Source organism: Leptinotarsa decemlineata, unplaced genomic scaffold (assembly GCF_025532065.1).
Source record: "Leptinotarsa decemlineata unplaced genomic scaffold, Ldec_3_MD MMD2_tig00026354_RagTag_RagTag, whole genome shotgun sequence".
Classification (NCBI taxonomy): domain Eukaryota; kingdom Metazoa; phylum Arthropoda; class Insecta; order Coleoptera; family Chrysomelidae; genus Leptinotarsa; species Leptinotarsa decemlineata.
This window is the reverse complement of record NW_027412702.1, coordinates 23,500,945-23,645,123: the sequence shown is the minus strand read 5'-3', so window position 1 is coordinate 23,645,123 and position 144,179 is coordinate 23,500,945. Positions and strand designations below refer to the sequence as shown.

At 35.1% G+C, this 144,179-nt stretch overlaps 5 protein-coding genes across 6 annotated transcripts; all 5 read right to left on the bottom strand.

Annotated features, from left to right (window-relative positions):
- Positions 1-28,883: 28,883 nt before the first annotated feature.
- LOC111502247 (uncharacterized) lies at positions 28,884-56,107 on the bottom strand. The gene is made up of 4 exons (XM_023156263.2): positions 56,014-56,107; positions 53,561-53,659; positions 48,619-49,000; positions 28,884-29,123 (listed from the first exon to the last, which is right to left on the bottom strand). The coding sequence occupies exons 1-4, from the start codon at positions 56,026-56,028 to the stop codon at positions 29,017-29,019; spliced, it is 603 nt and encodes a 200-aa protein (XP_023012031.2). The 5' UTR covers positions 56,029-56,107; the 3' UTR covers positions 28,884-29,016.
- Positions 56,108-62,776: 6,669 nt separating this feature from the next.
- Positions 62,777-73,354, bottom strand: LOC111502246 (uncharacterized). Its single transcript, XM_023156261.2, has 3 exons — positions 73,198-73,354; positions 65,028-65,321; positions 62,777-63,491 (listed from the first exon to the last, which is right to left on the bottom strand). Exons 1-3 carry the CDS (start codon positions 73,210-73,212, stop codon positions 63,207-63,209), a joined length of 594 nt encoding a protein of 197 aa, XP_023012029.2. The 5' UTR covers positions 73,213-73,354; the 3' UTR covers positions 62,777-63,206.
- Positions 73,355-86,806: 13,452 nt separating this feature from the next.
- On the bottom strand, positions 86,807-105,043 carry LOC111502248 (uncharacterized). The gene is made up of 3 exons (XM_023156264.2): positions 104,906-105,043; positions 99,717-99,959; positions 86,807-87,865 (listed from the first exon to the last, which is right to left on the bottom strand). The coding sequence occupies exons 1-3, from the start codon at positions 104,918-104,920 to the stop codon at positions 87,434-87,436; spliced, it is 690 nt and encodes a 229-aa protein (XP_023012032.2). The 5' UTR covers positions 104,921-105,043; the 3' UTR covers positions 86,807-87,433.
- Positions 105,044-110,745: 5,702 nt separating this feature from the next.
- LOC111502254 (uncharacterized) lies at positions 110,746-116,999 on the bottom strand. 2 transcript variants are annotated; one of them, XM_023156272.2, is made up of 4 exons: positions 116,811-116,999; positions 116,588-116,726; positions 116,097-116,321; positions 110,746-111,255 (listed from the first exon to the last, which is right to left on the bottom strand). In XM_023156272.2, the coding sequence occupies exons 1-4, from the start codon at positions 116,932-116,934 to the stop codon at positions 110,778-110,780; spliced, it is 966 nt and encodes a 321-aa protein (XP_023012040.2). In that variant the 5' UTR covers positions 116,935-116,999; the 3' UTR covers positions 110,746-110,777. The 2 variants fall into 2 exon arrangements, with proteins under 2 accessions (XP_023012040.2, XP_023012039.2); XM_023156271.2 differs by having other exon boundaries at positions 110,746-111,258; positions 116,811-116,998.
- Positions 117,000-123,764: 6,765 nt separating this feature from the next.
- Positions 123,765-141,826, bottom strand: LOC111502249 (uncharacterized). Its single transcript, XM_023156265.2, has 3 exons — positions 141,700-141,826; positions 129,906-130,192; positions 123,765-124,219 (listed from the first exon to the last, which is right to left on the bottom strand). Exons 1-3 carry the CDS (start codon positions 141,733-141,735, stop codon positions 123,934-123,936), a joined length of 609 nt encoding a protein of 202 aa, XP_023012033.2. The 5' UTR covers positions 141,736-141,826; the 3' UTR covers positions 123,765-123,933.
- Between the last annotated feature and the right edge of the window lie 2,353 nt (positions 141,827-144,179).

The window sequence follows — 144,179 nt, the reverse complement described above, 5'->3', positions numbered from 1 at the left end:
CTCAGAATAAACAAAAGTGTGGAAATACGGTTGTGTTCATCCAAGAAAAACGACGAAAAACGTCCGGTTTTGTGGAAAAACATTTCATGGCTTTCGCATCACGGTATTTCTAATTTTTTGCAGACTTGTTGGCCTAATGAATAATCCAAGTTTGTGACCTCGAGCGCCGAACGCAACTTTGTCAAAAATCGAAAAAACCGCGAAAACATCGGATTTAGTAGACTAAATTTGCTACAATATGATACTATGTACTGGTGAGAATTTTATGACCTGTGTTTTAAAAGCAAACAGTCATGTGTTTGAAGGGTCTCTCTACGATCAAAATGTCCTCCCCATACTTTGCAAACAAGCGAGTTTTGACTGTTCGTAGTAGAGATCGTTCTCCTTCTATCTGGTCCGTGAGTTCATCTAGAGAGAACTTTTCCATGGCCTTATCAACTGTGGGATGCTGACGATTCTCCCTGGACATTCCTGTTGGTGGTGCTTGGTAGAGCTTTGTTTTGCAAAACCGATATTATCTGGCAACGAGGGCTACCAAATCTGTGTTCACAGATATACACTCTTTTATTTTAAGAGCCCATTCATCACCACGATTGTTGCACTGAGAGACAACTTTTCCGCAGTAATGACATTGTTCCGTTTTTCTGGCTTCTTCTGCCTTTCTGCCACAAGGAACTCTTCAGTTATTTCATCTCCACATAGACAACAGTGTTCTCGGGAACTGAACTGCTCAGAGACTGATCTTGTAATATTTGATTTTCCACTGCTAACAGCTGCTTTGATCAACTTCGGATTGTTGTATTTTATCTGGCAAGCACTGTACACACATATCTCATTTACGCCCTTCAATAAACGCTGATTTTCTATTTTCTTAAAGGAAATACTCGACGCAAGATGGGTTTTCACACCTCTTTCCTTTACTAGGTGCACTTGACCTTCACTTAAAGTATCCTTACATATAAAACACAAATCCAGGCTGGGACTGGAATCAGACATTCTGTAGATTTTCAGTTCAAACGGCAGTCACGTTATGGCAGCTGGCCAGTCAAAAACTGAAATGAAAAATAAATTGGATTATTTATTAGGCCATTAAGCCAACATCACAAACTAGTCTGCAAAAAATCAGAACTACCGGGTTTCAGAAACTAGTCCTTTAGGGTTAATATCGCCAAAATTGAAGAAAAAACCCGATTTTTTGCGTTTTTTTTTTTCGATTTTTGACAAAGTTACGTTTGGCACCCGAGGTCACAAACTTGGATTATTCATTAGGCCAACATCACAAACAAGTATGCAAAAAATCAGAACTACCTAATTTGACGCATACACTACCCTATACTTTCAGGTGACAAAGTTACTGGATCACATTGCTTGTTCATAATTTTTTAGCTAAAAACAACACCGCAATCTTGCCTCAGCCACCGTATTCACCAGATTTGGCACCCGCGACTATTTTCTGTTCTCAAGATTCAAGAGATTCAGGAAAGCATGACGTTTGGCGACGTTTTTGCGATTGAGCTGAGATAGCTCAAGGACATACCAAAAATTGCATCTCACAACTGCTTCGAGGATTGGAGAAAACTACTGGCACAAGTGTATTATGGAGGTGACAAATATGAATTGATGAATAAATAAACATATGTTTCGAGAAAAATTAAAATTTGCCTGATTTTTCAAACAGACCTCGTAAATACCAACGCTGTAAATAACTCAGACCCGAACTATCATGTCCTATATTTAAAATATTCTTTTCGAAAAATAGAATACATAACGGGTGATTTTTTAAGAGGTATAGAATTTGATTTTCTGAACAACACAAAAAATTTGAAAAAAAAATTATGAAATCTTTATTGGAATCGATAGAAAAATCAATATAATTCAATGTTTCAGAATGATTTCATGCAAATGTTGTCCGCGGCTCCGCTTTAGATGGCCCATGCGCAAGGTCCAATTTTCGCACACTCTCTCTAACATATCGACCGGTATTTCACGTATAAATGCTTCAATATTGTCTTCCAGAGCGTCAGCCGTTGCTGGTTTATCCCTGTAAACATGAGCCTAACCATGACCTCACAAGAAATAATCCAAAGGCGTTGAATCACACGATCTAGGCGGCCTATTGACGAGCCCCAAACGTGAGATAAACTGTTCACCGAAGGCGGCTCTTAATTGGGCCATTGTTTCACGTGCCGTGTGGCACCGTCTTGTTGAAACCACATGTCAGACATGTCCAATTCTTCCATTTTGGAAAAAAAAAAGTCGTCAACAGTGACTTTTTCGGGATGCATCGGTAATTCTTGCAATGCTTGTGGCTGGTCTTCACTCCAGATGCGGCAAATTTGCTTGTTAACGTATCCATTCAACCAGAAATGAGCCTCGTCGCTGGACACAATTTTTCGATAAAAATGTGGATCGTCCTTCAACTTTGCCAGCACCCATTCACCAAATGTTAGACGTTGTGGGGGGTCGTTTGGCTTCAATTCTTGCACCAGCTGTACCTTATAAGGTTTTACACCCAAATCATTTCGCAAAATTTTGCACGTAGTGAAGTAACGGTGGCCCAATTGCTGCGAACGGCGGCGAATCGACATTTCAAGGTCATCACGAACACTGGCGGTTACAGCCGCAATATTATTAGCATCATCAGGAGATGCCAACTTGGTCAGCGAAGCGCAAGTTGAAAAACTGTGTTTTGTTATAGTTTGGGAAGAGTGTTTTTGATGGAATATTAATTCATTATTTTCATCATAAAACATTCGATGTTGATGACACAACAAAATTTCACCATGAAGACAACAAATTATGTGTGTCCCAGTTAACTATGAATCGAAAATCATGTCGAAGTCGATCTTTCGAAATTATTCTTATTTCAAAGTCAAAAGACTTGAATAATATTTAATTTATTTCCATCGTTTACAGAAATCATTTCTTGCATCTTATAATAATTAATAATGTGCAATGACCAATATTTCACAAAACAAAATCAATTGAATTTATATTTTCTACCAGAATTCTTGATTTGTTATAAAATTTTTTGAATAAAATTTACTGTTGTTATAGGGATTGCAAAACTCTTTCTTTCTACGGATACTATACAATGTGCCACTTCTCTCATCGCTTTCATACGTTTGAAAAGAAAGATTTCTCACGCAGTGAGAAATATCCGCCATTACAGTGAGAAATAATTTCTCACTGTTATCACGATAACCCAAGTCAGTCATGAATTGTTACATGTTAGATTGATATGACACGTTCTCCATGTTGATAACGCTACGGCAACGATTCGCGTGCAATATTCAAGTAGCTCATTGTCGGCGTTTCCATAACAACAAAACCGAAGCACTGCATAATTATTGCTGTCAACTTACCCAACGAAAATAGTTTCATTGTTGATTGTTATAGTATAAAAAGTTCAGATTTATTAAATATTGAATATAATGGAATACGAAGATTTAGAGTTGGAAAATACATCTCCAGAAATTGTTCAGGAAGCAATAGATGTTTGCAATAATTTGCTACTAAGCACATCAAGTGAAGAATATGAAATCGCTTACAGAAACTTTATGAACTGGAAAATGAAAGCCAAGTATTTGCTAATGAAGGTATGAATTGAAAATTTTTGAATTGTTATCGAAAAATGAACGTTTGGTTTTGATTTCAGGATGCTTTAGCTCACAACGGGCATGCCGTTGTGATGAACTTCGAAAATTAAGAATTGATGACATGAAAGATCTTAATCAGGCCCTTTTAATAAAATTATCCGATACTAAAACCAAGGTTCCTAGAAATTTCACAGTCACAGAATTCTACCAAATTTACAAAAAATATGTGAAGCTTTGCCCATGCACAAATGAAACACTTTTTTTTTAAATCACAAAAATTGCAAATGTACGAAACAGCCTGTGGGGATAAATAAATTTAGCACCATGGCGAAAAACATAGTGAAATTTTTGCAATTACCGAACCCTGAATTATAAACTGGCCACTGTTTCCGAAGGTCATCTGCGACTATTTTAGTTAATGCAGGGGCAGATCTTTCAACTTTAAAACGCCATGGGGGTTGGAAATCCAGCAATGTTGCTGAATCCTATATCGATAACTCCATAGCTAACAAAATGAAGATTTCAAAAAGTATAGTAGAATCCATTCAGCCTCCAGCGCCATTAGAACCTGAACACAACAATGCTGTGGAAGCACGTTTCCTCATCAACTTCAATTTCACCGCAGCTAATATTTCAATTACCAAAAACATGTTGAAACAAAACGATCTATCAGGAATTACTTTACAAAATTGTCTAAATATAACTGTTGATTACTATTTTAGATAAAATATGAAAATGAGTTAATGACATACAGGTATTATTATATATGTATTTTGATTTTCAATACTCAAAAATAACGCAACCGTAGAAAAAATACAATGTGAAATGCGTGAGAAAATGACATATTGCTGCGCTCGTTATAAATATGTCGTTTTTCTCACTTGTTGGACAATATACTATTCTCAAGTAGTTATTTTTTCTGATGTGAAATATTGAAAGTGTGAGTTACAATAATGTTGTAAATTATTTGTTCGAACTGACCAATATTTGATGAAAATTCATTGTAATGTATCCAAATGATCTTTCGAAGTTCTTGAAAAACAAAAAATTAGACGTAGCCTACAGGACAAATAATAATTTTAGTGAAGTCATTAAAAACAATAAAAATAAAATTCCAGTGTCGCATAGATCAGAAGTGTATAATTTGACTTGTGGTAATTCTCACAAATCTTATATTGGTCCAACCGGAAAACCCTTTACAAAATAATGAAAGAACATAGAAGTCGTTTTCTTAATGACAATACCAATTTAACATTCGTAAACCTTCTCTTGACGGAGATTATGGCGTATTGCATTTGGAAGATGAAGGTTCAAAACTCAACTAATTGGTTTTATGAACTGTCAAGTAATACTCTCACATCAGTGTTTTTTTGAAATACGTTTTGAACGAAAATGCTAGTCACCAATACTGGATTTCATTTGGATTTGCAACACAGTTCCACATGAATTTGTCACAAATTCAGCTGATGTTCCTATACAATAATCAATATTTCATACTTTCTTGATCAAATTCGATCATCTGGAAATACAATCCAAAAAATGTGCTATCTGACGAAACTAGTTGTGTGACTCCTAATACAAAAATAATTTTTTTTATCGCAATCGATGGTAATCCTAGAGAGAAATTTATAACACACTATTCACGATCCTAGCGACTAGTTGCCCCACATATGCATTCCATTTCAGATTTGTATCTTTGCTACACCCAAGTATGAAATGAAATCGCTAAAAAAGATATTCTCCTCACATGACTTGTATGCACTTTTTATTTTGTACAGGAATATGAAAGTGCTCGTAAAGTGTGATCGTGTAATGACTGTCAAGTTTTTTCTATGAATGCGTTACGCTAAACAAAAAATAACAACTGATTCCTAACGATCAAGAAATCAAACATTCATGGGAACGCTTTTGATTCTGAATAAGCTAGGTTTCATTATTATTTTGATATTGAGAGTGACACATTCGAGGATTGAGTAAGGTATTGATCCCATAAATGGCCTAAGGGAAGATGCCGCTACTCACGCGATCCCTGATAAATGAAACATGGCTTGACGTCTACAACAGCCTCGATATAAAAAGCGGAATGACAAATTTCTAAAATACTTTTGAAAAACACATAACGAACTCTACTATACAAAAAAAAAAACAATTCCGAAAAAAAACCGTGGATGACCCTCGGCATAATAAATTCAATTAAACAGAGGGACAAGCTTTACCAAGATTACACCAGAAATCCATCTGATACCATTAAATGTATACTCAAAAACTATCTCGCAATTTGGTTTTAGGGAGAAAACCTCAACTCAAGATGCTCTTGCACTGCTTATTTCCAAAATATATCAGGCCCTGGATTCCAGTCGTCCATGTCTGGGTGTATTTATAAATCTTACGAAGGCATCCGACACGGTTAGCCAAAAGCTATTGCTGGAGGAACTGGAACTGGTAGAAGTAGACAAAATCCGTTCGATTTGGAGTACCCCAAGGTACTGTTCTGGGACCTGTCTTGTTCCTTTTTTATATATATATATATATATATATATATATATATATATATATATATATATATATATATATATATATGAATCATTTACTGAAAATACGATCTACTGGCATTGTTTTTTCCTTTGCTGAAGACATGGCACTCATTTATGAGGGTAACTCTTGGGGCGAAGTTAAAGATAAAGGAAAAAAAGACTTTAAAAAAACTAAAATACTACCTTTCACATCTTATGAATCGAACTTGCCAAGCTTTATCCTCAGAATAGGAAATGAAAAAATTGCGCTTGAAAAAACTGTAAAATATCTTGATAGTTTCTTGAAATGGAATATCTATATCACGGAACTATCAAAGCAAATATGATCCCTCATTTAAAGGTTTTACCAGCTCAAGAACTTTATTCTGTTCCCCAAACTAAAAATACTGTATCATGCTCTTGTTGAATCTCTACTGCAATACGAAATTATAGCATGGGGTGGCGTACGACAGTGCCACATCCAACCTCTAGAAAACAAAAAAGAATATTGAAGGCTTTGTTGGGAGTCCCTTCCAGATATTCCAGCAGCCAATTATTTATAGACGTGAACATAATGGATATCACAAAGTTGTATGCAAAAAACATATTAATGCTTTATAGCGATAAAAAATTAGTATACAAACCGTTAATCATATACACAATACTAGAAATGAACTCAAGATACACTTGCACCACGACTTTTAAACATTATCCCAGTAGCCCTTAAAAGTTTCCTGTATTCTCGCCCTTTAGAAAAAAAACAAAAGGAATGGTTGATTTCTTCTGGGATACACACAATCCATGCCATTATTTTCCCAGAAAATATATAAATTCAATGAGTAAATATAAGAGTACCTATAATATGTGTATGTATATAAGTTTGTTTTGTGTGTATATATGTGTATATGTGTGCGTATATATGTGTATATGTGTGCGTATATATGTGTAAATACGGACAAAAATTAACAACGTCACTTCGTTAGTGTTTGGTGATTGATCCTTCACCCAGTTACTGATAGTTTGAAATTATTCCAAATGTAAAGTTAAAACACTTCAAAGACATGCTTTCCCGAGCTTTTTTGAGGTTCCCTACGTTTATTTTTCCAAATTCTTCATTTGTTTGTATTGTAGTTCTGTACTTTTGTCTATACTGTCAACTTTGTAGTTCTGTATTATTCTGTACTCTTACTTTCTCAGGCTTGTCCTTCAAGGACAATGCATTTGTGATTCAGCTCTGTCCTGATGAGATCTACGGCGGTGTTGGATCATAAATGCGATCGGTTTGGGCTCTGGTCTCAATCAAATGATTTCGGTTGTTTGTATTTTGAAAATGTGTTTCTACTGCTATGTTCAAAACCAATAATCAATTTTTACCTGGGAACTTGAATCAAATTTGTACATGCTTCTTTCCAGAATTGTACTTTCAAATCACTTCAGATAATTTCCTACTATCATTTGGCAATGATAGTGTTAATAAACAGAGGACGTTGCTTTGCGAAAATGATTTCTGGAGATTTCAGCCTCGAAGAGGAGTCCAGAAGTGGTCGACCTACAGTGGGCCAAGAAGAGGATTTGAGTACCGTGGTGAAGACTGATCCATCACAAACGGTGCGTGGGCTGACGAAGAAACTGGGCGTCAGCTCCTATGCAGTTTTCGATGGTTTAAAACGTATTGGAAAGGTGAAGAAGTTCAAAAAGTTGGTGCCCCAGAATTTGAACGATCGACAGAAATCGTCACGTGTAATGAAAAGTTGATTACTCTCCGACACCAGGAGACGTTCGGGACAGTAGTTGGACACTCATGAGCCAATCAGGCACTTCCTGAAGACAACCCCACCCCAAAAAACGACCATGGTTACTGTATGGTGGTAAGCGGCTGGTGCGATTAACTATAACTTTCTGCAACCTGAACAAACAAGCATAGCAGAGGAAATCGACGAAATGTTCCGAAAGCTGCATCAGCAGTAGTAAGCACTGGTCAGATTCTGCTCACGTGTCAGAAATGCTCACCAGACCTTTTGCCAACCGAGTGGACGGTCCTTGATGCCCTTGACAGAGGAAGAGTAGATCTACAAGCTCATGCAGATGACCTTGTCATCTTGGCAAGGTCCACGTCGAAAAGAGTAGCTTGTAATATCCTCCAAGCACGTTGGATGTTGTTCACAGTTGATTCCTGAGGGAGCAGCAAAACTGTTATAAATCCCCTTCACCAGGAGGAGAAAATTAGACGATCTAATGCTACTTTTCCACAATGGTGAGGTTATTCCATTTGGAATGGAGGTGAAATATCTTGGCATCGTCCTTGATAAAAAACTCACCTGGAACGCTCACTTAGAAAAAGTTTTACTCAAAGCCAAACTGTTCCTGAGGACAAGTCGAAGGATTTGTGATAGAACTTGGGGTTTAGATCCCAAACAAATCCATCGGATTTATGTGATGATTGTCAGACCAATGATCACTCATGGTGCAATTGCCTAGTCGCCGAAAGCTTTACAGAAAACGGCCCAGGCGAAGCTCTTTAGCTTACAGAGACTGGTTCGTCTGGCAATCAGACTTGTGCACATTGCCAATTGCACAAATCAATTCAATGCAGAGTATAACAGACTGTTGGTTGACACTGGAAGTCACAGCATTCTGGAAATGACCTCTGACGTTATGCCTCCACCTGTCAACTATGAACTGCCTTATAAAGTACTGTCCCCGAGTAGAGAAGACTGGATCGTCCGGGATAAGGAAATATTAGGAGCGGATAGTTGTTGGTACACAGATGGATCAAAAACACCTTCCGGTTCTGGTGCAGGTGTTTTCAGTCAATGAAAATATTCTCGGACAGTCAAGAGGCGTTGGAAACTCTTGGCTCCTACCGAGCAACGTCCAAATTGATAGGAAATTGCCAAAAATAACTCTCCTCGATAGAACGACTTAATAGATTGCCTCTGGTCTGGATTCCCGGCCATACTGGCCTGGAAGGCAATGAGGCTGCTGACTCCCTTGCAAAGGAGGGTGCTGCAAGTAGCTTTATCGGACCAGATCCTGTCATTGGCATCGCTTTGGGCTTTGCCAAACAAACATTGAACACCTGGATGGCAAGAAGATTCATGGACTTCCGGCAGAATCTTCCAGGATCAGCTTTTCTTCACCCTTCGAAGTTTGATACCAAATAGTTGTTAGACTATACTAAGGATGAACTACGATATCTAACAGGCCTTCTTACAGGTCACTGCCATTTGAATCTTCATATGCAGAGACTCGGACTGTCGAAAGACAGTGTGTGTTGCCTCTGTTTGGAAAATGCAGACCACATACTTTGTGCCTGCCCCGCTGGGGATCGAATCAGGTTTTTAGAGTTCGGCAGAGCCGTACTCTTTTCATCTGACCTGGAAGATTACCCACCATACAAACTAATCGGCTTCGTTGAGAAGCTGAGTTTATTTGGTCGAGTGTGAATAGGTAGGAGCCACAATAAACCCTTGTGGGTTGCGGTGGAGGGTCGAATAGACCCACTCACTTTGGACCTAACCTAGTCAAACCTAACCCGTAGCCCGTCACATATATCGCAGATTCCTCCTCAAATGAAACTTATTAGGTAAATAATATATTAAGAGAAGTAGTGGAAATCGAATAGTTATCAGCAATGTTTCAGAGAAATCTGCATATTCCGTAGCTTTATGAATGACTGTAATCTGGAGTGTATCAGTTAGCGCCAATGCAGCAGGTTTAATCATTATTTCATTGCCTAGCTGCTGATCGTTATCTACTCGGGAAAAGATTAGTTGCATATGGTGCACTGAGTATTGCCGTTATTACATATTTCTTCCAGTTAACAATATGTTATTATTGTTCGAGAAATGCAAGTGCGTAATTCAATTTATGTAGATGAATACTCACAAAGTGGTGAAATATAAACGTATTATAATTTCTTTATGCAGGAACTATCATTGCAGAATAATCCAGTGTTCAGTTTGAAGATGAATTAAAATTTATTTTTCCACCACAGTATTTTGAGAAACAGAAACAAAAGTGTTCAATAAAGCTATTTTTAGATGTTACGAATAAGCTGGTTGCAATCTTTTCAGAATTATTTCATTGAAAGCTTCAAATCATCAAATTCCAATATAGTTATAGAAAACCAATTTATGTCAGTTCATGAGCTTGTGGAAAACCTCATTTCTGTATTAGTAGAAGGAAGGAAATGAAGATAGTCTGAGGTTTATCAATCTGGTTGTCATCAACACGAAGAATGTTCATGTAGAACGGAATCAGAGCAGGCCCAAGAATTCAACCCTGTGGTACTCACGATGATCTATCCAAATTCCCCAAATTGAAAGAAACTCTCGAGAGATTTTTCATATCTTCATAGATTTGGTGAGCGACACATATAATATCAGCTGTAACTCCGATTGGCCGTTAGTGACGAAAACTATGTTTTTTTTCAAGGACTACAGAAAAATCCTGAAATAGCTATTTACATTGGATTAGAATCGCTGGAGATTAAATCAATTCGAAAAAACGTTCTCAGGAAGAAGAATAAAATGGTACTTTTCAGTTTCGTCACACCATATAATCAATTACTTTATAATTTACTTTTGAAAAAAGAAATTTTGGTGTAGTATACGTTTTTCCGTGAATAAACATTGAAATATCACAGGGAAACGGAGTATATTCTGGTACTAACACGAGTACCGATCTAAATTAGAAAGAACAGCCGATAGCAAATGATATAGCTCCGTCGTCGCCTTTTCAATGTAAATCATTTCAGAACCCTTCATTTGGATTGCGTGAGAAAGTTGGATACGTTTATAGAAATTTCAACATTACCAACATCATGTAAAATTTTCCCGGTAATAATAGATTATTAAAACAAAATAGACGCAAAAATGAGTTTTATAGACATGCAATTTCCTAATGGTGAACGTTGGATAAAAACAATGATATTGTGTGTTCGGAAAGCGAAAAGGATGAGTCAACCTTCAGAAATACAAATATTCCTGACATTTATTCATTTTAATGATCCTAAAAATGAAAAAGGTTGTGAATTGTATAAAATATGGCCGTAAAAATAATAAATTGATCTACTCAAACAAAAACGTTGAATGAAGAATAAAAATCAGAGAATTTTGTTATCAATAATAAGTGTGTGAATTGTCAAACATTTATAAATGGAACTTCGAACATTAAATACACGAAAATTTGCATATATTTCCAAAATTGAAATATCAAAAATGCTTTTTTTAAAGACAGGTCCGAAGAAGAAATTGTATAGCAAAACATGTGTTGCGTTTTTGTGAAAGTGTTTAATGAAAATTTCACAATGTAGTGTTTTTTTGAATACGTTGACTTTTTTAATTGTATTCGATAATAATTGTCAAAACTACTAGAAGTATTATTTTCATTTCGACATTATTTGTATATTATGAAATTATTTTTATTTCCAGTACCATGAAACAGTATAATTGTTCAACGAAAGTCATTTTTTGTGGAGGAAAAAATCAGTTTTTATCGCCTTTTTTTTTGTTTTTTTTTTTGGGTAATTGTTACCTTCCACAATCTGAAAAAATATAAAAATTATAATGGAGAACTTTATACAAGTGTAGAAGGGCAAACTTTTTAGTTTACCCCGATAAGTTACTGCGTAAAAATCAAAGTATTTTTCACAAAGAAAAATCTTCTATTTATCAGTAACTTGTCGTATTTAACAATAAGTAAAGAAATAAGCTCTCAAAAAAAGGAATAACTGCGTATATATTCGAATTTTTATCCATTTCTGAAGACGGAGGCAGATTTTGGCCTCTGAAACGTAAAAGATAAGTATTATTTCTTAATAATTTTTTTGATAGGCAAAATTGTTAAATACGACAAGTTACTGATAAATAGAAGATTTTTCTTTGTGAAAAATACTTTGATTTTTACGCAGTAACTTATCAGGGTAAACTAAAAAGTTTGCCCTTCTACACTTGTATAAAGTTCTCCATTATAATTTTTATATTTTTTTAGATTGTGGAAGGTAACAATTACCCCCCCAAAAAAAAAGGCGATAAAAAAGTATAATTGTTTTGTTCACAATCTATGAAATTAAAAAATGAAATGGTGAATTTTTCACAGGTGTGTTATTGGAAGGAAAGAAAAATTGCACTTGCAGTAATAGATGAAATACCCAGCAATTAACAGGAAAAACAAGTTGGATATGATCTGGAGGTGCAAAACCGTGAATGAATGGAAAATATAGAAGAATATTGATAATGATAAGCTACGAGTGGAATCTAAGATCAGAAAGAAATGGAAAAAGTTCAAACCCAATTTCAATATGATAACCGCTTGTGAAGAAAAGCAACCATCAAAAGTTACGATTCAATATAATAAACCTTTTCAATTTCTCAAACTTTTTTCCAGCACATTCATACAAATTTACAGGCACACCTGATGAATATTACCATAGACGGAATGTATGTTTAATCGGTGCTCTACTATTTTTCTGCATATGTTTCAGCAGTACCTACTGGTTACAGTTGCACTGCAAAACCTTTAGCGAACTGTTGATAAAATAAATCAGACAGTAGCTGAATGTTACTGGGGTTTTCTTTCCAACGCCAAACCATTATTTTAACACCCCGGCACGTGTTTCGACCACCAAGTTATCATCTTCAAGAGGAGCTTCCTCTTGAAAATTACCTTCCTCTTGAAAATGATCACTTGGTGATCGAAATACGTGTCAAAGTGTTAAAACAACGGTTTGGTGTTGGGAAAAAACTCCAGTAATATTCCTTACCTCACCAAAGGTTCCAAACAGTACGTCACAAGTACAGACAGTAGCTGCCTATAGCAGTGGGATGTGGCAAAGAAATGGTTGTGGCCGATATTTATATCTTTCTGATGTTTTGGTATTCAATTCATGGATGTTAATACTGAGAGTTATATCAGAAAATAAAAAACCTACAGGTAGTAGACTTTCTCAAAATCTATGGAACTGTATTATTCAGAACCAGAAGGAAAATTATAAAAATACTCAATGATAATATCAGATATTACGGAATCAACCATCTTGCGGATTTGTCGTAATATGCTCATTGAATTGGTGGAGAATGTAACCTAGGACTACTTCCTGAAACCTTATGAACTATCATACCGGGTGATATTATAAACTTTTCTATTATTTTTGTTACCATGTGCATATAATTAATTTTCAATGAAAGTGATATAACCTTCTTTTTTATAGGGTGATGATTTACATACAAATATATATTTTGTTGAATTTCATGCAGTTAATAATAATGATAATAATAATGGTCTTTATTAGGTGAAATAGAATATAACAACCAAGAGGCATTGTTGTGTATTATATCACAAAATTTTACTCACAAAAAAACCTTCATATCTATATTCAAAAATTCAGAGGCGTTCTGAAGCTCACAATGTTAATGTCCGGTTTCGACAGAAATTATCTGTACCCAAGCACAACACTTCGCTTTACCGATCTTGCTTCTCCTATGGCATCACTAAAATCTACAATTGTATTCCCGATGATTTCAAAAACTTGTCAATCTTCAACTTTAAGAAAAAGGTTAAAAGTCTTTTGTTGGATGGTACTTTAGCAATAGACTTCTGATACATTGATGAACTTATGCGACATTCATTGCACTTTGTGACATAATTATTATTTTTATTTATATTTATATGTATATTCTTTTTCAGTTGTACTATGTTTATGAGAAGGTATATTCTTTTTTCTTCTGGTGGGACCAGTTTTTGTCACTGGTCCCTTTACGTGGTTGCGTGGAAGAGCGCTATTCTATCTTTCTCAGGAGATAGAAGAGCGAACGATGCCATTTGCTACATAACAACAATCAACCTTGTTTTTTGTAACTGCTTTTTGTGTAGCAATAAAAACATTTATTATTATTATTATTATTATTATTAAGTTCGAAACTGCAGTGTAGAACACTACAGGTTTGTTCTATCACTCAACCTCCACAGCCCAGCTACGAGAACTGACAACAAAAATATAACAAATACAAAAAAACAAAAAAAAAAGGAATACATTATAAGCCTGATATCAATCAGCATTCGAATAACAACAAAAAAGAAATATACATATGGCTAAATTATTGAGTAGTCAAGTTTGTTTACCTAGTAGTTCAATTCACAATTTTTGCCTATATTTGCTGTTTTACAATATCTCTGTGAGTTTTTGGACTAACTATTAGTATTTTCGACTTTGATGTATCATTCATTAGGCACATATCTTTAGCAAAGAATGATAAAGTGGCGAGATCATGACGGATCCGCATATTAGCGTCATTTACCCTGTGTGGTTCAAAAAAATAATAGATTTGGGTGCCATCGACATAGAGATGTTCACTGCAATACTGAAGGCATTTCACTAATATAAATCGTATATCGATATTGTGTGTTCGGAAAGCGAAAAGGATGAGTCAACCTTCAGAAATACAAATATTCCTGACATTTATTCATTTTAATAATCCTGAAAATGAAAAGGGTTTTGAATTGTATAAAATATGGCTGTAAAAATATAAATATAAATAAAATATAGTAAAATATAATAAAACTATTAGTATTTTCGACTTTGATGTATCATTCATTAGGCACATATTTTTAGCAAAGAATGATAAAGTGTCGAGATCATGACTGATCCGCATATTGGCGTCATTTACCCTGTATGGTTCAAAAAAATAATAGATTTGGGTGCCATCGACATAGAGATGTACACTACAATACTGAAGGCATTTCACTAATTGACTGGTGTATATCGTAAATAGGATAGGGCCAAGAATTGATCCCTGTGGGACGCCTATTTTTAAATTCAAGGGTGTCCGTTGTGTACATAGTTACAAAAAAATGAATTATCTGACAAGCCAATGAAGTGAAAGATCGACAATTACAGCTCATGATTCATGGTGTCAAATGCCCTGCTGAAATATCCTGCTGTAATCTCCAGATGAAGATCGAGCGCAGTATTGTCTGTTTTCGTCTATTCTCCACACTTCACATTGATTGAACAAATGATTGGAATGAAAGAACATTATTGACTATGATTAATAGAAGAGCACCTTCATTTGAACGAGCCGAGAAGTAGGTGTTTTTATAGAATATATTTAACTTATCCTCAGGATATAATTATCCTTCATATTGATAATCATTTCATAACCAGTTGGATGTTCCCTGAAATCGAGGACAAGTAAGAGTTTGGTGGGATTAATAACTGTATGGGGGCGAACGGAATATTGAAATGAATGTTAGTCAGATATTGAATGTTTTCATCTCATATATTTTAGCTGACAGTTCGACTTCTGGTCTATCTCAGTTCTGCCTAGCGAATTTTAAGTTCAAAACTGATAGATGCTGGAGGGTTTTTAGTCTCGTGAGTTTCTATTTATTTTAGTTCAATTTTAGAATTAGAAGGAGACTAAGAATCTTTGGTAAATTTGCTGTGATTTTTGTTTCATACAATGTAATATTGTGTTACAAACGATTCCAGTCGATAATATGAGGTTGTAGATTATAATAATCATTGATTAAATTAAGAACATGGTGCTCTCCTCCAAGAGAGCCGTTGTCTGTGTGTGTATGAATTTAAATACAAAACTGATTTTCAGTCCTCTACCGAGATTATTTCCATTTTCATCTCCGCTCACTTCGTTCTTTCATGCTAATTTTTCTAACACTGTTGCGTTAATTATGGAAATGTTGTGAATGCTGTTGCAATTTGAATTAAATGCGAATTCGCTAGCACCTTCATAATCTTTTATTTATGAGATATTATAAACGTCAGTGTTAATGAAGAAATTCGTATTTTACAGTGATTAAATTAAACGTTTATTGATCGAAAAAAAATTTTAATAATAGGGGAGCCCGAGCGGGGATTTCGGGATTTACTAAATCGCGGCAGATTAATATACAGGGGGATACCTTGTACCCGGTTAAGTACCTCCACCAAATATGAGCCCCATATATAAGGCCGCCTGTGAGTGATAAAGGATCAGATTAGTAAAAAAAATTATCATCAGAAATTCTCGAGCGCGTCAGATTAAGGTAAGGTGAGTTAATTACCTGCTAAAAAATGTATATTCCAGTAATCTGACAATTTGAGAGTGACGTTAAAGAAGGGGAGGGCAGCAAAGTTGCAAAAAAATAACGTCATTTCGACATTCTCGAGCGTAGCAATTTTTTTTTTATTTTGAAGGAAATAATTCAAGGATAACGAAAAATATATAATCTGACGATCAGCTGTGTGATACCTATATTTTCCTCTCCGTGTTTCTATTCCTCTATTATCTATTCACTTTTTCTCTATCTATTACTCTCTCACTCCGTCCCCACTCTGAATTATGTTGCCATGACGCCATCAATGCTGATCACAGAGACTGGATGTAGCCGTTACTACGTGGTAGGAAATCATAATGAAGAAAAGAGAAATTAAACTTTCTATGTTTTTACCACTTTCATTTGTAACTAACGTTTCGTCCTATAAGGACATTTTCAAACTCATACAATATATAAGGACATTTTCAAACTTTTTCAATATACAATATATAAGTTTGAAAATGTCCTTATAGGACGAAACTGCAGTAACTTTGGTAACGTTAAAAAACACAGAAAGTTTCATTTCTCTTTTCTTCATCAATAAATCAACTGATTATGAAAAATTATTTTTTTGAGCATTTAAAAAAAAATTATTTTCTTATAAATATAAGTATTCTACTTGAAAAACATACACCTATTCATTTGCGTGCTATTTCCTGAGATTTTCAATTAATTAAGTTCAATGAATTAAAATTTTTTTTCAATATTGTTTTTGTTAGATTAAAAGAATCCCTCTAGATAATCGTCAGATTATGAGACAGTACGTCTAGAACATAAAGATGAACCATATATATCTTAATCTGACGCGCTTGACTATTTCAAAATGGCGAATTTTGTTTGCACATTATAATAATGGCCGCGAGTTTGCGTCAGATCGAAATCGTCAGATTATTGAATGAAAATCTGACGCGCTCCATTAATTTTGTTTTCTACTCACTTCTAACCCTTACGTACAACCACCCACATCATGCAAATGATCAGATTAACATACCAACATTATTAAAAATACGCAGGACATTGATGACATCAATATCTGACACGCTCGAGTATGTCCATACAACAGTATTTTTTACATATTTAAAAATCTATAGCCGCTTCCTCCACCGATGAAAAGGTATATATTATATAACATTTTTTTCTTCTTATCATCTAAGCTTTGCAACCTAATATGTCTCAATGACGCTCGAGTAAATCCCCATTTTGCATCGTGGGCTCCCCTGCTTTAATGACTCAAGTGTTGTAATTTTGAAAACTTGTTTTGATGAAGTGTAATGTGTGATACCCGCATTTTATTCATTTTTTGTTTGAAATTCGTATGAATCAGAGCCTTTGTTGTTCTACATATCAGTTTTCACTTTCGAATCAGCAAACTTAGTTATTAGGTTTTTAAATAAATTACCTACTTGAAATTTTCTCTTTTTTTGGACACTTGCTCAGACGATAAGCCAAATTCAACATTTGTGCTCTTGGATATGAAACAAGTCTGTAACTCAACTTTAAAAGTGAGGTAATAAGGTTTTGATACCTCTAACCGATCCGCGAAATCTTTGAGAATTTTTCTTGTAAACGTGGATACATGGATATAGATTGGTTTTGAAAAACAACATAATCGAATATTATGATTACATGGCCAACTCAACCCGACGTTCTTGAAAAATAAAACAAACTCATGCCAATGAAGAGATCTTGACTTTATGAACTTCGTGATGGTTTTTGGTAATTCCCACGCTTATTCACCTTGTAAGATATGTTATATTCATCCATAGTGAATTGTAATATACACCAATGATTTTGACATTTACTGTCTTTATACATTGATGGTTCATGAATAAAATATTAGGCAGATGCTTCTGCTTTAGTTTGGCATATTTTGTCAATAGGTCAATTCGACAGTTTTTTTATATCAAAATTTACTGTAAATATGTGTGTGTCACCTTGAAAAATTGAAAAAATTTGAATTCTTTCACATTTCACCAAAAATAATGTATTATATCAATATTATTTGTTTGTTTCGATGAACATTTTCAAGGTCATTTTTTGAAGAAGTTCATCTTGAAGTTGTCCAAACAGATCCAGCGTCTGAATAATTGAGTTGCCTCAATTACACTGGGTAAACCAAAAATCAGCTATATGATTTTCTGAAAGATACTATTATGATTTTTCGTTCATGTAACCAGATGTTGGGCATTCCGCAAGACACAAAAGTTGTGGTCAGTTTTGGTGTCAAAATATATCAACATAGCATTACGATTTGATTGAAGGTGATTGACAATGTTTCATGATAAATTTCACTAGTTCGGATTTCCATTGTCTACTATATAAAATGATTTGAAATCCCTGAAACAACTAAAAAAGAAGAATTAAAAATGAATAGCTGAAAATAACAATTATATTAAGCATAATCAGTTAGTTAGTTCACGAAGTTTCGATTGTTAGTATCTACAATCGTCTTCGGGTGATGACTGGACTGATTCCTCCGAGAGATGACTATTTATAGGTCGTTCGAGTACTTTCACTTATCCCCGCTTTCCATTTTCCGCTCCACTGGTTCTGTGGGAGATGACCGTTTTGGCGGGAGTTGGCCATTTTTCGCTTGATAATGGGTTTCCATATGTTGCGTATTTCTACGCTGGCTTGGCTGAATACGTTGTTGGACAACATGTATGCGGCTTCCTTAAATTTTCTCCCAAACCAATATTCCTCTCTGTGCAAGATCTCAGTTTGGGACCACTCCATGTTGTGTTGATGGGTCCAAACATGGTATACTATTGCTGGTTTCCCCTCGCTGTGTGTGTTTCTTGTACTCGGCAATGCGAACATTCAATGGCCTCTTAGTTTCACCAATATAAGATTTTCCGCACTCACAGGGTATCCGGTAAATGCAATTCTTGGAATCGCAATCCGCGTTTGGTGGCCTGGTTTTCGTGAGGCTGCTACGGATAGCATTACCGGATCTGAAGCAGGTTCTGATGTTGTACTTGGAACCAATTCTTCTTTTCCTCTCCGATAATCCTCTGATGTAGGGAAGCACTGGTTGTGACGGCTTCTCTTTCTTGCGAGGCTCCTGCTGTCTTTTAGTCGTTTTGGAGTAGCCATTCCGTTGAAGATCATTTTTGATGATGTCTAGTTCCTTCTCGAGACCTTCCTTCGTATTACAGAGCCCAAAAGCACGGTCTAATAGAGTCTTGATAATTCCTGTTATAGTCGATTGATGGTGATACTGTTCCGTATGAAAACCCGAAAACCCACTCATACGGGACAGTATCTGAACTACGAATCCAACCACCATCAATTGACTAAAAGAGGAATCATTAAGACTCTAATATTAATAATAGTAATATTACTAATAGCAGGCATGAATCGAAGCTTCAGGTAGAGGATTTGAGCAGCAACTTTTTCAAGGTTAAATTATCAATTATAATGATAAATGAAATAATGAATCCGTTGTTGTAAACAAAAAGACTGAATTTGTTGGAACTTCTCACTCTCTATCGTCAAGCTCATATAAACGAATAAACCAGACCATCAAAGTTAGACGATATTCGTCGTGGAGTTTTCAGCTCCGGGGGAGACAAATATCGTCCGAAAGAAATTAGAAAAACGAATGAAATATAGAGATCTTCTTCAAAAAATTTATAAAACGCATAAAGTTCTCTTTGAAAATCGGAATGAAACGATATTCGTCGTGAAATGTTCATCTCTGGATGAGATTTATATCGGCAAAAAAAAACTGTTTCATCTCTTCTAACTGAATAAACTCTTACCAAACCACTGTGTTGAAATGGTTTTTTGGTTTATTGGAATTCTTGGAGAAATGAACTACCTTAGAATCTCGGAATCGTGCCCGCTCACCGTACCACGGCAGAAAATTTAGCCGAACAAATATTTCTTCGAAAAAAGAACTCGAGGGTTTCAAACTTTCACTTAAGGAAAAATAAATGAGAGAGATTTCAGTGGGTAATGTCAAACTAGTAATATTTACTGAGGGTTGCCTTATCTCCTATAAACATATTTGAAGCAACTTTGGAAGTTAAACTCCTTTTGACACGTTAAGGAAAAATGATGGAAGTGAATTTTTACAATGCGAAAGTAAACCGTTACGAAAAACCGCCACCCTGAAGTTAGCTTCTTCTTCTTAAATTTATATGGCCGTTGCTTCTCAGCCGAGGGCATTTGACCACACTCCTTCTATCCATAATGAACAGAAGTATCGTCCAGGGGCGCAGAGCGAAAAATAATTTAAAAAAAATGAAGTTTAACTTCTTACGTGCCTACATAAGTACATACACACTCTTTTTTCCCATTTTTGATAGTTTCGATGAGTAGATCAGTCACGAGCGAGCTGAAAACTCTGATTAGGAACATGACGATAAAAATGGGACTCACTGTATAGTGACCGCGTTGCATTTCTTACAACAGTCGCATGAGGTGTCACGATAAATTATGAGCTCATAATTGCCAAATGAAAAATGCAATACATGCAAATGTTCGAGAAACGAACAATAAATTTAAAATTGCCAAAAACGGTTACGCTGGTTGCAAAATAATCGTGAACTTGTTTCAAGTATGTTATCGATTTGTAGTTACATCACGCGATGAAGAAAGTGAAGACGACCGCAGGATTGCAGTTCACATAACATTTAAAAGTCAGATCTAAACAACAGTGAGCTCGACAATGTGATTTATGATCGTTGATGTGCAAAATGTCTAGATGATTTATACAATGTGAAACAAACATTTTTTGAATAGTCTCGAATTGAAGCAATAATTATTATCTGCTGCTGGAGATTCTTAATGCATTTGCCTCATAACATTAATTATTCATTAGGAATTAGAATTCGTTCAGCTTGAAATGATAGTAATAATATCAATAATAATAATGATGCTGTTGACACACGATTCTCGAATCCAATTGTCACTAACCTCATGGTGAGCTGTATCAACTCGACATAAAGACCCGAAAAATGGCATCCCAACCGTTGTACTTCCCCTGACAACAGGGAGGCCGTGGACTTTTGAGTTTGGAGAGTCTACATGACAGAATGGTACTTACTGGATGGAGCCTGTAAAGTCGTCAAGAGTTCGGATCGCTTCTCTGCATGGTCCGTGACCATGAGAGAGAACTTCTGCAGCAGCACAGGGATAAGCCAATTCATGGAGTTTTCTTCGGCAACATTGGAGACCTTGCCCTACGCTCCGGGGGAAATTGAATCTTTTGTGGGGATAGAACAGTGCCGAATTTATTGGAACTATTCGGTCCCCACCCTCAGGCTCAGGCAAGTTAATTAGCCTGATGCATTTCTTCTCGACAACCAGACTAAGACGATATTTGTCGTGGAGTTTTCAGCTTCCGGCAAGACGAACATCGTCCGAAAAAAGGGGCAAAAACGGATAAAATATCCAGATTTTCTTTTCGAACTCTAAATCCACAATCCAAACTACTCTGTCAAGATGGTTGTTCTGATTATTGGAGTCCTTGGTGGAATAATGCTCTCTTTAGTCTCGAATTTCTAATTCATGGCGGGCAGAAATCTTAACCGGACAAATGCAGAAGGCTGTCATTCTTGGCTCATTGTGCTTACTCAGGACACATTATTCTCGGACCCAATGATCACTTACCCCACGGTGTGAGGAGTGGTCGTTGGTTGATAATGCTGTCACGTCTTCCCGAATCAGATGCCTTGGGGTACCCGACAGAATGGTAATATTACTCGGGAGGACTCGCTTTACCATAAGATCTTCAAGCTAGAGTCCAAACAGAGAGGGCACTTTCATTTGGTCCATATGGATGATATCAAACCTAATGCCTCTGAAGAAAAAGATTATAAAGAGTCTTTGAGGTTGGTGGAAGAGTACACGCGTGATATCGCTATGAAATTCGGAATAGATGAATGTGCAAAGGTCTATTGCAAAAGAGAATGAAACATCCTGCACCATCTGAATGCCGGATAGTATACTCTCCGGCATACTATAGTATACTCATTTTGGGGTGGAATAACACCACTCACAAGAGGTAATAACAGTAAAAAACTCTCTCCGCGGCAAGTATCACCACAAATTCCGACAGATCTAAGTCATCGGTACTACTGTGAAAATGCTTGCTTGAAAATGTCAATTGAAAATCGAACGAAAATACAAGCAAAAACAATGTATACTGGGGATAACATTTCAGAAGCAAAAAGTTTTTTTATTTTTATATAGGTATTGAACAGTGTTGATGCCCGGTGAGGAAATGTACGTTCATAAAATTTCGTCGGATTTTTTCGACTGTTGAGAAGATGAAACAAAGTTGTCAGTCATGTATAAGGTTTCATTGTATAAATTTATTCATCATGAGATATTCGGGAGTTTTATCACCATTACAACGTAACTTTGACATAGAAATGGCCCCCAACGCCAAAATTTGCCAATTCAATTATTCCAGTAAACGGAACATTAGACAGAACCAATCCCAATTTGAGGTTAAAATTCATAATAACGATCTAAAATGTACTCACTGCTTATTAGTTGTGAAAACAACTATGTCTTCAGTATAAAATAATTGAAATCACAGAAACTTTTTATCAAAACCATATAAACAATGTAAACTGCCAAACAGTAATGCGTCATCAATTTGTTTCCAAATTCAAGAAATGGCCGACGACACGTGTTTGTACATTGAGTGCAAGAGATCTTTCTTATTGAACGCATGTGGTAAGAGTTTTCTCTTCCTTTTTCTTATGTAGATGAAGAAGGTACATAGAAGTTTGTGTTTTATGACGCAGGTGTATGATATACCGATTAGTTCATTTGCAATAAGTTGTAGAAATGCAAATTCATTAGAGATAGTGCCTAATTATTTCAATTATAATCCTGTAGTTATATAGTTTTTCAAACTGCAAGAACCTTTCAATTCAAAACGTTAGCAATCATGTAGATTATTTTCGAAAACTTTATGAAGGAAAGTAGTATTTCAACGAAGATGAATGAGTAGATATATTTCCTGAAAAACAAATTGGGTAAATCAGTCAAGACTGTGTCTTCATTGTTGAATTTTTTATCATAAATAACATCAAAATTGTGGTAATTATTTTTGTATATGGCTACAACAAAGATCCTATAATAAAATGACTAATGACTTGAAGGATAACAACACACCAATGAAGTGTTCCATTTATGGGTATAATTGAAAGCAGGTAATAGTTGAAATGAACAAGATTATAAGAAAAAATCCTTTGTCGGTGAAGAAATATATCAATAAAGTGTATTTTTTCAAAATCCACGTGTTTACTAACCTTGTTTGAAGTGAACTTCAAGCAGTGACTTGAATTTATATTTTCCCACGTTACCATATGTCACGTTAGACTTGAGATTTAAATCTAAAAAAAAAATGAAATAATTAGATAAGAAGATTTTGCGAATGACGGTATAATTTATTCCACGACTGCGAAGTAGTTTCGTTAGACGACCTTAGACGAAATAAATTTTTTGTCAATTGTACCAAATCTGAAAAAAAAATTCATTATGTTTCCACGATTCTATTAATATTTTTCATGCGGCCTATTCTCGAAGTTGGATAATGATAATAGGAAAAACGATATCTATTGGAATTTATTTGTTTGAAAGTGCTTGACAATGTTTCATGGTGAATTTTATCAGTTCGGTCTTCCATTGTCTAATATGATATAATATGATTTGAAATCTGAAAGTACAACTAAAATTAAAAATTAAAATGAATAGTCAATTGATTTTGAGCAATAAACCGTGAAATGAAATCACAATGAAATGGAATTTATTTCATGAAACTTGGTATCAAACCTACAACGTGTCATTATTATTTGCCAGCAACATACCCAAATAGTGGATATGAATGGCTTTTCGAGCATCTCAAGAACAATAAATTATGGTGTACCACAAGATGCTGTGCTAGGTCCATTACTTTTCATAATATACAAAAATGACATATTTCTAATCGTTACCAGTGGAGAAGTAATAATATTTGCAGATGATACTGTTTTCTGATGTTTGTTTGAAGGTGGTTGGCAATGTTTCGTGGTGCAACAACCAAAAAATAAACAAATTGAACTATCGATAAGAAGTGAAAATTAAAAATTATTAACAAGAAATGGAAATTAAACCTGGAATATTCCAGGGTGATTCGGGTGATAACCCGAATTTTCGCCTTGGATGAAACGCAGAATCATCACACATTGCTGCCACATCCACCGTATTCGCCAGATTTGGCTCCCAGCGACTACTGGCTGTTCGCAGACCTCAGAAAAATGCTCAACGGTAAGAAATTCCGTTAGATCGAAGAGGTTATTGCTGAAACTGTAGACCTCAGTTTCAGCAATAACCTCTTTTCTCTTTTGTGGCCTGTGTGGCTCTTGATGGAGATCACGTTCATGAATAAAGACAATTTTGAACAGAAAAAACGCACTGAAAAAGCAAATGCGCCACTGGAATCAATTAAGTCGCCCCGGAGCACCAATTAATTTTTGTTGTTTAATAATTTTATTAATTGTATTATTTTCTTCTTTTTCATGAAAATATGTTGTTCATTTATATTAGTAGGTAATAATAGTAATTTATATCAGTAATAACTTTCATACATTCTATTGTAAAAAGCTGATTCAAGAACATTTTAAATTGTAATTGTTTTGGTATGCAAAACACATATTGAATTTGAAACAACCAAAAGCGTTTCTCAAAGGTTTTTGGTTTGCAACCAACCAGAATCTGAAAAATATTTTTGATGTATAACAACGGAGAATCTGCTCACGTGTTATGAAGGCAAATTTACCTCGAAAAGTCACCTGTTAATATAAATTAAAGTATAAAATTTCCATACTTAGCACAAACTGACTGATATATCATGAAGTAGTCCCATTTCGTTCTCAAAAAAAAAATGAATAAAATGTTTCTTTTGGAATGGAAAGTACGAATCAACCTTACAGGAACTAGGAAAAATACACAACAAATTTCTAAGGTACCTATATTATGAGAAATTTCGTAGTAAACCCGATTAGAACAGCATTAGAACAAAATAATTGAGAACTCACTTCTCGGATATACCTACTAATAAGAAAGTTTTTCTTCCTTATTCAGAGGAGTCGGGCAAATTTAGGATATGCAGTTGGTTAGTACATCGTCCACGAGATGGAGTGACATTTTGTTATACATCTCAATTTTCTTTATGACACAACTAGAAATACAAATCAATTCAAAGAACTAAGATTATTTAAAAAAAAGGAAAGAAGAAAAAAACACATCAAAGGTGCTGCTTCGTTCCCTCCTGTTCATAAAAGAGGACATATGCCTCATTGCTCACAATTGATTTTGGCGAAATTGGGAACACCTGTGAATCGTTGTATTCATGCCATGTGCCACTACATGGGTGTCTGCAATATGCTGTGTAATGTCCGGTGTAAGTAGTCCCACTGTGATTTGAAAGTGCATATAGATTATAATGACAAGGAGCCACATTGTCTGCTGCATAACTGCTCATATCTAATCCATCTGAAGAAAAGTCAATGGAAACATTCAATTTGCCACTGAACCTTTCCGTCGGAGAGAATCTTTTCAAATGAATTACTAAAATACGGGGAAACTTATAGATTGATAAGGACTTTGTACATTTTCTCCTTTGCTTGCACCTCGAACACATTGGTTTTTCATCTCCATCCAGAGTTTCCTCTCTTGTGAAAGAATCCAAGCAATGTGACAAACTCACTTGGCCAGATCTTTGTGGTATGGGAAGGGACAAATCCCAGAAAGGATCAAAGATTACTGATGAGTGTCCACAGTGTGTGCACTTTATAGTGGATTTTAATTGACCAACGAAATAGTCTACAATCTTGGAGTTGTTCATATTCAAATATCTCTGCCAGGACTCTTGTGCTTTTCCGTTATCGCTCAATTTTTCGTCAATCTCAGTTAAGATTGGTTCAGGTTCCTCAGTAATTTTGTTGAGGTCCTCATGTAAACCTTTTAAAAGATATCGAAGGAATTCGTGGGCATCTTGATGGGCAGAACCCATGTATCGAGGGGCAAATCTTTGAATCTGATTTTTGAAGTAGACTGTGTTAATTACTCTATCAGGTGAATCTTCTGACCATAATTCCTTGATAACTTCTGCGAACGATTTGATTGAAACACCTTTCATACTAGAAATACTAGTATTGATATCTTCCATGTATGCATCCTTTTTTAGGTATTCCAGCAACCATCCCGTGTTTGATAAACATTGGATTATACTGTTCATGAAACAGGTGTTTCCAAGATTTTTTAAACCATTGATTGAAGAATGTATCACCGATCTATTGTTGCAACCACGTTTGCCACTACTATCTTCTTCTGAGTAAACACGGATAGGATGATTCACCCCTTCATTGGACTGGTAGGATAAAGAATTCGAAGCAAAACTGCTCAAAACTGAATTAGATATTAGTTCGTTTGAGGGCTCAGACAGGGGACCAAACTCAGCCTCTTTTAGATGTCCCACTTCCTTTTCCGTCAAAGCTTGACGGTTTTGCTGCGAGTCTTCCACCAAACTGCACAACTCCAGTTCTTGCACTGTCTGTACATGCCGATACATTTTGTTCATGGGAAACATTGATAATTCACTTAGGGTTTTTGATTGAGGAATTGTACCTAAACATGAATCTGCATTTCCTCTTTGAATCAGAATGCTTATTCTTTGAATCAAGAAAGAGGTAGCTCTTGGGTCATTCGTTTCTTTGGATATCCTAATGCCGATTTCACGAATGAATGTTATTCTGCTCCAACTTAAGAAGAGAAATGAAATACTCTGAAAGAATTCTGATTTCCAAACTATTACAAGAAGATTCGTCACATGATGAATATGTTAGTATTCTTAGAAGCCTTCATTGGAATATGATGAGGCTGGTGATCTTTTGTTATGAGTTTTTAAATGTTCACTTTGGGTTATCCCAAGTATTAATTTGACTTGTATGTATTTATATATTAATAAATAGGTTAGGTTATCGTCTCGCAAAAAAATCATTTTATTGGTAGGTGATTGATTTTCTTAAATAATCGAATATCTCAATGAAATGTGATTGATAATCGGGATGCTTAGACGATAACTTTTTTCTACATAACAAATAAAAGCATCATGAATATACCTACTTTATGGAGCCGATGCTACATATTTTTCATAGAAAGGGATGTCAACATGATGTACAACATTTCTCTGTAGTATCCATCATTGAGTAGTCATGAAAGTAGCGAGACAGAAATAATACAGAAACATCAGCATCCTACTACATATCTTTTTCGTAGTTGTTACATTGTGACATTCGTATTAGTGGCATTTTGCAACATTTATTTCATTTCAAATACTTTTATATGAATTAATATAATATGTATTCATGGATGTCATTTGTCCTTGAATCAATACATTCTCTTTAAAGTAGTTCATTTTTATTCGATAGTCGCAGGTCATTCCCATATGTAATGTAGAAGGAATTTCTGGGCGGCTTGATGCGCATGACCCATGAATCGAGGGGCAAAATTCTGAATCTGACTTTTTAAGGATATTTTGTTCACTGCTCTATTAGATGAATCTTCTGACCACAATTCCTTGATAACTTCTGCGGAAGATTTGATTAAAGCACCCTCCGTACTAGAAATATTAGTATTGATATCTTTCATGTACTCATCCTTTTTCGTGTGCTTGTATATTTCTTATAAGTTATCTTTATAATGAGGCCACCAGGCCTTTTAGGGTGAAATAAATACAGTCAGAAGCATCATATCGAAAGCATATAAATCAAATCGGTTGACATTTCCTCACAGCGTGGGCCCATGTAAATATTCAACATTCGAAATCAGACAGCTATGCATCATGACACCACAGTCAATACATGCCGATAATCTCAATTGTAAATTATATAAATACGTTACTGAAATTCATGTATTGAATGCAAATATTTTGCAACTGTCTGTCGACGACCAAGATAAATACCCATTCTTCCTTCTGTATAAAAATTCTTTGCACAATCGTGAATTTGCAAAAGTACAATTCGGTAGATTCGCGAGATATGCTTCAGACACGCCTTTGTGATATACATTGATAGTGAAGGTTTCAAAGGAATGATCTGCCGCACTTATTTTGTTTAACTATTCACAAACTGAACTTAGGTTTGAGATGCATACAAACTATGTGGAAGAACTGGTGGATAACTAACTAATAACAGCTACTTTTCTAAGTATTACCGCCTTATACAGTGTGTAAAAACCACCCCGGGGTGTTACATTTAAACCAATTGCCGCTAGACAATAAGTATTTTTGATAATATTGTTAATTTACCTAATAAAGAATGTTACGCGTTACTTTATTAGCACACACACAACTACTGTATTTTTGTCCACCCTGTACCCTGGAATCAACATGTGATACATTTTTGGAATCAGCTCAGCCAGAGTAATCCGAAAATTGAGACAAAATGGGGGTGTTCCATTGAAAAAAATGACGGTGACGTCATTACTCGAACGTAATTCACCCTGTATATTAGATTATTATTTTGAAATACGGTAAATTAACATGAAAAATCGACGTGTTTCAGGATTATTTCTTAAAATGACCTGTTTAGCTGGAAATGAATTTGTTCCATACTTTACGGACACAGTGTATAATATAGTGAAAACATGTTTCTTAAATGATCGTATGTTACAGAAAGGAAATATGTGATTTCAGTTTAATAATTTTGTGAACATAAAATAGATATCGAAAATAATTTTCAGTCAGTTCTAGACACTTGAAAAAATATTTGGCTTCGAGGCAGTGGACGTTATTTTTCCTTTCAAAATCCGTGGTTGTGAATATCTCCGTAATAGGCTCTTAGATCATAACCATCTTGATATCCATATCCATCGTAAATGGTATTGTAGAATCCCTGTTTGTCAAAACCTGTAAAACCAAAGGTTTAATTAAGTAGGGGGATAAAATTTCCTCAATTTGGTTATAAACGACAAAATTTATTTTATACCAAACAAGAGAAATGCACATGGATGTGATATTTCTTCAACAGTTACATTCTATTCAGCAGAAACAGAAAAAAAAATGAAGTGAAACAACTTGAAAGTAACATTCTTTTGGTACACGTTGTTTTTAACAGTAGCCCAAATGAGTTCAATGGGATTCAAATCCGGTTGGTAGGGTGGAAGACGCAAACCTCATCAAATTTTATCCAATGTGATGCTTTTGATTTACCTTGATCGACTCGTATAATTCGGGTTTGAGCATGTTAGGGGTGAACATAATGCTTTTTTCGTGCAGCCACTTCACAATATGCCAGCCTTCCTAGAAATTGTGTTGGGGGCTGGATCAATTTGAATATTATAGTATAAAGAATTATTGGTCACAACCACCGAATTCACAGGTAAATTTGAAATTAACTTCTCTTGTAACCATTTACCACAATTCTCAGAATTCATTTCTGAATGATAATCGCCTGATTGTGTGCACAATTTCCAAAACGTCATTAGTTTTGCATTGCAAATTTTCAGCCATAAAGTCTCTTCTAGGCCGCTTCTTTCTTGGGGTGGAAAATTTTACTTTTCCGTTATTTGCAGAAATCAATTGCTTTTCTTCTTTAATCACTCTTTCAATGATTCTTATTGAAATACAAAATAAAGATTTTGTTGAAATAATTATTTTTTTAAATTTATAAAATGTTACCTGTAACAAGTGATGTTTTATTTTTAACAGTTGATAACGTATCCAACTCACATTTAAGACAAATAGTTGAACACTTCAACCATTATTTTACGTGCCTGACTCTTGATGACTGGTTTTTTGTTATGCGATGACCTTTTTTCAGAAACAACACAAATTTTTCAGACAATGCCAAATGCCAACAGCATTGGAGTACTCCTCTATAGGTACAGAGCATTTGTATGTCTTTAAGAGCTGTAATTTTTGTGCATAGGGACGAGCTTGCCATCACGTTTGGCGCTTACTGTACTCACTTTGAACCGATTCAGTGTATCGAACACATCCCCATTTTCATTGAAATTGATTTCAATTATTATTCTTTCCGGTGAAACGAATAAGCAAATATGCTTTCTCAATGAATAGACATTGTTCGTGTTCTCATATTTTGGAAAACATTTCGCAACAAATATTTTCGACGGCCTTCAAGATTTCTACAGCTGGTTTCATCTCTTCAGATCGATTCAAGTGAATATGAAGTATTGGTGAAAAGAAAGCTAAACGCGTTATACAAAACGTGCTACAAGAAATTAACTCAAATAACATAATAACTAATAGCAATTCGACGAATATTCATAACCAGCAGAGACCAATTCATTTCAATTACTGCAAATCCTGTTCGATGCTATTTGTTTCGTATTCTTTCGTTACTCAATATATCCGGCTGAATGCCTGAATGTCAGACCGCGCATAAGGATCTGCTTCTTCACCTTAATCTCAACCTTAGAATTTTATTAGTGGTAATTATGATTTACTGCGGTTGCGGATTTGTTGTCATTTTTACAAACTCGACAAGAAAAATGCATTATCATTATGGTTTAATGGCTTTCGATTACAATCAGCAGCATTAAAGCGGGAAAGCAGGTCAGCTTTGCTGAATTGGAATGTGTGAAAACGTTATTTGTTTCGGCCATTTTTACGTGAACGTGACTCAATACAATAAATTAACTTAACGGGCTTCAAAACAAAGACGTTCATTCTAAAGTATCTATTACTTCGGTGAATGAGATATAATTTTCAGTTGGCACAAGAAAAAAACTTTTATTATGGCGTTCAAACTGCCTCCTCCTTTTTTATGTCAACCGCAGTCATAGACAAAACATGAAGCATACTATGTATCTATTTCAATTCAGAATTTCAGGGTAAACATGACAAAAATTGACAAAGGGACCTAATTCCCTAATTTTTGGTTTTAGGTTTGAAAGTTTTCAGATTATGGAACATATATCATACACAGGAACACTACACGTAATATATGGAAGAGCATTCCTGATAATCAAAGAAGATAATTAGAAAGTGAATTTGTGAAGAGAATTTTTGAAAAATCTGGAGGTTTTCTTGTCAAAGTTACTATTTCAATCCCTTGATCACATTTTTCATTTTTCGAAACCAGCTTGAAATCTTATGTGAATCAACTTTGAAATATCTACATTGGGTCTATTTGTGACGAAACTTTTTTGAAATGATAACTTCTTATGGAAGGGGAAACCGCTCCGTTACTTGAAACATAACAGCGCTCTTTCTCTCACGCATACGTCATTGGAAGGCAGGCTCCTTCTCTCTCGATAGACGAACGCTCAGTGTTTAGTGTGCGATAGACATATCCTTATGTGAAACGTGGCTTGAAAATTATGATAGTAATTTTGTGTATGTATATCATACACAAAATTACTATCATTATTTATTTCTATAAAAGTAAAAATTGGCTTATGGTAGGTAAATAACCTTTTCTTGCATCATCATATTTATATACATACAGTTTAAGTAATAACCTAAGCTTTTCACAAGTTCAACAATTCCAATATTAAATAGTTCAGCTAGTTCAAGTTATCACTTCTGTCTGGCGTTCTGAGATGCACAAGTTTTTTTTTCTATAAAAATCACGAGAAATTTCATGTACGTTCATTCCATTTTTAACTATTTTCTCTAAATGTCGAAAGTAAATGTCGCACAAGTAATTTTAAAATTCAAATAATTATTCTTCTACAACTTTCTGGAAATAAACGAATTCACCACATTTTTTCATCTAATCTGTTTAGAGCGAAAGAGATTATAAATTTTTTATAACCCATTACTAGAATTCCCTCGGTCTTTTTCACAACGAACTCTTATATAAGGCTAATCGTGTGGTACAAGAATCTTTGATAGATATACCGAAAGTGTTATTACACCTAATCAAAGATAATCTTCCGGTAATTTACATTAGATAGTGATAAAAGATTAGTTGATGTTCCAGATAATCACTCAAGTTGAATTTTTTCAACACTTTGAATTGTTTTTAATTATAAGTTTGGGTTCATGATATGACAAAAGACGTTCAATATTCTGAAAGTCATAGTTTTAGGAATAATTATAATAATGAAAATAATAATAATATTGATAATCATATTCAATCAGACCACTCTGTCAAGATGATTGTTCTGATTATTGGAGTCCTTGGTGGAATAATGCCCTCTCTACTCTCTGCCACTGGAATCAATGAAGTCGCCCCGGAGCGCCAATTAATTTTTATTGTTGTTTTTATTTTCATCGTTGACAAAATCAGGTTCTGATTTTGTCATTTGAGTAACGCAATCAGAACTTGCTCTTCCATTCAACCATCTTCATAACACACATTAACCTTAATTATTATCAATTATCAGACATATCACTCAAGATAGAGGCAAACCAGAGACACGTGTTTCGGGCTTTTGGCCCATCATCAGTATGGTGCAGCCAAGTGTAACAACACTTGGGCAACACTTGGTTACCAAAAGAAAGAAATACAAATGCACGGAGCCACCAGCTGGAGCCAGCCATACATTGGTTTCAGTTAATAGATCTTGTGTTTACAAGAAAACTATCAAAATCACCAAGGAGGCAGCTATAGCTACCTGCGTGACATCCAGGTCCAGGAAATAATACACATTGAGTGTCTTGATATAGATACAGAAGTTATTAATCGGACATAGCACTCAAAATAGTGGCAAACTATAGACACGTGTTTCGGGCTTTTGGGACATCATCAGTATGATACAGCCATTCATTTGAAATTCAATCATTTTTCAGCTCTTCTCTGAATTTTGCACGCGACAGTGACTCTAATGAATCAGGAAGTCGATTTTACAGCCGAGATATATTATATGAAGAGGAGAATCGAAATAACAGAGTTTAATAAGATGGAGTGGCTAAATAATGTTTGAATCTCAAGTTCAGGTGATGAACAACGATGCTGAAGCTGATCTTTGCATAGAGATAATTGGTACTTGGTCTTAAACAAGAAATCTGTAAAGTGTGTGGTCTTCTCTTGTCATACTGTAACAAACTTGGAATATATATTGTGAGACCAAGATTTTCAGTGCGCTCAAGACAGACTGAGATTAACATTATCAAGAAGAATTGAAATTTGATTTTGACATCTTTTTCTCATTGCTGTTCTCCTAAATAGCATGGTAACAGTTCCAGAAGGATTTATTGTTGGACAATAGTGTATTGATCAACACGACATAATTTTTTTTAGACATTTGGCATAGTCGATTGTTTATGAGAGTTCAATATTTTAAATAACGTTACGAGAATACTCCTTGTTCAATTATCTCCACTCTACATTTACGATTGGTGAACTTTCTTATACAAACGAAGAATACAGAGATCGCTAAGATAAAAACGGTAAGAAGATCACAAAGATAAATGATGCAGTTTAAGTGAGAGCACCGACCAATTTTGATAATATTTTAAATGCTACTTACGCCTTGATGCAAGTGGCCGATGTTACAGTAAAAGTACGATGGCAATTCAAGATACCAAAATGATAAATCCGATAATAATACCCTCTTACCCAATTGTTACGTAAATTGTTTTCACATCTATTGATTTATTTATCGAAATCGATCGTAGCCAAGCACATTTCAACCAATTATTATCATTAACAAACGAATTGAGCAAGCACTCACTTTGAATTGTGGCTCATGGTGATTCTCTACTTTTATTTTTGTTTTTTATAAGGAATTCAATGGTTGGTTGCATAATATTGAGGCAATCTTCATTATTGCAAATTTAAATCAACCCCGCCCCATTTCATTCAACAAAATCCGGATGTTTGGAACTGAGAACTCGTTGTAAATGTCAATTTATGTTTTAATGGTTTCATTATATACCCAAAGGTGATCTAAGATATCACATATTTCTATGAAATGTTACATTAGCAATTTGAATGAAACAATTTTAATCTTCCTATAATTAAGTAGAATTGTTCAAAGATTTTGTGTTGCCCGTGGTATGTTTTCGGTTCCCGCAGAATCTGGAATGTGCCAAAGTTATACGTCGAAATGAATAGTGATCAGAAGACAATATATCGAAAAAATTCGTGGCTCAGGAATGAAACCAACTGTTTTGAGGTAGTACAAAATATTTCACAGTGGATATAGCTCTTTGAGTTTTCTGATATCATCCTCCATTTGAGGTGTTGATTTATGAAACGAAAACAGGACTGGAACAAAAATTGAGCCCAACAGTTTGTCAGATTTGCTGACAAATAAATGTATGATAATGATGATAATAATAATGATAATGATAATAACACAGCGGCAGGGCTATTTAGCTCCTTCCCAATCTGCTAACGAAGTGGTAGAAGTGACAGTTCTACCACCCGTTGGCACGGCTGGAAAGGAGATTCGCACCATACCACCAATGGAGATGACAATCAGAACACGCAGGGCGCTCCACAGAATTAGGCCCCTGAAGCCACAAGAACTGGCTTGTTTGGATGCGGAGGTTCATAGTGTTCTAATAGAAGAGGCTGACATCTGGCAAATCAACACCGCCGTGTATAGCGTCGTCCAATCGCTTTCCGAATCGGAATGAACTTGCGGCCTTGCGGTTCGGAAGATTGAACGGCGTGTATACAAGATGGAGGCTGAGATCACGTCGGCGAGACAACACGCGTCTCGTATCCAATGTGTGATGGATTACAGGGCGGCCAACAGGCCTTTCACGCCCGCAATGCGGCGAATAGCCGCCAAACTACGACGGATCCATCACACTTTAAGTCAAGGCGTGCTGCTGACCACCAAACAACAGCACTGCCTTGATAGGATACGAATGCTAGTGGCTGCTTAGAAGTCACTAGTGCGGCGAGCGAGAAGTATCGCGGAAAACCTTAGGTTTCGCGATAAGCCTTCTCGCTTATTCCAAGAGCCTCCACGTGTTGTGGATAATCCGCCGACCGCTGATCAGGTGGAATCCTTCTGGAAGGATATCTATAAACACCCGCAGCCACTGAACTTAGACACTCCAGCCCTAGTGCAGTTCGAAGCCTTCAACAGAGAGCTTCGACAGCCTGAGCTCAATGAACTGCGCAACCCAATTACCGCGGATGACGTTTGAAGAGCCCTTGTGGGTTCCAAGAACTTTGCTGCTCCAGGCCCAGATGGGCTGAACACTTATTGGTGGAAAAAACTACCAAGCACCCACCGCCATGACTGGACGGAGAGCAGCCGATTCCGGATTGGTTTGTCGAGGGGCGGACCGTTCTTATCCCCAAAAGTGGAGATTTGTCGATTCCTAAAAATCACAGACCGATAACATGCTTGATTTCGTGTTATAAGTTGTTTACAAGCATCTTATACACACGAATACTCACTGCAGTTGACCGAGTGTTCGAACGGATATATAAGCAGAGAGGGTCGAAGAGAGGAGTAACGCAGGACTCTATACAATACAAGCGCAACCTCTCTATGGCCTGGATCGATTACCGTAAGGCATTTGATACAATATCGCATGAGCTCATCTTGCATTTGCTCAGATGCCTTGCGGTACCCGACAAAATAGTGGGATGCATTGAACAACTGATACCACTTTGGTGAACTCGATTCACCATTACATATAGGCAAGCCACAGTCCAAACAGGGTGGGTCACTTTCAGAAGCGGTTTATTTCAGGGTGATTCTCTCAGTCCCCTTCTCTTCTGCATCTCACTATTGTCATTATCCGTTGCGCTCAAAAATACTCGAGGGTATAACTGTGGTACAGTACATAATAAAATATTATAAAATAAAATAAAAAATATTGTAAAAAATATTAAATATTTACAACTACAAGTGAAAATTCGTCAAGTGTATAAAAGCAATTTTTCGATAAAAATGACTAAGTTTGTGTTTGAAGGCAATTGGTGGCAGTATCTTCACACTGTTTGGCAATTTATTATAAATACTCGTTCCAACAAACACAGGAGACTTTTCATATTTTGTATAGAGGTGTTTTCGAGTTGTGAGCATATAGTTTTTTCTAGTACTATATGTATGCTAGTAAACAGAACTGCAACTACGACTCTTCAAGGCGAGGCTATCAGGTTCAGGGTCACCAGGGGCTGCCCTCAAGGTGGGGTACTATCTCCCTTTCTGTGGTCGCTCCTGGTGGATAGTCTGCTTGATGCCCTCGACAGAAGAAAAGTTGATCTTCAAGCTTATGCAGATGACCTTGTCATCCTGGTAAGGTCCACGTGGAAAAGGGTAGCTTGTAATATCCTCCAAAGCGCGTTGGACGTTGTTCACAATTGGTGCCTGAGGGAGCAGATGCCTGTCAACAGAAATTGGACGATCTAACGCCACTTTCTCTCAATGGTGTGGTTATTCCATTTGGAACGGAGGTGAAAAAACTTGGAAAAAGTTTTACACAGAGCCAGACTGTCTCTATGGACATGTCGAAAGATTTGTGGTAAAACTTGGCGTTTACGTCCCAAACAAATTCATTGGAATTATGTTATGATTGTCAGACCAATGATCACGTATAGTGCAATTGCTTGGTGGCCGAAGGCTTTACAGAAAACGGCCCAAGCGAAACTCTCTGGCTTACAGAGACAGGCTTGTCTGGCCATCAGTGGTGCCATCAGTACCACACCGTCAGCGGCCATGGAGATCCTTCTAGATCTACCTCCTCTCCACATTTTTCTGGAAAGAGAGGCTAGATGGACTGCATACAGACTTGTGCACATTGCCAATTGCACAAATCAATTCAATGCAGAGTACAACAGAATGTTGGTTGACATTGAAAGTCACAGCATTCTGGAAATGACCTCTGACTTCATGCCTCCAACTGTCAACTACGTACTGTATAAAGTACTATTCCCTAGTAGAGAGGACTGGATCCTGCGGAAGAAGGAAATATTAAGAGCAGATTGTTGTTGGGTCACAGATTAATCAAAAACACCTTCCGGTTATGGTGCAGGCGTTTTCAGTCGCAGACCCAGGACAGAAGTTATTTACCTGCCTAGGAACTTATGCGACTGTATTTCAAGCGAACATTTCCGCTATTGAATTGTGTGCGGAGAGATTGGATAAATCCAACCTTATTCATAAGTCCATGAAAATATTCCCGGACAGTCAAGCGGCGTTGGAAGCTCTTGGATCCCACCGAGCAACGTCTAAATTGGTAGCAAACTGCCAAAAAAGACTCTCCTCGATAGGAAGACTAAACATATTGTCTCTGGTCTGGATTCCTGGCCATATTGGCCTGGAAGGCAATGAAGCTGCTGACTCTCTTGCAAAGGAGGGTGCTGCAAGCGGCTTCATTGGACCAGAACCTGTCATTGGCATCGCTTTGGGCTTTGTCAAATACTCAACACCTGGATGGCAAGAAGAGTTATGGACTTCTGACAGAATCTTCCAGGATTGGCTCACTCCAAGGCGTTTATTCACCCTTCGAAGCTTGATTCCAAACAGTTGTTGGACTATAGTAGGGATGAACTACGATATCTAACAGGCCTTCTTACAGGTCACTGTCAGTTGAATCATCATATGCAGAGACTTGGACTGTCGGAAGACAGTGTGTGTCGCCTCTGTCTGGAAAATAATGAAACTGCAGAGCATATACTTTGTGCCTGCCTCGCAGGAGACCGAATCAGGTTCTTTGAGTTCGGCAAATCCGTACTCTCACCATCTGACCTGAAAGACCATTCACCATACAAACTAATCGGCTTCTTTAAGAAGCTGGGTTTATTTGGCAGAGTGTTAATAGGTGTGAGCCACAATAAACCCTTATGGGTTGCGGTGAAGGGTCGAATAGACCCACTCACTTTAGACCTACCTACCTACCTTTTCATGGATATATGTCATGAGTTTTGAAATGAATATGCTTGCCACAGTTAATATTTTATTCTCTTGGAATATTTCTCTATACGTCATTCTGTAATCAAGGTTAAAAATTAATCGTAGCAGTGCCTTTTGTTTTACGAATATTCTGTCAATTTCAGTGGCTAATATCCAGACAGCAATGTTGCAACATACTATGGAGTGAAATTTTGCGTAATAAACCGTTAGCAGATATTTGGTATCTAGTTTACTTTTCAGTGATTTCATTAGGTAATACGATTGGTTCAGTTTCTTAGATGTGAAATATATGTGTTCTCTCCATGTGAAAAGGGAATCAATTATTGTTCCTAAAAACTTTCTTTGTACAAGTTGTTGATCTCAGAGATTCGTTGAGAAAGTTGAAGGTGAAGTTATATAGACTCCGAGAAGAATATGCAAATTCAATACAAACAGTCTTATTGACATTAACAATCAATCTGTTCTCAAAACACCACTCAATAAATTCTTGTAGTACAGTGTTGACTTGGGTATTCATTTCATCCGGTGTTTTGCTCGATAAGATGATAAACGTATCTTCTGCATAAAGGTACACATTACCATAACTTATGTTATCAGGAAGATCACTGACATACAGTAAAAATATCAGTGGACCAAGAATACTACCCTATGGTGTTCCTGTTGTAACAGAATACTAGTCAGATAATGTATTTTTCTGATTCACTTTGAAATATTGATTAGTTAAGAAGGACACGATGAGCCTATTGATATTGCCTCTGATACCAATGTTGATGAGTTTTTTAGAAATTACTTCAATACTCAGAGTATCGAAAGCTCTACTTGAGTCGAAAAAAAGTCCCACAACAACTCATTGATTGAATCATGGATTTGTTGAACCAATTTGAGTGTTGCTGTTTCCGTTGAATGATTTTTTCGAAAGCCATGTTGGCACTTGGTCATCAAGTCAAATTTTTCCAGGTCATTTATTCTGCGCGATATAATCTATTCAAAGATTTTAGAGAAGACGCTGATAATCTATATGGGGCGATAATTCTCTATGTTAGTGCAATCGCCACTTTTCAATATCGGAATCAATAATGCGATTTTAAGAAGATCAGGATAGCCTCCAAAAGAAATACATAAGTTTATTAGGCGCGCAATTGGTTGAGAAGTTCAGTGTATTCTAAATGTAGTAACTACCTTCAACCTACGCAATTCTGGGTCTTCAGATATTCAACAAACATGCTAACATGCTAATTTATTTCTTCAAACTCTCACGAGCCACTGATAGTCCTGTATATTGTTCTCTCGGCCGTTTGCTGTAATAATTGACCTGAAGATATAATCTTTCTACAAATTGGATAACGATCTTTGTTCATCACTCAAAGAAACGTCAAAGTCGTCGATGCTTTTTACGGCGCTGACAAGCAATCATTATAGATATTTTCAGTCACGACTTAGGAATGTATGTAGGTGGGCACTTCAGGATGGATGTCTAGTTTGTGTCGTACCGACATTATCGACATGAGCCTCATGTTTTGTAATACCCTTACTCTCATTAGATTACGGAGATGGCAACATAATTGTTCAAAGAGAGAGTACAGGAACGCTTCAAATGAAAAATAATTGTTAATAATGATTTCGAGTAATGATTTTTATTTATGAAGTTATGTAATTGAGAACAATGAGGAAGCAAGGAAGGCATAGTTGCCTGTTGTTAAGAAACTGGGGTTCTTCAAAACGGCTTGCTTAGATTGGAAATTTTATCAGGTGCATTCGTTTTGAAAATTATTATAATCAAAAATAAATATTACTAATGAAATTTAAATGACCAAAAAGGTTTTCAAAACAGTCACATGTTCAAAGAGATACAATGATACTGGATTCCTTTTGAGGAATGTCCTCGAGGATATTATTACTCCCCTAACTCATTTGGTGAATTCATCTTTCCAAACAAGTTCATTTCTGGCGGACAGAAAACAATATGTATCTGTACAAATGAACTCTAATAATACAAAGTACAATGGAATATCTGGATGTTGATATGGGTGTCCCACAAGGGCCCATCTTGGGACCAGTATCGTTTATTTTGTTTATCAATTAGACTGATTTCATTTTAAAAATTTGTCATCACTCCGCCTACGCAGATGATTTATCATTGGTGTTGTTTTCATCTGTCACTAATTTACTGAATGCTAAATGTAGTGATGTGAATATATCAAATTTTTTCAATGAACGTCCTTTATTTTTCAATTCGGAAAAAACAGGCGTATAACGTCAGAAGGCAATAAAAAAATGTAGATTTTGAAGGGAATCAGACAATTTTGACAAACACTCATGAATCTGTCAGATTTCTTGGGGTATATGCTTTCGGTTACCTGCAATTGATTTCTCTTCCCCACTTTCTATGACGATCTATGATTATCCCAAGATATCTTATGTTCAAGTCTAGCCTTTCAACAAAACTTGTTGAATATAGTTCATTATTATATTTGAAATCTTCTCAAGTATCTATTTTGTGTCGTTTACTCTTGTGGTACATCATGAGTGACAGTTCTGATATAGCTTTGTAAGTCATCATGAGATGATTTTTCGTTGAATCATTGTAATGTCACGATGGATTTTATTTCTTCACAGTAAAATTAGACTTTCTAATCTGAATCGTACAACTAACTCACCAGATGCCTGAGGGTCAACAAGCTAATTGAATAATATCTCTCCCAAAAAATTTCATACAAAAATAGCCAGAAGATCAGTGAATCACACTGACATGATGCATTACTGATGTTAATCAAATTTCAATTTTCAGTTTTAAGAGTTCCAAAATTTGGTAATGTATTTGGATGCAAGCTAAACGGAAGATATTTGGTTTTTTCAGAATTGATTGTTGGAAAATTGTGAATTGACCAATTTTCAATTATAATGAAGTCTTTCTGAATTATTTTTTCCATACTTGTTAGATGAAGTATACAAAATCACCGTGTCATCCAAAACAAACGAATTTCTCCCCAACAGTTTGGATCAAATGAATGTTTGATGTAGTGGAGGGCCGAAATAGTACCTTGAGGTACTCCACAACGAAATACTGTATATTCGCTTATACTCTCATCAATTCTAATTGATTTCTGTCATGGTACTGTAATGAAAGCTTTCACTAAATGAACAAATATACTGAGACAGGGTGAATTTTCAACTAAAAGGGCCTACATATTCAAGAAATACTTTGTTGTGAAATTTTCATTGAACAGTTTTACAAAAACGCATCACGTGTTTCGTCGTACAATAGGTTCTTCAAGCGTGTCTTAACGTGGGTCATAAATATAAAAATTAGTTGAATTGCAAAGAGCAGTGATGTACCGACTTTCCTGAAACCAAAATTTTCTCGTGGTAGAAAATTCTTTTCAAAATAATTTTCGACGCTTCACCGAAAACAAGCTAAACTAGAAATGATCGTTGAAAGTCTGAAATTTCCCATATTATTTTTGTTCCCCCTGTTATCAATCTATCGGTTTTATGACTCCGTGTTAGGAATCACACGTTATAAGGTAAGACTTCGTTAATCCTTAGCTTGCATAGTATCGACTTCTGAGGGTTGTCGTTCGTAGGGGTGCGACAGCTGGTTAACGGAAAAAACAGATTTCAAACTGATTTTAAACAGAAATAGTTTTAAATTATTTTGGGCATATTTAATTCTGGAATATACATTGATAAGGTGTGCCAAATGAACTGATGGTATGTCTTTCAATGATAATAATATTACACTGTTCAAGAACTCTTCCATTTGGAGAACTGCGTTTATTTGGAATAGAATTCCTTGAGTATTTTGCTGTAGTGCTTTTGTTTTGTTCCTGAAAATCCTTCAACCAATAGGAATGAAGCAAAGCCAACCACAAATGTAATAAAACCAGAGACGCATATCAACAATATAGAACCAGTTATGGGAAGATCTAGAGCACTTCGTCTATTACATTATCGTATTTGATAATACATACAGCAGTACTTGACGAAACTCTGAGCATAAAAACCTGTAGACCACGGTCAACAAACCCGGGAAATAGCTTTGACACAATTTTCTCCGGCCGATAAAGTTCATTTTCATTTATGTTCGCACAAACATCTTCAATACTGTAACTTGCCTTCACAATTTTCTATACCATCTTCAAAAAATGAACCATATTGATACCGGGATATTTAACAAACTGAGGCATGTTTGATTCTTTCAACATTGCTATTCACAAATGAGCTTTGTTTTCAATGGAAATAAATCATAGTCGGTATCGATTCGATTACAACTTTTGATTCTGGGTTAATTGTTAATCGAATCATTAATTCTATATATCTATTATAAAAAATGAAATACAGCGAGCGAATTGACATTAATATTCCATTTTGAAATTCAATTAATAAATTTACATGGAATATCACTACAGGAAATTTTGAAACAAGTTATTCAATATTTCGTGAACAAAGGTATTAATCATATGGATCACTTTTTCTAGAACTGCATGGGATTAATTTCGGTAGTCCTTGATATTTAGATAATTGAAGTTTCATTTGAACTGGTGACAAATATCCGGCTTTATGTGTCACTGTTTATGTTAGAATCAGGCGATGTTGAATTATTGTTAGTACTGAAAAAACTGTTCATCAGATTTTAAACAGATTTTTTAAACAGATCCTCTCATAACGTCAATTTGTTTTCTGTCGCCCCCCTACGAACGATAACTCTCAAAAGTCGAAACTTGTGCGAGCTAAGGACTAACGAGGGCTTACCTTGTAACGTGTGATTCTTAACACGGGTTGGATACGATAGGAAGTGAAAATCGCACCTTGCGGTGCGAAACACCGGTTCGCATATTTTTTTATTATCTAAAAAGCTCTGATTCCTCATTGATGCTTGTTGAAAATTGCTATATGAGGTAGGATTAGCACACAACCGATAAAAATTCAAGAAATATTTTTTCCATTCCCTGAAATAGAGGAAACGAAAGATTTTATGGAATTGCCCTCAAATTCTAACCTAGATATATGCACATGGGTGACGCAGAAGTTGAATCTATCATAGAATGTTTGAAACTGAATTATAGGTAATTTTTAAAAGATTTGTCATAGAATACTGATCAGAAACAGTCCATTCCGAAAGTGCATCTAAACTCTCACTGTTCCAACTTCAGAGTGAGTAATCGTTTCATTGACATTTTCTATTCATTTATTTAAATATCTAATTAGAATTATATACGTAATTCCTTCTCTGTGGGTTACCTCACTCGAAGTCTATAGTTATAAATAAAATATTTGAAGAAGGTGTGGGGAATATTAACGAAACGATATATTTTTAATTGATGATTTCTAGTGCAATTATAAATACTTAGCGATTTTATGAGATAAGTTAATGTTTTGTGGTAAAATACAGACAAATTCTACATTTGTTTATGTTTCTGACATGGTGAGAACAAATTGTTTTTCAACTATATACTGATATGATTATTAACAATATGCAGTACACGATCTTTTCATCTTCACAAAAAAAATTAATTGAAATAAGTGTCCTCGATAGAACATTCCCTTCAAATTGAGAATTTATAATCATTTCGAAATAAGTTTTGTATGATATTGCATTACTGATTGAGTTCGAAAATTATCCAACTTATTTCTACTGGAACTACAGATATAATATCGGACCAGAACTTTTCATTGGCATTGCTTTAAGTTTTGCCAAACAAACATTCTCAATACCAAACAGTTGTTGGACTACAGTAGGGATGAACTACGATGTCTAACAGGCCTTACAGGTAATTTCAAAAACTACACCTCACGATTTGATTCCAAAAATCGGAAGACAGTGTGTGTCTGTCGCCCTTATTTGGAAAATGATGAAACAGCAGAGCATATACTTTGCCTGCCCCGCCTGATTGGCTTCGTCAAGAAGCTGGGTTAATTTGGTCGAGTTTGGATAGGTGTGAGCCACAATGAACCCTTGCGGGTTGCGGTGGAGGGTCAAATAGGCCCCGCTCCTGACCTAATCTAACCTGACAGATAAAATATCAAGACCACTGATTCAACACTGATCAATTCGGATTTAGGAAGTCATCCTCCACAATAAGTGCGGTAAAGAAAGTAATCGAAAACATAATAACTTGCTTCGAAAAAGGAAACCACACTATTGCTGCTTTATGTGATCTAACAAAAGCATTCGATTGCGTCTCCTATTCTATTCTACTGAAAAAATTAGATGACTATGGCATAAGAGGAACCCCCCTGTCTCTTTTTTCTTCATATCTGACAAACAGATACCAATATGTATCAATTGACTCGAACAATGTATCTGACTTAAAACCAGTTACATGTGGAGTTCCCCAAGGCTCGGTTCTGGGACCTCTTTTATTCATAATCTATATAAATGATCTCTTTTCCTTCATGTCACCCCATAATTGTTTTGCTTTCGCCGATGATACTACTCTTACGACATCCGGAAAAATCAAGGGTGATTTGGTGCGCGATATAAATCAAATTCAAAAGAATGCTGACATATGGTTGAAAAAAAATCTAATGTTAAACTAAAATAAAACTCAACACATAATTTTTACATCAAACACTTCTTTGGTTGAAAGACACAGTGTTAAACTCTTAGGCATACATTTAGATAATAATATGAACTGGTTAGAGCACATTGAACAACTTAGCATTAAACAATCGAAATACACATTTCTTCTTCGGAAATTGAAAGATATAATCTCTCAACAGGCGCTATTATCAGCTTACTACGCTTTTTTCCATTCTCACATATCATATGGAACAATTCTCTGGAGAAATAGTACTGACGCAAATAGGATATTTATGTTACAAAAAAAGGTCGTGAGGATATTATCTGGGGCTGGTTTTCTTAGACGTCTGTAGACCTCATTTCATTTCGATGAAAATAATGGCAGTACCTTCTATTTATCTATATCAACTTTTGATAGATATTCATAAAAATCAATCAACATTAAACAGAAATTGTGATTTCCACGATCATGAGACTAGAGGATGTGATTTGTTGAGGCCCAGTAGATTTAAACTGAAAAAGTCAAGCAGAAACTCTATCGATGACAACTTATACAATATTCTACCTCCCAATGTCAAAAAGTTAAATCAATACTTGTTCAAGAAGTATCTGAAATATCTATTGATTTTGAATTGTGTTTATTTTACTGACGAATATATAGCTGTCCTATCCAGAGAAACACAAATAAACGGCGAAACAGTTATAATATTCATTCTTGGGTAATAATGTATGTGTGTATATATGTGACTTATCTTTTTTGTATCTAACAAAAAAAAATGAGAAATTATTTTCCTTTCGAACTGTCCCAGGAAAATAGAAGAGCAAAAGTGCTAGAATCGTTTAGAAATTACTCAATTCAATCAGGAAACTGGTCACTTCAAATGAGTAAGATGTGTGAGACTTTTCTGTCAACTTGGATTCTTTTACATATGCCTTTTTATGTTCTCTGAGTAACATAACAGTTGATTCAAAGTTATTTCCGCGTTTTTTGGTCGTTGATGCTTTGAACTCGTCCGTTGCTGAATTTTCTAATGGAGTTTTTGTCTGGAAAACTACTGAATCAAATTTAGAAAGTGGGAAGCGTTTTGACTTGGCTCGACTTACGATACCATTCAAGACTTGAGGGTTCAATTTCACCCCATCGAGGGGGTGGAAGTGACAAGGTTGACAATAGACCCAAAATAGTTTTCCCTAGAAATAAAAACCGACAGGTACGAGCGAGTTTTTTCCGAATGCCATTTATGAGAAATTGGCCTTGTTTTGTCTTTACTGGCTTACCCTGTATACATATTTGTTAAAATCATATTTCCTCAGCCTTCTGATAGGGCTCGAGTAGTCTTCCCGTATTATAAGAATTTTATCAGCATTTTGTAAATCATCCCCTGAAAAAAAAAACGCCGGCCGCCACTGGTCTTCGTCCATCGATTGTGACTTGGCCAAGGTCTCGCTCAACTGGACTTGCGCTTCGCGATCGTTTTAGATGTCGCGTCGCTTAGAGAGACTTACAGGGACATCCCCATCGGCTTCCATTACGATATATAAACACTACCAGAACGCAGATCGAGGAAGTCTAGTTGAAAATGCGGTACGAAGTTCTAATAAGGCAATATACATTTGAGAATCAGTCTGAAGTTTCAGTTGGAGTGTCAGTGTAGCAGTGGAATAAAGCAGAGTTTATCTGTACAGTGTATTCAATTACTGTCAAACTCACGGGAAAAGCGTAACAAGCTCTGAACCTTCTTTTACTTTTTTTGAGAACATTTGGTGGTTTTTAGAGAAGATATATTTGAAAAGTTGAAATGAATTATTCCAGGCAACCATATCTGAAGTCAAAACCCTATAGCACTGTTGCTGAGGAAATGTAAAAGAGATGCATGAATTTCAACTTACATTTCAAAGAGGTGCTGAGTACACTTCAAGTGTATAAGGCAAGTTGTAGATGGATAGACTGCATGTTATACAACCATTATGGAGAAAACGGTCGTGGCACGGGTAGCAAAGGGCTGTCCTCAGGAGGGGTTCTATCTCCTCTGTTATGGAACCTTGTAAAGGACGAGCTACTATGTCTCTTGGACCATAATGGGTATGAAGCACTGGGCTATGCAGACGACTTAGTCATCTCAGTCCAGGGTAAATATAATAATGTAGTGGAGGGATGCATCCAGTAGGCCCTGAACATTATAACAAGATGGACCGAAGAAGAAGGTCTTAACATAAGCCCATCCAAATCGACCATAGTAGCATTCACCAAGAGGACTAAAACGGAGGGTCTCGGACCTCTAAAACTTCGAGGTGAAGAAATACAGGTGTCGGGGGAGGTTAAATATCTGAAAGTGATCCTAGATTACCTGACCTGGAACCAACACTTGGCAGGATAAAGAGGAAAGCGGAGGTAGCACTGATGCTCGCCAGACGCACCTATGGAAAAATATGGGGGCTAAAACCAGACATGGTATATTGGCTATACACGATGGTGGTTAAACCCATGATAAAATTCGCATCTCTGGTCTGGTGGCCAAAGATGAAGCAGGCGACCGCCATCTACAAACTAGGCAAGGTGCAAAGACTTGCATATTTGAGAATGACGGGAGCAATGAGAACTACCCCAAAAGCTGCATTGGAGATACTCCTGAATCTACCTCCTTTACACTTTTTGATAATGGGGGAGGCCAGGATGGGCCAATTCAGACTGGAAAACTCACCGAACTACAAAAGATCGGACAAGTGAAATTTCGGAACAAGTGGAGAAGCACATATTGAATATGTGCACGGACAACATGACACCGAAGTACACCTTTAACACAAACTTCACGGCCAAAATCATAAGCTGTGAAGAGAGGCAGACCATAAATCATTCCGAAAACATGTTTGGAAAAAACACCTGGTATACAAATGGATCGAAGACCAAACATGGAGCGGGAGCTGGAATATACCGAGCGGATAGAAATCTAAACTACAGATATCCGCTAGGACTATACACATCTGTCTCTCAGGCGGAAGTGTATGCTATCTTGCAGTATGCAAATTAAATTGAGACCTCAAAGAAATGAGCGGATCAATATTTTTACAGACAGCAAGAGCGCACTAGGGGCTCTGACAAACCCGAAGGTGACATCAAAACTGGTCTGGGAATGCCATGAAGGACTGAATGAACTTGCAAACAGGAACAAATTAACTTTGTACTGGGTGCCAGGGCATTCAGGAATCACAGGTAATGATAAAGCTGATGAATGCGCTAGACGCGGATCATCAACTTCATATATAGGTCCTGGATCAGCTCTGGGGGTACCAAAATCATTTGTACGAAACCAAATTAGGATATGGACAAATTAGGATATGGACCAATAAGGAGCACACAGAGTACTGGACAAAAGTACCCGGCAACAAACACAGTAGAACCTTCATTGGGTTACCGTCCAAGAAAAGAACCGAAGAACTACTTCAATATAGTTAGGATCGGCTCAGAATAATTACAGGGTTACTAACCGGTTACTGTCCGCTTAGAGGACACCTGAATGAAATGGGGCTGTACAACGGAGACCTCAGCTACAGATTATGCAACGAAGGGATAGAAACAGCTCTACACATCTTATGCGAATGTGAGGCAAAAAAACACTTCAAGTCAAACTGCTTGACATGTCAAGTTAGCTCTTCTATTCTCAATGTTATTCACATTTGGGAATTAACTGATATTGAGTGAAAGATATGTTTTACACTATGGTCCATAGATTAAAGATCTGAACAAAACAGGCGCAATAGATTTCGATTCTTGCACCATCTATGAACATGTGTACAAAGTTGTATCAATATCATTGTTTACGTCAAAAGTTCTTAACAGAACAAACGTGAATCGGTAAAATACCGAGATTTATATGCATCTTGTATGAAACCGATGAATATTGAAGATGACATATTTCACAGTGGCATATCTTCTGCGATTCTATAATTTATCTGTTTCGCAATGAAGGTCAAATATTTCAATTTGTAGCCGATTTTTGTTGCCAAAATTTCACTAACTTTTGACAAGCATGGCTGCGTCTATTCTTTGTCTCTGTATATGTGGCGACATCTGTGAGACACTTACCCAACGGCGACGTGTACTTGATTACAGGTTGCGCCAGAAGCCGCTTGTGGTAGTACGGATGAACCACCGGCACCACCTGTTTAACGTAAGTCGGTACCACTTGCCGGTACGATGTCGGTACCACGTGGTCGACTGCAGGAACCACCTGCTTCACGACGACTGGTTCGCCTGCCGCGTGGACAGATGGCCCGCTCTTCGAGACCACGGCGTTGAATCCGTTCACTGAATCGGCGACGTAGTCGACGGTGCGGACGGAACCGTCGGGTTCCACGAGGGAGTACTGCCCTTTGACGACGTCGCCGTCCCTTACTTCTTTCTGGCTCTTCACGTCTCCGGTGGTGGGGTCGTGGACGCCGTAGTTGAATGCGTATTGCGGCTCGGACTGAAACAGGAAAAATTCGTTTGTAATTCAGGCTCTCTACGAGAAGAAGGTTTCTTGTTTTTGTTTTTGGCTTTTGACCTCTTACATTCCAGTCTGTGAAAAAATTAACCCAGAGCAGCAGAATATCCGTTCAAGTTTGATGAAGACCGAACTGAAATATCAACCCCGAAAATTCAATATAAATGACTTCTGAAAAAATTGTTTATACTGGTATAGTCAGGTTTATCAGTGCCTATACCGCACGGTACTTCACCCAGTCGACCTTTTGTATCGCAAACAAAAGAGTTTTTGATCGTTCGGGTGGTTTTCTATCTCCAGTGGCGTGTGTTTGGGCATTAAATCGAAACTCTTGACTATGTTTGTTCATGTATATACAGTCAATACACAGAAGGCCAACACAAAACGACGGCAGGCGCTGGAGAATCTTAATACAATTGAGAATATATTAGTATTGCCTACTGACAGAGGAAATGTCACCGTCGTGATGAACACCAAAGATTTTAACGAGAAAATTGTTGCCTCACTCGATCCAGGGATAAATAAAAGACTGAGTCGAGACTCGACCCCCGGGATTTTGAGAAAAACAAATCTTTGTATCCGTTCATCAAGTCTTGGAGAGAACACGAAAAAGATCATACAAAAATGTGAAACCTTTCCGTCACGTCTATATGGCTTACCAAAAATCCATTAAGAGAAAGTGCCACTTAGACCTATCGTAAATACGATAGGTTCCCCAACTTATGAGCTGGCCAAATTATTTGACAACCCTTCTGAAGCCATTTATAGAAAATACAGGGTCATTTATTAGAAACTCGGGACACGTCCTCTGAAAGAGTAGAAATATGAAATTAGGTCCTGAAGACATACTAGTGAGCTCTAACGTGGTCTTCTTATATACGATGGTTCCGATCAAGAACACAATACCGCCCTCATCGCTCATTGTTTATCATCAAATCATTTCCAGTGGGATGAGCAGGCGAAACCATATTGTAGGCTGCGTTATATTGATGACACTTCATGGTATGGCAAGATAGTGAAAATAAACTAAACGCATTTTTATTATATCTTTCTCTCTCTCATTCACAATGGAACTAGAAACTCAAGGGACTCTAGCCTTCTTGAATGTTCTCGTGAACAGTCGTGATGTTGGTATATTGGGCCCAGAGTGTACAGGAAACCAACATACTTCGACAGGTACCTGACCAAAAACACTCACCTACAAGAGGGGATTGATTAAAACGACCCAGGAGAGAGAACACCAAAGTAACCCCAGTTAAGCTGCTCAAGGAAAAAGTTATCCTTGCCTAAGTTAAAAATGTTACAGACCCTATTGGGAAAATCTTAAAGAAACACGACGTGAACCCAATATTTAGGCCAACAAAAACTATCGGAGAAAGTCTAAGGTCAGCTAAGGACCCCAGAGAACCGGATTACTTGTAGCTGCGGGTTGGTTTACATTTGGAACCACAAAAAGAAGTGTGGGTACTCTTCTCTCTGAACAAAAGAGAAATTATCGACTCGGACAAACCGACAAATCAGCTGTAGCTGAACATGCTCACAACAAAAAAGGCTCAAAATTACTATCCAAGAATACATATAGAGGCAATAAAAGCTCAAAAAACATACGTTCAATAGAAAAGAAGAGGCGATGAACATCATTAAAATCTTCTTCTTTGTGTACCTCACAAATACACAAAGAAGATCAGCTGATGTCTAACATAAAAACCTTCGGATCATGGCCAAAAATCCCGGAAAATACCTTTTTCACAACAATCAATACCCCAGAGAACCGGATTACTTGTAGCCGCGGGTTGGTTTACATTTGGAACCACAAAAAGAAGTGTGGGTACTCTTCTCTCTGAACAAAAGAGAAATTGTCGACTCGGACAAACCGACAAATCAGCTGTAGCCGAACATGCTCACAACAAAAAAGGCTCAAAATTACTATCCAAGAATACATATAGAGGCAATTAAAGCTCAAAAAACATACGTTCAATAGAAAAGAAGAGGCAATGAACATCATTAAAATCTTCTTCTTTGTGTAGCTCACAAGTAAACAAAGAAGATCAGCTGATGTCTAACATAAAAACCTTCGGATCATGGCCAAAAATCCCGGAAAATACCTTTTTCACAACAATCAATACCCCAGAGAACCGGATTACTTGTAGCTGCGGGTTGGTTTACATTTGGAACCACAAAAAGAAGTGTGGGTACTCTTCTCTCTGAACAAAAGAGAAATTGTCGACTTGGACAAACCGACAAATCAGCTGTAGCCGAACTTGCTCACAACAAAAAAAGCTCAAAATTACTATCCAAGAATACATATAGAGGCAATTAAAGCTCAAAAAACATACGTTCAATAGAAAAGAAGAGGCGATGAACATCATTAAAATCTTCTTCTTTGTGTACCTCACAAATACACAAAGAAGATCAGCTGATGTCTAACATAAAAACCTTCGGATCATGGCCAAAAATCCCGGAAAATACCTTTTTCACAACAATCAATACCCCAGAGAACCGGATTACTTGTAGCTGCGGGTTGGTTTACATTTGGAACCACAAAAAGAAGTGTGGGTACTCTTCTCTCTGAACAAAAGAGAAATTGTCGACTTGGACAAACCGACAAATCAGCTGTAGCCGAACTTGCTCACAACAAAAAAAGCTCAAAATTACTATCCAAGAATACATATAGAGGCAATTAAAGCTCAAAAAACATACGTTCAATAGAAAAGAAGAGGCAATGAACATCATTAAAATCTTCTTCTTTCTGTACCTCACAAGTACACAAAGAAGATCAGCTGATGTCTAACATAAAAACCTTCGGATCATGGCCAAAAATCCCGGAAAATTCCTTTTTCACAACAATCAATACTGTTATAACATTTCAATTCATAATATTCACATAATAATTCAAGAAGATATTAGGTATAAGCAAAAATTATGCCGTGTTATCATCAGATAAACCCGAATAACCTTCGTCGAATGTATTGATTGAAATGAATGAAAATCCGATAATCAGATTTGTTGGAGTTTTTGCCGATTTTTCAGGTTTGAAGGCCGTCGACTCCTGGAATTTCTTCCAGGAGTCGACGGGTTTGCAATGGAACATGTTCCATTGCAAACCCGAAGAGATATGTGGTTTATGCATGATGGCGCTCCTCCTCATTTTAGTTTGATTGTGCGTGACCATCTGAACCATATTTTCCACAATAGATGGATTGGTAGAGGTGGGCCATATTCATGGCCATCGCGGTCTCCGGATTTAAATCCATTGGATTTCTTTCTGTGGGGGCATCTAAAAAGCCTTGTTTACGCTACACCTATTCACACAAGAGATGCATTGTTGAATAGAATAACATTACATTGTGAAGCCATACGAAACGACCCTGGAATGCTATTTCAAGTACAGAGAGGGTGTCTTCGCAGACTGCGAAAATGTATATAGAGAGAAGGTGGTCATATCGAGCAGTTTCTGTAGCGGATTTTTCATTTCTGTTTGCTCTTGAGGCTCTTGAGTTTCGTTGGTTAAACGTGTTTGCATTATAAAAATTCGTTATGAACATTTTACCTATCATTTCCATTTTCCTTAAAAACTAATATTTTCGAATAATGGTAGACATCTCAGGATAAATGTTGTTGAATTAACGTTATCATTATTATTTCTGCTTTGATAATTATTCATTTCAAATAATGGTGGACGAGCGGGTTTGATGTCGTCGAGTGAAACTACATTTTTATCAAGACTCGTTGCTCCGATCGACTTTCCACACGAGTACTTTTATTCATAAAATTGTCCAAGTAACCTTAATTTGTTGAAAAATATTGAAAAATATCTGTCATTTCAAAGTTTTGGGGTGTGGACCATCGGGGGTAGTCCGTTCCTGACTTTGTAGCAAAACAACTGACTCCTGCATGAAAGCTCATCGAAGGAATTCATTTGTTTAGTCAATTACCAAAATTTGGATGATTTTGAATATTCACTTGAAAAGTTATCAAAGAAAAACATTTTTCATTTTGTAACTTCGAGGGCCCGTTACTTGGTAACAAAGGATTTTAGAAAAAAAAGTTATATGAAGTACTGGTGATATTTTGACCCCATCTATACATTCCCGAGAGGAAAAGAGGAAGTCCAGGGACACCCTGTATATAAACCTCTGAAGAAGCTAGCCACTAGCGCCAGCGTAACGTAAGGAAGAACTTCCAGAAGTCGACTATCTTCCAACCTGAAAAATAATGACACTGTCATTTTCTCATTTTCTCTCCCTTCAAGGTGAGTATATCTCTGAAGATATCTATAAGCCGTATATTTTAATGTCCTTCTCATCTGTTATATTGCTTAAGTACTATTGGATATCCTTTTCCACTGAGGAACTGATAGGTGACTTTTATCTATTGGTCTTGGATTTGCTTCAACCATATTTGTTCTGCTATTATGCTACTACTCTAATGGAGCTGGAAAGACTTCTCCACGAATATTTGAAATGAAAAATCTTTTTCCAAATAGTTATTGTCCATTCTTGGGAATATTCATTTCAAATAATATATAGAGGTGTTACTTACATAATAATCTTCTGTTCCATACCCTCCCTCATCTGGGTGCTCCGTATGTCCTCCTCCTAAAACCTCTGATGTGATTGTTAGAAACACGGATATAATAATCTGCAAAGAAAAGGAAAATCAGTTGACATTGAGACAGTGAAAAATCGTGAAATATGTCAGAATGTTCATCAGAGAGCCACATTTTTACCTAAAAATCAATCTCTTGTCAGCCACCTCTCCACACAGCCACCCTCATAGCAAAATTCTCAAATGGATGTAATAGTAGAGTGATACTTCATTTGAAATGTCTTTCATTTCTATATTCAACACTCGAACATTTTTGACATTATAACGATAAGTTGTGTCAAAAAATATACTCTTTTGAGAATTTGTTAGACCCATAAATTTCATCGCCTCGTTACCACTGGAGTTGTTGATGTTTATGACGAAATTGTTGTGAAATACTTAGTGACTAATAGCTCAGTTTTATTTTTATATTTTTTCATTTTTGGTCTGTTTGAGCTCAAAATCCTTCATTTGACACAAATTTGATCCTTATAAACTGAAAATGAGTCATGAATTGAACGAAGATAGTTCAGATAGAAAAGTTGATTTTTGTGAGATCCTCTCGAAACGTTTCAACTGTAATCCAGCGTTGTTGTACACCATCATTCAAATCCCAATATGTCATAACGAATTCACACCCAATATCACCAAGAATTCAATGATTTGGCAGCAATTTTGGCTGGAACCAAACCTGTATGGTGAAGGATGTTTCAATTTGTTGGATAATGAAGTTATGGGTTGGATAGTGAGGTCTGGGTCGATGAAGTGGAATCAGAAGTTCCTCAGCATAGCCACTCATATCCCCCAATTTGATTCCAGTGAACTTTTGCCAAGCGCAATATCAAATATTTGTTTTTTTCCAGTTTCTAGTCCGAAATTGAATACGAATTCAACAAGTATTTTGTTTTTCTAGACATCTTGTACTCTGCAGTATCAGGAATGTTATTGAATTGAATTGGTGTTTTTCCAGATTTGGTTACTGCAGAGTCTTTTATGATATTCACAAAATCAACTCAAATCGAGGATATCTTGTTCTTCAACTAATATCTTAAAATTTTTTCAAATATTTTTTGTGTAGCATGATGGATCACAAATAGTTTTCAATCATTGTTGATTTTGGGAATGATATATCACCAGAAGAGATGGACAAAGTTCGTTAGAGATTGTTGAAAGATCAAAATAGGATCTACAGCAAAAATAAATATTCTTTCATTGTTTTTCGGACGTAATAATACGAATTTAATATTAATTTTATTTTTTAGTATTATTCATTATGAGTTTTGAATTACGATGGAATTTGAAAGTATTTTACACTGTTTCGAGGTTATAGTTACAAACTGAAGAAAGGTATTGGAATTTGTATATTCCTTTCAAAACGAATACAATGGAGTTTCTAGTTTTTTGTTGGTTCTTTGTGAAACGAAAATATCAATTTTTTAGTTGATATTACATATATCGGTAGCAATCAATTATAATAATAATAATGAATAAGCTTTATTGTCAGAAGAATGAATCTTATTGACAAAGCGTGACAAAGGAAAAAATGCATACATACTAAGTCTACATAATTCAAAACCCATAAAAATATTTATACGTATATATATATATATATATATATATATATATATATATACACACATATAATATGAAAATACGCTAAAAACAGATGTTTGCTGCAATAAACTAAATGTCCACATGTATAAAATGTGGTAGTTAGTCTCGAGAATATAAAAATCAGGAGAACAATTATACAAAACATAAAAGTGGTATAAGTTTCTGCAGATGCTAGATGGAACTTATAATTTAGTTTAATATAAAGTATTATCGTGACATAAAGATATAAAATATATGGGAGAATTGATGAAATAATAAACGTCCGTTATTCATAGAGAATATAAGAAAATATTTATTCGTTGAAAAGTGAACCTAAAACAAATATATCCAAATTTGTGTTTGATCAACTTTGTGTATCATATACTTATCTCTAAAGACGAAATAATTTCTGGAAAAAAAATTTTGGCTTTCTACTTCTCCATCTTTATTTGAAAAAACTCTGGAAAACTCCAAAGAAAGGAAGAAGGCAATGAATTTGAAATAATTTTCTGTTAGCCAATAAATGCTATATTATTATAAAAAATATGTAGTATATCCTACCAATGTTACAAGCATTATGTAGTCTTTATCTTGGACAAAGATGAATATGTCTTTCTTGAAAAATATGTTTAAATCTGTTTAAAATCTGTTTTTCCGTTGATCAGGGAAAAATGGGAAATTTGGTTTCTTTGAAGTAGATAATAATATTCCGATGCAAAACTACTCTATTACAAATTCACCACATCATAAAATTTTGTAATTATCATTAAACGGTTCCGGCCATTCATTGTTTCAGTCACACTTCAGATAATTACCTTTGCATACACCATTTTCACTGTTACAAAATACGAAAGGTATGAAAAAATACGCACTCACACACTAATCTGATTTTTCTCTTCGCCATTGTTTATATACTCCTCCCATTTTACCAAGAATATTGTACTTACTCTACCAGAATGTGTTGTAAGTCGCTACACAAGGTCGCACAACTTCAATAACAATATTTTCTCGAAAGTTTTCAGTTGAATCATGTTTCAGTTTCACTTAGAAAGGTGAGAAGTCTGTTATATTATAAAATGTTAATATTAATATAAGTCACAAAAAGGATTTGAAGCTTCATAACTCCTACTCAATTATATGCGAGCGCTTTCGACAGCTGGTCGTGCTGTCATCAACAGTTTGAGTAGAGCCTAGATGATGACAGCACGACCAGCTGTCGAAAGTGCTCGCATATAATTGAATAGGAGTTATAAAGCTTCAAATATTTTTTGTGACTTAAATTAATATTAAAATACTGAAAATAAAGGAAAATCAGTTGCATCATTCAAAAAAAATATTATAAAATATATAAAATCACGAAGCATCCAAAGCATCATAAAACATGCGTGTTAGGAATCACACGTTAAAAGGTAAGACCTCGTTAGTCTTCAGCTCGCTTAAGTTTGGACTTCTGAGAGTTGTCGTTCGTAGGGGAAGATAGCTAGTTAACGGAAAAACAGATTTTAACAGACTTTTAACAGATATCAATCAACTTTTTTTGATTCTGTGCTCTGTATTTATGAAGGATATTCTTGATACTTTGTAACTTGACAGTATATAGGTTGGGTGTATAGAAGGAGTCCAGGGATGGATTCTTACACGAATATAGTAAATACTTGATCACTTATCTAGATTGAAAATCAAGATTGTATTCTCAATCTGCTACATAGCTTCAGTCAGTTGTATCTCAATGAAAAATCAGTTCATTTCAACATTACTGAATTTTTTGATGTGATTTTTCCTTGACAAATATAGAAGTGAAGACTTTGAATGAACATGTTTTTGAACTTGAATTGAATGATTTTCAAGTATTTTTTGAATTACATCTATGTTTCGTGGGTTTATTGACCGTGATCAGCAGGTTGCTATGCCTGAAATTTCGTCTACAACTCCATTAGACACTGTTATCCTCACAGAGTATATACTGAAGGGTTTATTGTTTAAGTTTGAAAATGTCCATGTAGGACGAAACTGCAGTAACGTTAGTTACAAATAAAAGTGGTAAAAAACATAGAAATTTTCATTTCTCGTTTCATTAAAATAAAATAAAAACATAGAAAGTTTATTTCTCTTTTCTTTATTATGATTTTCTACCATGTAGTAACGGCTACATCCATAAATTAATTGATTAATTAATCATCATCTTCAACTTCATCACGAACGAGTCTCTGTGATCAGCTGTGATGGCGTCATGGCAACAGAATTCAGAGTGGGAGAGTAATAGATAGAGAAAAAGTGAATAAAGAATAGAGGAATAGAAACTTGGAGAGGGAAATATAGGTATCACACATCTGCACGCATTGAACTTTATCGACGAATTTTTTTCATTTTGGCTTGCGGAAATCGTCAGATTAAATATTTTTCGTTATCCTTGAATCATTTCCTTCAAAATAAAAAAAAATTAGCTACGCTCGAGAATGTCGAATAGACGTTATTTTTTTACAACTTTGCTGCCCTCCCTTTTCTTTACATCACTCTCAAATTGTCAGATTACTGGAATATACACTTTTTTCTTAATCTAACGCGCTCGAGAATTTCTGATGATCAATTTTTTTTTACTAATCTGATCCTTTATCACTCACAGGCGGCCTTATATATGGGGCTCATATGGTGGAGGTACTTAACCGGGACAAGGTATCCCCCTGTATATTAATCTGCCGCGCTTTAGTCAATCCCGAAATCCCTGCTTGGGCTCCCCTATTATTACTGGGACATTTATTCAACATTATGCAAACAGCTTCTTCAACTTTTCTCTACGTAGTAAAATGAAACAGTGAGCTTCTGCATTATATGTGTGATACAGTAAATTGCAATACATTATCATATATTCAAGTGCTTTTTTCAATTGAATAAGAGCTTCAAAAAAATTGAAATGATAATTAAAACAATTAAAACCGCCTCGATTGGATGAGACCATGAGTTAGGTATATTAGTTCAGTAACTCATGTGTATAATGAGGCATTAGTATGAGTATTTACACACCAAGTCAATATTCTAATGAAGGAAATAGATTCTTTCGAGCGAATAATTGTTAGGAATTACTAAGAATGTATGAATAGATATGAAGCGGTGTACTCAACACAAAAAATTAATAATATTTACAGTTATGCTAATGGAGATTGATGACAAGGGGAGTATCGACCATATTATAGTAGGTGTTCATGAGATTATACAGTGTGCAGCAAAATAACACTCTATGAAACCGAATAAATTCTCATTATTCAGAAACTTCAGAAAATTTATTTGGAGTTGAGCCTTATAGTTTTCATGACCTAGCCCAATAGATTTTTCTTGAGCTATCCAAGCTTACAGATGTGTTGAAAGTGCATGCATCATCTATTGAAATATCAAGATACAATACAAACGTTTTTCATGGATTCTCATTGAATACCAGTCAATTCTACTTCAATTATTGTTTCAGTTATTTCAGGTCGAAATAAATAGAATTTGAAGATATGACAACTCAACATAAAACCGCTACTTTGCAAATCAATTGCCAACGTTTCGGTGGCACTTGTTGTATTCTCCAGAATTGTAAATTTTGGCAGTGCTGTTCTTCATTGGATGAGTAACAACAAAATGTTCAAAAAATATAACTGTTATTTCTTCTTGTTGAAAGATTACAGCCTATTCCCAAAGAAGGCAAGAAAAACCTTCCAAATAACTATAGACCAGTCGCTTCGCTATCAATAATATCAAAAATCATGGAGAAGTCGTATACCACCATATCTTCAAATATTTGGAAGGCTTCAACATCTTGAGCGATCATCATTATGGCTTTCGGGAACAAAAATCAGCTGGCTACCTTCTGTAGGAGTTTTCCTACAACTATTTACTTTAGAAACATTTCATTCCCTTATTGATTTTTATTTTTTGTATTATAAATTCATGTTGAGAAATTAACTTTTCATAACTATATTATCGAGCAGTTGGACGAAATATCTATCTGCTTGGGTTTCTTTATGTGAATTCCTTTCGTTTTATTTTCACTCCGTATGTTTATTTTTTTTCTTGGCAAATCATTGAAATATTCTCTTCTCTCGAACCGAAGTTTATTGCCGAAAAACACATGGATATTTTAGAATGACAGATGCCACTTGGGTAAGATTTTTTTATGTCCAAGTGGTTAATCTTCTGTGAATATATTTATGACCCCGACCATATTGTCACTGGCGATTATTTTTGAGAGGGACTTGAGAAACATTTGAAAACCGAGGGATTGATTTATTTTGTTCTGGGGTTTCGGTCGGGCGAATCCTAATTTTTATTCTCCTCGCTACGAGGTTTCACTATTTTCTGTTTGTTCGTTTTTGTTGGTGTTGTTAATAAATTTTATTATATGTTAACGTTGCGTCCGATTAATTTATAATTCACATATCACCCTGTCCTGACACTTCTATCTTGATCCTCAATTTTTTTCTCCTGAGTATGTTAACTTTGTTGGCGAAACGCGCGCCGAGTGCAAAAATATCAGTTTGGTGTTAGGGCAATTGATCTCGAAAAAAATTATTCAGATATAATAATGGCAGGTCAGACAATTCCGCTTTCTGCTTCGATAAGTTTGTTGGGGGTTAAAATGGACATCAATATGTCTTGGCACAACATATCGTTGAACTACAAAGGCTTCTTCTCAAAAGGTTGGAACACTGTTCCTAACCAGAAGACTGTACACACCTCAGCAACTTTTGATGCTTTATAAAGCTCAGATTAGACTTTCTTTGGAGTATTGTTCTCATGTATGGAGCTCTGCCCCCAAACATGCCCTGAAGTTGCTGGATTTGATCTGGAAAAGAGCCATCCGCCTGATTGGGGTCGCGGACATCATGTGCAATCTTGATAGCCTGGAACATCGAAGAAAGGTTGGAGATTTGTCTCTCTTCTATAGATACTTTCACGGGAGGAGTTCAAGTGACTTGACACATTTGATTACACCGAGAGAGGTATATATCAGAAATACACGACGTAATGTGGCTGCTCATCGTTTTGAGGTTCAACTCAGTACACCTCAAACTTCACTGTTTGAGAACTCTTTCATCTGGAGAACTGCGTTTATGTGGAATAAACTTTCTAAGGACGTTTTCCCAAATGGATTTAATCTTCAGCGAATCAAATCCAATGTGAATCGCTACTTTCGTACAGGCACCGCTCTGAGAGCGCCTTAAGGATTTTCCTGTAGTGCTTGTGTTCTGTCCTCAAAGAAACAAAAATAGTGACAACAAAATGTTTAAGATATAGATCTCGGTTATTTTGTTCATGTTTTAGGTTTAGAAATATTTCTCTAGGAATATTTGTCGTTTTTTGTTGCTCAATTACGCAATGTTTCATTAAAACCGTAAAGCACATGTATCCTCTAGTAAAAGAGGACAATTGAAAGGATTTTATTCACAACAACAATAACAACAACAACGTTATTCCTGACAAAAGTCTTTCATTTCCAAATGTAACCCATTCTCATTGTTGAGTCATCAAGTCACAGCCAAAACTATTTTAAACTATTGGTGTGATTTTTCCAATCATCTTGCTCTCTATGCATTGCGACGTTACGAAAAAAAAGCATTGTTGTTACAATATGGCATAATGAATTGAATGAAACTCTGTAAATTCCAGTAGTTATTTTCAACAAAATTTGTCATAATGTTTGTATCAATGAACGTCACAGACAATGCGAACAGTTCATAAACAGAAATAAGTCGTTATGGAAGAAATGTAGCAATTCATTCATTGTTGTGGGAATTATGTCAGTAACCTTCAACAGTATGTTTTTACAAATTAGTTTCAATGTCTTCACACCTAACTCGGTATTTTTGGTTACCATTATTAGGTAATATTTGGGTTTGTAGATAGAATGATTGGCACTTGATAAAGGAATAAACTTGATCATTCATTTTGGTATCCAACTTTTGATTCAAAAATTTCATGAGTATTGTCTTACATGTATTATTCTTCTATCAGTTAGGACATGTGTGACCACAAATATTAAGAATAATACATATTTTTTTCTCAGGAGAATTTTTCTAGTTGAAATTGGTATGATTCTGTAACGTAACATAGCTGACGGACTGCGAAAAGCCATGATGCTCCCAGGGTGGCTCGTGGAGTTATTAATATCGCCTACTCAGAACACAAGGCTAATGACCAATGCAGTCGATGCCGATGACCCCAAAAAAATAATACATATTTCATAATTTCATTCTGAAACGAGTCAATTTCAAACTATACTATTCTAGAATGATTCATCCTCCATTGAATAGACAGTGTTACCATGAAAGTTCTCAACATATGGGACTGTTCTACAGATTTACAAGAAATTGAACCCTGGTCTTTATTTGTGCTTCGAATCAGACCAAAAATAACATGCCACGTTTTCACCAGATTTTTTTTCAACAGATGTTTTTTTGAGTATGTACAAAAATACTATGTGGAATAAATACCATTTTGTTGAAAAGGTTATGGAATACAAAATAAGCGGATATGCCTTCTGGTGTCGAAGTTGTGAACTAGAGACAAGTAGGTACTTTGTTTATCTTGGTAGTCATAAATATATTTGTATTTTTGACACTGTTATGATATTAATTCTTCAAGTCAATTCGTGATGATTTGTCGTTTATCATTTCTTCTGGATTCAAATGAATTTGGCCGATTCGGAATCGAGTTGTCCCTCAATGTGAGTTATGGTTTTTCACGATAACCTCAAGTTATAGTTAATGTAGAAACTATTTAATGATTGAAAGACTGTCTAGATTCTAGATAAACAAAAGTCCTAGGTAAATATATTGAAAGTTAGGGGAATTGTCTTTATTAATTCTGCCATTTCAACAAAAAGGATTCACTTCAGGCAAATCTGAATTACGCATTACTCTAAACTCACTCACCTTAAACTCATTAAACCAATTTTACCAACCAATACAGCCAAATTATCAACAAAAATTATTATCTAGTATAAAAATATTAATGCAAGTCAAGTAAGACACCAAGAAGTATATGTTGATAAACAACATACGAAAGAAGTATTTGCATTAAATATACTCGTATACACAAATCTCTTGTCTAGACTGTTCACCGAGAAAAAACAATAATATAGTTGAACTATTTGAAATAGGAGACTCAAAACCCACTGGTTTCAAGATATAATTGAACTATAAGTTAGATTCAATGTAGACATCTGTATTTTGCACTTTCGCCACAATGGCGCTGGCATCTAATTTCGAATACTCAACTTTGGTCCATTGGTTCTCAATGAATTATACTATAATTCCAAAATAGTAGTCACTAAAATCTCAGATCTCACTGACGTTTCTGTCTTAATCTTACTTTTGCAGTAGCGTATGGGAATTAAACTAAATACATGAGGTAAAATATATATAAAAGTATATAGAATCAGAACCTGATAGTATATTTATTGTCGCAAGAAAAATATAGCGAAGCATTGCACTAAATAGAGTTTACTTGATATTATGATTCAGATAAAAAACATTTCAGTTGAAAAGGTTCATGAAAGAAGAATAAAACGAAAGAGCGGTTTTGACAATAACACTCATCCACAGAAAACAAATATTTATTATGCCCTTGAAAGTGATAGAGATTTTGTTACAATATTTGATAATAATGATATTTTTTTACCTAACAGGACTTGTGATAACAAGCTTTGTTAGGTAACACATTATTCTCTGAGATATATTTTCTGGAAATGTATCTATATACCTACTATTTGTTTTATAATACAGGTATGCCATCAGTACAATACAGCCTGACATCATAACTAAATATTCAAGATTTGAAATAATCAGCATAATTCAAAGAAGGAATTTGAAGAGTCACTTGAAGACACAAGACATCGGAAGTAATAAGTTAATGTATCTGAGACAAAGAAAATATAAACTAGAGAGATAATCAGTATACGCTCCTACAACTTTTGTCTTCACCATATATTCATATAAAATTACATTTTCAAAGTAATCCTTGTCCTATTCTAATAATGTCCACCATATCCTCCGTGACCTCCATAGCCCCCTCCATGTCCAATCGCTACAGGACGAACTGGAGCGGCATGTACTGAGGGTCCTATTTTTTTGACAACGGCATTGAATCCGTTAACATCATCAGCAGCATAATCAACCACTCGAACTGAGCCATCTGGTTCCACAACGGAGTAGGAACCCTTGACCACACCACCATCACGAACCTCGTGTTGGCTTTTTTGGTCTCCAGTGAGTCCGTCTGCTACTCCGTAGTTGTAGGTGTACTTTGGATGGGCCTGAAAAATGAGTTATATCTAAATGTGAAGAAGGTCTTTCAGTGAGTACATTATAATTATACTATAGTGTTAACATGACGAAAGAGTTGATCACATTTGAATAAAATATTCATTTCAGAATATTGTATTGTGTCTATCATGACAAAAGAAATCGGGGACCTCGATTCATCTTTGGTTGTTTATTTTTTATTGCTAGGGACTTCATTCCTCTCAAGTCTTTTGGAATGTCTCACATATGCCCAAAATATGTCGAATCACATTGGTTGTAGTTCAGGTTTCTGTTTTGAAGCCTTATTTCAGTCAGGTGGAATAGACAGTGTCCAAGGAGAAGCCCTTTGAATATTCTGAACCAACGACTGCTCCATTTTTTTATTCATCATATTCCTGATTGGGTACCGCACCGAAGCTGGTTCAATACTCGTATGTGGAGCAGAGGTTTCGTGTCTAGCACATAGACAGGTGTTTCTTCAAGCATGTCCTCTGGATGAATGTTTTCTTTACATTGCCCCTCCTTGTGAATGATTGATTGGGCTCGCTGCATGGATCATTGCCCTGGTCTAGAATTCAAAAGCATAGTTGGGTACTCTATTTCCAATATAGTCTGAAAACATAGTAAGTCATCCATCACAATATTTCATAACACTAGTAACACAAACCCCCTAAGGCAACTCCCATCAGTCATTATTGTTTCCCTTATTTAATCCTGTATGTCAACCTTTCTGTGAGCATGCAGCTTATATGGTGATTGGTTCTCCTCCACGATACCTGGATCATTGTTTATGAGTACATATTCTTGAAAACCTGGATGACATACTATCGAATGCGCCATAAATATCTGAAATATTACTTTTTACTTTTTTCAACATACTCTGTCGATATAGAAACATTTTAGTTGACATATCTGATCTGCACGCATATTGGTCCCGATGGAGTAATCTTTTGATAAGTCATACGTCCATAATATGCCTATCAAATAGTTTCTCCAATGTTTTAATGGACTGATCGATCTCAAAGTCTTTGCCAAATTTTGTACGATTCCCGGGGTTTGGAAAGGAGGCAGCCTCAATCATAAAAACATGTTTCGAAGCCAAACTTGCTCCCAAAAGTATATACAGTTTTTGTAGTTGAGGTTCCAGTCGTTTCTGCAGCATTACTGGATGAGTGATTCTGGAGATACCTTTGAAATGATTCAACATCCCATTTAGCCTCAATCAAATCTACCACTTCCTTCGCCAGCTGCCAATACTTCCTGGGCTCTTTTTTGGAGACCTTTTTTTTAATTTGTACATGACTCTGGTGTTGAAATTGGGATTTCTGATCCTGGGAAGTGGACCAGAGACGCTCTGTCATAGTCTCTCCGTCTTTCATTGTACCTATAGTTCATGGTGCACAAGTTTTTTTTCAATTTTTTTCACAGGATTTGAGTTTTCAACCACAGATGAAATTTTCATCAGAAAAAAACAATGACCAGAACTCGTATTTGTAAGTACAAAACTAAATATTCAGTGGGGAAACGCATTCCATGGAATAACGTACATAAAAGTCAATTTCGCTTCCATCTCCAACTGCCACTGGAACTGGACCTCCTGCTATTGCTGCCACACCAGCATGTCCCAAACCTGCTGCTGCACCAGCATGTCCCAGGCCTGCTGCTGCACCAGCATGTCCCAGGCCTGCTGCTGCATATGTCGGGCCTGCATATGCAGCTCCTCCATAGCCTGGAGCGAATCCAGGTCCAACGTAACCAGCACCTGCATAACCGGCTCCTGCATATCCTGCCCCTGCGTAACCAGCAGAAGTTGCAGCAATACTGGCTGCGATCACAGATAACTAGAAAATCAAAAAATTATAGTAATAGATAGTGTTGAACTGAAAAATATCTAAATTCAAGTAACATACAATGAGAAAGTAGAAAACATTGACCAGCATTGAAAATAGAATAGGTTCATTTGTTACTGTCGTTAACTATATTCAGTTTTTTCAAACATATGTTAGCTTCATCTCCGAAGGATCTTATTATGTCTAGTAGCACATTCTGTTGAGATCTAAGTTTCTTAATTATATTGGAGCTTTGAAGAAATACTTTCCATGATGCTCTTAAGAGACCTATTCCTTTCACTTTTGAATAAGAGTAAACCGGTGAGTAAACCAAATTGATTTCATCATTTAACAGGTTGCACCCGCAATGTTTATGCTTGTGAATTTCCAAGGATTGCATAGTGGAAAATTTCCGTATCATGTTCTGCATACCGTTTTTGGAAATTTCGACCACATTGTCCCACATAAACACTGTCACACTCCGGACACTTATAAACTCCAGATTTTTCCAACTTGTCCACCTTATCTTTGGCATTGAAAAGGAAATCAGATAGCCTGGCATGTGGTCTGAATTCAACTTCCACATTGTTTTTTCTGAAGAAACCCGGAATTATCTCCGTTCTTTTTCCAAATTATGTTAGAGTTACCCATTTCTTGATTTCTGGTTGTTTGACCTGAGGGTATATTAATCTGTAAGTGAATTTACGGCTTTGTTTTCTGACTAACTTCTGGATATTATCTGCTTCGAAACCATTATTATGACCTATCTGTGTAAATATATCAATTTTCCTAGCTAGATTGTTAGCAGACAAAGGCAGTGAGAATGCTCTGTGCAACATTGAATTGTAGGCTGCTAATTTATGACTGTCTGGAAGGAAAGAATCGCTTGGGATGGTAAGGTCTGTATAGCTAGCTTATCTGAAAACATTGAACTAACTCATTCTGATGAGAAATGTATCTGTTTCTCTATCTCTGTTTCGAGTGTGAACTGAATGTTGCTATTGAGATTATTCATGAATGTCATAAATTGGTTCAGCTGTCGTGTAGTACCTCTGAAACAGGCGAGAATATCGTCTACATATCTGTACCAAAAATGAATATGTTTTTAACCAGGTCGGAATTTACTATAGTCTACAAGTTGTTCATAATTATGTCTGCTGGACTAAGGGGCGAGTCCATTGGTACACCTAAATCCTGTTTATTAAATTTGTTGTTGAACTGTAGGTACACATCGAAAGCTGTTCAAACTTCAAAGGAAGTGATATGGTCTACTTTGGCTTGATCTAATATATCTAAAATGAGGGGCTTACACTCGTATGTTGCACAACATACATCGAATGAAACTAAAATTGAATTATGTGGCGTGGTTTGGTTCCGTATGTTTTCTACTAAATTCAGTGAATTTTTAATGCTGTGAGGTGAGACGAAATTGATAATATTTTGAACAACTTGACAAGACGTATTCCTAGTTCTCTTACCGGACTATTTATATACGAACCTACCGGTTTGTTTGAAGGTGATTGACAATGTTTCATGATAAATTTCACTAGTTCTCACTTCCATTGTCTACTATATAAAATGATTTGAAATCCCTGAAACAACTAAAAAAGACGAATTAAAAATGAATAGCTGAAAATAACAATTATATTAAGCAAAAAAATCAGAAATGAAATAATAGTGAAATAAAATACAATTAAAAATAGAACAAAAAATAAATAAAAACAAAAAATTGAGAGATTCCAAGCCACGTTAGTTCACGACGTTCCGATTGTTAGTATCTACAATCGTCTTCGGGTGATGACTGGACTGATTCCTCCAAGAGATGAACATTTATAGGCCGTTCGAGTACTTTCACTTATCCCTGCTTTCCATTTTCCACATCACTGGTTCTGTGGGAGATGATCGTTTGGCGGGAGTTGGCCATTTTTTGCTTGATGATGGGTTCCCATATGTTGCGTATTTCTACGCTGGCTGAATACGTTGTTGGACAACATGTATGCGGCTTCCTTGAATTTTCTCCTAAACCAATGTCCCTCTCTGTGTAAGATCTCAGTTTGGGACCACTCGATGTTGTGTTGATGGGTCCAAACATGGTATACTATTGCTGTTTTCCCCTCGCTGTGTGTGTTTCTTGTGCTCGGCAATGCGAACATTCAATGGCCTCTTAGTTTCACCAATATAGGATTTTCCGCACTCACAGGATATCCGGTAAATGCAATTCTTGGAATCGCAGTCCGCGTTTGGTGACCTGGCTTTCGTGAGGCGGCTACGGATAGTGTTACTGGATCTGAAGCAGATTCTGATGTTGTGCTTGGAACCAATTCTTCTTATCTTTGCCGATAATCCTTTGATATAGGGAAGTGCAAGTAGCGGTTGTGACGGCTTCTCTTCCTTGCGAGGCTCATACTGTCTTTTAGCCAAAGTCTTTTCTACCATCGCTTTGGAGTAGCCATTCCATTGAAGATCATTTTTAATGATGTCTAGTTCCTTCTCGATAATTTCCTTCGTATTACAGAGCCCAAAAGCACGGTCTAATAGGGTCTTGATGATTCCTCTTTTAGTTGATTGATGTTGGTTGGAGTCGTGGTTCAGATACTGTCCCGTATGAGTGGGTTTTCGGTATAGAGATGTTTCCCGCTTAGTTTCGGTCCTCTTCACCAAAACGTCTAAGAATAGCAATTGGTTGTGGATTTCCTTCTCCGCTGTTGATGTGTTTCAGGAAGGCGTCTAGTTCAGTATTCCCATGGTTCCATATTATGAAGGTGTCGTCAACATATCTCAACCAGACTCGAGGTTTCTTGTAGGCCTCTTCAATGGCCAGAGTTTCAAACCACTCCATATATATGTTGGCTATGACTGGTGAAAGTGGCTATCCCATTGGCAGTCCCTCATCTTGTGTAAAGAATTCGTCCTTCAGTTGGAAGTAACAATTTCGTACACAGCATCCTAGTAATTCCATAATCATTTCTATAGGTAGAGTCGTTCTCTCTTTCAGGTTTCCGTCTCCGGATAGCTTTCTCTGTATGATTTGGAGTGCTTCTTCAACTGGAACGTTGGTGTAAGGGCTTTTCACGTCGAAACTAATTAGTTGATCTTCCTGTGTGACTTCAATTAACCCTAGTAGTTCGACAAAATGCCTTGAATTATTCACAAAAGACGATGTTTTTTCTTGTAATGGTTGTATTATGGGAAGTAAAAATTTAGACAAGTTTTGAGTAGCCGAATCTCTGGAGCTGATGATCGGTCTAAGCGGAACGTCCTTCTTGTGGATTTTGGGTAGTCCATACAAGTGCAGGGGCTTACTGTGGTGCGGTGTTAGTGATGACCTTTCATTGTCCGAAAAATAGACTTGGTGTTTTTTCAAAATCTGGTACAGCTTCCTTTCAATTGATGCAGTAGGGTCCCGTATGATCTTTATGTATCGACCCTTCTGAAGAACCTCTTCGATCTTCTGTTCGTAGGAAACGGTATCCATCACCACAGTATTTTCAGATTTTTTTGAAGTATTTTCAGATTTTTTGCTTAATATAATTGTTATTTTCAGCTATTCATTTTTAATTCGTCTTTTTTAGTCGTTTCACGCATTTCAAATAATTTTATATAGTAGACAATGGAAGTTCGAACTAGTGAAATAGCAACTACCGGTCTTGTGGGGTTATCCTCTTTATGTGTTTTCATCAGGCCATATAGTTTAGGGCAAGAGGGGTTCTCTGAGTCCGTGAAAATGATTTTAGTGTCTGAGAGAAAATTTTTCAGTTCATTTTGACTATTTTTCGTTGGGTCTTTCTTGATGACAGTAAGGTTTTCATTTTGAATGACTGATTCAATTTTCTGAACATCTGTTTTTCGTTCAATGATAAAGCATTCTATCAGGAATGTATGAAGGTGAAGCTAGCATTTCTTTGACAGAAGATTTCATGATTTTGTCGATATCTAAGGGAAATTTTGAAGGAAATTCATCTAGGGGAGTGGACTGAAATCAGTATACCTGTAACGGCTATACTGAAAATTCATAATTGAACTTTTTGATAACATTCAAGCGGAGGAGGCGAGATGATATTTTCTAGGTTCGATTCAATTCGTTGACGACTTTCTGAGAATCCATTACTATCTCATCTTGGGAGGTTACATCCATATATTTAATTTTTATGGTTTCTAGATATGGACTGGATTGAATATTTTTTCGATGAAGTCACGTGAGTAAGTCTTCTCTTTTCTGACAGTCATTATTATGCTTTTATCATTAGACAATAAACTTTTGAAAAATTACCGAATGCTATTGAGTAAAAGCCATGTTCAAAAAAATCTCATAGTAATTCAAATTGAAATCGAAATAGTAATTTCACGAATGATTAAGGTATATGATTCAATATCTATGAAATAAAATGAATGTGAACAAGATTCGAAATTCCTTGGATTGTGTTTTCCACGAATGACAAATGACAGATCAACTTGGCAAGTTTCCGTAATCCTTCTGAAAACAAAGAAACGTAAATAGAGATTCTCGCTGAAATTTATGCGACTTCAACTATAAAATCGTGATATATCAAAAGAGTCCTTTATTTCTCACGTTCATCTCACGACAACCGCTGCAAATATCAACAATGATTAGTGGCAACATTAGCGTTGATATTGCTAACAAATGGATGTGATAGATCAAGTTACGAATACATGCAATCAACTTCAGAACGTAACTGAGGATGTTCTATATCCCCACTTTCATTTCAGCTATTATTTATTATATCATCAAAATATATTATATTCATATTCAGTTCATAGACGCTTTCATGACGAGTTGAAATAAAAGTATCTGATTTATGTAAAAATACATCATTAGCTTCTCTTTACAAATATCTATCAAGAGAATTCAGGATCGATATATTTTCAGTGAAAGTCCGCTAACAAGCAAGTGTAATAGCGCAAATTTTGTCTACTAGAAAATAGAATTGAATCAACTGATTGGAAAAAATGCAATCAAAAGAAGCTTCTCAATGTCATATTTGGGTGGGCTCACCAATAATATTGTTCGTTTTTAAAAAAAAATGCGTAAACGTAGCTTATAGATAGAACGAATAATGGTCTAAGCAAATTTATTGAAAACGATAAAGACAAAACTTCAGTAGCGGATAGATCAGGAGTATATAAGCTGAGTTGTGGCTCTTGCCCAAAACTGTATATTGGCCAAACAGGAAGAACATTTTCCCAAAGAATTGAAGAGCATAGAAGTAGTTTTGAAAATATAAAGACCAACTCCACATTTGCAAACCACCTTTTAGCAGAAGGACATACGTTCAATAATTAATACGACCTGTTACATTTAGAAGAAAAAAGTTTGAAACTCAATCTTCTAGAATGTTTAGAAACCAATAGATTCAAGAATTCGGGTGATTTACTGAATGATGAATCAGAATTTGTTGACTCCAAGTTACTAAATATTTTTTCAAATAAGAAAACTGGGACATAAGCTAAGGTAATTTAATTCATTGCAAACCCAGGTAAAACTCAGGTACTTGAAATAAAGGTACTTCAGATTGTAAAATTAGATATATAAATCATTGAAAATGTAGAATATAGTTAGTAAAGAAGAAGCCATTGGTTTGGTTTAAATCTCACAATGAAGTGTTTTTTGAATAAGTTAACAGAAAAGGTGACTTAATTTTTGAATAAACAAGATATTAAAATTGCATATAGAACAGTTGAACGTCAGTTGAAAGTAATAAAAACAAACCATCCAAATTCGAGGAATCAGGAGTATATAAATAAACTTGTGCAACTTGTCCTAAGATATATATTGGTCGAACTAGCAGAACATTCAGGAATCGCATCCAAGGACATCATATGAACTATGTGAATGAGAAAACAAGTAAGTTCAACATCTTCAATTCATATTTTAGAAGAAAATCATATCTTCAACGGAGATTTTGAAATTTTACACATAGCAAATGGAGGTTCAAAGCCTAATCATTAGAAAGCAATGAAAATCAATTACCTCAAAAATGCAAACATTTTACTGGATTCAAATAGATCACCATTACTGAATTTGTTTTCTTAGAAACGGACATTGTATTATAGATATAAAACTCTCTAGGTAATTAGAATCACCGGAACAGGAAGAGAATTGTCACCCATCTTCGAGACTACTTCCTCAGATGTCTCACGTCTTCCTGGCTATGAGATTCATCCTGTTTTTTCTTCTCTTCATGACCGTTCGATTCTGTTTCAGAATCATCGTCGAATGTGTGGAGTTTCCAAAAATGGTGATCCTTAAAACGTCCGTCCTATATGTCTCATTCCCACTCTAGGCAAGATGGTTAAATTAAGATTGACAATTTTTTTAAATAATACTAGTGTCATAAGCAACAACCAGTTCGGCTTTCAATCAAAAAAGAACACCCATGATGACGTTTATGGAACGTTTATGGAAATATTAATAAAAAAGAGTCATCAGTAGCAGTCTTCTGTGACTTTTCTAAAGCCTTTGACTGTGTAGATCATGGAATACTGCCGAAAAAACTATATCACTATGGCATCCATGGAATTACTCGCAAGTGGTTCAAAAATTATCTCACAGAAAGAAGTCAGATTGTGAAAACCTCATCATTTTCAGCAGAAGGCGAAATAAAAAATGGCGTACCACAAGGTTCAATACTGGGACCGATACTTTTCCTGCTATACATAAACTATTTAGCATCCATCGATATAAAAGGAAAATTCGCCCTACTTGCTGATGATACCATAATATTCTGGCGTGATAAAACTTTATGTAATCTACACGAGAATATAAGTGCAGATATAAAAAAATAAAAAAGTGGTGCGACTCTGATCTGCTGTCTTTTAATGTTTCCAAAACAAATTTAATATTATTCCGCTGCTTCATCAACATCATTCCTTTACCAATACAGGACGCGGACAGGATAATTGAAAACAGATCTAGTACTGAATTTTTGGGGGTAATAATTGACAATAAACTCAAATTCGCCAATCACATTGTAACCCTCAATAAAAAGCTAGCTTCAGGGTTTTTTGCAGTGAGAATAACATATTAGGATCTTGGTTTGTCTGATGAAAACTTGCAGCTTTGTCAATAAGACCTAATGTTCTTTGAGCAATAAAGCATATTATTATTATTAAATATACCTACACAGTAGGTTGAATGGACTGACGCCTATCAGAAAACCACTACTCCTCTGGCTAATACCACGAACGGCGTTGGAATATTTTCGACAGGCGTCAGTGCAGGAATCTTCACAGAAAATTTCCTGCATGAAGATTCCTGCACTGAGGCCTGTCGGATATAATACAACGCCGTCGGTGGTATTAGCCAGGGAAGTAGTTGTCATGGACCGATAGGCATCAGTCCATTCAATTTACTGTATATTCGAGACTGGCTTGAACATTTGAAGTTCATTTCTTTAGATTTGTATGTATGTATATGTAATGATGATTCCTTATTTTTGAAATGTTTGATAGTTCACCTTGAACTGCCTGATTGTGTTTTATTACAAATTCTATAGAAATTTGAATAATTATGAAATGTTTACTCCATCCAATTTGTTTTGTGAAACATTTTTATAGACACCTTTTGCCCCATCGTGTTCAGTCTTCACAGTTAAAAAACGGTAAAAGTTCTGAAAACCAGCTATTTTCATTTCAGATTTCTCGATTTTTTTGATGTCACACTGAAAATCCAATCTTGACCGTTGGAAGAATATTGAAATTTCAGTTCTACACAGCGTAGATAGTAGAGTCAGGAGAAAAAAATCAACCCAAAAACCAAATTTTCATTTACAAAAATATATTTCGGGGAATATTCAAATTTATCTTTCAAACCACTTCCAAAAAATCAGTTTCTATAACCACAATCATTCAAACCCGTATCGTTACTTACAAGAATGAAAGCCATAATTCGCTGTTGATTCACTTTACACTAAAGTTGTACTACTGGGGGGCACCTCCCCATCCAACGGTATTTATACTGAAAATATTCATTCCTTCACTACTTTACTGTTCTCAAGGTCTCATCCATTTTTTTCGTGTCGGAAAAAATGGCATTACCATTCTAGACAAGACTATCATTACAGAAGCTTATGTTTTGTTATCGGTTGCTCCATAACATAAGGTCGGGATTGCTTCTGCAATTCGAATACAGAGCGGTTCAAACTTTTAAATGTTTCTATTTCGAATCTGAATTTGGTAGACTGTGAATTTATGTTTAGGTTCTGAATTCCCTGTTACTAAATGGAATTTCAAAGAAAATAAATGAATAGGAAAGACATTTTTAGAAATAAACTTTTGTTGCAGGCTCTTAAAAAAGAAAATTAACTATTTATTGAATGGAACCCATCAATTCTTTGCGTGTTTTTGATGAAATGGGAGGCGTGGATCTAGATGGTGATTCCGTTAGCAGTATTTATTTACTTTTTTACACATATGGCAACGCACACATCGTCTATGTTTGAAAAATGCATAACAATGTTTTTTACGTCCGCCATGTTTGATTAAAATGGCGGCATTCAGGTAATCGTGCATTGTAAGACATGAGTAGCTTTTATATCCTGTCTATTATCCTGATTTGTCCTATTTCCTCATGGACGAACATGCTAGACATATTGTTAACGAGGGTACTTCAAGAAATTGTCCAAAACCTGAACGCAACAAAAACAGTTTGTTATATACGTAACACAGATCCGAGATTGATAGCTCCTGAAAAAGATGGAAGAAGGCGTTCATACTCTTTCATAATAAAATATCTAAATACAAACTTTTCTCACGAATTATACAGAAAAATTGTAACAAATGATCTGAATATATCCTTTGCCAATATGGGAAATGAAGAATGCTGGGGTTTGAAATACTTAAAAAAGTCACGTCTCATGAAGCTGATATAGAAAATTCTGCTAACTGAGATGTATGTAAAAAATGGAAAATTCATAAGCTCAAAGTAATTAACGCCAGGAAAAATTATCAGGAAGATACAGAGAAAATAAAAAAGATGATGCGATTTTTGTAGCCGGTGATTTACAAAAGGTAAAAGATAGATCGATGAATAGAATTTTATTTGTTCATAGAGTTCAACTACATTTTGAGTAAAATTTCTAATTTTTACTCATCATATAAATCTATTTCCGTTGATATTCCTCAAAATCGTTTGAACAACATAAATTATTGATAAACAATAGTTTTGGGAACAAAACTTCAGCCTATAAATTTGCATCGGTGTTATAATATTATGGTGAACTTTTTGATATTTTTTGATATTTCTAAGGCCTTTGACCTTGTGTGGCATGAGGGTTTGCTGGTCAAATTTCGATGGTATTGCTTGTCGGATTATATCTGGATTATACTTTCACCATCAACGCTGGTGTTCCTCAAGGATTGTCACCAACCCTCTTTTTATTATATATCAACGACTTATTGAAAAAAAAACAAGAATCGAAAATATTGCTTTGCTGACGATAGCACACTTGTTTCATCATTCCATTTGGATTATAGAACATCGGCTACGGGGGCACATCTTCACCGGCAGCAGGAGGTTGCATATCTTAATGAGGATCTAGAAGTGATTTTGAATTGGGGTGAAAGTAACCAGGTTCAATTCAATGCCACAAAAATCCAGGCATCGGGTTTCTCCAAGAAGATAAATGCCTCCGAACCAGATAGAATAATTTCTGGTCAGACACTTCCGCTTTCTGCTTCGATAAGTTTGTTGAGGGTTAAAATGGACACCAATATGTCTTGGCACAAGCATGTCGCTGGATTTGCGAAGGCTGCTTCTCAAAAGCCTGGAACACTGTCCCGAACCAGAAAACTGTACACACCTCGGCAACTTTTGATGCTTTATAAAGCTCAGATCACACTTTCTTTGCAGTATTGTTCTCTTGTATGGAGCTCTGCCCCAAACATACCCTGAAGATGCTGGATTTCATCCAGAAAAGAGCCATCCGCCTGCTTGAAGACGTGAACATCACGTGCAACCTTGATAGCCTGGAACATCGAAAAAAGGTTAGAGGTTTGTCTTTGTTTTATAGATATTTTCACGGGAGGTGTTCAAGTGACTTGGTACATTCGATACCACCAAGAGCGGTTCTTATCAGAAATACGAGACGGACTGTAGCTGCTCATCGTTTTTAGGTTCAACTCAATACACCTGGAACTTCACTGTAGTACTTGTTTTTTGTCATTGAAAAAAACTCTCTGAACATTTAGAGACATGTGATGGAATCGGCCGGTACTTGATGAAAATTCATAACGTATTCAAGAACATTTCATTATGAGATTTTCAGTAAACAGTTTTACAAGAACGCAACACGTGTTTCGCTATACAATAGCTTTTTCAGGCGTGTATAATCTAACTATAGTATGAACACGCCCGTAGAAGCTTGATACTATATGATACTATAAAAACACCGGCTTTCATGGGTGGAATCACCAATAAAGAGGAAAAAATCCGGGCTAGTAGACCGTAATCGAATGAAAACTGTCGTTGCTGAGACTTCATGATATAACTCTCGTCCTGGCAGTCAACGTATATACCTCTGATGTCTGCCGCAGTTGTAGACGAAACGTATGGTACTTCATCCCTACTAGCTTGAAAATGACATTTTTACGTGAATTATCATACATCAAAAATCGTAACAAATTTTAGAAAAACTCCAAAATGAATTTCACTTCGAAACGACAAATCCGTAAAAAAATTGATGATAAGTGAAGAGTATCTGGAATTTGGAAAAATGTGTAGGCAATTTGAAGATATCAGCTGAAAATTTCTACTTAAGTCGTGCTATATTGAAAAAAATAGTTCCTCTATGTGCTTTCATTTGGTTCAAGTATGCTGCCAGTACGAAAACGCTTCGGAAAGCTACGGTTGCGATTTTGTGAAACTGTTTAGTAAAAATATATAACATTTCCAAGTGTTTTTTGGATACGTTATAGATTTTCACCAAATATCGGCCAATTTTGTCGCAGATCATGAATTATACTCTGGTCAACAATTGCTTTTCAGATCAAACTTTCTTCTCCGCCTCCGAAAAGTATATCCAAGTTATCATTCAATTCAGAATAGCGTGTAGATGATTTTTGAAAAAATTCAAGTGCCGCTTGTGAAAATTGCAGAAGTAATAAAATGAGGTTTGGTTTTTTGCAAATATATCAAAAACTATTTGACATTCTCCTAATTTAAAGAAAGATTCAGGAAGAGAAGGTAATTTACCAAATAAAAGTTTCAACTCCTGAAACTGTAGGGCCAATATTTATAATTTCACCACAGGGTTGAAAATACGCCTTAAAATGGGTACCCTGGCTTGTACAAGACCCGCTCAATATATTTTTTCAAAAATTTATATGGGTGATATAATCATAATAATTATGGTGTATAAGATATTCAAACATAAAAATTGAATTCCCGATTTTTTTTGTAAACGAATGCTACAAATGGAATAAAGAATTGGGTAAGAGTTTGAATTTTAGACTGAATTTGTTCTTTAATTAATAGTGAATATATGAGCCCTGAATTCTTTCATTAAACTCAATTAGTTTTTGAGGTAAAATAAGTTCAAATATACGAAACCAGTTGAGAAGGATGCAATAAGGGAGAACAAAATTTTAAAATTCGATAAAATATCAATGATTTTTTTTCAAGAAATAATACATGGTCGTTTTTGTTACATTACGTAGAAAGAGAAAAAAAAATTTTATATCAAAAATTTATTCTCAAATAGCGTCTCCTCATTTAAAAACGGACAAATAGTATATTTCATCAGTTCGGACTTCCATTGTTTAATATAATATAAATTGATTTGAAAACCCTGAAAAAAATTAAAAAAATTAAAAAGGGTACCCAAAAATATTAATTTTATTAAACAAAAAACTAAAATTACAAAAAATTAAAATAATAATAAAAGCTGAAAAATAAAAATTAAAAAATATTATCAACAAAAAATCTGTTAAAAATCTGAGAAATAAATGTGAAATAAAAATTAAAGCATTATCACCCGAAGACGATTGTGGATACTGACAATCGAAACGTCGTGACATAACTTGGTTTGAAATCTTTTTAATTTTTAATTTTAATTTTTCATTTTTTCTTAATGATATTTTTTAATTTTTATTTTCCAGCTTGTATGAATATTTAAATTTTTTCTTTTTTTTTATCTGTTTGGTTTTGCTTGTATGTTATTTCTTTGTAATTTCAGGTTTTTTTTCAATAAAATTAATATTTTCGGTTAACCTTTTTAATTTTTTTAATTTTTTCCCAGGGTTTTCAAATCAATTTTTATTATATTAGACAATGGAAGTCCGAACTGATGAAATACACCACGAAACATGGTCAAAATCTTCAAACGGACCAACAGTATTATTGAAAAAAGAAATTTTCAATAATTAATGTAGCTTTTCAATTTTTGAACAGAATAAATTGTTGATAACAATTTTTTTTTTCATTTTTCCAAGGGTAATCTATTCTGAAACGTTTCAAAAATAGCTCCAAAAAAATCTCGCACTTGCAATGTTCCTGTCAAACTAAAAAAAATGTTAATTAACTAACGCAATTATGATAAAAAATGTTCGATCATTTATGCAGTACCTGCTTCGATTTTGTCGATTCTCAATTTTGATTTTCAATAAGTTGAAATAATATTTTTTCATCAAAGGTCAACAGTTGGCGTGTATTGCGCAAGACGGAGTAACCGTTTTAGAAAATATTTTCAACCTTCTGGGAACATTATAAATATTGGTCCTACAGTTCCAGGAGTTGAAACTTTTATTTGGTAAATTTCCTTCTCTTTCTGAATCTTTCTTTAAATTAGGAGAATGTCAAATAGTTTTTGATATATTGATAATTGATAATTGTTTCCTCTTTCTGAATTGCGAAAAACAAAACTTTGTTGCAATTTTTGCAAGCGGTCTTAATTTTTCTTCAAAAATGATCATCAAAAGCTGTTGTGAATCAAATGGCGCCTTTCATATTTTTCGCAAACGGAGGCAAAAATTGGACCTGACAGGCATTTGTTGGCCATAGTATACGCTTTTCATTTTGGTGAATAATCTTTAAAAGAATTTGCGGAATATCATTCACTGATCCAATCCAATTACTGCCGTTTAGATCGTTGATAAAAGACTGGGAGACTTTCCAAACATGGGACGTGAATAAGCCATGTATTATTTCGAAATTATAGTTGACTTTCTATGTGGAAATATGGGTGTTGGTACCTATGACCTACGGGTGGGTATAATGTCGAAGTTCACGAAGTCAGCACGCTTATCGTCTAGGTAGATCAATTATATAATTTTATCCTATCCTGTTATGAATGAACTCGATGATAGCTAAGAATTACGACGTAAGTAATCTCTTTCAGGAAATCACAAAATTGTAGAGACAAATGGAGTTATGATGATTATATAACAGTGAATTTGTTCTATCATTTTTTTTTTGCATGTAGTACACACTGGATAAAAAAACGTGATTTTTCCATACTCAATGTTCATATGACACTAGTTGTTTTGGAAGTATTTTTTTCTGATTGATTCAGCCGTTACTTGATGAAGATCCATAGTAATTTCAAAAACTACACCTCACGATTTGATATCCACAATTTTTATTAGAAAAATATATCGCATGTTTCGCTAGCACAGTAGCTTTTCAAGTGATTTGAATACCACAGGTAACCATAATTGATATTACCTCCAAAAAATTACCTAAACCTCTACTTAAGGTAACCTGTTCAATTATGATCACCTGAAGCGTATTACCTCACATCTACATCAATAATAATTCTATCTCGGTTTTTGAGAAAAATAACATTCATAGAATGTTTGAATTTTTGAGTTTGTTAATTTCCATCGATTCCAAATGATTCAGTTTCAAACCTTTAGTTTCTATGTGCAAAATTTCGAACTCTTCGTCAAATATATGATTTTCTTCTAGAAGATGATTTGAATATGTTGAATTTGTTTTCTTATTTACATAGCTCGTATGATGTTCCTGGATTCGATTCCTAAATGTTCTGCTCGTTTGACTAATGTATACCTCAGGGCACGTTTCACACTTTAATTTATATACTCCTGATTTCTCGAATTTGAATGTTCTGTCTTTATTATTTTTAACTAACTTTCCCAACGTATTACTTGTTCTATATGCAATTATAATATCTAGTTTCCTCAAAAATGAAGCCACTTTTCCCGTTGACTATCCAAAATACGTTAAAGCTCTATAATTTTGATTATCTACCTTATCAATAGGAAAAACGTCTTGAATCGCTTTTGCGTAGACTTTCTTGGGAAGTTTTTTGTTTATTGATTCGGCTTTAAACCCAGTGTTATTATAAGCTGCTACTTTGTGTTGGTAAGGATGGGTAGAATCGTAATGTATAGTAATATCCATATAGGACGGTTTGTGATAAATCCGTGTAATTGAATATTAATGTAAAATCGAAGAATGTAAACTTTCACAGCCATGGTTTGCAGGTTTTTATGTCTAGGCATAGATACCTGCAGACCACGGCCTGAAAACCCGAAAAACAGCCTTCGTACATTAATGAGAAAGTAAAGTTTCGGGAGTGCTTCGTCTTCCAGTATGTATTTGAAGTCGCCCTTATGTATTTTACATATCTTTGTGAAGAGTTCATTTTGATCCTTAATCGTATTGCTTTCTTCCTTCCTTTGTAAGTTTGTCTCAGTTTCCAATTTGTTGTATCCTGCTAAAACATTTTTCAGGCACATCAAATATGATACACTTTTTCGACGTACGAATCATCAATACACTTGTACAAGTTCATCAGTGACCATGAAGTTAGACATTTCCTAATATTGTATGAATATTTGATGTTCCATGTAAAGTTCCGTGATGGCAATGTTAATGTACGGATGTGCCGATAACGACCGTCCACACAAAGAAGGTATGTGGGTGCCATGTGCTATCACGAGGCTCCTTTTTGTGTAGTGGATGTCCATCTTTGAAGAAACCTACATGTGTAAAGTGAACGTATCAAATATGAAGTGAGGGCCCTCTTCATTCACGACGGTATCCAGGCCGGGGTGGTTTAGATAACCATGTATATGAACGGAAAAACCGACAGGCCTTCCGAAGAGGAGGCGACTCCAAAATATTAGACTCCAACGGCCATCTAAAGGCAGTGAGAGAGAGAGAGAGAGAGATGTTCCATGCAGACGTTAGAAAGATCGGAAAATCATTTTCTGGTTCAATGAAGTGGGGGTGGAACGTAGGCATTTTATCAACGCATATACAACAACACTCGCGAAGCATACAACGAAGGCAGTTATAAAGGATTGTGTTTTTTTGAAAGCGATTATTTTTTTCTGGAAGAAAAAATGAATGGATGCAGTTCAATTTATTGGGGAGGTGTTCTGCAAAATACCGCTGAGAAACCAGTCCCATCCTGATCGTCACAGTCTGCATATTTTGACGGTAGCGGTTGAATTTAATAAGAGGTGGTCGACAATTAGCGACTGAGCTCATAGCCCTAACTTTGGGAATATCTGAACTTATATGGGCTGTACACGTCCATTCCGGATCCACCGTGTACGTACCTTCAGTTTATTTATATCTATCTGTTGGGAAATAAGTACAAATATTTTCCGTCAACCTGTTGACACTGTCTCTAGTGAATACTTGACTGGAGAATACTTGTTCCATGTTTTGCTGGCCGCGTTTTTCCTTCCATCGTTTCAGGACTCTATTTCAACAATATTGTACATACAACATCAACAACAACCTATACAAACAAGTAGAGTTCCTCATCGATGGACGTTTGTCACATTCTTCTGGAATTAATTTGATAGATTATCTGAATTTCTTGCAGTCAAGGTCTTCCGTCAGACAGCCCTAGTTTGTTGAGGGGTCCAGTGAGTAGTTCTGTAATTATTCTGTGGCATTTCCTGCTTTGTTAAAAAATTTCGAATCTTTTACAGACACTCCCTGTAGGAGAGTCATTCATTGTGTGTCCCCAATATGTGTTCACAATATGCTCTATCCTATAGATGGCCTCTTTGGAAAGGCAAAAGGCAAATACCATCGTATCTACTTACTCAGACGAATACTTAATATTTTGGATACTGGTTTCTTGACGTGAAAGCTCTGCTGCTGTTTATAATTGTGATACTGTACATTGCTATTTTCGACTTTTGAAAGCTTCCAGAAGCTCAGATGCTATTTCCTGTACCCGTCTCGATAATTTCAAGCCATTTTAATAAGATATTAGAATACCTACACTAGACATCATTAGCATAAAACATCACATGTGCTACACGGCCTCCTTAGCCGTGTTGAAAAGCTCGCTCAGTCTGACCAACATACCTTCTGACTTACTTTTGGGTTAACACATTCTTGTTGAGGTGTACAAGTAGTTTCTGGAACAACTCATACATTCAGTTCTACTCAGCCCATCATTTGAGTAACAGTAAAATTCAGAAGAAGCCATAGCATCGAAGTTTGACCAACAAACCTTCATACCACACACGGTGACAGGCCTTGAACTTTTTTGTGGAAAAAGTGTTCAATTCACTAAGATTCATTCATTTGCGTTAGAGGTTCTAATTCTAACTTATTTTTTTTGTATTAACCCAACAAATTAAATCAGAAATTCCATCATTTTCCTTCGCATACATATCTCCTTTCACGAGGGTTACACCAATGTCTGATGATTCATATCAGTTTGAGACTAATTACATGAACACTATCTATGTTGGTCAAAAAATATCCAACCCATGAATTTTAACAATAAACGAGGCTTCAAAAAACTCTTGCGGAGCCAAGCTTGGATATTAATCGCCCAACAAGTTTCGTTCTACGTCTTTCGCTAATGCTTCTACTGCAAAGCAACCTGATGAACCCAGAACCTAAAAAACAAAGCAATCAGAGCAGCACTGTTTCAATCACCATCTAGTAATCTTCTTCACCGAAGCTTATTTCGGATACAATCAGGTGTTATCCGCCTTTTTGTCTTGACTATAATAACTAAGTAATCGAATGAAATATGTAATATTTAAGGTATGGTAAGGTATGGTTTAGGTTATTTTACCACCACAAAGTGATGTAAAGAATACATTTCTTGTCATTACAACGACTTGTGATGGCAATCATTTGCAATGATCTCAAGCCACCTCTGACCCTCACTGATATTTTCAGTATTTAATTTGTGATCAACGGTTTTTCAACTGTTGCTCAAGAATCGTGCTAGGCGCTATTCCGGAATTGAAGAAAAAACCTTGGATAAATTGTGGCTATTTGAGAGTCACGAATAACAATTTAATCAAGTTACTGTTGTTGCATCACTAGTTGATGGTATGTTGGTATGAATACAGGGAACACCACAAGTGCATTGGTGAGATGTACTGGAAAAACCAAAATTATTCTTTTAATCTCGAAATCAGCAGATATGAAACATTTTTCAGAAACGCTATAGAACAAATTTGCTGCTGATGGTCTTGATACTTTAACCAATACAAAATACTAAATCATTGTTTTATGGGAAAGATATGGAGTTGTCGTTTTCTTTTCGAATTTGGGCAATATCATATCACAAAGTTCCCGAGTCTCTATTTTGTGAAGTATTCTCTATGCTCAAAATTGAACATTTAAGTGACAATTGATGCTTTTCATAAATACTACCTCTATTCTCCAAAGATATTTGATTTTGAAAATATGTGAATTAGGCAAACGAAAATCATAATAACAACTGATGTTCATTCGTCAAGTGAATGACCAGATATGTTTTTCAGCTCTCTTATGAAATATATATGTTATCTTTCAGATAACAAATAATTTGAAGTAGGTTAGGTTAGGTCCAAAATGAGTGGGTCTATTCGACCCTTCCCCGCAACCCGCAAGGGTTTATTGTGTCTCACACTTATTCACAGTCGGCCAAATGAACCCATCGTCTTAACGCAGCCGGTTAGTTTGTATGGTGAGTGGTCTTTCAGGTCAGATGGTGAGAGTACGGCTCTGCCGAACTCTGAGAACCTGATTCGGACCCCAGCGGGGCAGGCACAAAGTTTATGCTCTGCTGTTTCGTCATTTTTCAAACAGAGACTGTCTTCCGACAGTCCAAGTCTCTGCATGACAGTGACCTGTTAGGCATCGTAGTTCATCCCTGGTGTAGTCCAACAACTGTTTGGTGAAGGGTGAATAAACGCCTTGGAGTGGAACAATCCTGGAAGATTCTGCCAGAAGTCCATAAATCTTCTTGCCATCCAGGTGTTCAATCTCTGTTCTGCAAAGCCTATAAAGCGCTGGCAATGACAGGTTATGATCCGATGAAGCTGCTTGCAGCACCCTTCTTTGCAAGGGAGTCAGCAGCTTTATTGCCTTCTAGGCCAGTATGGCCTGGAAGTATGACTTGTGTGTGAGGTTTGATTTATCCAATCTCTCCTCACATAAATCACATAATTCCGCTTGAAATACAGTCTCATAAGTTCCTAGCATGGTAGATATCTCTGTCCTGGGTCTGAGACTTAAAACACCTGCACCAGAAGATGTTTTTGATCCATCTGTGAATCAACAACTATCTGCTCTTAATATTTCCTTTTCCCAATTTGAAGTAAACAGATGCAAAAACAAACACAGAATGAAAATATTGTTGGAGTATGACTTTTTATTGGAAAAACAATTTTGATAGCAAACCAAAAAATATTTGTTTTCATTTCATGGGATAACCAAATCTTCGATAAATAATTACAACCTGGGAAGCAAAAAAAGTAGTTCTCTCTCATTTTGGTGAAGTTAGTTTTGGTAATTACACTACAATGTATGTAGATAAGACTTTTTATTTCACACCTGTATCTCCAGAAAATGTCATTGATGTCATAAGGTCTCTTAAAAATACAAGCAGCATAGGAAGTGACTCTATATCTACTAAATTGATAAAAACAATCGTTGTACATATAGCCAAACCTCTGTCGCATATAATCAATTTGTCAGTAACTCAAGGCGAATTCCCAGACTCCCTCAGAATAGGAAGATGTATCCCTATTTATAAAAAAGATAATCCCACCAACATTCAGAATAATCGACCGATCACAGTTCCCTCGGTTATGAGCAAAATCATTGAGAGATGTGTTTACAATCAAATGTTAACTTTTCTTATAAAATTTGACATCGTCTCAAAAAATCAGCACGGTTTTTTTCCAGGCAGATCGACAGAGAGTGCATCAAATATGTTTTTTAAATATATTCATGATTCTCTTGATGATAGGAAATATGTTGGAGCAGTTTTTTTCGATTTGAGCAAAGCATTCGATACCATCAATCTTACAATCATTAAAAGCAAGTTATATTCATTGGGTTTTAGGGGCACTATTTTGAAGTGGTTACTGTCATACTTACAGTATAGAAGATTGTATGTAGAAATAGAAAAAGAGAAATCTCGTATATACAACACAGATCTTGGAGTTCCTCAGGGATCCATTCTGGGTCCGCTAATGTTTTTGTTATTTATTAATGATTTATCTAAGTGTGCAACATACCATCCTATATGCAAGTGACATAACAATTGCTGTTGACGCAAGGAATCCTGAGGAACTGCAAATCAAACTCAATACCATATCCATGGAGTAGATGGTGTAATCGAAATGGTCTAATCATCAATCCCAAAAAAACAGTTTGCATGCAGTTCTATGTGAGGTAAGTTACAAGAATTGATACTTTACATGTGATACTCAATAATGAATTGATAAAAATATCAGAGTCTACAAAATTTTTGGGGTCTTATTTGAATGCAAATATGAGCTGGGAAAACAATATTAACTTTATATAAAAAAAATTAGTAGTGGGTATTATGCAATTCTACAGCTTAAAACTGCACTGGATAACATGCAACTCCTAAACGTATATAATATAATATTATGGGGCAACACATCACACGCTCATAGAATTTTCATATCCCAAAAGAGAATTATTAGGCTGATATTTGGTTTAGGTCCAAGAGACTCATGCAGAACATGCTTCAATCAGAACTCAATCCTGACTCTGCCTAGCATATACATCTATAAATGCATTCTATACCTCAGAGACCATCAGGAAATGTTTGAAAAAAATTCCAATTTTCATAGCTATCCCACAAGACAAGGAAACTCTATCAGGCTTCCCAAACATCACACAGCTCTATATGAGAACAGTCCATTTTATATGAGCATAAAACTTTTTAATTCTCTTCCCACATACGTAAAAGAGGTAAACAATCAAATTACTTTCAAATCCACTCTCAAAAAATACCTCTTGGAGAAGGCCTTTTATAGTACTACAGAGTTTCTTCAACACGGGCAAAACAGAAATCATTTGTTTTAATAATGTTTGAAATGTGTTTTACTTATATACACTCTAAATGAAATGTTCAATCATCTGTTTTAGCGACTGTTTCAGTGATGTTAGTAATGTGTTTCATATGTTTATACATTTTTTATATTTATTCCTTAGAATACTCTATCTTTGAATGAGATATTCTTGTTACTGTGACGTTTCCAATATCATGTAAATGATCCAGATGGAATAAAAAATTATTATTATTATTATTATTGTTAAATATTTTAATCTTCATACCTAATCGAGAAGAAAATTATCCACAGATTCTTGCAAGATAGTTGAATGTTCGGTAATAATCTGAAACGTTGGGGAACATTTCAGATCATGGTGAAGTCATAAGACATCCTCATATTCCAACCAAAAATGATTATTTCTCTTGATTCACGCTATCAGTGAAAATAATGGAAATCCGTTCAGCAGTTTTTGAATTTATCGCTTGCAGACAGACAAACCGACACGTCGGGAGACGTTTACAAATGATTATAATTCAGCCGCCCAATATGATGATGATAGTAGTTGTTTTCTCACAGAAATCTGTTCTTTGCATTCTAGGATTGACAAAGATAAATGACTTCAAAATATTGATGATTGATTATTCTCTCTTTCTCATATTCATTAATATCCCCTTTATGAATACCCCACTGGTTTTTTGAACACATTTGTTGATATGGGAATGTTGATTTCCAAGTTTTGCCGAAGACTTTTTTGTTTACAGTCTACAAACGTTTCACTTGCAACTGTGACAGTCATCCTCAGTAGTTTGGTCGCGCGATTTGGGTGACTTCAGATGACCACAGAATTTCTTGTAACTGTTTCTCACGGTCAGACTTAAAGGAGCATTAGTAACCGCCTAGTCGAGCACAAGCGGAGTTGCCGATTGGGACAGACTTTGAAGTCTGAAGTCGCTGAACATAATTTATCCGACGGGGAACACAAGATCCTTTTCGAAAATACCGAGAGACTAGCAACGTCGATCATTATTCAACAATAATGTATTTTAAAGCCATATAAATACATACACTCCAAGGGAACTTCAACAGAAAGGAAGAGAAAACATATTTACCAAAGATATGGCACACAGCATCAAAAAGCGCCAAAACAAAGCCGTGTTACTCAAATCGCGCGGGAAGTACGCGCGAACTCGCCATTACAGAAAGTGCGTGAAAAATCAGTACTAAAAAGAAATGAAAAATATGACGTTATTTCAGTTAACCAAAATATAATTCAATAAAATGTATTCATTTATAACAAAATATCAGAAAAATAACAATAAATACAAATCTAAATAACAAAAATGATTGAATGTAATTTGAATATTACTTCTTAAACAATAATAGTTCGATGATAGCGAATATAATACTGCTCAAATTTTCATTTTTTTAAACAATTCAGTTCCAGGATGTGCATAATTATAAACAAACAAAATATCACCTCTTCCTGACTTCTGATATTGTGAACAATCACTCGCAATTATCGTTACAACATAACTTCACTAGTATTATTACTATTTTTTAACGATATCAACATTAAGACTCTGTTGTAAATCGATACCCAAAATTTGGAATGGTTCCAAAAGTTATTCAAACCAAAGCTGAGAATTCAGCACACGCAAGAGAATACAAGTAGTGCATTTTTGAAAATTATTATGTCATTAGTGTACACAATATAAATCATACATGCTTTCATGCACTGCTATCAGGACATTGATACTTTTCATAAAAAGCAATAATACTTAGTCCAATAACTTAATAACTAAATCGATGCATACTACTTCGTCTTCAGTCATCTACGTATCAAATTCTGCCGACAATATCTAATAATGCTTTTGAGTATATTGGCCTTCATCGTCACCATCTTGTTCATGTACTTCGGGAACTTGTTGGTATTCGCTTGGAAGTTCTTCATGTGCTCCGTTGATTTGTTCAATATCCCCAAGGATCTGCTGATGTCCTCTAAGAAGTTGATGATGGTCAGGTTGGTACTGCTCCTGTTGCTGATGATTTTCCAAGTGGTGTTCTTGTTGTTGAGGACTTTCGATGTGTTTGGTGGGTTCCGTTTTGTGTACCACGGCGTTAAAACCGCTGTGTTTGTCCGCAGTATATTCCACAGTTCTGATAGAACCGTCTGGTTCTACAAGAGAGTACTGCCCTTTCACAACGTCGCCATCTCGGGATTCGTGTTGGCTTTTGATGTCTCCTGTGTGATAGTCGTTTACGCCGTACTTGAATGTGTATTTTGGGTGTGCCTGAAATTTCAAAATTATTGATAATGTAGTTGAACCAAGAATGAATAAAGAATAGTAACGTAACGTAATAGTAACATAATCATCAATCATAATTTTCAAAAACTCCAAATAAATGCTCATTCAAAATCATAACAAATCATGCTGCATGAAAAATTACAATATTATAAATCTCAAACGGAGTAGCAGATAATCAAGTTACTATAAAAACAGATTATGATTCAGTCATAAGAGCAAAAATATACACAATATAAAAGTGAAATTTTCACATATAGTCAGTGGGCATACTTGAAGACTGGCTATAAATCAAATTATCTAAGAACAATTCGTTCAGGCCAGTCTCAACTCAACTTTAGCCTTTAGTTACGAAAACGTATACCGCCAGATGGCAGTGCGATTTCGCTCGATGAAATAAATACAAACTCCTCCCTAATTCTAACTTGACCAGGCCAGGGCATTCCAGGGCCGAACTTTATTCGCCGACGTGTTCGTTATTCCAAATTACATTTTAGATAAAAACATGTTCGTTTTCGTGTTGATCTCAAAGTTTGCACGAACATAAAGTCGATGATTTTCGATAATTGAAAATCGACTCCGTCAGAGTATCATTCCTCGAACTAAGCTGAAGCATACAACAAACAACAGGTTTGTCGTCGCCCCATCTGCCTGTGAACGAGGTAACCAGCTGCATATCCGAAATTTGACCAATTCCTCGTATAAGGAAAGAAAACTTTCACCTATAGTCAGTGGGCATACTTGAAGACTGGCTATAAATCAAATAATCTGAAAGAACAATTCGTTCAAGCCAGCCTTAACTCCCTACACAGTAGGTTAATGAACTGACACTTATCAGAAAACAACGACGAGTGACCAAACAGTCCGAAACCGGTCTGCAAGTGTGTTCCAATAATTGAAAATCTATTTCAGCAGTTGTATCGCCAACAGCATATGCAGGAATAATCCTGTGAAGAATCCTGCACTTACACCTGTCGGATATAATCCAACGCCTTTCGTGGTATTAGCCAGGGGAGTAGTTGTTTTCTGATAAGTGTCAGTCCATTAACCTACTGTGTAGGGAGTTGACACTGGCCTGAACGAATTGTTCTTAGATAATTTGAAAGTGAAATGATGAAAGGTTGACCCAGAGGAAAGTTCAAGTTTAGAAAAGTCAAATGAAATATTTTGAAACGAATCAACGAATCAAACGAATCAAAAAATCATAACATCATTATGTAGAAAACGTAAAAACATGAAGAGTAAAGAGTTGTTGCCGTTGATATTTCTAAGGCTTTTGGCCGTGTGTGGCATGAGGATTTGCTGACCAAAGTTCGATGCTATGGCTTGTCGAATCAGATTCCTGAAAGAACATTTCCTACAAATGCCCATCGATGGATACCTCTCGAATACTTTAATTATCAACGCTGGTGTTCCCCAGGAATCAATATTGTCACCAACTCTCTTTTTATTGTATATCAACGACTAATTGGAGACAGCTGACAACAGGACATTTGTTTTGTCATTCCATTTGGATTCCAGGTCATCGGCAGCAGGAGGTTGCATATCTTAATGAGGATCTAGAGGTGATTTTGAATTGAGGTGAAAGTACCCAGGTTCAATTCAATGCTGCATCGGTTTTCATCCATCGGTTTTCTCCAAAAAGATAAATGCCTCCGAACTGGATATAATAATGTGAGGACAAACAATTCCGCTTTCTGCTTCGATAAGTTTGTAAGGCGGTTAAAATGGGCACCAATATGTCTTGGCACAATCATGTCGCTAGAATTGCAAATGCTGCTTCTCAAAAACATGAAACACTGTTTCGAACCAGAAAATTGTACACACCTCATCAACTTTTGATGCTTCATAAAGCTCAGATCAGACGACCTTCTTCGGAGTATTGTTCTCATGTATGGAGCTCCGCCCCTAAACATACCCTGAAACTGCTGGATTCCATCCAGAAAGGAGCCATCCGCCTTAATGAAGACACAAACATCACTTGCAACCTTGATAGTCTGTTTTATAGATACTTTCACGGGAAGTGTTCATGTACTTGGCACATTTGATTCCACCAAGAATAGGATATATCAGAAATACGACGGACTGTGGCTGCTCATCGGTTTAAGGTTCAACTCAGTACACCTCGAACTTCACTGCTCAAAAACTCTTTCATTTAGAGAACTGCGTGTATGTGGAATAAACTTCCTGAGAACGTGTTTTCAAATGAATTTAATCTCCAGCGATTCAAATCTAACGTGAATCGCTACTATAATAACTATAATACAAACTGAAACTTCGAAAAATAGGAAGTATATGTGCTTGCGATCGATGTATGGTCATTTGGATCGGTTGAACATATCATCGTTTGTATACTTTGAGGGAAATAATCAAGACTCTATGAAATGATTTTCGTTCTTTGTCCTGAAGTCTATTTTATGATTTTCTGCTGAATTATGAACAAAAACGAAAAGAAACTACCTTTTTTTTGTATAAAGTTTGCCTTTGTAATAGTTGTAGTAATGATAATACTAATTTTTGAATTTTTAATAAATTTCGATAATTTTTAATACATTTAAAAATACCGCGCAATCAGAGTAGGGTTTTAACGTTCACACAGTGCTGATAGATGGCACTAGAGTGACAAACAACGATCAAGTGTTTTGTACAAATCTAGAATAACTAAAAATGTCGTCAAGAAAGTGTAAATATGATGCTGATGCATTTTGTTATATATGTGTTATACTAATTTCTATTTCCATATTTTAGGTTGGTATCGAGGTGAGAAAAGCTCTATGAAACTTGCAATACCAAGAATCTGGCGGGAACCAAAAGACCACGTTAACGACTACTACTTTTCCATTGTGAATCCGGGGTAAAAATGCAAAACCTATCGAATATCCAGATCTTGAATCTTCTTCTGCTCCAGTCGCACACGATCTGACACGACCAGTACTTGAGCCGATGAAAAAATTAAAACAGAAAAGTAGCTCATCTCTTAGTTCTCATGAAAGTAATTCCGATAAGGATTTTTCACCGACACCAGAACAACCAAAACATCATTTCATCACTACAGAAGATTTTAATGATTTGATTAGAGATTCAAATTTGCCAAAAAGGAAGGCAGAGCTTTCGGGCTCTCGCAAACAAATTTGCTCGATGATGTTAATATCACATGAAAGACAAGACATGAAACATTCTCAACATTTTTCACAAAAGAAGATGGACTTTGCTTTTGCAATGACATAAAAGGTATGTTTGAAGAAATTGACATACCTTGTGTTCCTAGCGAATGGCGTTTATTCATTGACAGCTCCACAAAAAGCTTTAAAGCTGGGGGAAATGGAAGAGATGGGAAATAAATTCACATCTCTTCCAATCGCTCACTTATTACATCTTAAAGAAAATTATGAAAGTGTTTTGCTTGAAGCTGTAAAGTATTGCGAGTATAACTGGCAGCTGACTGGAGATTTTGAAATGGTGGCATTTTTGATGGGACTTCAAAGCGGATATACAAAGAATCCGTGTTATTTGTGCTTATGGGATAGCAGAGCGGTTGCTAAGCATTATACTCAACGGTCATGGCTTGTGAGAACAAAACTTTGTGTCGGGAAAGAAAACGTAAAATTTGAGCCAATTGTTGAAGTGGAAAAAGTGTTAATGCCACTTAAGTTAGGGTTGATGAAACAGTTTGTTAAAAAACTGGATCAAACCTCAGAAGCTTTTGAATACTTGAGAATTTTTTTTCCGAAGTTATCAGAAGCAAAGGTTACAGCTGGGGTTTTTATTGGTCAGCAAATCAGACAGATTTTCGCCGATGAAAAGTTTCCAACGTTGCTGAATCGTACTGAAAAAGGAGATGGAACAGTTTTAAAGCAGTCGTTTATTGATTTTTTGGAAATAAAGCCGTAAACTACAAAAAACAAGTAGAAAATATGCTAAAAAAATTTTAGGCATGGGCTGCAGGATGTTATTAAAAGTACATAATAATATGATGCATGCTCATTTAGTTAAATTCAAAAACAATGTGACAGCGTATTCAGAAGAGCAAAGAGAACGTTTTCACCAGGACATTATGAGCTTCGAACAACGTTATCAAGGCCAATACAATGAAAACATGATGGCGTTTATTGAGAGATAGTACCAATGAACATAGAAGAAAAAGTAGTAGTGTGCACTTTTAAATTATTTTATACTTTTTTGTGAGTTATTTTGATTGCAAAACTTAATAAAAATGATAAAATTGTTTATTCAAATGGTTTCATTTTCAATTAAAAATTGAATCCACAGATTTTGAAAAATATCGTTCAAACAGTTTCCTAAATAAAAAAGCGAACTTTTTCATGCAGTATATTTTTTTCCGTCTAATTACGACCTGAAGAATTGTCAAATTTTGTGTTGATCCGTGAATCACATAAGTACATATCTATATTATTAAAGTTATCATGATTTTTCATTTTTGTTGAAAATTTTTATGATATTTTCGACATCGATAACGGTACATATTATACATTCTCCCTATCCAATCTTCACGTCTTCATCATCATTAAGCCTTGGGTGTGTGATGATAGTGAATCTAATAACTTCACTTCCATTATATTGTTTACAAATACTACTTTTGTACCCGTGAGTTAATAACCTTTAACGCAGGAATGTTGAGATGTAAATTTCCCAAAAGAAAGTCATTCTTTGAATTCAACCACGTCTTTATTCGGACTGACATATGTTCAATGAGTGGAAGAAATTCTCGACAGATGCTCACTGGGGCAAATGAAGAAACGAGTTCCATTTTACATGCACGTTTCCGTAACCGAATTAAAATAAATGGAAAGCGCAGTGATTCAATGAGGAAGCATTTAATCGTTTTCGAGTAATCGCACCATATTAATTCGTTATGTGTTACTCAAGCAATCATCATTTAATTCTGATTTTTTTCACAACCAGGAAAAAAGTCGTGCGGAATGTTGTAATATTCAAGTTTCTGAATTTACTACGATCATTATACAGGAGAGACAAAACATCAAATATTTTGATTCATTATAGCATACATTTTCGAAGGAAATTATACTGGATGTTCGTGTTGAAATATGCCATACATTCGTTTCAACTAAATCCATATGTGATAAATTTGCCAAAAGTTATTATATTGCACTTCTAGTCGACGTTTTATCAATCAAGAACTCTTCGTCAGTGAAAGATTGAAGGTTAATCAATAAATTATTAATTTTTCAGTACAGAAACAACATCGCATTTTCACATATATACAGTAGGCATAATTGAAGACTGGCTGTAAATCAATTCAACTCAAAGAACAGTTTGTTCACTCCAGTCTCGACTCACCTACACTGTAGGTTAACGGACTGACATCTTTCAGAAAACAACTATTCCTCTGGCTAATACCATGAAGGCTAATTCCGACCGCTGTCAGGACAGACATCTTCACAGAAACATTTTCTGCATATGATGTTGGCCATACAACTTGTTACGTATTATTTTTTTCTTTTCCTTACTTATCCAATCATCAGTTCATATGTGGGGTATTTCAGATATAAACGGGATGAGCTCACAGCTAGCTTTTAGACAGCGAGAGGGGGGTGAGTTATACAAATGATTTATGTTCCAAGGGCGCCAACAGATTTACTATTAACCCTATACAGGGTATCTCTGGACTTCCTCTTTTCCTCTCGGGAATGTATAGATGGGGTCAAAATATCACCAGTACTTCATATAACTTTTTTTCCTAAAATCCTTCGTTACCAAGTAACGGGCCCTCGAAGTTACAAAATGAAAAATGTTTTTCTTTGATAACTTTTCAAGTGAATATTCAAAATCATCCAAATTTTGGTAATTGACTAAACAAATGAATTCCTTCGATGAGCTTTCATGCAGGAGTCAGTTGTTTTGCTACAAAGTCAGGAACGGACTACCCCCGATGGTCCACACCCCAAAACTTTGAAATGACAGATATTTTTCAATATTTTTCAACAAATTAAGGTTACTTGGACAATTTTATGAATAAAAGTACTCGTGTGGAAAGTCGATCGGAGCAACGAGTCTTGATAAAAATGTAGTTTCACTCGACGACATCAAACCCGCTCGTCCACCATTATTTGAAATGAAAAATTATCAAAGCAGAAATAATAATGATAACGTTAATTCAACAACATTTATAACAGGAATAATACAAAGTATGCTAAAATGAAGTCGTAAACAAAAAGTACAGTACCTATATCGAAGTTTAAGTCACAATTGTGATAGCAGATATTTTTTCAAAAGAAATATCAAGTTCTGTAGATTCGTGGTGTTTTTAAACTAACAAGCTACTCTACTATGAAATATCGAATTCATTCCATATTTTGTATGTACATAATACGTGTGGAATAATCACGTTTCGTGTTGATCAGTTATCTGAATCTCATGAAACTCAACATTCGAATGTTTCAAATTAACACGAATCTAAATTTAGCTGAAAAAACGCACATCGGAAAAAATATTTACTATACTAATAAAAAGCAAACGAATGAACTACAAAAACGGCTGCACATGATCAGGTGAAAAATATCCAGGGAATAATATTTCTTTCACAGATGTTGACAAAAAAACCTTCTAGAAAGTTTTGATGAAAAATGAGAAACTGGAATGCGATTTTGTTTTGTTGAGTGGTGCGTTGTCATATGACTATCATTGTATTGTCAATATTCTATAGGATATTTTGAATTTTTTTGATATGGCCGAACAGTTTACATTCAATGAATATGCAGATATGCATGTATTTTATCGACGAGCATTTTGTAATGCTGCAGAAGCTCGTCGTCTGTATTCCGAGCATTTTCCCAATCGAACGGTACCGTCAAGAGAAACATTCGAGCCTGTCAATCGCAGCTTGAGGGAGACAGGTATGTAATAATTGATAATTAATTTGAGCACGTTTTTTTATTTCGATATTATTGTAGGTACAGTTTTGCCAAAACGAGGTGGTAAGGGCGCTCCTAGGACTGTACGTACCGTTGTATTGGAGGAAAATATTTTGGAAGCCGTCGCTGATGATCCTTCAATGAGCATCAGAAATCTATCAGAACAGTTCCATACATCCAAGTCCACTATTCATAGAATAATTAGGGAACAACTGCTCCACCCATTTCACATCCAGAAGGTACATGCCATGACACCTCAAGATTTTCCAGCACGACTGGAATATGCCAATTTGTTCATGGATAGGCAAAGAGAGGATATGACTTTTATTAATCGAGTTTTATTCACTGATGAAGCAGGTTTCAGTAGAGATGGAGTTATCAACTCTCATAATCTCCATATATGGGCCGAAGAAAATCCCCATGGGATATTGCAAACCAAACACCAACGGAAATTCAACGTGAATGTTTGGGCTGGTATCATAGGAAACCATCTTATAGGACCATTCGTTCTACAGGACCGATTGAATGGAGAACGTTATTTGGAGTTCATTCAGAACGATTTGAATGGACTTTTGGAACATGTTCCATTGCAAACCCGAAGAGATATGTGGTTTATGCATGATGGCGCTCCTCCTCATTTTAGTTTGATTGTGCGTGACCATCTGAACCATATTTTCCACAATAGATGGATTGGTAGAGGTGGGCCATATTCATGGCCATCGCGGTCTCCGGATTTGAATCCATTGGATTTCTTTCTGTGGGGGCATCTAAAAAGCCTTGTTTACGCTACACCTATTCACACAAGAGATGCATTGTTGAATAGAATAACATTACATTGTGAAGCCATACGAAACGACCCTGGAATGTTATTTCAAGTACAGAGAGGGTGTCTTCGCAGACTAAGAAAATGTATAGAGAGAGAAGGTGGTCATATCGAGCAGTTTCTGTAGCGGATTTTTTATTTCTGTTTGCTCTTGAGGCTCTTGAGTTTCGTTAGTTAAACGTGTTTGCATTATAAAAATTGATTATGAACATTTTACCTATCATTTCCATTTTCCTTAAAAACTAATATTTTCGAATAATGGTAGACATCTCAGGATAAATGTTGTTGAATTAACGTTATCATTATTATTTCTGCTTTGATAATTATTCATTTCAAATAATGGTGGACGAGCGGGTTTGATGTCGTCGAGTGAAACTACATTTTTATCAAGACTCGTTGCTCCGATCGACTTTCCACACGAGTACTTTTATTCATAAAATTGTCCAAGTAACCTTAATTTGTTGAAAAATATTGAAAAATATCTGTCATTTCAAAGTTTTGGGGTGTGGGCCATCGGGGGTAGTCCGTTCCTGACTTTGTAGCAAAACAACTGACTCCTGCATGAAAGCTCATCGAAGGAATTCATTTGTTTAGTCAATTACCAAAATTTGGATGATTTTGAATATTCACTTGAAAAGTTATCAAAGAAAAACATTTTTCATTTTGTAACTTCGAGGGCCCGTTACTTGGTAACGAAGGATTTTAGGAAAAAAAGTTATATGAAGTACTGGTGATATTTTGACCCTATCTATACATTCCCGAGAGGAAAAGAGGAAGTCCAGGGACACCCTGTATAACGTAATAGCAACAATAATGCCCCAATAAAACTCAAAATTTGGCAAATGACATATTTCTACACAGGGTTTGGCAATGCGCAAGAAAAACCTACACTAACAAATACCAGCCAACCACGGAGGGAGGTTGTGCACGACAGACAAAACTGAACAGGGTGTTTGGGAAAAAGAAAACTACCTTTCCAATCTCCTGCACAACGAGGGGGAAGACTTATTCTCTAGTTAGAAATTTCTGAAGAGAAACTTGACCGGAAGACATGATATTGGTAATGTGAAATGTGATGGAATTGGTATAAGAAATATATATTTAATTTTCACTCAAAAGAAAAGTCGTTAATGCCGCTATGCGGTGGTTAGCCTCGATTCCAAACGGCCAGCTGTAATAGGGCACTATTGCGCTACTCCATCAAGGAAGAGGATGAAAACACATGTGACATTTCCTCATTTCCTTGTCCCCAAATGACTGTTCGTATAGTAATATCGGGTTTTTCTGGGTGGTACACAAGTTATTAAAAAAAAATGACTGAAATTGAATTATTGTTGGATTCCTCGTATTATGAAATATATTGTAGTCCTGTGATGACACAAGGAATAATGCTTGAAATCTCACCTTCGATTATCGAACCCTGATAATTCGAAGACGTTTTCATATACAGTTGGAAAAAACAGATAAAAATATCCTCCGAAGAAATAAGAAAATGGAATTCTCAACCTTTCAAATCGGCACTATTACGAATCCGTTTCTGTGAACATGTGAATTACAACTGCTTATAGCGTTTTACGAAAATCCCTAAGTTGAATTCACAGTTCGAATATCATTGTCAATTCCCAACTGAAAATTAATAAAATACCTTGATCAAGGACCAACAAGGTTTCTAATTTTTCCGTTAGTGGCAGCAGCTATCGGGTGGTTGTTTAGGATCTCGATATGAGCTATTAGAGGTGGACAAGCGACAATAAATAGGTACCTTTTACGGATAACTTAACAAACTACTGGAATCGATTTTCAAATGTGCCCGTTCCTATAATTGAAAATCGGTTCCAGCCGTTGTATCGTCAACAGCATATAAAGGAAATATGAATTGAAGGGGTTACATTTTTAGGAGTGATCAATTTTTGGGAAAAAAGTTTTTGGCTTTCTACTACTCCATCTTGATACAAAAAAAGGATGAGGGAATCTTCCAAAAAAAGGAAGGAAGTAATCAATTTGTAAATGAGTAACTCTATACATGGATGTGTAGATCATGCAAAGAAGTAACTTTCAGACACAAACTGAAAGAAAGTCCTCCTGAAACAGCTACTTTCATACAAACATTGAATTACACGAAAGAAAAAAAATCTTTCGATACAAATACTTCTATATGAACATTGAATTATACAGAAGATACTTTTCTCTACTGAGTATACAGTAAATTATACAGAAGATACTTTTCTCTACTGAGTAGAGAAAAGTATCTTTTGTATAATTCAGTGTTCATATAGAAGTATTTGTTTCAAAAGAATTTTTTTCTTTCGTGTAATTCAATGTTTATATTAAAGTAGCTGTTTCAGGAGGACTTTCTTTCAGTTTCTGTCTGAAAGTTACTTCTTTGTATGATCTACACATCCATGTATAGAGTTACTCATTTTCAAATTGATTACTTCCTTTCTTTATTTGGAAGATTCCCTGATCCTTTTTTTTGTATCAAGTAGAAATCCAAAAACTTTCTTTCCCAAAAATGAAGGAAATACTTCTTTAAAGATTCCTGCACTATCACCTGTTGGATATAATCCAACGCCCTTCGTGATATTAGCCAGGGGAACAGTTGGGAGTAGTGGTTTTCTGATAGGGTTCAGTCCATCAACCTACAGTGTAGGTATGTCAAGACTAGCCTGAACAAAGTTTTCTAATTTTACATTGCATTTGATTATATTTTAAAAATAATAGAAGTATCAAAATGTTGATATTTATATTCAGTCAAATTGTCTTCAAAACTGAATTATCAATAAATTTGTTTGATTACCATTTGAAGCTAGTAGACAGATATATCTACTCTATAATCAAAAACCAACTTTTTAAAATGAATCACAAACGGAAAGTTGTACTCATATTCATCAATTGTTTATACATGTATAAAATGGAAAAGAACAGAACACAAGCAATACAATAAATTTCTTAAGGCTTAGACAGCCTTTATTGTGCGAAAGTAGCGATTCACACTTCTCATCCTTGGAGGCTGAAATTCCAAATTTGTGTAAATCAAAAGACAAAATACCCCTTTGGTTAATGGTTCATGGTTTTTCATACTTATAATTCAAAAACATTTTTGAATTAACATATTTGTTGAAATTAGATTTGAGGCATTTATAACAATTTTTTCTCTTATAAAATTCAACTGTTACTTTTGGGAGTAGTGTATGTAGTAAAAAAACTGTGCGAATTGGTCAAATTTATGAGCTAAAAAAACACAATATAAAAAAACCTGTGCGTCTTGTGACGCCCGACAGAAGTGATAATTTAAAGTAATCTGAATGGAAGTATTCAATATTGAAATTGTTCAACTTGAGAAAAGCTTATGTTATTACTTAACTTTTATGTATATCTGATGATGTAAGGATAGGTTATGCATTAATAAAATATTTTATTGATTGTTTTGTGTGTGTACATATATTATAGCTAAGCCAATTGTTACTTTTGTAGGATTAAATAATGATACTGATGATGTACATGCACAAATGTAGTAGCATCATTTTTAAGCCACGTTTTACATAATGAAAGAATATTACGGGGTTGTTGGTAGGATTTTTATAATTCTGTCAACAGTATATGTCTAACACACACCAAACACTGAGCATCTGTCCTACGAGAGAGGAAGAGCCTGCCTTTCGCTGACGTATGCGTGATAGGAAGGGAAGCCAGACAAACTGGCGCCATTACGCGTTAAGTAACGAAGCGGTTTACCCTTCCATAAGAAGTTATCACTTCAAAATTTGGAAACTGTTGCCTCATCAAGTCAAATATGGAAAATATAAAAAAGGAAAAGTGGAAAACAATCGTATGTTTATATTGGTTTTGTAGCCTCAGCACTAAATTATCAATTATCTATTTCATAAGATTAAAATGAATACTGAATGAAACATTATTTCGACTAATATTAGAGAGCTACGCCATTCCATTCTACTGTTGGATTGGAACTTTAATTTCTGGCAGGTATTATCAAAACTGAAAACCATCTTTCATTTATCATTATCAGTATGCGAGGTTTTTCTTTCAGAACAAGTAATCAATTTAAATCTCGAGTTGTTTTCATGCAGAAAAGATATTTTGGAAAAAGTCGTTCGAAACTCACATAATATTCAATCACATGATGTTCCTCTTTCTCAGCGTGATCATATTCTCCTGCCACTACATGACTATCAGCTACCTGAACAGTTTCTTGATGATCAGCACCTACATCTATTTTGGGATTCCCATAGAATTGCGGATATTGCACTGCATTACTTTCATGATCGTCCTCTTGGGTGTGCTGCTGATAAATTATCCTAGGGTATGCCAGTACTATTTGTGATACAACTAGGAAGAGGAAAGTAATCTGAAACAGAAAAAACTCTCCTCTATGAGAAAAGATACCATCCACAACTTTATTGAACAAAAGTCATTTATTGCCAATTTTTATGTTCCTACAGAACCCATTGTGAGTTCAGATGGACTTTTTGTCAAAAATTAGCAAGACAGCGTTCAGAAATTTTGAAACCGATATCAGGAAATGATAACAGTTTTCTGAAAAATACAATCCACTCCATAAACTAACATAAAACACTAAATGATGATGTTCTGTTAAGCTTCGATGTTGAATGTCTTTTCACGAATGTATCTGTTAATAAAACTGTAAGATCCAGGTTGGAAATTAACTCAAATCCCAAACATCGAACGAATATGAATGATAGCTCTAAATTGAAGCTCTTCATAGACAAAACTTTTTTCCACTTTGGGATTGACTTTTATGAAAAAGAATTGGGGATTTTCATTCAAAAATTTTAAGGAAAATTCGTTGAAATTCACCGCAATGGTTCGAAATTTGATGGAGATATGTTAACGATGTCATGAACAATGAAGTTCATAACAAAGATTGAACAGAATAGTCAACTACAAATGTTCATCGAAACAAAACACACACCAATCAATACCTTCACTGCAAACCATCAAACAAATGTTGAAAAACGATTTGCAATACAGCTGAAAATTTTGATGAATGAGTGTCATTAAAAAAATGTGTTCAAATGTTCAATTCACTACTCTCTTCAGTTTCGCGTAGTATAGAAAGAGAAATAACTAGGTGAATTATGGTTCTTTTCAGGCTTCCATTCTGCAGAGTTGCTGTGCTGAAACTGTTTGTAGTGTTGAAAGATAGACAAAATATATTGGTACAACTGCAGATTTTTTTGAATAAAAGGCGTTACCAAGTTGATTTATGCAAGTATTCCGGATACTTGTGGTCACGTCATATTCAGAAATATTCAGTCATTAATTTAAAAAATATTGGACAAATGCAAAGACTCAATTTCTGATGAAACAGATCTGGTAGTAGTTGTTGTGGAAAAACAATCCTGATAAAACTTATCAGTGAGATGAAATCCTGAAACCTGTTTTATCAAATGATAAAAAAATAGATTAACGATTATAAGACCTACTTTGAAAACAGATTAATTAATGCTTGTACTTGTGGGTTCTGGCTTCTATTGATCGAGAGAGGTGTATTTGAATGTCTAGATTTACTTCTATATTCTTTATTATTTCCACTCCCGGTAGATGATATGCAACTAGTCTTACGGGGCAAATTTGAAAAAGTTTTTCACTTTAGGTAGAAACAAGGTCGGTCGTAGAATTGAATCGTGATACATCACTGTCGATTTCAAATGAATTGAAAGACATTCTGTCAGCAAAGTCAGACATTTGTGGCAGGGGGTAGTTAATCTTATATGGTGAAAACCCTATTGCCAACTCAACTTCCTCGAATATTCTAGATTGATACGCCTCTTGCTACACCATAACCTCATCAGTTGGACTAGTACATCAAGTTATTCTACAATGTGTTTTATATAAAAATAGGTACCTACAAAACTCAATTAGATAAACTGTGGTGAAACAAGTATATTTTGAAAAAATAGTAACGATACAACTCTACTTCCAGGAAAACAGGTCATTCATAAATATATTAATTATTGACATTTCATGAAAACAAGTTTTTCAATGGTGAGTAAGTAACTTCCTGTTGGTCGTTTGAAACAATATTTGAGAGTTTGCGTTTATTGATTTCCAGAAATTTCGGCAGGTTTAATTTTTGTCCTTTACTTTCTGTATAACTGATATGTGATGATCCATGATGAAACCGTAGTTATTCACCTAAATTGGCAAGCATAGGTGAAAATCGTTTTGTTTGGTTCAAAACTTTCATGTTCGAAAATTCTCGTTCTGAAATTCCTCGAAGTCCTTCCTATATAAACTATTGAGTATGATCCATATGTTAGTTTGTAGACCCCAAATTTGTTATTTTTGTCCACTTTCAACTCATTGTTCTTTATATGTCCACCCGAAGAGTTACCAGTCTTATATGCTATGGAAATGTTCTCTTTTGTCAGTAGCTTTTCATTTTACCTGTTGGTTTTTCTGTATAAATGGTTAATGCCATGTTTGAAAAGTTTTTTCTCAAGGATGTGATGAATCATATTCGGGTTAAATTTGTTGTATAGTGCAATTTTCTCATCAATTCAGTAATGGTCAGTAATGAGTAACGGTCAGTAATGAGTATTATCTTGAAGTTATCAGCCGCTTGCGAGAAGCAATACGAAGAAATCGTCCGGTACTTTGGAAGAACAATTCAGGTTTTCCATATCATGATAGAGCACCTGCTCACCCGGCATTGCTTGTATTTTTTTACGAAAAACAACACCGTAATCATGCATCAGCCCCCGTATTCACCAGATTTGTTCCCCTGCGACTTTTTCCTGTTTTAGGATTCGAAAGGTTCCCTTTCACAACTGTTGTGTCACTCGTTATTGAAAGTATTCAATATTTTGTTAAGACCTGCAGAACACCTTCATACACAGTTCTCAAATTTTGTAAATATTTGAACCTTTATGATGAATCACCACGAAATGGAAAAATATGGCATTCTTTGTGTATCATACACTATATATAATGACTGTTCTGCTTATTACTTATTAAAGCCAGATGGAATCGATTTAAATGAAAGTAAATCTTGTAATTGGTATTTGCTTCTCGTATCTTCATTGACAGTATATTTGTATCATCACGGTTTGATCATGGGAATCTTAATTGTACGAGAATGCAAATGACTCTTCTCTGATATACTGTTGGCCTAGTAAAGACGCGGTGCATGTAATATATTACATTTTGCTGGTAAAAGTATGCAGTCGAGTGGAGTTAATGTACCGTGCATTACCTTAATTTCACGTACACAATGAGCGATATTATTTCTAGAAATGATCCATCAAATCGGCTCCAATTTCCCTCCCTGAATTTTGCATAGGGTGGTCGCCCTAATGTCAACTACAATCAGTCGTCTTGGAAGAAAGAGTCATGTACACAAAATATTTGGGAATCAATAACTTTCAGCTGTTCCATTTGTATATATGGTATTCTAAGACTTGCTATTTTTCCAGTATTACTACATATTTATTATTTTATTGGTGAAATTATAAAACAACAATAAAAATTAATTTGCGCTCCGGGGCTACTTCATTGATTCCAGTGGCGCATTTGCTTTTTCAGCTGCAGGAAAACCCGGAAAAACCTGCAGCACCACATCATCTGAAGATCTTGATCTGCTAATGTCCTCTCTCTCGTAAAACAAAATGTAGAGTGTCTCCAGAGGCTCCAATAAATTCAATACATTGCCAGAACACTTCGTGGCACGGCTATGGTCAAACTTAAACCAGTTTGTTTCGTCTTTGACCAAGGCGTTATGATGACCAAATTCAACGCCAGAACCACAGTGAACAATGACTGTATGAATATTATAATAGTGGTCTGCTAGATTGAAGTGTTCATCTATTTCGAACCATCGAAAGAGTTTGGTGCTTCCGTCAGAGGTTGAGTCTTGTTTGAAGATTATCAGTGTTATTATTAGATTGACTGGTGCCTCAGCTATACTTGTTTTTTTATAACAGTCAGTTAGTTTAGCGCATGTTTGGCAATACAGTCGATCACCACTTGTTAAAAATTCCATTTTCAGATGATTTAACAATAAGTTTTGCACGGACTGGTTATTAGTCATATTAATAAACGCTAGGTGAAGTTCCAGAAATTCACATATGTTTTTGCTACCTCTTGAACATTTACTACAAAGTGAACAAGTGAGGATTTTTCTAGTAAAAGATTGACAAACACAAGATGAGATATACTGTACGGAATCATTCAATCCAGAGCAGTCAGGAGTATTGATTCTGCTATTGTTTTGCCCATGAAGGGTATTCAACAAGAACCCCAAGAATTCAGAACCATACCATTGTTGTCCTACCGAGTATCTAGTGGACTTCAAAGACCCCAGGAAATCGATTGGAGGAAAAGATGATACATTCTTACGAAACTGCAGCTGGATGAACAGGTGTTTAAGTTTAGTGAATAAGTAGGAAACATTCTCGTTCTCGTTCATTATAAAAACCTTGTTTCTGAAATTTTTCGTCATGAATAACACTTGTAAAATGCTATTCATGTGGCAAGTGTTTCCTAGATTATCTAATCCAATTTTTTTCTCAAAATTTTCAGAAAAACTCTCTACTGACTCGTTATGAAGAATATATTTCACATAATCTGCATAAGAATCATTTCTCAAGCTGCGATTGAACCTTCCAAGTGAAGAAGGGTTTCGTAGAGGAATCGTTTCAGCTCTTGCTTCATAAAATTCACTATTGATATCAAGAGTTTATATTGTTAACCATTTTGATTCTGATACTGTGTAATATATTAAGTGGAAAAAGATGATAATTAATTATGGGGTCAAACCCGAAACCGGTCATATAAATAAAATCAACTAGTAGTAATTAGACAAAAGTATTTTTATTCATTTCATTGAAGTGATCATGGATTACCACAAAATAAACAAGTCATCAATCACACATACACAGTTTACAAAACCATAACACGTGTTTTTCTATTCCTCAGACGTGTTCATACAACAGAGAAAGCTAACGTATTGTGAAACACGTGTCACAGTTTTGTAAAAGGTTCAGTGAAAATCTGACAAGGGCGAGTTCTTGAATAATTCATCAGTACAATTCTTTCCCGTGGTTAGCTAGAGCATCTTAAAAAATCTTTTCATTTTCCTGGCGTCTTTAAAAAAAAAGTAGCGTTCTCTCAAAAACAATCAACTGCCTTATGATTTTATTTAGAATGTCTGCAAAATTTGCTAAATAAAAATTGATTCTCCTCTCACCGTTAGTTACAAACTCAAAGTCTTCGATTATATAATCATCGCTCTCTTAATCTCAATATCAGGATGGATCAATGACTGCTTACCTTCACCAAAGTCATGGTTTTTTTTTAAATCCCGTGGAACAGTTCACCACTCAATCACTAATTAACGAATGATAGGAGAAATTGTAGTTTATTTATATATGCTTTCTTCTTGCAGCTAAGATAGAGACGTGTTCAGCGTATTTTCTGTGTGGTGGAAAGAGAGGAAAGTAGGTTAGTTGATGCTACAGTTGATGGAAGAACATGCATTTTCTATACTTTGCACATCGGTATATGTTGAATAAATTAGGAGTGATCGATGGATTTGTCGCGTTTGTCCATTCAAAAAAACATTCTTCTGTTTACGTTTAATGAATTTTTATCGGTTTCTGCTGATAGTCTATTTCTATGATGATTATGTCGTTTGAAGTTTGGTTCCTTTCAATTTTGGAGTTATTCAATTCTCTTATACAATTATCACAACCCACATAGAGATGAATAAAATTATATGATGGATATGAAGAAAATTTCAAAAGAACATACCTTGTGCATGGTTAAATATATGAAAATTCGAAGTATCTAAGTCTAGTGAAAAATAAATATAAGCATATGTTACTATAGATAAAAAAATAACCTTTTTCAATTTGATACAATTATATACAGAAAGAGAGAGAGAAATATACTTTGTTCTCCAAGAAATTAAGTTCTTTTTGACAATGCATGTTGGGGAAAAATTTCAAAGAATGCTTTTTTTAAATATACACAATATTTACAAAAGTAGAACAATCCTATACTAATCAGTTGAAAAATAACATATGTCAAATTTAGATAAATAAATGGGTATATAAAAAAATATCACATTGTCAATCACCTTCGAACAAATGTTATTTTCAAATTAGATAAACATTCAAAAATATGAACCTGTAGTTTTTCGTCTATATATTAAATTTTTGGTAAATTATAGGAATTGGAAATGAATTCTACATCTATCAGTACCTAAATAAAAATATAAAAATTCAGAGTAGTTGCACTAGTAGTTGTCTAGAAAAAAGTAAATACAATCAATATAATCAGAGTTGTTTTGCGAATTTTTCATCTAGCAGTTGATTTTGAACGTGATGGCTTCTCGTTATGGAGTTTAGTAACATGAAGGTATGACTTCAACAAGATATTTTCCAGATACTGGAACAGTCAAAGATGTCTGGAATTTCAGTTGTGTTATTTTCAACCTCAAACCTTTTTTATTTATTTTTCATTATTCAAGGTTCGAAGTATACATTTCTAGAGATTTTTTTTTGATCAGACCAATTTTTCAACAAAATTATAAATGTAAGAGATTATTATTTAACTACCTTTGAAACGTATGTAAAATATTTGCCAATTATGTAGCGGTTGAGAAAATCAACAAAAGTGGTGCATACACCACTATGCTCATATATACATACAAAGATACTTATACAGTAATTTACAAATCGAATTTAACCCTTTCAAGCCGACATTATTTTTTTTTTAAATACACTATTGTACCAATTGAATTGTTGTTTGTGTTATGAAAAACAAACAAAAAATGTTAAAAAGAAAATGTATTGTTTTGTTTTTGCAAAATTTAACAAAAAAATGTGGTTCCATATCAGAACCATAAGGAAAATCATACACAAAACTTGAAAAAATCTAAATTTTTGGTGGAATTTGAAAAAACAGTTAGACCTTTCGGTCAAACAAAGTCCGATATTACAACTGGAGCAGTGCCATCTTGTTCGGTGGGGCTCCGAACGTGAACTACAATGTGCGCATCTGACTTTTGTACCATGAATAGGCATATGTGCACATTTGTCATACTTTATTTCTGGTGGAACTGATCTCTTATAGTGATTTGGAACATCCTCCAAACGTTTTCTGTAGTCCTGCGGCTACAGCAGGAAATCTTGAAATCTTTCAAATTTAGACTTTTTGTGGGTGTCCGGTCTCTGAATATAATAAAACCATTGACAATGCTCAAGTCTAAAAAGTGCCAAAACAATCGGTGCCATCATTTTCTTGATTTCCTATTCGCTTCATATAAAGATAAGAACATATCAGATTGATCCACGTGCCGTTTTCTAGAAACAGTTTGGACATCATCAGGACCATGAAAATTACTTGAAAATAATACAGGTTTATTATCCATCCACTTTAGATAAAATATTCCTTCCTTATTTATCTTCCAGAGACTAGTACCTCCAAGCATTTTATTTTTTATTTGTTATGTCTTTGGATTCTTCTTTTCGATTTTTCCTGATTGTACCACAAGCATAAATATTTTCCTTCAACAAGGGATAGTTGTGAAGAAGTTGTCAAAATATAACTTATGGTACTTACCCAAAAATCTTACTCACAAAATCTTATATTTGTGGTACTTTGACGGGACCACCTGACGGCAAAGGGTTGAGAAGGATTCTTATGACATTTCTTGTCTTTTCTCAATAAGTGAACCGATTGTCAAATATTTGTTTCTTCAAAGCTCCATCGGTAGTAATGATTAATTTCTGTGCGCATATATACATACATGTGCAAATGGAGATATGTGTATAGTAATTTACACATCAAATTATAGAAGGATTCTTAGGATATTTCCTAACTTTTCCTGATGAGTAAACCGATTATCAAATATTTGTTTATTCAAAGCTTCATCGATAGTAATGATTACTATGCTCATATATACATACATATGCATATGAACATACGTATATAGTAATTTACAAATCAAATTATAGAAGGATTCTAAGGACATTTCTTGTCTTTTCTCAATAAGTCAACCGATTGTCAAATCGGTTTATTTAGACAATGGAAGTCCGAACTAGTGAAATTCAAAGTCATAGATGACAGTACGTAATGAGATTCATTCAATGTCACAAAAACCCAGGCATCGGTTTTCTCCAAAAAGAAAAATGTTGCCAAACCGGATATAATAATGTCAGGAAATACAATTCCATATATATATTTTTCAGGAGAGATCTATTTTTCGGAAGGAAACATTTTGGCTTTCTACTTCTCCACCTTCATACAAAAATAAATGTGTGAATCTTCCAAAAAAAGGAGGAAAGCAATTAATTTATGTCAAATTATGTATAAACCATTGGTATCCATATAGAAAAAGTATATCTAATAGGTTGCTTATTGAAATGATGTTGAAATATCTATGTGTTAATGATGAGCAGTTAGAACTTCATTACTCATTGTTTTCCTAGTCAAAACTCTAATTGAGAACCGAAACGATCCAATTAAAGATACTATGAAATTGCTCTTGCTCAACTGAATTCAAATGAATGACGTACATACTTTGAAATACTAATGAAGTTCGATATCATGATTTCAGATTTCAACACTTCTATCGAAGTGCTGACTAGCATTTTTAATTTTTCGAGCAAATCAACGAAAATTTGAATAAAATAAACATTAAACGTCAGGAAGTGTAACAGATTGTAACTGTAGAGAGAACTTTTACTTGTTTTTTCATCGGAACAAGCCAGAGTGGGCAGTATTATGGTCCACGGACGGCGTTCTTTAAATGAATCACTTTTATGTTATGATTAATGAGAGAACTGAAACAATATGAATGATCGTTCGAATTGTATGATTTATATAATTCATAATTTACATATTTCAATAATGATCATAAATAAATGTGTTGGAAAAATTTCATCACTAACATATAAGTGGTATTAAAAACTGACGTATATCAATTTGAGGTTCTATTTTTTGTTTTTGATGTGGGATTTTATTCTTACATGGAATTTGAAGACATGTTACCGTTTTGAAAAATTCCAAAGAGAGGGAAAAAAAAGGTTTGGCTTCCTACTTCCCCATCTTTATATGAAAATGTAGGGAATCTTCCAAAGAAAGAAAGCAATTAGGTAATTTCAAAATTAACTCTTAACAAAGATGTGTAAATGATGCAAAGGAGTAACTTTCCAACACAAACATTGACTTTTTGCTATTCAGTTTGTATTCCAAACTTCCGTTATGGAATTGAATTAGATTTCATTCACAGGATTATTAAACAATCACCACAAATATTATAAATGCGAATGTAAATTTGTTTGTTACGGTTTCACGCGAAAACTACTGAACCAATCATTTTGACCCCCAATTTCTGAAGTTGCGGCCGTCGAATCATATGTGAATTTTGATGCCAAAATACAAAGTTTATACATATTCACAGCTGGATATGCCAAATTTCCGAAATACAGGCCTAAATCGACCTAAAATAACTGGACAAAACAGAAGACGTTCAGGACAGTTGTTGGACACCGTTGAGCCACTCTGGCACTCCCTGAAGGCGAAATCCACCAGAAAAGATCATTTTTACAAGAGCAAAACACAAGCTACAGAAAACTCCTGTGCCTGTGCGAACGTAGCGATTTACTTTGGATTTAGATCCCGTGGAAGTATCTATGAAATAGAGACACATCTCCACCTTTCTTCGATGTTCCAGACTATCAAAGTAGCAAGTGATGTTTGGGTCTCCATTCAGGCAGATGGTTCTTTTCTGGATGGAAAACAGCAGCTTCAGGGTATGCTTATGGGCGAAACTCCATAAATGAGCACAATACTCCAAAGAAGATCTGATCTGAGCTCTATAAAGCATCAAAAGTTGCTGAGGTGTGTACAGTTTTCTGATGTATGGTAGTCAGCAACTGTTGTGATTCACTACAGCTTTCTGTAACCGGGCCAAACGTCGAAGTTCTGCCTTACCCACCATACTCTCGAGACCTCTCGTCAATCGATCTCCATGTTTTCAAGTACTTCTCACCGGTAGAACATTCGCCAATCAGGACCAGGCAAAACGGCTTTCATCAACTTTATCGAATCCCGAGTATCAAATGTATATGCTGATGGAATTAGTAGACTTGTGTTACGTTGACAGAAGTACACTGATTCAAATGACGCTTATTTCGATTGAATTGGATGAGTATTCACTTCGATATCTCAGTTTAAAGTAGATTCATAAACATGTATAAAATTTTTGAAACAGCCTAATAGGTTCTTCGTAATTCAATTTCATTTCCAATAATTACATCATATTCCAAATCATTCACTGCCTGATATGATAAATGTAAGAATTTCCACATATAGTCAGTGGGCATACTTGAAGACTGGCTATAAATCAAATTATCTAAGAACAATTCGTTCAGACCAATCTCAACTCCCTACACAGTAGGTTAATGGACTGACACCTATCAGAAAACAACTACTCCCCTGGCTAATATCACGAAGGACGTTGGATTATATCCCGCAGGTGTCAGTGCAGGATTCTTCACAGAAGTTATTCCTGCATATGCTGTTGGCGATACAACTACCGCAATAGATTTTCAATTATTGGAACACACTTGCAGACCGGTTTCGGGCTGTTTGGCTACTCGTCAGTGCAAGGTAGTGTATATCATCAACATAAAGTCGATGATTTCCGATAATTTTGAAAATCAAATTCCGTTAGGGTATCATTCCTCGAACTAAGCTTAAGCATACAACAAACAACAGGTTTGTCGTCGCCCCATCTGCCTGTGAACGAGGTAACCAACTGCATATCCGAAATTTGCCCAATTCCTCGTATAAGGAAAGAAAACTTTCACATATAGTGACGAGTGGCCAAACAGCCCGAAACCGGGGTCTGCAAGTGTTCCAATAATTGAAAATCTATTGCGGCAGTTGTATCGCCAACAGCATATGCAGGAATAACTTCTGTGAAGAATCCTGCACTGACACCTGTCGGATATAATCCAACGCCCTTCGTGGTATTAGCCAGAGGAGTAGTTGTTTTCTGATAGGTGTCAGTCCATTAACCTACTGTGTAGTGAGTTGAGATTGGCCTGAACGAATTGTTCTTAGATAATTTTATGTAAGAATTCACACATTCAACTGTAAAGCTTTTAAAAATATATTCATGAATGTACAATCAATCTGGGCTATGTATCACAACGTCAATAGCGAGGGGCTTCGTACCATTCTCTGACATTCCGTTGACATGGTAATGAGTCAAAATCAAACCAGTTCCCTCCTTACACAACTCCATAGGATTATCTCCGAGTGTCAAAATCGGCCCAAAGTACTTCTGCCTGATCTTGTTTGACAAAGTGGAAGCTGCAACAGTGTAACTGAGACTAGTGAAGATATTGGAAGCGACCCAGATGATGATCTGGTCTCCCGGACTGAGGATGTTGGGCTTAGTCTCCACGTAGGTCTTGGAAGATATGGTACCCTCATCGTTGTCATCGCCTTTGTCTTCATGGTTATCGTCTGATGTGAGATAAGCGGGGTAGGGGTGAGTTTTTCCGTCGTCCAACTGGTTGAGGTGACAGCCGGCTACTCTTCCTGCTAACAGTACCATCACAGGCTTAGAGTCTGTGGTCTGGAGGTTAGTTTTGCTGCAGTAGCTACTGAAAATCGAAGAAAAATACACATATTTTTGATGGCCAATTATTTGAAAGTAGAATTTGATTCCTTCATTAAAGACATTGAAGAAGTTACTCAGATTCACTTTTGACATAGCCTTTAGTTAGTTTGCTGATCTGCTCTTAAGTACTCGAGTGTACTGACTTTGGATTATAACAAGAGGATGAACCCAAAATGTACGGTTTTAGTATATATTCTTTGTTTATAAGGCAGAACAAATTTTGACGGGATGTTGTCCTTTTCTTTAGCCTAACAGGTACCCGGATCCTAAATCTATTCAGAAGCGTGCCAGTGTCATTAACCAATAACCACAGCTATCCAGTTGGTGATCACTGAGTCCAAGAATCTTGCTTCCTGACAAGGCGTAACAAAATAAAAATGACAGAATCTGCATTTGTCCCGTACAAATTTCCACCATGTTGAAGATAGCCGGAATGAACTATCCCAGAATAATCTCTAAATTAGAGAGTAGTGAAGGCATCTTTCTATGAAGGACTCCTGCAAACAGAACAATCATTTCTCCCGATCTTTCATTCGTTTTTCCTTTTTCGCGAACGATATTCTTCAAAAGCAGACGAGAAGGACTACATCAGTTTTATCAGTTTGTATCTGTCTGAGGGTGGGGAAGTGAGAATGGATTCGGTACCTCCCAGAATGTAAGGCAACACTGATGTATCATCAATATCGTAGAAGTACCAAAAAATGATGCTGCGTTGTGTCGGTGGGTATAGGTTGAGGCCACATATGCTGGATATACTAATAGCGAACGCATTAGGTTTTTCGATGCCTGATACATTTGGTATCGATGCAGTAGACCAAGTAAGACCAGAGGAAGGCAAAGGTTATATTCTTGGATGAGTCAGAGTTGTTAATGATTCTTCAGAAGATCCCACGGAGTGATTTAATCTCTGTATATTTTATCTTGACTCAATCAATCAAAATATGCTTTATTATCAAAGAATAACATCTTGTTGACAAAACCTGTATAAATAAAATAAATTAAATTAAATTATATGAATAACATTTACATAATTATTCACTTAGTATACATAGTATACGTAGTCACTACTTTATAAAATTGAATTGTTAAAAAGCAATCAGTCACTCATTTAAAATTTAAAATGTAACAAACAATAGTAGGTATATGATATCAAAATGTAAAGTTTTGGTATATTTATTATTAGTCTATTATATCCGCATAATATTCTTCCAAACTATAATAGGTTCTATCGGAAAGAACTCTTTTTACAGCTTTTCTGAAGCCAGTGTTGGACTGTATATTTTTTATATAATTTGGAAGATGGTTGTACATCTTGCAGCCGTTATATATAATGGAGTCCTTAACTAGAGTGGAATATGGTAAAGGTAGTTTGATATGGTCACTTTGGCGGGTGGCATATCTACTATCTGTAATGAAATTTGGTTTAAATGAGACACACTGTTTCAAGTATAAATATACACACTACCGTGAGAAGGTTATGTTGCTTGAAGTGAACTCTACACGAATCGCGAAATTTTAATTTACAGAGGTATCTCAGGGCTCTTTTTTGTAAAACAAAAACACTTTGAAGAACATTTCCACTGTACACTCCCCAGAATAGGATACCATATCGCAAATGTGACTCCATCAAGGAATAGTATACTGACTTTGCGATTGTGTAACCTAGTTTGTTTGCAGCAATTTTTACAGCATAACAACCAGAGGACAATTTTTCATTCAGGTTTTTGACATGTTCATTAAATTTGAGACCGTTGTCAATGTATAGTCCTAAAATTTAGAAAACACACTGTTTCCAATGATCTGGTGGTTGATAGAAATATCAGATACTGCGCATTTGAAGGACACTATCTTGGTTTTTAATATATTGAAGGATAAAAGGTTTGAGTCGAACCACTCTTTAACCTTTATTATATCTGAATTGATGACCTGTTGAAGATCAGCTTCCTTATCTTTATGCCATAGTATGGTGATATCATCGGCGAATAGTGTGAAACTTCCTGAAAATACATATAGTAAAAACAAAATTGGACCTAAGACTGATCCTTGCGGAACACCACATTGCATATTACGTAAGCTTGACATTGTGTTTTTGTTTTTACTACTTGTGCCAGATAAATATGTCGTAAACCATGAATGTGCCTTATTTCTAAATCCGTAATGGTGAAGCTTTCGCAGCAGTATCTCATGATTCACACAGTCAAAAGCTTTCGATAAATCACAAAACACAGCCGTCGCAACTTCCCCGTTATTGATTTCAGTATATATTTCATATAAAAGTGAAAGAATTGCATCATTTGTGTTCTTATTGCACTGAAATCCAAACTGTTTGATGCTCAATATATCCACACGCCTGCAAAAAGTCAAACATTCTTTTCTTAACGAGTCTTTCGATGATTTTGGCTAACGTAGGAATGAGTGAAATGGGCCTAAAATTCCTAGGAGAGCTCACTTCACCACCTTCATAGATCGGTATGACAATTGATGTTTTGAGAAACTGTGGAAATATGCCTTCTTTGAAGGATCCATTTATCAGAGATACTAGATGGTTCAGAGCATTATCTGGAAGATTTTCAAAGATCCTAACAGAAATGTCATCAAATCCTGTTGCGGTTTTATTTTTAATTGTATGTAACATTTCTTTGAATTCATCAATATTAGTGTCATACAAGATTAGGTTTTCATTAACATTGAAGTTTGCTAGATTTATTAGTGGATCACAAGCTAGATCATTTACTATCTTCCAACTCTCTTTTGATTTGTTGGTGGAACTATCAATGCGATTTTCATAATAATTTTCCTTTGCTAACTTTATCAACTTTCGATATACTCATCTGTACATATTGTAGTAGTTATGGAAAGAATCTGTATTTGTATATTTTCTGATATAATACAGAGATCTCATATTTCTTGCAGAATTCATTAATCCTTTTGTGAGCCAATGTTTCTTATGTTTGTTTTTAATCTTTCGAATTGGAAAAGTATAATTAAAGATTTCAAGAAGGCTATTGTGTAAAACTTGAAATCTTTCTTTTAATGTTGTAGGTGATTCCCAATTCGTTTGCTGACATTTCAAATAGAACCTATCATAGTTGGATATAGTATATAGCCTACCATATTTATATTTTCCACTTTTGCATTTTGAATCAATGTTACCTATTGTGCAGAAAAACGCCTCATGGTCAGAGAGACCTGCAGATGCAATCGAACATGTGACTTGATTTGAATCTAAGTTACTGCATATGTAATCTATAGCAGTACTACTGTATTGTGATATTCTGGTATCCGATTTCACATGCACTGTCAAATCAAAAGCAGTCAAGAGGTTAATTAGTGACTGTGTGATATAACTCTCTTTATCATTGAAATTGATATTGACATCACCTGTTAATATTATTTTGTATTTCATAGGAAAATCGTTCAAAATTGACTCCAATTCATTTATAAGAATATGAGGGTCTAATAACGGTGACCTGTAAATGCACAATATGTACAAATTGATTTTCTTACTGAAACTTATGGAAAATTCCAATGCTTTTTCTTGTAGTATATAATCAAATTTGGTGATGTTGGTAAAATGTAATTTATCATTTAAAGAGGTTTTTCCCAAGATCAAAATTCCGCCATGAGTTGCTGTTTTTCTACTATATTTGGAAATAACGTTACAGTTTGGTAAATAAATAGGCTCATCATTTTTGAGCCAGTGTTCAGTTAATAATACTATTTGTGGGAAGTCCAAACTTTCCAGGAATATATACAACTCATCCAATTTATTTCGGAGAGATTGAATGTTCAGTAAAACAATAGACAGCGCGCTGTCACCTAATAATTCCGTTTGTCTAAAAAACGTTTTCGATGGGAAAGTTCTGGTACCTCGGTACCGGTTTTGTAGTTTTGTAATTCTTCAAGTAAGGTTATTGGACGTTCTTCGTCAGACGCTGCTATTGGCGAGGATTCGAGGGATGACATCTGTACCAATCCAGGGTAGGAAATCAAATTAAAATTGTTTTCTTTGCTCATTCCTATCTCGGTGACAGAGTTCTGGTCACGCCGTTCAGTGTCGAAAGCCAAGCCATGTTCACCGTCTACTGGGGTAGCTACCTTGAAATGAAATGCTCCGACTCCTACTTTTTTATGGTCATGAACCATGTAGAGGAGAGGTTCAGAACCTGTGATGACTTCACAGGCTTTACATAGCTGTAATATAACTGTTATCTGTTATCACTGTTATCGGAGAATGTATAAGCATTCTCCTATAGAATTGTATAATTTTTCGGGTCTACACATCAAGTTGGTATAGCTCCTGTCGAGCTATACCAGTTATCAGGTCACCTGATAACTTTTGAAATAGAGTAAGATCTAAACGGTGGAAGTATTCTTTTTGTTAAAATAACGCAAAGTACCTCACTTGAGCACTTGAACACTTCCCGTGGAAGTATCTACAGAAGAGAGGCAAATCCCCAGCCTCTCCAGACTATCAAGGTTGCAACTGATGTTCGCGTCTCCAATCAGACGGATAGCTCTTTTCTGGATGAAATCTAGCAGCTTCAGGCTGTGCTTAGAGGCAGAGCTCCATACACGAGAACAATACCCCAAAGAAGGTCCGATCTTAACTTTATGAAGCATCACAAGTTGCTGTTTTAGAAACCCTGACTTTTAGACCACAATGGGTATGTGATATTTCAGCATTCATCGTTCTTAAATGGTTTATATAATGTCGGAAGGATACCGCTTGTTATAAATTTTTGCGAAAACAATGTCTAATGAATGCAAATTACACACTAGTAACAGTATTTCATCATCTCTCACCAGACTTTTACTCACCTAGTTCGCGGAATAATGTTGGAAAAATCGTGATTGATAACGTTCAATAGAACAATGCACTGCGTTACGCCGTATCTGACATCTCGAGGATAAAATTCTAATGCACTTCTAGTATCCAGCTGTGTCAGAATTATAGGAACTTCCTTGTGTTCGTATTTGAAGTGGGACTCCAGTGTGAATAACGAGACGAATTTGTTGCAGTCTGCTTTGGGACATTGGAGTGGTCTGGAAGAAATGAGAATTTTCTTAGAAAGGTACTTTGTTCTGGCCAATAAAAATTTTCCGAAAATCAATAACAGTAACCTACACTGTAGAAATATGTTTTTTCTATTCTAAATTGGTCTGATATATTCCAATTTTGTACATAAATGCAATAATACTTTCTAGTGACTTCAGTATTGTTTATTGTAATCCAATTGAAGGTTAAGTTAGAACTTTGCTTTGCTTTTCCCTGCATTATTAGGTGATTGAACTAAAAAAAAGAAACTCACCTCTTCGAAAGAGAAACCACACTGGGACTACCGCTTTTGACGGGTGAAATTTGTCGAATTCGATGGGAGAAGACTTCTGGATAAGGAAACATTTTATCGCGTAAATCATGGGACTGTTTAGCTTTCGAGTCGCCAGAGCCTGAAATTGTAGAAATCATCAGTAAAGTCAATTCAACTTCCGTCTATCGCCACCGCATCCTTATCTGATTTACAATCAGCTCACCTGCACATAGTCTTTTGAAGCAATCAGAGCAGTATAAAATATTATCTCTCCCTTCCGACATACATCTCCTATCGAATTTATCTTGACAACCAACGCAAGTGGCCATTTTCCCGGGGCTTTCCATTTTGGCTCTTGACAATTTAATCAGTCACTGAAAATAGAAAAGCGTCACACTTTGACAGAAGCAATTCTCTCAATATCAATTGGAGTCAAATGACCCTTGCAACACTGATGAAACCTACTTTTATGGGAAAGAGCAGAAATTTTTCTCATAATAATCAAACTGTAATCATCACCAGTTATATTTCCTGATATAATACCAACACCAACCTGATATAATACCAAAAAAACCTTTCTCATGACGAATATCCATTCTGATTCAGTGATGTACTAGGACAAATTGTCAGCTTGTATTTCAAAAGGCAAATTATTCTATGTGTGCTAGACAACAAATTTTAAAATAATGAAGGGTAGGTTAGGTTAGGTCCAAAGTGAGTGGGTCTATTCGACTTTTCATCGCAATCCGCAAGGGTTTATTGTGGCTCACACCTATTTTTTTTATTTATTATCAAATATTTCACTTGTTGAAAGGTACAATGGAAAAAAAGATGAAAAACATATCTTCCAATATACGATAACAAGGAAAACATCAGCGTAAATAAAGAAAAAAACTATAGGTATCTACAAATGATTTGCCAAATGAACAAAAAACACAAATAACATGGAGAGAGATAAAATCATCGATAAAATTCCTCCAAGGAGTAGCAATTTTTTTCAATTAAAAAAGTTTTCAATCTTGATTCAAAAATATTTATATTAGGGGCTGCCTTTACATTTTCGTCTAATTTGTTGAAAATTTTCGGTCCGAGATAAAGATGGCTTTTCTGGTAGAGGGCTGTTCGATGTGATCGAGGTACTAGCAAATTTCCAGAGCGAGTTGGATTATCATGAGTTTGCTTGTTCGATAAAAAACTTGATTTGTTATTATAAACAAAAATATAAAATTCATAAACATATATCCCAACAACCGTACGAAGTTTCAGGTTTTTGAAAGAACTCCTGTATGACTCTCTCCATCCAAGTTTAGCAATTATTCGAACTTCCGACTTTTGTAATATGAAAATCCTTTCCACGGACGATCCCTTACCCCAATTCAAAATCCCGAATTGTTAATGGCAATGGATAGTGGCATAGTACAGACTCAACAAGATTGTAGCATTACAGTAGTTAGACTAGAATCTTAACGCATAACAATTTTCACGTAGTTTTTCACAAAGTGAGTCGATATGTGGTGTCCAGGTGAGTCTGTAATGAACTGTGATGCCTAATAATTTAGTTTCTTTAGAGGATTCTACATGAAAATCATCATCCTCATATTATATACTGAAAATCTCAGACTCATTTGTAACCATAGTAAATTTCATCAGCACAGTTTTAGTTATATTGATTTTCAGGTAATTTTTACTTGCCCATGTTAAAATTTGCTGGTATACCTTTCCAGTAATATTTGATAGAGTTGCCGAGTCTTTCTCTGCTAAAAGGAAATTTGTATCATCCGCATATGTTACCACGTGTACTGATGAAAGTTGTTGAAAATAGTGAAACAAGTCATTCGCAAAAATTATGAAGAAAAGTGGTTTGAGTATAGATCCTTGAAGGACACCTTGCTCTATTTTCCGTGGTTAACTCATAGTGACGTCAACAATAACTCGTTGAATTCTGCCATGCAGATATAATTTGATTAATCTGTGAGCAGTCCCTCTCACGCCATAACGTTCCAATTTCTGTAGCAGTAGTTCATGGTTCACGGTGTTGAAAGCTCTTGAAAAATCTATAAATAAACCACAAATATGTAATTTGCAATTAAGAGCATTTATAATGTGTTCACTGAAATCACATAGAGCTGTTTCTGTACTCTTATTCCTTGTGAATCCATGTTGGTTTGATGAGGGAATGTTATTCATAGAAAGGAAGGAAATTAATTGATTTTTGATATTCAACTCAAACCCTTTTGATACACTGGAAAGCAAACTGATGCCCCTATAGTTTTCATACAAATTTTTATCACCCTTTTTATAAATTGGTACAACATTAGCAATTTTCAGTTTGTCAGAAAACATTCCATATTCTAGTGATAGGTTAATGATGTGATGCAGCGGATATGATAACTCATGAGCACATTTTTTCAGGAGCTTGTTTGAAATCTCATCATAACCACTTACACACGAGTTTTTTTACTGTTTTTATCAAATCAATTATGTCATATTCACTAATGGGATGCGTAAAAATTCACACTCGACCAAACAAACCCAGCTTCTTAACGAAGCCGATAAGTGTGTATGGTGAGTGGTCTTTCAGGTTAGATGGTAAGAGTATGGCCGAACTCTAAAAACCTGATTTGGTCCCCAGCGGTGCAGGGACTGTCTTCCAAGAGTCCCAGACATTGCCTTCCAGGCCAGGCCAGGCGAGAATATTCTTATTGACTTGTGTGAGAGGTTGGATTCTTCCAATATTTCCGCACACAATTCAATAGAAAAATTTCCGCTTGAAATACAGTCGCATAGGTTCCTAGGCGGGTTGATATCTCTTTCCTGCGTCTGAAACTGAAAACACCTGCACCAGAACCGGAAAGATGTTTTTGATCCATCTGTGAACCAACAACTATCTGCTCTTAATATTTCCTTCTCCCGGAGGATCAAATCCTTTCTACTCGGGAACAGTACTTTATAAGGCAATTCGTAGTTGACAGTTGGGGGCATAAAGTCAGAGGTCATTTCCAGAAGATTTGTTCTTGTTTCGTCAATTCGTCACCTGCCCCAAAATTTCTTGTTTCGTCACCTGTAGGGGAGAGTAGTGATACTTGATCCCCACTTTTGATTTTTCTGTATATCTGGAGCTATTTTAGTACATTTGAGATTCGGTTTGACTCACTTCATGTCTTGATTCAATAACTTCCATTTGGCACCAATGAATAGTCAATATTTTTCAGGACGAATGTAACAAGTTGGGTTTACTAGGAATACTACAGGAAATCAAGTATCCCACCCTATGGGGTGGGATACTTGATCCCAGGGATTTTATGCATTTAGAAGGAAGTAGTAGTGCTGAATTGAAACGAAACATTAAGTTCCAACTGATCTCTTCAATGAAAAGGTATCGAACATAAGTCTAATGAACATATTGAGTAAAATTTAAAGTACCTATAGGTACAAATATAAAATGAAACTATTTTTCGTCGAAAAGTATTAGAATTTAGTGTTTGTTTGACTCCACTCCAAGGTAAAAATTATTATTAGCAGCTTAATACACATTGCTATCGAATTTGTAGTAAAATTTAATAATGCGAGGAATCCCTTCTGGGGGATTAACATGGGGTTTGGGCAGTTGCTTTCCCGGCTTTTTCGCCTCAAAGATTTTATTTTAACAGTGTCACCTTGAACATCTTCCACCAAGCCAGTGTAAAACTTAACAACTTTTTTCGTGGCGAATTTGACTAACACGTAATCGTTAGGCTCTATCGCGCTACCATCTATTTCATCGTCTGAAACGTAGTCAGAGCAGCCGCTGGTGTCATCAAGGGAAGGAAATTCATCTTCTTCATCAGTTGACTCAAGGACTTCTCTATTTTTATTGGGTTTCTTAACACTCCATACATTCCTCTGCTTCAGACCTTTGTCTTCCCCCAGAAGACCAGTCTCTTCTTCCAATAACTTATTTCGAACTTTTTCAAATTTTTTTTTCTTTTTCTCCTTTATCTTAAGAGTGTCTTCTTTTTTGCGAGCTGCCTCTTCAATTTCTAATTTTTCTGGAGTATCATGCAAAATACATGTGCGCCCCCGTTTTCTTCCCCGTTGCATCAGCAACTGATCATTAAACAGAACTGATCTCAAATTACGTAATTGATAGGAAATAGAATTCAATTTATTGATTAAGAGTTTACAGTGTTCTCCCCAGGAAATATGTTCGTCTATATATAATCCAAGAAATCGGACGGTCTTATCAACTTACTGTAAGTCTCCGAAATCAACTACACTAGCTTCTTTTTGTCTATTGTGAAAGCGTATACATTTTGTTTTATCTGTATTTAGATGAAGTGAGTTGGGTCTGAACCACTGAGCCGTATCAAAGGATTTTTTTTACGTTTCTGACTTATACAATATTCATCCCTATCTGATACAATAACTGATGTATCATCAACGTAAACAATGATTGAGCTATCACATATCTTCACAATATCGTTTATATAAAGTATAAATAAGGTAGGTCCTAGGCCCGAACCCTGAGGAACACCTACTTCAGAATAAAAATGACATGCTAGTCAAAGATTTTTCAATAAGAATTGCTCCCAAAATATGATCATTTCGAAAGCAAGCCCGATATTGATTGACTAGAAATCCGGTGACTTCTTCCCTCTTTCAGTATATTCAGATGTATTTTATTGGATATTACACCACCTTATGTCAACTGTTCGTTTTTTTGTCCAAAAATGAGAGAAGAAATCACATTATTACCTATTAATGAATGCTAAACATTAAAATAAACTCATAACGCTGATCATGACAATAAAAATACAGTTTTTGAGACAAAAAAGGATCGTTAACAATTTCGGAAAGATGTGTTAATTGATGGTTTTTAATGTTGATATTTATAACCACAGATCGTATTTCAGTTGTGGAGAATTCTCATGTAGTGAATCCTAATCAATGTTCGCACTTAACGTTTGATATTGGATACAATTATATGAAAAAGTCTGATTGAAATTTTAAAGATATCAACATTTTAATATGTGTGATTGACGACTTGTTTATTTCATGGTAATTCATGATCACTTTTGCACCTTGATATATGTTTGAAACAAAAAAAAATCTTCAAATGTAATAATAATTTTTACCTGTAAAACTCAGGTCTCCCTATGGGCTCACCAATCAGTCCCATTCTGGCAGACATTGTCATGGACACGCTAGAAAATACCCGCATCTTAATAAACCCCTTTCCCAGAAACATATTGTGTTTTGGTTCAGATATGTTGATGACATACTGGTTGATTTTGATGGTTCAAACAGACAAATTTTTAAACTTTCTCAATATTCTGCATAACAAAATCAAGTTCACAGTAGAAATCGAACAAAACAAGGAGCTTAACTTCTCAGATGTGAATATTTCAAGAGTTAAGAATGGTTTGCAATTCAATATCTACTGGAAAAACACGTTCACAACTCTATAAATCCCTTTGACTCTTTCAGTCCACTCTTACATAAGTTATTCGCGTTTAGGTCGATGATACACAAAGCTTTCGCAATCCCTTTACCGGTAAAGAACTTCCAAAATGAACTAAAAACGATTAAACAAATTGCAGTAAACAATCAGGTACCAACTTCTCTGTTATGATATCAGGTAAAACTCACAAAACACTTATGAGTAAATTATACTCAAACTGCCGAAAACAAAATATAGTCAAGTACAGTAGCATCAATTACTCAGGTAAACTTTCAGAAAATATTAAAGAATAATACTCTAAATACAAAATATCAACAGCTTTCACAAGTTATAATAATTTAGGTAGAACCCTGTTTAATGCAAAACCCAAACGGGATAGAATGAAAAAATCAGGTATATATATAGAATAGAGTGTTGCGAATGCTATGCAGTATACACAGGCCAAACCGGTAGAAATTTTGAAATAAGACTGCGTGAACACGTCTGTTTGGACAAAAAATCTGCAATGAACGAACATCTTCAAAAATCAAACTACAAGATAAATGAAGATAACCTCAAAATCCTACATATATGTAATAAAGGGAAAATCAATTAAAAACCTGAAATATATACCCCTAAACGAGCAACTCGATTCATGTAAATCTCCTCTCTTGAATTTATAAGTTTAACAACCCCGGAGAATTCTACATAACTGAGGTTTCAAACTTCAGGTTTCAGTTTTATACTTGATAATGGGGTCAAACCCGAAACTGGTCGTATAAACAAAATCTACCAGTGGTAATTAGACAAAAGAGTTTTTATTCATTTCATTAAAGTGATCAACATTTTACTATGATAGCAATGTGAACATTAAAAAACATTATGATACCAAAATATCTTCGGACAATGTGGAGCCCTCCAATGGGCATCATTTTGAAAGAATAAACAAATCCGAAACCTATGTCGATTGAAACCATATTTTTCAAAAGCTCAATTATTACCCTTCTCCGTTTTGAAAAAGAAATTTCAATTTTCCGTTTTCGGAAAAAAATATTTCATCGATTCAAAATGTACTAATATTCGTTGAATGTGTGGATGTTATACCACTGGAAAAAAATGACTTTGACTCAAAAAAATAACAAAAGTTTTTGGGAAAGAAAGTTTTTGGCTTTCTACTACTCCATCTTGATACAAAAAAAGAAGGATGAGAGAGTCTTCCAAAGAAAGGAAGGAAGTAACTCTATACATGGATGTGTAGATCTTGCAAAGAAGTAACTTTCAGACACAAACTGAAAGAAAGTCCTCCTGAAACAGCTACATCGGTGTATACCAGTGAGGATGGCAGTGTTCTATGTAAGTGCAATTTGTTACCATTCATTAAAAGTAGAACTCATGTGAATGATATCTGATTTTTATTCCACAACGAATAATTGAAATACAAACTGAGTAGAGAAAAGTATCTTCTGTATAATTCAGTGTTCATATAGAAGTATTTGTTTCGAAAGAATTGTTTCTTTCGTATAATTCAATGTTTACATGAATGTAGCTGTTTCAGAAGGACTTTCTTTCAGTTTGTGTCTGAAAGTTACTTCTTTGCATGATCTACACATGTATAGAGTTACTTCCTTCCTTTCTTTGGAAGACTCCCTCATCCATCTTTTTTTATATCAAAATGGAGTAGTAGAAAGCCAAAAACTTTGTTTCCCAAAAATTAATCACTCCTAAAAAATATAACCCCTTCAATTCAAATAACAAAAGTATTGTCAAATAATGTATTTCATGATTCAAAGTAATCCACAACTTACGGTTGTTTAAATTCTTGGGAAATTATTAATTTCATCTCAATCAATCTTCTAATATTAATAAATGATAAATACACAAATAAATAAATAAATAGTCATTCAGTTCTCATCTTCCCTCTTTCCTTTCACTCCCGACGAATATAAAACTTCTTAGGTTCTACAGCATAATTCGAATCTCTTCCAAATAACCAATTCTGCTGTAAATCATTCCTCCTTGTATCATAGAAACTGTTTCTTGACACAATATCGTCAATCGGTCTCAAACGTTGTTCGTGTACTGTTTGCTGTTTGTAGACTTTTTGAGAATTCATAGCTGTCAGTAGAATAGGAGAAGGTTGTCTTTCGTTTGGGTTTGACTGTTGAGGCTCTCTATAAACTTTTGGTTGCCCTCGAGGATTTTCAATTGTCGCCCTGAAAACAACCGTGGATTTATTAATGAATTATCAGTAGTGATAAAGATGGTTACTACTGAATGTTCGAAGCAAAATTCAAAACAATGTACAGTTAGAAAACTAAACAAATATAAAATTGTCTTGGAACATTTGGCAAATTAGTCTAGTATGTGGATTCCTAGAATAAGAAAATTGTCTACTTCAGTATCAACTTGAGATTTGTAACAAAAATTTTGGTTTTGGCATGATACTTCTATATAGATTTCCTCATGATTGATTTTTCCGCAGTCAATGATATTCCTATTCTATTATGGCAGTTGATGAAGCTGAATGGAACTAGCTAATACTGATAGCTGATACAAAAGTACCCAAAACAGTTTAATATGAAATTGTCACAGTATTAGTGTTACTATACGAGGTTCACATTTCGTGTACATGTACAGCAGTTGGTGGAATCAGTTCAATGAATTCTTTATAAAACTTATCTTCCCATTAATGAGGGATTTTTAGCACTTTCCCTATTCATATTTCAAGATTGAGAGTCACCAAATGGTGAGGATTGAGATATAACAGTTGAGGTTGAGATTGAAAGATGTCCACCTGATTCGTTTAGATAGAATAGATACGTTTGGAATTTTTTTGAGGACTGCGACAAAATTTCTGTCACATTATGGGACTATAATGGATTGTTCCAAAGAGCACTATCCAAAATGAGGTTTAGTGGACCAAATGAGTCAAATGTTGCGACAAACGGTTACAGAATAATTGAAACTGATACGTAAAATAATTTTGAGCGCCTCTTATGGAGTAGAAATTGAGACAAAGGTCTTCATCTAAACGGTCCTTCGTTTATTCTTTCGTATATTCATTACAAGTAGTCGTTCTAGTAGGTATGATAACAATCAGTATACCTATAAATAGGATTTGATGAAATTACATCAATTTCTAGACAGCAAAACTAGAACATTATCTACAACCATAAAGGATTGAGATGCAATAAAAAAAAATCTTATTAACAAAGCTTGAATAAATTTAAAATAAACAGTCAATTCATAGTAACATAGGACATGCGATTGCACAAAGCAGTTAAGAATTGATTTACATGTGTAGATGAAATGAATAAACCAGTCGGTTCGACCTCAAGGGCTCAGGTACTCAAACTCTGTCTTTAAGATATTCTTCCAAGCTATAATATGCTTTCGTGAGTAGAAGTTCCTTCACAAGTTTTCGGAATGTTTTTGACTCTATTATACTTTTCATTCCAAATGGTAGATGATTGAATATCTTCCAACTCTCAAATACTATGGAATTTTTTGTTAATGTTGAAGTTGGCGTTGGCAGAGGTATATTGGCATTTTGCTGGGTGTTATATATTCTTTCGGAAGCAAAAGTATTTTTCTCATTTGAATCAGACATACTGTTTCTAGTATGAAGATGCAGTAGATTGTTAGTATTCTACTCTTTATGAAGAGTGGTCTACAGTGGTCCAAACACTTGGCTCTACAAATATATCTTATCGCCCTCATACCTCAGACGAAACTCGACTAGTGAAAAGTAAGATGTTTTTCCTGCTACTATTCCCAACTCCTTGGTGATGACCCTCATAGCGTATTAGCCAGATGCAAGTTTTTTGTTGGGATGTTTTACGTGTTCATTAAACTTCAGGGTATTATCAATCCATAATCCCAAAAGTTTGGTGCACGTCTTATTTTCGATGACATGCTTCTGAAGGCTTAGGTTTCCCGAAATAAATTCTAACGAAATTATGTTAGTTTCATTCACATTGAAACATAAAGAATTTGAATCACACCAAGATTTGACTTTCTCTAAATCAGTTTCAATTATATTTCTCAGAGAGTCTGTATTATTTCCATGCCATAGTAAAGTTGTATCGTCTGCAAACATTGTAAACTTTCCTTGTATGTCGATATTAGATAGGGCATTCACATAGATAAGGAACAAAATGAGACCGAGCACTGATTCTTGGGGGACTCCACAGGTGATTTTCGAATGACTAGAATTTTTGTTCCCCAACTTTACCATTTGAATTATATCGGAACCAATGAAGGGTTGTTACTTTGATCCCATAAAGGAACAATTGGCTTTAGCCATCTCTTGACAATATTATCACAATTCGCATTCATGAAAAATACTGTAATTCTAGTGTATGGCAAAATGTTTGTTTCAATACTTGCTATTGTCTGTTCAGAAATGAGAGAGACTACTACTACTACTATAAATTTTAGTGCCATAGACGTACTGGATTCAAATTATTTACTCTCAAAGAATTGAATAAATTAATGTATACCACAAAAACACAATATTTATTCTTGAAAAACATCATCCATAATAACAAAATAACAAATCTACTATGACAAATGTATTCAGTTGAAGGGGATTGGAAAAACATTGTTTTTTTGAAGGCGGTATAAATAGATATTCCTTTGAATCATACTGTCAACAGACACATCGCACCCATCAATAAGACCGACTTGACTTTTTAGCGGGGTTATTCGTGATATTCTTCAGTTTACTTCGAGAGCGCGTGGAATAAACAGCTATACAACATAGAAGCTAGTTGCTCGGTAATCGTGAAGCGTCCAAAATTGTCACCATTAAATATAAATGAAAAAAACAATTGTTATGAATGTATATTATAATTCTTTAAGAATACAATATCAGCCTGAAATAAAAAGTAAGGAGAAAGTAGTGCAAAAATGCGCGAGTATGACCGGTGTCAATAGATCGACAATTTTCAGAATTCTCAAGGAACTCAAGGAAGACAACAACTTTTTCGAGCCGATAGTATCAATTGGTAGAAAGTGTTCGGACTTTTGGAAAGCAAGATAGAAGGAGCATGTTAATAGAAAAATCAGAGATTGTAGAATGGAGAAGAAACTATTTAAGAGATTTAAGATTTGGCAAGATCAGAACATCAACAGTGGAAGACAAGCCTTTATGGAAAGTTGGTCCACTGGTTTGAAAATTCCAGTTGGAAAATGTCGTCGTCTTATCATCACTCGCATAGGCAGCAGTGAAGGATTCGTGAAAGATAAAGTGATGGTGTTTGAATCGAAGAAAAATGGAGATTATCATCAAGAAATGGATGCCACAGTATTCGAAGAATGGTTTAAAAACATACTTGTCAAACTTCCGCAAGGATCCGTAATAGTAATGGATAACGCAAGTTACCACATTAGACGAGTCGAGAAGCTGCCGACGTCGTGTTGGAAGAAAGCAGATATTACTAGGTGGTTACAAATGAAAGCTATTCCTTTTGAATCGACCATGTTGAAAGCGGAGCTGTAAAGAATTTAACACGCGCTAAGAAGCCATTGTATGGCGAAACACGTGTTCCGGTTTGAGAATCTGTAAGGTGAATATCTCACGATGAAGTGATTTTTGAATACGTAAGCTTTGAAATATTTGAAAAATACAAAAAGTTAAAGTTGTTAGCATGTGTTAAAAGCAAAAAAATATACGTTTCTGATTCATTAACAACATAAAGTTCGAGCCACACTTTTTCTTCCTTTGAAATACTTTATTTTTATCATAGTCGAAAAATTTTTCATGCAAATATATAAATTTTATGTAAGTCCAGTTACTGCGCTGGCGGAAGACAAATCAAAATTCCACAATCCATGATGAGGCTGTTGTTCTCCTTATAAGAGCACACTAAGGAAACTTGATCACCTTGATGATAACTTCTGCCATGATTCTACCTAACGAATCGTAGGAATATAGAAGTAGTATTAAGAACACTGATGCTATCAGTTAAACACAATCAAAACACTTTTACAACTGGGTCCATGATGCGGGAATATCTTATATATGCTTGTACAACCCCCTTCTGTGTCACTAGAGTACCTGTTGAGTACCTGATTACCAGAACCAACCCTGAGCACAAATACCAATCATAAGATTACAAAAATGGGAGTATATTGAACCCATTCGCAATGCAGCAGAATCGTTCGAAAATTTTGGAGTATAAAAATGTTATTTGAGTTGCTCATAGAATGAAAACAATCACATTCAAACATTTCACTACATTACTGAAGTTTTTTCACAACACCAAACCGCTATTTTCACACCTCGACACTTTCAAGAGGAAGAGGAAGCTCAGTAAATTAGTATGCCAAACTAGTTCTTTATAGTAATTTCATTGCTCAGTAACCAACTAGATACGTGCTTTGAGGCTTACGCGGGTATAGAAATGAAAAAAACAGTTTCTGATTACCTTATCTTAAAATAACAAAATATATTTTTTCAAATGAGAGCTTAATTCATGGTGATTTTGGCAAGAGTTGCAAAAATTTCTTGCATTTCGATTGTTTGAATTTGATAGCTGGAAAAATGTAGGGAAAAAGTTAGCGATGTGCCGAGTACGGTTTACTCGAGTCAGACTCGATTCCTGCTTTAGAACTCTCCTACTCGAATACCAATTTATTTTAATTCGAGTACGCTGGACTCGATCCGATCCGCTCGATCCAGTGAAGAATCACTCATCGAATCCCTATAGACTTTTAAAGCTTAGGAAAAATGTATCCACAAAACAATCAGAATCGAAGCAAGATGTGGGATCTGGATGATCGCATAGACTCATTATCAGAAAAAATCATTCCAGTTGTCATCAATCCTAATGAAACTGATTCATCCAGTGAAGAATCACTCAACGAATCCCAGTAGACTTTTTTCAGATTAAAATTATCGCAATGTCTTGTTCGAAGTAAGTATTCCCATTAAATATATAAAATTGTTTCTGAATCAACTATAAAATCCAATAAGGAATATGAATCTTCATTTTCAAGCCAACAAGAATATATGAAGTGTATCTCTCAGTGCAGCCACACTTTTCTACTACCTGTAAATGTTAAAGTCGAAGCCGAAACGTCGAACAACGCAAAATTTTGAACGCGGTTCAACTCGAAATCAGATGTTCAAATTTTTAACCGCGGAAATCTATTCTATTTGTATGCTTATCTGGTGATGTTTCGAATACTTTATCCATCTTCATTATCATACCGACGATCAATTTAATATTATCAGTGTCAATGATAATAATAATATCAAATTCATTTACGTCAAAAGACGAATCATAACTACAAATTATAATTTTTTTATTCAAATAGGTTGGATGAAGAAATTTTTTTTCCAAAAAGCTAATTTGTCAAATGTAGTAACTTTTTGTTCTTTCTACATTTGTATTTATTTGTAAATTTAATATTCTGATTATTTTATAGATCTGTAGAAGGTAACAATTCTAAATAATAAAAAACTATTTCAAATATACTGTCCTTCCCGAAATAAAATATTTAAAAAAATTAGTTTTCACCTTATTTTAATTATCTTCTCATCATACAATGAAAAATTTATATTAATACCCCCAGTCCGACGCCTATTATCTTAAACGTAATATCAGAAAAAATATCGAGCGGTTCTTTTGGCGGTATTTTCACATTCTTTGTCGGTGTTTTCGTGTTCTTTGTCGCGTATCCCTATTTTAATGGCTCGTTAGCGGCGTCCTCAAGGGATATAGAGGGTAGACATATCCCAATGATTTTGTGGGTGAATTGCAGTGATATTTGCTTGAGATGACTATGTTACTTTCTTTGATGTAGCGACATATTTGCATTCTTGAAATTTTTTTACTCTCAGACGATACTGAACGAACTATAATCAATTGATTCGTTTCACAACTAACTCACCTATATCCTTTTTCATCTGCAGTATATTTCACAATATGAATATTGCCATCGGGTTTCACGTAGCCGTAACTGCCTACGACAGTTCCATTGGGATATCTTTCTTCGTCCCTGAATTGTATATTGTTCGTCAATGGGTCTTCTATATCGTATCCGAAAGCGTACGTCCCTGGCCCTTGAGGTTCGTGATAATTGTAGTTGGCCCACTCTACTTCGCTCAGTCTTGGTTGAGAAAGAAGTGGATGGCTTGCCACCAAGGAAATGTATGCGAGAAAGTGTAGAAAAAAATGCTGAAAATGAAAGAAACAAGATGAGTAACTTTTTGCCACGAAATATATGTTGAAGTTTGGCAATTACGGCCCTGTTATCTGCTCACTGAAAAATCATATTAACTATTTTGGTCGTAAGTTTAAAATATCAGTAAAAAATAATTTTGTGGGGGAAAAAACCTTTTCGACATTTTTTGATATTTTCTAGAGGACAAAATATACGGGGATTCATGTATTTATGAGACTTTTTTGGTAATCAGTCGGTAGAATCATATAACATTAAAAAAGAATGAAATTCAATGCATGGCTATGTAGAAAATCAGTATCTCTATATTTTTCAGGTGTATTTGTGAACTTATTCGGATCAAGTGATTATTGAGGTATGTTTTGCACGATACTCGTATACATATGTTTCAATTGTATTTCGTTCAACTGAATGAAGGTGGTGGGTAATTATTGAAATCATACCACCTATTTACAAAGCACCCACAATCGTAACATAATTGACAGGATATGACATACACCCAACAGTAACTTGTGCTGAAGCAAAAATATTCAGCAAATTACAATGAATATCAAGTGAGTACTCAATATAAATAGATGTAAAAGCTGAAACTGAAACCTCTGGTGTCAAATGAATCCAAAAGCAAACTTTTTTCTGCAATACTCTTATCGACGCGCATTTCTCTAACCAAGTTAGTGTTCCAACTGTCAGCTGTCGATTGTCTATAATCGACAGTTCAAACTGTCAATTTTCTATAATCGACGGTTCAAATTGTCGATTATCTTTGATCGACAGTTCAAACTGTTGATGTCGGTTGTCGATTATCTATAATCGACAGTTCAAACTGTCGGCTGTCGATCACCTATAATCGACATTTCTAACTGACGATTATCTATAATTGACAGTTCAAACTATCGATTATCTCTAATCAACAGTTCAAACTGTCGGTTGTCTATTATCTATAATTGACAGTTCAAGTTTTCAATTATATATGATCGACAATTCAAACTGTTGACGTTTGATTATCTATAATTGACAGTTCAAACTGTCGGCTGTCGATTATCTATCATAGACAGTTCAAACTGTCGGCTGTCAATTATCTATAATCGACAGTTCAAGTTTTCAATTACATATAATCGACAATTCAAACTGTTGGTTGTTGATTATATTATCTATAATCGACAGTTCAAACTGTCGGTTGTCGATTATCTTTAATCGGTAGTTCAAACGGTTAATCTACAATTCAAACTGTCGATTATCTTCAATCGACAGTTCAAACCATAGTTTGATCTTGACTAATGGGAGTGTACTATCTACTGATTGAATGTTATAAAATAAAAATTATATATAGCCTTTCAGCGCTTTGGTAGTCAAAACATTTCCAGTTTTATTCCCTTGAAATATCTATTATATAATATGGTACTCATTCGATAATATTTCCAATGGAAATTTATTTCATAAAACCGGGCAATCAGGTGGAGTTTCGAAATTGCTAGTCCCAAATCCAAACATCAGTAACTCCGCAACCGGTAATTGAAATTCGAGATAACGAAAGAATTCAAAATAATAATATAAATTTGATAAATGTTTCAACAGCAGTTTCAAAGTAGTCAAACGAATCACCTTTATTCGATCAACCAATTAAACAACTTCCACTAATAATTTTATTTGCATCTTCGTCCATCAGCAAATTCCAACAGGAAGTAATTTGAACGAAGACAGCTCTCTTATTACTTCTTTAATTTTTTCGTTCCATTCATTGATAACGAACACAATTAATCGTCATTTTTAATGGGATTTTTTGTGTATCCTGTTCAGATGTTAAGGCATTGACATTAAGAAGGAAAAGGTGTAAGTTTACCTCAACTTGCGATTGCGATTATAATTAATAACGGACATAACCCAAATGTGAATTGTCGCAAAAATATTTGTTCTTGTCTCTGTTGTCCAGGTTGGTTCTTAGTGCTGCTTATCTATCAGCCCGTGCTAAAAATCGCACGTTAGAAGGTAAGACCTCGTCAAACCTCAGCTCTTTGAAGATTCGACTTTTGTTATCGTTCGTAAAAGAGTGACAGACTGTTAACGGAAAACCACATTTTGAGATACACAATCACAATATATCGGTCAGACTAAGCGCGCCATTAAATTCGTTTCAAAGTACACACAGCACCTATCCGATTTCGAAGACATAAAAAATGTAGTGAACGGCCATAGAATGAATGAAAACTGTCAGAAATTGTAACAAGTTATAGCAGTTGAACAGTGGCAAAGATCCTATTGTAAACAGCCCACTGTATATATTTTTATGAACCGCCCTGTTGAAATTTGTAGACAAATTCATTGATGTTATCGGAAAGTGTTAGATGTAAATAGAACCTAAGTCTGGAAATTGGGAATTAGTTTTCTCCATAGCTTCAAGTCGTCAACTTGGTTAATGAAACCTTAGGAAGAGTGTAATTATAATTATTATTATATCTTTTTTCATGAGGCTGCATATACTTGATGTTTATATAATCGCATTGAATTTGATCAATTGATTCATTGGGTTTTTAAGAGTCTATATAGAACACATTTGTTATGAAGCTGACATATCGATGTATATTTCAAAAAAAAATCAAATAAGTATTCATTATATAAATTATGGCGCTTCTAAATCACAACAGAAAGTTGAGAAGATATTGTACAAGAATGTTTTATTATTGAATCTCGGAAATCTATCATTCGTGAGAAAAAAATATAAACAGTTGATATCCAATTATGAATTTTGTAGTGTATCAGACATAAAATAACACTTTATGTTGAACACAAGTAAGATTTCGAAAAAGTATTACGGTCCCAAATAGTAGCTTACTAATAGCCTGAAACAAGGAATTTACTACACCTACTTTAAAAAAAAACATGTACTTCAGAGCCAAGATTCCCACCTTAACAAAGACATTACTAGTAGCTATCTAAAATTATTAAATTGACATTACATGTCCATGGCTAATATTTATGAGTTATGCATTCCAAATTGTCACATTTTATGATTTTATGATTGTACCAATATCACTAACTCGTTTAAAAGAACATGTTTGTTAAAAGCACCAATAAATATGTCTGTCTATCCGTCTGTCTGAAAAGTGAACAACATAATGAAATTATGTTTATTAAGCAAGGAACTAGTAATTGATTTCTTTATCACGTGACCAGGGTTAATGGTCAGTGAGACTAGGATTGCTGCAATGAAACTGATCAGAAAAAATTAAATGAAATGAATAAAAACACTTTTGTCTAATCACCACTAGTTAATTTCATTTATACGACCGGTTTCGGGTTTAACCCCATTATCAATGGGGTATCATACTTGATGATGGGGTTAAAACCGAAACCGGTCGTATAAATAAAATTAATTAGTGATAATCAGACAGAAGTGTTTTTATTCATTTCATTAAAGTGATCATGAGTTACCACAAAATAGACAAGTCATCAATCACACATATCAGGAAAAATTTATGAGTCCAAAATATTTCACATTATTTCACAATAATTGTTGCAAAGTATTTAAAATAATTAACAATGGCATTGGTCGAGAAGAACATTATATACGACATCCTTTTTTAAAGTTCCTGTTCACCATCCAGAAACTTGATGAAAAGAAAATGGTAAAAAATAGTTTTTCGACGATTTTCCATAAAATTAATTCGTTTAGGAATCACCAATAATTAAAAATTCCCGTTTATATTCAGGTCAGTTTTAAACAAAAACATTGAAAATTATTACATTTCGTTCAAACAATTTGATAACTACATATATTTTCTTTGAATTTCCAGCTGGTTAGAACAAATGTTTCAAAATGAATGATATAAATCATTACTCACCATACTTATTACAAAAAGTGCCCTCTTGCTGCCGAACTTTTTCTGTTTAACAACAAATTAACTAAAAATCTGCTCAGTAACATAGGCAAATTCTTAAACTTTCCACCTAATTGTGTGTACTGAAAGATCAAACATTTATATAGTATCTTGCATAAATGTCTGTGGGATATGATTCAATGTCCAGCTCGGCATTACCCGGGGATGTAGTAGTTTTCCGGCAGGTATTTACAAGAACCCACAGTGTAGATACTTTGGGAGAGACGAATCTTTCGAAATTTCATTTCGAAATATTTATTATCTCATTTATATTATGTATATAAATTTGTGAATACGTATAAATGTGAATATCTGAATGAGTATTTTGCTCTGTTTTGAGTGCGGGGTCTCTGGTTTGTACGTACGTTCTGTATAGCTTTCGTTTATTTCGTATTAGGTTTACTAAGTAGGGTGGGAGTGGAGGCTGGTCTAGTCGTCTCGTTGTTTCGAGGTGGCGGTGTTGTCGAAGTCTAAGATTTCATTTTGAAGAGTTCCCGCTGGCGATCAGGTAAAAGATAGCCCACTTCCAGAGAAGAAGATCAGGAATAAATAGTTCTACCTATCCCCCAAGACTAACCAGATCCCGAATCAACGAACTACCTGCAACTGTACCCGGACAACTTCGCCATCCCATACATAAAAACAGCATTGCCGAAGGAACGAGAGAAGACCCTACTAACCCGACCAACACGGGACAAAAGTATTGTACCCATACATAAATACCCAACAGCAAGAACTAGACAAAAATACACACTAAAACAATTATTTTGATTCTGAAGTATGCGCTGGTCAGGACCTATCCCCCGAAGCCCCAATACATTCGGGAAGGCGCGCCAGCATTATCAACCAATGTCCACTCCCCACGGTGTGGGGAGGGGACATTGGTTCGTCCTTTTCGGACGATATTCGTATCGCCAGGAGGTGAAAACTCCACGACAAATGTCGTCTTTCTCTGGTGGTCGAGAAGGACTACATCAGGCTTATTAGCTTGTATGAGCCTGAGGGTGGGGAACGAATAGTTCCAATAAATTTGGCACTTCTCGTTCCCCACAACGGATTCAATATCCCCCGGAGCGTAGGGCAACACCCGTGTCGATGGATATAGCCCGAGACCGCATATGCTGGACATGCTAATAGCAAGTGCATTAAGGTCTCGGGCGCCTCGCGGCAGGCCCTGCACCTTGTGTCAGGAACCTCTATACCCATTACGCGACGGCGGTAGACTAAGGTGTTGAAGATACCATCCTGACAAGCCATGATGAACCCCTAAGTTTCCGGCTTCAGCCCACTCGATCTGAGGAAAGCGAAAGTCAAGCACCTTGATAAGCCAAGGTATTCAATGTTACTGAAGAAGACCCCATGCATTGGCTTATCCTTGTGTTTCCGCAGAAGTGAGGTGATCTCTGCGAATTTTATCGTGTCGAAAACTAAACCAAGTTCATCAGCTGCTCGGGCAGCTGCCTCAAAGAGAAATGCTCCAATTCCTGCTCTCTCATGGTCACGGACCATGCAGAGAAGCGGATCCAGACTCCTGATACCTTACAGGCTATATCCAGTACCATTCTGTCATGTAGATACTCCAAACTGAAAACCCCACGGCCTCCCTGTTGTCAGGGGAAGTGCAAGTGTTGAACGGACGATTTGAGATGCAAACTCTTATAGAGATGCAACATTATTATAATAATTATTATTATTATTATTATTTCAATTAACACAACAACTGAAGAGGCACTAGCCAACAGCAGGGCACCACATAAAAAACATGTAATACTAAGTTACCAATATTCGATCGATTCAATCAATATCTCTTTAAAGTTCTCAATTGTTTTTTTTTACTTTTTTATTTCATTTATTATCAATCACAAGTGAGCCTTGAGGATGTTCTGCTTCAAAATGTGTTCTCACACTTCAAACATAATCATTGCACTGACATTTCGTTGTGAAATATGTAGTTTTTAACCAAAAACAGAAATGAAAACATGGACTTGGGAAGTGAAAAGAAGTTTACAAGCAAATAGCTTCATGTCACACTGATTGGTAAGCTCTTTCTTAGAGTAATTATTGGAACGTTGGATTCAAGTCACATCAACTCAATTTTCAAACTATTCGAATGAAAATTCAGAAGTATTTTTGATTACTTTCAGGCTTTCTTCTCGTTATGGGATTTATTAGTATTTCTATCATTCGGGGTATCCTTCACAAATAGATCCTATTTCAAAATATTCCTGTTGAAAGTCATAGAAAAAGTATAGTACTCAACTCGCCATTCCCAAAAGTATTAGCCGCATTTCTCTCTCACTGTATATTATACTATTTTAACTGAATTTACCAAGAGGTCAATATTGTGGAAGACCCAATTTCTATGGGTTTCCAAAAACCAACTGATTGTTAAAGTAATTAAACAATTGAGTTGAAATACATGCAGAGAATTGACTGAACAAATAATACAATGTTAGTTATCTAAGAATCCAGGTATCGTTTTAAATTTTTTATCATCTATTGTTTTTTTTTTATATTCGGCTGAAATATGGAGCCGTCCGTATTCGAATTGTTTTCACCGATCTGTATATAATGAGCGTTTGCCCGAGGATAAACAATAGTCTAACTGAAATCGTTTAATTGATTCGTGCCAAATTGTTGAAGCAATCATTGAGTCCACGTGGGTGTGCCATAAATTAAAGAAAACAAAAAACAATTAATTTCAAGTTATATGGTGTTATAATAAACTCTTAGTACGTTAACCTATCATTGACTCCGGGCGATCTTGAGATTTGTTTGATTTTTGCGCGGCTTGATTTCAGTCTTTTCAGTTAAATTACTTGGTACTCCAGAAAGAAGTGCTGAGACTAATTTGTCTGTAAGAGATATGAAGTTTCGTGCAGATGTTTGAATAATTATTTCAAATCCAACCAAATCCAGAAGTTACGTGGGAAAAACTGAAGACAAAAGAGTAAATAACTATGAATACAATATTTTAATGAAAATGTTATTTTATAATTTTAAATAATCAAAAACTGTGGTCCAGTTTATTTGCCAATAATATTCCTGTCGAAATTTCACAATCAATATTTATCCAATTGTCTAGGTGTTTAGATGGTGTCTTCAGTTCTCTAATAGTACCCCTAACGGGGATAAAATTTGGACTGATACTCTATAAATAGTCATCTCTCGGAGGGATAGTCCAGTGTTCGCCCGATTGTGAATACTAACAACCAAAACATCGTGAAATAACTCAGTCTGAAATCATTTTTTATTTTTAAATTTGTTTCAATCCTTCGATTTTCAGTTTTCAGCTTATTCCTATTAAATGGTTTTATTTAGCTTCACGGAAAAAAATCTCACTAGAATTTTTAAAACGATATTGTGTCACGGTAATTTTCTACAAATTGTTGCTTTAAATATAACAATTGTAATAAAAAACTATGTTTTCGAATTAGGTTATCTCAAATAAAATTGTAGTTGATGATTGTAGTAATTCATCAAATAACGTATACAGCATATCAAAACAATTTATTTCAGTTTTGCTAATAAACATTTCAGCAATTTACGAAAGAAATTGTTTCAATATTATAACATATTCCATAGTACAATCTACTATAATTCATTGTGTATTTCTCTCCAATTTATGATAAAAATCATCTGTGAACTTAACAATGAAGTCATAAGAATGTTATTCAAAAAACGACAAAAATGAATATCATATAATCACTACAATTGTTGGAATGAATGATGAAATATTGTGTTAGGAAAGAAAAATATTTTAAGAAAATATAAAAAGTACCTCGTTTGGGAAAGTCCAATATGTTAATGGGGGTGGCCATATAATATGCTTGCACCTTATGTCGGAATTATGAAATCCTTTACCATTTTACTAACTATACATTTTACTAACTATGTCTGTCATTCCTCAACACTTTTGACAAATCACTTTGTCAAGATATGTTGATGTTACATTCAACTTTTTGAATTCAATTATTGTTATATTTTATAAATGAAAATTGAACAAGAGGTAGGTATCAGAAACATATTTTGTTTTACTGTGAAATGAAGTTGAATTGATACTATGTGTATTATTTTCCTCCACAAATATTTTGTACTGTTTCAAACAATGTTTAGTGATAATTGAAACATCCTGTTTTGAAAAGTGATACATAGGTTTTCATTCATTAATAATTGCATAGTAATTACTCATATGATTTTTTTGAGTTTTCGGTACTATATAATTTACTGCAATTATTAACACAATTCCAGTAAATTATTATTATGTGCTGTATGAAACTTTGACTGATGGTTTGGTGTTAATTGGTACAATTTTTAAAAATTCGTGATAAAAGTTATATAATTTTTTAACACAATAATGATTTGAATATTTTGACAAATTTATATGTGATTCCGTGAAAAATTGAAGCAAGTTCTAGTACAATATTATTTGAAAAATCGCTACAGATTTTAATGAAGAACTGTTACTGGTAACACACGGTTATGGAAGTTTCGAAAACAAAATATATCGAATGGTAGAATAATTTGCTAAAAAAGTATGTACACAATGTTGTAGTACATAATATTACAAATTGGAGTCGTCCCTATATGTGATTTAATTTGTAACAAAAATGTTTAGAATTGTAGAAATTTTCGCAACATTTTTTTTCCGTGTTATCCCGATTGTTTGGATCAGATTTAGTAATTGAGGTTTGCCCCCCTTCCTGTTCACATATTGATCTAATATTTGGTACACATATTTAGTTTTGATGACAATACAATTTAATGAATTATGTATCATTGTAAATCCATGAAGGCCGCAGCTACCTCAATATGGGTATCAAATGACAGGGTTTGACTAGTAGAGCAGTAGTACACTTTGAAAAAGATGCAAATTGAAGATGGCCGCAGCTACAAAATGGTGGATTACATATTATTTCTCAACTACCTCAATATGGGTATCAAATGAATATACTACACTCAGCATTTATTTTGTTATGGCTCATTCATGCATCGCGATAATATGAACTAGGCCGGAAGAGAACAATTATAATTTTTATTATTTCATTTGGAATAGGTAAATTGTCCTTTTCATGGAGTGTACATTCATGGCAGAATAATTCTTCGAAAGGTCGAAGTACTTTTCTCAAGACATAGTCAGGATTGGAGCACTAGAGTCGTTTATGAATATTTGTTAACAATTTTGTAAAGAAGTTCCAACGTTAGATTTATAAAACATCAAAAGATTCGATTCTAAGTTATTATATAACTGACATGTGCGTGATTATATTGTCTTTCTTGTTCAAAATGAATCTTTTTTATCGTCACAGCGATTTTTTTCATCATTTTTATCATCTCGTGCAAAGTTAACTGAAAGTATTAAATTGTATTGAATTCAACAATGTTTTCGTGTATCTTTGAAACTTTTTTATAGGCTATTCATGAAAAATAAAATCCAGAAGACAAAACTACTATTGAATCAACAGAAGGCAATCATTACATATGATCAGTTTGTGATCTACTTGTATATCATTCAAAAGGGAAAATTACGTGAAATAAATCAAAACTGCAACATTCAAAGTTACATACATTACAATTATTTCCATTTTGAAACAATCTCAGCAAACAATATGTTGCTATCAACCAAGGGTCAATTATATTCTATGTCTACATTGATTAAAGTCGAATGCTGTATAAATAATTATGATTATGAATGAAATGAAGTAGCATGATAATAGACCCATTCACATGTAGATGTGTTCAGCGGAATCTATTGGTTGACTATATAATTTTCATAAAAATGCTATAAATACGAAGTTGCAGAAGCATTTGAAATTGGATAACAAAGACTGCCCAAATCATATAAGTATATTTCATTGTATTCCTTCCCAATTCAGTAGATATTTGTTGTTGAAAAGCTGAGTGGAAAAGTTATATGACGGATCTATTAACTTAGTTATTGTTCCACTAATATACATTTTCATGACTCTTCAGGAAAAATCATTTCTGATGACTAATAATACGTTTATATTTTCATTGCAATACTCAAAGAGCTGGAAATATTAATTTTATTCGATTGGAATTCTGAAAGCTTCATGAGTAGCGTTTCCAATCACTGGAATTGAATCAATTTTTCAGAAAATGTTATAATCTAAGTGTGAGTTGTCAAAGCTTTTCATTTTCATGAAGTAAGCTTCCACATAGACTTGAATTTCTACATGAAATAAATTTGCTGTTAACTAAAATATTGATTATTATCTTCCACGTATATAGTTGAGTACTCAAGAATTTCATGTATTTTATACTTATTTGAATTATTCATTCTCCACCTGACTTAAAACAATATGTTTCATTTAAATTTGCATGAAGGTGTTATATTGCAAACAATGTTATTTGCAGTTTCACCAATGAATTGATATTGGATTGCGAAATTTTATTGACATTTTGAGAAACTATTCATGATCAAAGAGAAAAATACCCGTTTACTTGATTAGAATAAGATTGCTCATTTGAAAAATAACAGTATTAAATTTATTACCAATTTGTAAAAATATCGATGATTTTTTGTTCAGTGGACTACATTCCTAGACCAAGTAAAAATATTTCGTATACATTTGTAAGTGAATAATTTGTCAGAATTGTTTCATGAATATGTTTTTTACAGTTAGTAGAACATGAAAAGATGTAAATTCAGCAAACTATATTTGTCAACAATGTAAGTATTTTGATCTGAAAAAAATTGCTAAAGTTGCAATTGTTGTTTTCGATTTATACAAAATTGCTAAAAAATAGTAATCAACCTGGAATGTGTGAAACAAAACTTTGCTTGCGAAAACTACAAGTCTTTGCGTTGACTTGACAATACTCATTGAAAATCAATTGGAAAACATTTCACTAATCACTACAAAATTTATTTCTGTTGATTTGAACAAGGTCTCAACTTGTTAATATCAACAATTTATTGTTTTTGTTGATTTCACCAAAAACTGAAGTGAATCGATTTTACCAAAAGTTTTAGTCAATTCGTAGTTGAAATTGACACTTTTTTTACCGTGTATAATATCTGTAAAGTAATAAAATACAGCAAACCTAAAGTCAATGTGACCGGAGAGTTTTTGGATATCTTGAGTGGTATTCAGTAAGTGTTTTTATTAAAAATACTTGTTTTAATTGGAAATTGAGAACAATTATTCGTTGATGATTCAGAAATATCTCTAATTGTCACTCCATTGTATGTTTTCTCTTGTCTTTTTCATTTCCGATTGAAAAAATACACTGTCATAACAAGGTATTGTATATCTATCTTTGCATGTAATAAATTCCTATCAGAAAGTATTTACAATGTCTCATAATATTTCTGGAAAGCAATTTAATCAAAACTGAATGTCGACGGTCTCTAGATAATCCATTTCAAACGCTCCATTGAAATTAATTTCATTTCTTAACGAAAACATTCGTACTTCCAAAACAATCAATTTTTCCAATTACCAGAAATGCACGTACGCGACGCGCGTTTCACACACTAAGTTGCCATCTTCAGGAGATGAGGAAAACATTCGTACTGTTCAATAACACCGATATGCCTACCAAAATTGTTTGTCTACGTAAAAATGTTTTTCTGAAACTTCACAATTTCCGATTCTACTCACATTAGTTTCCGGACGCAGGTTTCCCATTTCCAACATTTTCCGCGGTGGTCACAATTGAAAGAGCGGGTCGGTGAACTCACTGAAAGATTACGACATAAGCGAATTCGGGAGGAGAGGTCAGTTGTGCACATCCTTATGCTTTATATTCCCTCCTACCAAATCTTGAAAACTAGATAAAGGAGACAAGAGAGGTGGAATTTGCAGACAACGGCAGAAATGGATAAGTGCGAGGTATATAATTTAGATTGAAATATTAATTCGTTCGGTTATTAGAAAAATATAGTGTTTTTCAAGATCGGAAGATTGGTCTCGCCTCTCACGCTATTAAATTTTATCTCTATTATTAACCACTTTGAATTTTAAAATTTGTTGATTTGTAGGATATTCGATCGTTTCAATATAACTAGAGATTTCATTACATTTTGTGTGAATAAAGCAACGATTTCGGACTTGAATTTTATTCCTACTCCATATCAATACACAGATGGACCAATAAAAATGAAACAAGGTCGATTACACTAGCCAACAAATAACAAAAAAAATTGTGACTAATATTATAATGGCTATACATGAGATTTTAAACCATCCTGACTACGACTTCAACAAAACAAAATTTTCCATCACGTAAGGAATTTGATTTATAGTTATTTTTATTTCACACAAAAATTTTCACATGTCATAGGGAAATGTAAGATCAAAACAAGAAAAAAACAATATATTTTCAGGATAGCAGACTTTACAATACACATGAAAAAACATTCAAATGAACTCTTTTGTGCATAACCTTTTTGGAAATGTAGACTTTCGTTTAAATGTTTCATCGTTTTCCCTCATAAGGAACCAACAATAATCTCCCATCATTGCTGCATCCCATCTGCCTTGGTAACGTTGCTCCATTGTCAGTATGTCTTGGTGAAACTTTTCCCTTGTTCGTCACTGACAGCACCCAAATTTTCTGGAAGCCCAAGAAATGGATTTTGAGAGACATGCGACATCCCATTCTGCAGTAGTTTTCAAGTAGTTCTTCTACAAGTGTTTCGTAATTTTCTACTTTTTTGTTCCCTAAAAACTCAAAAACAATTATTTTGAAAGAAAATATCTAAGGAAATTAAAGTTGTATATACAGGGTGTAACTAAACAAGTGTAAAACATTTAAGGAGGTGATTCCTCATCGAAAAAAAGATACGATCTTTCATATAAAGAATTTTCATTGGAGCATCTCTTGTTGAGATACAGCCCCTCAAAGGAGGTACATAAAATTTGTGTAACAATTTTTTTCACAAGCACTGAAAAAGTTACAATATTGAAATTAACCTGACGTTTTGTACTACCAAAAAGACACTTAGCCAGAAATTTATTTGATATACCCCATGGTTGTAAGGGGTGGAAAACACAACCCCTAAAATGTATGTATTTATCATTTGTTTACCATTTAAAAATTCATTTCCGATAGTCTGTTTCAATTTAAACAAAAAATGTCTCTTGGGTTTTTTGCCCAAAATGAACCAATTCGCAGCAAAAAATTATTTTAGGAACAACTACAGAGATACATCGTCATAAATGCGAAAATACGAAACTAATCTATCTAGTAGGTCGCTATTAGCGATAGTGACAATTGAATTGGTATGACGCTGTCAGTTTGTGAATTTTCGAAATTGAATTATTACTAATTGTGTGTTGTCCTATTCCTAATTTGTTACTTTAATAATTCACTTGTTATTAAAATGGCTTACACAAATGAGGAAATGGCTTATATGCATTGCGTTTACGGTCTGTCGCAGGGGAACGGGTTAGAAGCTTCTAGAAGATATGCTGAAATGTATCCTCAACGGCAGCATCCTTCACATAGAGTATTTGCTCGACTTCATCAACGATTACGAGAATATGGTTCATTCGACAAAAGAACGCAGGATTATGGTCGCCATCGAGAAGTACGAACACCACAGCTTGAGAAAGCAGTACTTAAATTGATTGAAGAACAACCTACTACCAGTACTAGAAAGATTGCTTTCCAGCTAAATGTTGATCATATGACGGTATTTCGAATTTTAAAAGAACAACTCTTATACCTTTACCATCTGCAACGAGTACAGGCACTGTTACCGCGAGACTTTCCGAACCGTCTTGAATTTTGCAATTGGATGCTGGAAATGATTAGAAAAAATTGTGACTTTCTGAAGACGAGAACAAGAATGCAGTCATTGTTCACTGTGGTTCTGGCGTTAAATCTGGTCATTATTACACCTTGGTCAAAGACGAAACGGACTGGTGGCGATGCAGTGAATTTAGTGGAGCCTGTGGACACACTCTACATTTTGTTTTATGAAAGAGAGGATAATGGCAGATCAAAATCTTCAGATGTTGTGGTGCTGCAGGTTTTTCCGGGTTTTCCTGTAGCTGAAAAAACAAATGCGGCACTGGAATCAATGAAGTCGCCCCGGAGCGCCAATTGATTTTTGTTGTTGTTTTATAATTTCATG

What these genes read in the sequence shown, in the direction of transcription:
- LOC111502247 (XM_023156263.2), bottom strand. An exon ending in ATGGAACAGAAGATTATTAT is followed by an intron (nt 49,001 to 53,560) that starts GTAAGTAACACC and finishes TTCCTGTTTCAG; the next exon opens with TCCGAGCCGCAATACGCATT. An exon ending in CAAGTACACGTCGCCGTTGG is followed by an intron (nt 29,124 to 48,618) that starts GTAAGTGTCTCA and finishes TTGGTTTTACAG; the next exon opens with GTTTTGACAAACAGGGATTC.
- LOC111502246 (XM_023156261.2), bottom strand. An exon ending in GAAGCGAAATTGACTTTTAT is followed by an intron (nt 63,492 to 65,027) that starts GTACGTTATTCC and finishes CTCATTTTTCAG; the next exon opens with GCCCATCCAAAGTACACCTA.
- LOC111502248 (XM_023156264.2), bottom strand. An exon ending in ATCATGTGATTGAATATTAT is followed by an intron (nt 87,866 to 99,716) that starts GTGAGTTTCGAA and finishes TTGAAATTTCAG; the next exon opens with GCACACCCAAAATACACATT.
- LOC111502254 (XM_023156271.2), bottom strand. Translation starts at nt 116,934, where the DNA reads ATGGAAAGCCCCGGGAAAATGGCCACTTGCGTTGGTTGTCAAGATAAA. An exon ending in GTGGTTTCTCTTTCGAAGAG is followed by an intron (nt 116,322 to 116,587) that starts GTGAGTTTCTTT and finishes CATTTCTTCCAG; the next exon opens with ACCACTCCAATGTCCCAAAG. An exon ending in AACATTATTCCGCGAACTAG is followed by an intron (nt 111,259 to 116,096) that starts GTGAGTAAAAGT and finishes TTCGATTTTCAG; the next exon opens with TAGCTACTGCAGCAAAACTA.
- LOC111502249 (XM_023156265.2), bottom strand. Translation starts at nt 141,735, where the DNA reads ATGTTGGAAATGGGAAACCTGCGTCCGGAAACTAAT. An exon ending in ACCTGCGTCCGGAAACTAAT is followed by an intron (nt 130,193 to 141,699) that starts GTGAGTAGAATC and finishes TTTCATTTTCAG; the next exon opens with CATTTTTTTCTACACTTTCT. An exon ending in GCAGATGAAAAAGGATATAG is followed by an intron (nt 124,220 to 129,905) that starts GTGAGTTAGTTG and finishes GGTTGTTTTCAG; the next exon opens with GGCGACAATTGAAAATCCTC.